Below are 144,179 nucleotides of genomic sequence, written 5' to 3' on the forward strand. Positions count from 1 at the left end.
CCACTATAGTTTCAGCTTTCTGCAGAGAAGAGGGAAACAACTTACTGGAGAAATTTTAGTGAGAGATAGAATACTTGAGACATTAGAACAGCATGAAAACTTACATAGCAATTTCTGAAAATGTATTGCACTGAATATTGCTGTGTAATTATTTTAAAATTTTCTGAAGTTTTTTACTTGTTCAGTTTCGCCTATTGTTTTATTGTGTTCCAGAATTACATAAAATAATTTTGTTTTGCTATGAAACCACTTAGTGCTATTAAAGCAGTTGTCAGGTCACTTATGAAACTGTAGAAGAGGATATCAGGCAGCGTTCAGTGACACAGGATGGTCTAATCTAATCTAATCACTCACTGTTACTGACAGCCTGACTAAATTTGATAGGAACCTCACCAGTCCCTAGGTACATGCTCAGCCTTACAAATGCTGTGAGACTTTACAGTGCAACCCAATTATAACAAACTGTGTTATTACAAACCTCTCACTATCACCAACTGCTCTTGTGCTCTTGGGAGACACTGCCTTATACCCAGCAGAGGAAATCAAACCTCAGTAAAATAAAGTGCAGGTAAAGAATGCCTTGCTGGTCCTAATAGTCATGTAGTATGGAGATTTAACTACATTTTATTCAACAAATGCTGAATTCCTTTGTTAGCTGCAAACTAGTTGAAAAGAATAATATGATATCTACAGATTCCTCACTGCAATTCTGAATACTACCCAGTGATTTTTTAGAATTTTCTCATGTAAGTAATTTTTATTGAAACAATTGACAAAACTATCCATGTTCTAGATTTTTTGTAAAAGGTGTAACTATCAGGCAATCTGGATTGTGTGTGTTCTGTGTATAGCTATGAACAGAAGTGTCTTCTGGCACTGAAACATTCTAACGGGAGGATGGAGTTGAGAAAAATTAGAAGTGAGAGCGACATAACTCCATAACATGCGTCTCCTGTGCACCACTAGAAAGAACTTTAAATTTCAGATTGTCCTTGCCTCTTAAATGAAGGACAATATGACCATGAGCTTAATAACAAATTTAGATAGCTATAAGATCAGAGTAACGGTGAAATTACACCGCATATTTTGCGCCACTGCAGCAACGTAAAGCTAACAATGCAACGATGAACCAAACAATGTCAGTTTGCTATTTTGTGTCTATTGTGAGATAACCTCAAGTTTAAAAATGATCCATTTAGGTAAAGTTAGAAACTGCTATCTGTCCCATAAACGATTGAAGTGTTACCAGTCATAGAGTCATAAAGCATGGAATCAGACCTTTCAGTCCAACCAGTCCATACCAAACATAATCCCAAACTAAACTAATCCCAACTGTCTGCACCTGGTCCACACCCCTCCAAACCTTTCCAATTCATGTACTTATCTAAGTGTCTTTTAAATGTTGTGACTCTGTCTGCATCCACCACTTCCTCAGGAAGTTCATTCCTCACACAAACCATCTGTGTATAACATTTGCCCCATTGTCTTTTAAAAATCTCTCATGTCAATTTAAGAATAAGCCACAGTCTTGAAATTCCACAACCCTGTTGCAGTTCATTGAATTTTCTGTACTAATTTAAGCGAAAATGTGAATATCTGTTTTGATGGAACAGGTGACAGTACAATAAAATCCTTCTGTTCATATCAGATAAATGATATGCTAGCTCAAAACGTAGCAATAACATAACTGTAGCAGTAAAATACATAGGCTGTTTAACTAAAATTAGAACATAGCATTCGCCAAGGAGGGCTCAGAACCACTGAAGTGTTGTTCGTAATTTTTATTACAATCCTCATACATATTGGATTCTGAAATGAACAGAAACTATTCTAATGACATACATATCTAAATGTCTATAAATTACTGAGAACTGGAAGGAAAACGAAGAAATGAAGTGGCTCGAAAATCCACCAGATCCTGTAGTTGTGTTAAAATTTCAGGTGGCGCCAATGTTTTCCTGATCTTGATCAGACCAAAGTCAACTTTGAAGGAAGTAAGGCTCAGTCTCCTGGGATCTTGCTTGTAACACTTAGAAAAGGAAGCCCAACCTTCGACAAGGAGCATTTGAAACAGCTCTGCTGTGGACTTATCATTGATGTAAATCAGCACATTGATTGACACGGCACAATGAATAATTGAGAAGCACAGAGGTGAGGTAATCTTATAATGGAAATGACAATATCTCTCTTTTATAATTGGTAGTTATGAAACATTTCCAAAGTTTAATTGATTGTAATGTCTATTAGTCATTTCTAAACTTATATCTATCATCTTATATGTTTTCTTACGATATAAAGAATTCAGAACTGAAGTAGTATGTGTATTAATGAGTGAAGTGAATTATTTTGAGATTGATTTATTTTCCTTAAATTTCTAGATCTGTCTAAAATTAGGATGTAATGGAAAAAAAATACAATATTTCATGATATGGTGTGCCTTGTTTTCTTTCTATATTTAATCCTATAGTAAAATCACAGGGATGAAATTGGATTAAACTAATAGAATCAAACAAGTTTGTCATGAAACAGCAGCAGATTTTTCACTATGCATGATAGTTTTCTGCTGAAGTTCACAGAATGATAACTCAAAACCTCTTTAGAGACTTATTTCCTGGTCTTACTTTTACTGTGCTTGAAATGAAAAAGCTCGGCAATATTTTCTGAGTTAATGGGAACAGAAGGCTGGAGAGGTGAAAAATCAGCTGCCAATTTACTCTGATTATATTGTGCATTGCTTATGTGCATTAAGGATAAAATGCAACTTTTAATAAAGTATAATGAATGAATAGAATCTGAAAATAATGGTGCATTAAGGATAAAATGCAACTTTTAATAAAAAGTAGGTGATTACTTCTACAATATTAAGAACGATAACTTCAATTAGTACTTCTAACTAGTAAAATATTATAAAGGTATTTAACTGTTCAAAACATACAAACAAGGTTTAATTCTTTTATTACAAGACACAATGTTGTGGATTTGTATAATTTTATTATAGGTATTTAACTACAGATAAGCACAATCATTTTCTCAATTTTGAATAAAAGGGAAGGCTTGTTAAGATATTTTTTCTGATAGTTGATCATGATTCCTGAGGGGACAACTTCTTAAAAATTCATTTATGGGATGTGGATATTGCTGGCTTGGCCAGATAAACCTACAGTGCTGTTAGAACGGAAGTTTAAGGAGTTTGATACAGACCCACTGAAGGAACAGTAATATATTTCCAAGTCAGGATGGTGAAAGGCTTGGATGTGAGTTTGTCGTTGGAGTGTTCCCATTAATCTGCTGCCCTTGTCCTTCTAGATGGTAGTAGTTTGAGTTTGGAAGATGCGGTCTCAGAAAGCGTGGCAAATTTCATGTTTCCCACAACTGTTGCACCACAGGTGGCTCTAACGCACAGGGAGGTGTAAGAAGTGTGGCAAGTGTAGGGGGTTCAATTGTCAGGGGAATAGATAAGCATTTCTGAGGCCACAAGCGAGACTCTAAGATAATATGTTGCCTCCCAGGTGCTGGGTCAAGGATGTCTCAAGGTGGCTTCAGGACATTCTGGTGGGAGAGCGTGAATAGCCAGTGATTGTGGGATGAAGTCCTAAAATCAGAATATAGGGAGTTAGGAGATAAGTTAAAAACCAGTACCACAAAAGTGGTGATATCAGGAGTACTACCAGATCCATATATCAGTCAGAATATAAATAGCAGGATACATTGGATGATTACATGGCTGAAGAGATGGTGCAAGGGGACCTGTTCTGGGGGAGGTGGGATCAGTACAAACTAAACTTCTGCAGGGAACAAGACAAGTACTTTTACAAATACACACCTTAAGGTTTTGTGCATTTGCAGTAGTGTGAATGAATGAATTATACAAATAGATATAGATGGGCAGGATGTAATTGGAATTATAGAGACATGGCTGCCAGCTGACCAGAGATGGGAACTGAATATCCTGGGGTATTCAGTATTTTGGAAGGACTGACATAAAGGAAATAGCACCAGAGTTGCATTGGTAGTTAAAGAAGAAATTAACACAACAGACAGGATGGATATTAGCTCCAATGATATGGAATCTGTATAGGCAAAGCTGAGAAAATCCCAGGGGCAAAAAATATTAATTGGTGTTAATATAGACCCTTAAACTAGAGGGGTGATGTTGGGATTTGGAATGGGAATTAGAAATGCATTTAATAAAGGAACTGAAATAACTCCACAGAGGCCAGTATCCCACCACCAAGTCACCTTTTATTTACACGTGGAGTGTCTTTGACACTGGTTGGCTCCCTCAGAGCCAGCTCTCAGAGTAAACAGGATGATTGACACTCCTCTTCTTATCTGCCAGCTAGGGTTCCCTGATTGGACCAGGTTAACAGCCCCAATCAGAGAACGCATTTTCGATGAGGTCCACCTGGCTGACCTTGTTATAGTCACAACAGCAACATTTTTAACTATAGGTAATTTTAATCTCCATATAGTTTGGACAAATGAAATTAGTAATAAAATCGTGAAAGAGAAATTCCTGAAGAGAATTTGTGGAATGGTTTTATGGTCAATACACTGAGTAACCACCGAGAGAATAAGCCATCCTTGACTGGAAGTTGTGTAATGAGAATGGATAGTATAGCGACTAGGTAGGTGTAGTGTATTTCTGGTGGTACCGGCTTGATGTGTCTGTATGATCCTATGAATAATTGCCAAGATGTGAGGCTCCTTGGGGATGTGCAACCATAATATGAAAAATTCTTCATCAAAGTGGAGACTGACCTAGTTGATTCTGTGATTAGAATCTAAATAGAGGAAACTATGGTGGTGTAAGGCTTCAGTTAGCTATCATAGATTGAAGAATGTTGTTTAAAGGAAAGATGGTGGAAAATCAATATCAAATATTTAAAGGGCGCACTAGTGAACTTCAACAATAGTTCATTCCTGTCTGGTGCAAAACTAAAATGGAAAAGATAGGCAAACCATGACTGACAAGGGAAATTATAGATAGTATTAGATCTAAGGAAGAAGCATACAATTTGGCCAGAAAAACAGCAGGTGTAAAGAATGGGAGCAGTTTAGAATTTGGCAAAGGAGGGAAAAGGGATTGATTAAAAAAGCGAAAATAGAATTCATGAGGAAGCTTGCAGAGAACCTGAAAATGGATTGTAGAAGTTTCTATAAGTACATGAAGAGAAAAGAATTGTTGAAGATAAATGCGGGTCATTTACAATTGGGAACAGGGAGATTTATAATGGGGAATGAGGAAATGGCTGTCCAACAAAGTACATACTTTGGTCTGTGTTCACAAATGAAGACACAAGTAACAGACCTGAAATGTTGAATACAGATTTAGCAAGAGGGAGGAAATGAATTAAATCAGTATGTGGAGGAAAATGGTGTTGGTAAAATTTATAGGATTAAAGGATGATAAATCCCCAGGCCCTGATAATCTACATCCCAGAATACTTAAGGAAGTAGCCCCAGAAATAGTGGATGCATTGGTGATAATCTTTTATGATTCTATAGACTCTGCTATATTTCCTAAGGTTGGAGGGTAACTAATCAATTTAAAAAGGGAGGTGGACAGAAAACCAAGAATTAAAGACCAGTGAGTCTAATGTCAGTAGTGTGGAAAATTTTAAAGTCCATTATAAAAGATTTAATAGCAGAGCACTTGGAGAACAGTGAATATATCAGATAGAGTCAACGTAGATTTAGAAAAGAGAAATAATGCTTGACAAATCTATTCGAATTCTTCAAGGATGTAACTAGTAGAGTTGATTATGGGAAGCCAATGGAAGTTGTTCTTTGGACTTTCGAAAGGCTTTCAACAAAGTTCCACATAAGACATTAATGTGTAAAATGAATGGATTTTTTTTGGTGTGGAGAAGCTTGTCTATTAAGATGGATAGAAAAACTGTTTGGTAGACAGGAAACAAATAGTAAGAGTAAATGGATCTTTTCTGACTGACAGGCAGTGACATACAACAGGGGTAAAGTGCTAGGATCCCAGCTGTTCTCAGTATGAATTACTGATTTAGATTAGGGATCTAAGTTGGTTGGAAGGTGAGCTGTGAGGAGGATGAAGACATGCTGCAGTGTGATTTGGAAAAACTGAGTGAGTTGGCAAATGCATGACAGTGTAATATAGATACAAATGAGGTAGCAAAAACAGGAAGACATTATTATCTGAATGGCTATAAGTTAAGAGAGCTGAATGTGCAATGCCACTGGGTGTCTTTGTACACCAGCCACTTAAAGTAAGGGTGCAGATACAGTAGGCAGTCAAGTAAGGCAAATGGTATATTGAACTTCATAGCGAGAGGATTTGAGTACAAGAGCAGGGATATTTTAATGAGAATAAACAAGTCATTGGTGAAACCACATCTGGAATATTGCATGGATTTTATGTCTCTTTATCTGAGGAAGGATGTTCTTGCTATAGAGGCAGTACAGCGAGTGCTTACCAGGATGATTGCTAGGATGGTGGGACTGACATATGAAAAGAGGTTGAATCAATCATGATGCTATTCACTGGAGTTCAGAAAAATCTGGAAGATCTCAAAGAAATACATAAAATTCTAATGGGACTAGACAACGCAGATACAGGAAGGATATTTTCAATGCTGGGGAGGTCAAGAACCAGGGCCCACAGTCTAAGGTATGGACTAAACCATTTAGGATTGAGATATGGAGAATCTTTTTCAGTGAGAGAGGTGAGCCTGAGGAATCACTACCCACAGAAAACAGTTAAGGCCAAACATTTTATGATTTCAAGAATTGGGGCTAAAGGAGACAGAGGAAAAATGGAAACAAGCTATGGAGCTTGATGATTGAGTGGTGGAGCAGGCTGGAAGAGCCTTCTCCCGCTCCTATTTTGTATGGTTCAGTGTTTCTAATCCAACTAAATGTCATCAGTAATATTCTTTGCCTAGTATTTTTATTGCATTAGAGTTACTTGCCATTTATCAGCCTGAGCCTGGATGTTTACCATGCCTTACTACATGTGGATATGGACTACTTCAGTAACTGAAGAGAAAGAAAAATCTGGAGATGCTGGAATCCAAAATAGATAGACAGGAGGCTGGAAGAACCCAGCAAGCCAGGCAGCATCAGGAGGTGGACAAGTCAACATTTCAGGTCTGGCCTTGTCCTGACGAAGGGTTACACCAGTAACTGAAGAGTCTCAAATGTGCAATCATAGCAAACATCCCCTCTTTTGACCTTATGATGAAAGTAAGGTCATTAATGAAGCAATTGAGTTAGTTTATTTTTCTTCTTGTGACTTGGAGCTCAGTGAGAAAGCTGATATGCATTGTTCTTCACTTGATAAAATGATGATTACCTTTCTTCAGGATTTGTTGCACTTTGTGTGGTAAAGGTGTTTCTACAATGTTAACTGGTTGGGGTTACAGGATTTTGATTCAATGATAATACCTAAAGATTGACAGTACATGTCCAAATTAGGATGATATGTGACTTGGATGGGAACTTGGAGGCAAAGGTGATGTTCCCATGCACTTCATGATCCATTGGTCAGTAGAGATAATGGGTTTAGGAGATGCTGCCAAATGAAATCTCTGCAAGTGGCTTCTGTATATCCTGTAGAGAGCATACACTGTGGCCATAGTGCACAGAGGGTGATGTGGATGGCTACACCAGTGGATGGAGTATCAATCAATAGTCTGCCTTTGTTCTGAATGGCACTACATTCTGCACAAGGTGATAGCGCAAAACTCTTTGGCCATGTTTCTTTCAGGAATAAACAATCTCTAATGAATTTACAGTGGAAGCTGGTTTTGTTTCATAAACCAAAAAAAAACTTACTTTCTTCTGGATATTCTTAAACCAAATTCATAGGACAGTTGCAAGTGAAAATATGTTTACAAATAAGTTGAAACTTAACAAGTGAATAAGTTCAAATTCAGTGAATGCCCAAAACAGGTGGGGGTGGATTGGTCATTTGTACATAGCCTCCCCCATTTCCCTTCTCAGTGTCTTCAATGATCAAGAGAAATGGGGGATATAGTTTTCTAAAATAAAATTTTTAATAATACAATACAATCTAATTTACTTTAAGGTTTTTGATAAATTGTACCCGGACAGCTAAAAATAAATTATAATTTCCCTTTGTGGTATTAGAGATCCTGGACCACCTCGGGACTTTATTTCCTAACACAGGTTAAAAGTGAAAGTCTAAAAATAAAGTGTGAAAATTTCACACAACACAGGTAAGAGCAATTCCTGTATTTAGAATGCTATTGTAAGGGTTCCTGTATGTACTGTTGGACGCACTTCAGATGCTGTTAATATAAAGAATGGATGTGCATAGCCACCTTTGCTGATAATCACCACTTTTATCGTGAATCTAGTGATCATGAAAAACCTCTTCAAATAGGAACGGTTTTGCTTGTTTGTTCGACTTCTACATCTCTGGTATCTGACCCAGATTCCATAGCAACATTGGCAACAATTGGCTTTTTTACATGAACATTTACTTTGAAAATCACAATCTCGCTTTTTTCATTTCTGAACATTGGGCCTCTAGACACAGAAAATACAGTTGTGGGATCAGAAAGGTGGAAGGCAATAATCATCCACTGAAGGCAGTAGTAGCCATTCATCCACCGAGTAGCGCTGAGTCAGAAATTAATTCTAGCAGAGGTAACAGTTTGTTCGAGGAACTTTAACATTCTGGGTAAAATGATGAACTCTTAGCTTATAGGTGCTTTCACAAAATAACTCCTCCATTTAGCATTTCTTATTTTTTACATGGATTCTTCAACAGGACAATAAATATTACCAGATAAAATATTGCTAACAGGTTGGTCTGTCATATTTCAAATCAAAAAGAGCAATAAGGATGACTTTGAAGTCTATGGTATCAGGCAGGTAGCCAGTGTGGATGATCCATGCAAAGTAGATCATCAAACACATCAAATTATTTTTGTGATCTGCCTCATGGAAACAAAACCAACAAACTGCTTACTCTGGGTACAACATCCAGATTTTCCGCAAAGGAGCACAGATAGGGTGGTGGGAGTGAACCCTTCTTTGTTAGGGTCCAGTCAACCAGAAGTACTTGGTCAGGGAAGATAACACGCAGATGAAAACATTTCTGTGGGAGATCAGAACGTTCAATTTAACTTGTAAACTGCTTCTAGAACAATTCAGGAATGGTTTTATGAATGAAGGAACAAATTACTGCGGATGCTGTACTGAAAACAAAAAATGCTAGTAATCACAGCGAGTCAGGAAGCATCCATAGAGAGAGAGCAAGCTAACATTTCTACTCTAGAGGACACTTCATCAGTGTTGGTGTGAAGTGTGGAGGGGGCAGCATTTATGCAATAGTGGGCCAGGGTGGAGTGCTGCAGGAGAAAGGGTATTGATAGAGCAAATTACTCCCCTCCACTATTGCATATGTGCTTCCACACTTCACATCAGCGCTGATGAAGAGTTCTCTGGACTCGGAATGTTAGTTTGCTCTCTCTCCATAATGCTGCTTGACCCGTTGTGATTTCCAGCACCTATTGTTTTCAGTTGTGGTTTAATGAAAGATCTTAACCAATCTCTATGTCAAAGGAACCTGCATATCACATGGTGAGGCAACTCCCTTGTTCTTAATAGTGAGAATAGCTGCCTAATATTAAGTCTTGACTAAAATGGGAAAGGTCTCTTATGATACAGAGGTAGTGTCTCTGGATCAAGAGACCCTGTTTCAAGACCCAATTACTCCAGTGGTATGTTCATCTCTGAAGAGATTAAAAGATGGAAATATGATAGGTTTTTAATAATATTGGTTTCACTGGAAAATAGAATTATGAGGAAACCAAAAACACTTGCGAAACTTTTGTGATGTATTTGTGGGATTTTGACAGTCACTTTTATATCTAAACATCAAAAGTTTTCTGAATCTGACTCTCAGCTTCAATAAAAAGATAATAGCTACAATTAAAAACTTTAATATAGGCCTTAGCCCACAAAGACTGAAAGTGCAGTGGAGCGTACATTTGCTATAACTTAAGCTGCAGGTGTACCACACATTCATTCTCTCTTATTACAGAGAGAGAAATGCACAAGAGAGATGCTTTCAGCAGTGTTAGATTTGGAAATGATTGAATTGGGATGGGAGTACTGAGGCGTGAGATTTATTTTTCTAGCAAGTTCTGAGGCAGACCCAATGCACCAAAGGAAATTTCAATTTTTATATCACTTGTTGAATTTTATAGCATTTTTAGAGTTTATTATATTTCAGCTTTACAAACCAGGAATGGTTTCTCTTGGAAAGATGATAAATATTTTAAATATTAAAACAAAAATACTTGTGGAGGATTCAGTACAATTTCAAAAGATATGATTCCTTGCATGAGTTATTGAGGCTCAGGTTAGCATGTTCATTTGTGAACTGAAATGTTTAGTAACACACACCCACAACAATGCTGAAAGACAATGCATTCTGCATTTACAAGACAACAGGACCCAGGAGAGGGAACGACAAAAGGTCCTCATTCCCAGGACCATGTTTCTTGGGGGCCTTGGCTCTTTGGTCACTGTGCACAGTAACCAATCAGCTGTGTTAATCTTAGTGATTGGCAGGCAGCTCAGCCATTGATAGCTGATTTTCTGAAGAGGTGCATTCATTGGCCCAGTAGGTGGTACCAGATTCCCTAATCCCTCCTACTTTTCAACCTCATGTCAGGCCTCAGGAAGCCCCCAATGACTGTTCTGTTTTTATTAAGAGTTTTCTTCACTTCAAACCTAACTAGAAGCTGCTAGAGCATAAGGTAAGCTATTGTAATGTCTAGTGCCTCCTCTGTAGCCCAGAAGGCCTAACGCAATTTCCTCCCTCTGGTAGTGTATCCCTGGTCAAGGCTCTTGCTAACCAATGCCTTATGGTCTTTACAGAGTGAGAGTGGGAAGGAGTCAGAATGTGGAAGGGTATTTAAAGGTATGATGCATGAGGAAATATTGAAATGTTTGAAAAGAGAAGGTTTTGGACCCGTTGCATCCAATTAAATGAAATTTTTTTTCAGTCTGTGTATTTGTTGTGAAAATGACATTTGTGGAGAAGTAGTTAGCTGGAGATTGTTGGTTTTAGGGTACAAGATATTCAATGTTTGTTACATGTGAGCTTGCTGCTAACAAGCGCAGAACTCTATTGGAGTGTTTTGTTAGGTCAGCCAGGTTAATTCAAGGGTCAATATTGTTCACCGGTCAATCAGTTTCACTCTGAGAAAAATGCCTGAGAAATAATTGTGTTGCTGCCTCCTTCCTTTTCTGAAATCTCTCATCACAATTTGTGAATCGAAAAGCCTTCATTGATGCCAGCTGAGTGCTCTTAAAGTGAGACCTCTGAATCAATGGCAGTATTTTCAAGGGAGGAATAAATCAGTTAGTCATGACTACACCAGTGAGAAACTCTGGGACCAGTAGTTGATGTCGAAAATGACCTCTCAGCTGTAAGCAAGCTTCTGAGAAATATATCCAGTTTTTCTGACTTTACTTTTTGTTTTAATTAAGTGTTAGAACTTTGCAGAGTATCAAACATTATCATTGTTTTGTATATTTAGGATAGTTTATTAATATTAGTGGGAAAGTGGATATAATTGTATGTTTTAATTTCTGCATCTTATGAGTAGGTTTCAGAAATACAAATCTTTACATGTTAACATAAGGAATTTGTGGACCTTTTGTTTTATAAGTTATTTATTTATTAAGAACCCTTTTAAACTCAAACTCAAACTCACCACTAATTCAGGGAAGAAGTGAAGAGAGGAGTCTGTTCACCCTTCCTGATTTGATCGGTAAATTTGTAGTGCTGTGAACATGTCTAATCTTGTGATTTATGAGTATAATCCTTTGGGATATGAATTTTTTTACATGTAAGACAATGGAAGCTATTAAACAAATCTAAGGCAATTCCAATTCAGGGAGTGCTTAATTAACATGGTCAGTGGTAGAGTAGATAAATAATAGATAGGTGGTCCTCCATAGCTTCATGAAGGAACAAGTGAATCTGGTAAGGTTGAAGTTGCACTCAATGAATGTATAAATTATTCAGGTAAATTGTCGAAATCAAAGAATGTAAACAGCAATTGCTAAACAAGAGAAAGTATTAAAGTCTCCAAATACCTTTTCAGATCAAAAGACTAATTAAAGAATTGAAGAAATTTAGCTTGAATCTCTAGCTGGGACTTCCTAAATAGAATTCAGGGAGTTATCGTTTGGGTTTTAATTTTGCAAATGCTCTCTCAAATAGTTGCGGTTGAGGCCTGGAAGCAGCATTGAGACAAATGGAATGAGAGAATCTTTCAGGAGCTGTAGATCAATAGCTAACAACGATCAGAAACTCTGTTTGCAAAGTCATTAAGCAAGAAGGCATTGTGGCCTAAGCTTGAATTGAATATCCATGCTCCTGTGATGCTAAAGGATCTTTTGGCGGGTGTGAGTGGAATGACTCCATTAAATCTCATACCTCAGTGAACAAGGGCGTAATCCTGCTGAGTAAAGACACAGTTTTTGAAGCTTTCTCTTGCACTCGAGGAAAATGCACAAAAACTAACTAACTAGGGGGAAAGCAACACTTAACGTTGTAGGAAAGGCTATGTTGATTGGTTGATAAGTCGACTTTGATTGGTAGAGGTGTCGATTTCAAGAATGGACCACTTTGCTTTAACTGTCAACTTTTGTTTATGTTTTAAACAAGGCCAGTTGATCAAGGCATCATCATGAGAAATTAAACAGAAAATCACTGTCATGTGCTTTGTTGCATTGAAAAAGGCATAGTGCGTATACACACAGAGCAAGGTATTAATGTAATAGATTCCAACATATGCAAGTGACCTACTTGAGCTTGACCGACAGTCTCAATTAGATTGTCAAGTGAGCTTGGAGTATGACACATTTGTGTGTATGAGAAATGAGATATTAACACACAGAGCCCTGTTCTTTGCAGGCAGAACGTGTACACACTGCATGTGTTTCACCGCAACAAAATATGTGGCTGACATTCTCTGCTTCAGTTCTCTGTTAATGGCTTTGATCAGAGTCAATTACTCTTGTTTAAAATTTAAACAGTGTTTGGCAGTTAACTGTTGCATTTCCCTTGTAACGCATCTACCACTAAAAGTCCACTTGTCAACCATAAGCACACCCTTCTCCAGTTTTCCCTTCACTTTGGTATTTTTTGTGAATTGTCCTGATGAGTGCAAGATGAAATGCTTCAATAAAATGTATTTTTTTTCCAGTAATACACAAATTATTTTGACTTATAGTAACACTGTTGAGAATCAAATTGAATCCCAGAACATTCGAATACAACTTGGTTTGTTCCCAGGAGAAGTGAAAGAATGTTCAAAGTCACGGCAAGTATTGGGGGACAGTTAGATGGAAATGACCATAGAGCAGGGAGTGCTTTGTTGGACATTTTGGGCTGAAAAATGTGATTATGAATCATGGTAGTAGCATTTGCTTTGTTTAGCTTTTCTGCAGTAAGTACTTGGTTTAAAATGTGAAATTTTGTCATTTACTTCTAAAATTAATAACTGGCTGTTGAATTTATTTTGAACAGCTAGTGGTCCTCACTCAGACTGAAATGCTCACCACTATGACAGGGTCAAACTTACAAAATAATGATAGTGTAAAGAAATAAGAAATGTCAAGGAGCTGCAGAAAGCTACGCAAGTAAATTAAAGAGATTATCAGTGCAGGTAGTAGAACAAGGGACCTAAAAAAGCAACTGGATGGAATCTTGTCACATGGGATTCAGGGTTATAAGAAAGGTAACTGGAGAATACTGTGCATAAATGGACTAGTTGGACTGAAAGTAGTCTTTTTCATAGTATTCTGTATTCAAGAGCTCTCGATATAAATTAACATGCTCTTATTTGCTTTTTGTTGTTTCCCAGCAACGCCGAAAACCCAGCAAAGCTGAAGGCAAAATGAAAGTCTTTCCTTTCAAAGCTGAGCTTTCCTTTCGACAAAAGTCAAACCAGTTCATTGAAAATCAAGGCAAAGTAAGTCAGATTTTTTTTTGTAGCGATTGCAAATACAATTTAGAGGAGGCTTTGACTGCGCTGTCACTTCTGCTATGATGATTTGAATCTGCTACATATACCAAGAGAATGACTGTCATTTTGATGTATTCATTATCATGCACATGTCCATTTTGTCAATGTGGGAATGTATTAAAAAGAGATATTTGCTGCTTTGATATAAATGTGGATCTCTTGAGAAGAAGTTGTATGTTTGGAAGAATATAATGAGAGAGGTGACAATGGAAATAACCTCTTATTCATCAAAAACTATAATGAAGCTTGCTGTATGTTTTTAGGTATGGCTGTCATGCGTACTCATTCATAATATGTTCCAAGCAAATCACTCGTGCATGGGTTTTTGCTGAGCCTGTCTGAATTGTAAAAATGACGGACCAGCATAGAAATTAGATTCCTCCCCATCCCACACCCCAAGGCTGCATTTCCATATTTTGGGGGCAACATGGGATCAGGTTGGGATTTGCGCATATTTAAATCACCAGCTGCCTCCACTGAAGTGGTCTTTTACTATCATTGTAGTCTGAAATGCAGATTAGCCCTAGGAAGAGAAGGTTTAAACATTCCTAATTTCTTTGGATAGACAGGGGTGCCTCTTTGAAGGGACAATGTACTTATTTGGATATGTTCAGAGGACACGTCTGAGGGATGTAATGTGCTTTTTGCAATGATTAAAAGTAGGCATAAATATGAGGAGAAGATATGCAAACTCATTACTGTCGAGCTCAATGCAACTGTAAACAGACTTGTTAAAAATCAAATTTCAAATTAGTCAGGAGCATCTGTTAAGGGTATCTCAAAAATGGCATGTCAAAGGGAGCTGTTAAATTGTCAAGGAATTTAAAACTCATGTCAATTTTGATTTTGTTTTTAAAGCATAGCCCTTATTTCTTTCAGTTTGTCTGCTAACATCAAACTAATTTCTTTTAATACTACTGGATTAATGCTGAATGAATGATTTCAAAACAACCCATTATTGCAGTAGGTTGCCTACCATTTGTGAGTTTGATTGTTAGCGACAAGTAGTTATAGACTCTTTAACATAGAAATATGAATTCCAATGTTTGTTATAAGGTGTTCTTGCAACTGAACGCAATGTTTTGTCTTCGATATTTATTTAGTAGGAGGAATGCAAACGTAGCAAATAGGATCTTTGAGTGAGAGTGATTTATTTCCACATAGTGAAGTCTGCAATATACACCTGGTAGTTTATTTGTTTCGAACTTTATTTTATCTCATCTGTACATGGATACATAGGTATGCCCATGTTGGCTACTCAATGGGTTGACATGGTAGATGGAAACGCATGGGTTGGTATGATTTGGTACCAAGTCGACAATTGGGGGTTTTAAAAGGCAAGGGGGTTAAATGGAAGTCATAATGGAGGGTATTTGGGTCCACTGGAGTCGTTTGGGGTTTAGCTTAGCATGAGGAACGATGTGAATGAGGGGAATGAGTTGGGCAATGTATAAAAGTGCCAGGGCTGAGGGCGAGAGGGATATTTCATATGACATTCTATTTATCCAGCTAGTCCTCCTCTACACCTCACTGCTCCCTCAGTTCTTCTGTGGCAACTCACATGACTTCTAATCCAGTGCTGCACCTTCAACCCCTCTCTTTCCCCCTACACCCATTCAACACCAACACCCCTGAAAACATTTGCACAGCTGGGAATTTTCTCATCTCTGCGCACTGAGTGTGGGAGCAAACCTCTGCACCTTAATTTTTGCATTGTACGGTAGATCCAGGAATTAATCTTTTGAATTCAGAATTTTAATGTTCTAGCTTGAAAAGCAACAAGCATAGACACTTAAATTTTTAATAGCCACAGCAAACCTGTCTGCAGTAATCATCAATTATCATTCCAATATTTAACACATAACAGGCTATAAAATGGAACCAAATCACTAGCTATACCTGTTATGTAAAGATATGTAAATATAGAAACAGATGCCAAAGTTTGTTTGTTTTTCCGTTTAAGTAGGAGCAATTTCAGATATAGAAAGAAACATAAAACCAAGGAACTTAATACATTTTCATGTACATAGTGCACAATTTTCAAATGAGGGATTTGGTTTAATTTTCATAGAGCTTTATTTCTCTCTTCCTTTGTTGTAATCCATTTGCAGGCAGACACAGCAACTTTTTTACATTAAGAAATGTCAGCCCATGTTAGTTTAAGCAGATCTGAGGTCAGTGCTGACCATCATAATCCCCAATGGTGTGCTGAGTAAGGTAAAAACATGCAATTTGTATGTTATATAGTGAAGTCCTAATTGAATTTGTTATAAGAACAGAGGAATTAACAAGTGAGTATTTTATGAAGACCACAAAAAGCTGTTTCAGGTAAAAACAAGCCAAACTGGCACTTCTATTGACAAAGGGTCAGTTAGATTTGAAACATCAGCTCTTTTCTCTCCTTGCAGATGCTGCCAGACCTGCTGAGACTTTCCAGCATTTTCTCTTTTGGTTTCAGATTCCAGCATCCACAGTAATTTGCTTTTATTTGGCATTTCTATTAACATAATTAGCTTCCTCATACAGATAGAAGTCACAGAAACATAAGACTATATGAGCTGTTAAATCTGTTCAACCGTCCAATGGGTATGTGGCTGTTTCATGGCATAACTCCACATACCTGTCTTCATCGCATATTCCTAATTTATCAATCTCATAATTTAAGATTAACAGTTAACCATACATCAATTTCATTTGTGGAAAATGGTTCAAAACTTTGATCACACCTTCCAAGCCAGAAGTGTTGCAGATCTCATTCCTGAAAGGGCAGACACTAATTTTTAGACTGAGTCCCTTAGTGTTTGACTGCACAACAAATGAAAGTAGTTTCTCTCTATAATCAATCAATTTCCCTTAACGCTTTGAACACTTTGATCAATGGAATATAACCTTACTTGGTATGATCTCTCCTTTTTAATTTAACCTTTGTGGTCATTCAGGTGCATCTGTGCTGGATTCCGTCAACAGCCAGTATATATCATTCCTACAGTGTGTTGACCAGAATGATTCATAATGGACCAACTGGAGCATTATGTTGCTGTGTTGCTGCAGTAGCAAGGTTATCTGCCACAAGTGAAACTTGCAAAATCAAAGGTGCTTTGTAACCCACAAAGAGGGCAACATTGCTATTGTGGATTTCTTCCTTAAGAGTATAAAGTGAAAGTGGAGGTTTTGTGTCTCCTTTTTTAGTTATATCCATCATTATTGGGCAACAATGAACAAACCTTGACAAACCAGCTGCAGGTCTGCAGCTACACCTCATAAACCTGCTTCTCTCTCCCCCCATCAGGCAGTCAGCCAGGCCCCAGAGACAGACGTAATCTGTGCCAGGAGTTCAGTCAGAGTAGTTCGTGGAGGTTGACCTTTAAAATCCTGTAACATTGACACTTTATAATGTGTCAGCACAGATGTTGTGATTTTGCTGCTTTAGCATCAGTAACAGGAACTTCACCCAAATAGCTAATGAAAAATGGCTGTGTCCCAGCCGACAATTTCAGCTACAACCCCACATTTGATTTAGAGTTTAAAAAAATATATAATAATTCCTGACTGGATTGATTTAAGCCAAGTTGTGGCATGGCCTCATCAAACCACTGAGTGTGGATGGATTTGACTTTTCACCCACTGTTCTACTGTATTTCTGTCACACACATACTACACTGTACTTATTAAGTACCAGGATAGACCAAGTGATAGGTGAGAATTAAGAGTTTCATTTACCAGTGTAAAAACAATAATTGCATCTGTCATGCTAAGAATGCAAGTCAGCATTCATTGCATTGCCATTTATCCAAAATTAAAACAGCCATGAGATAATAACTAGCTCTGTGCTGGACGAACATCAATGTCTTAGTTTTGAAAGTGAATGAAGGCCTAGATTTTATGCTTCTTGGCAACAGATTTGAAGCTGTGGCAAGACCTGTAAAATCCAGTGGGTGGCTTTCCTGCCACTTACTGGCCTGCTCCATCCCTGTCTGCAATTTTTCAGAAGATACAGAAGGCCTCAGGCCTATTTGGGGCCTTGGGGCTACTTAAGGGTCTTGACTGTACTCACTGGTATTTTGCCCATGGTATGGTGGAAGAAGCCAGGTTGTGCAGGAAGCTTGGTAGCTTTAGCTCTGTGGGTTTGTGCCAGACAAATTGGTTTGGACCTCCTCAGCCAGGCACCTGGTACCATCTGAGATATACAGCTAAAGATTGTCCGGCAAATCTGCCTGAGGTACACTTGCTCCTGAACATTAAACCTCAGCCCATTTGCCCTATTTCTGGCTCCTCTGTAACCAGTGATATACTCAATTAGTGGCTTGCGTTACAGAGAAGTAAATCATGACAGATAAACTCTCTCTTTCACTCTGTCTTTCTCCCTCCCTTTGCTTTTCTCCCACGTCTATCTCTTTTGAGCCCCCTCCTGCTTTTCTCTTCCTTTCTTCTATCCTCTCTTTTCTTTTTAAACCGATCTAACCAATTGGTGCACAGCTGTTTGAGACCATCCTGCATTGCAGTGTTGGGTTCAGTTACTGAGTAACTCATTTCTATTCTTCTTTGGTCACAAACAAAAACAAAGTAAATTTACACGGTCAGTATTAGAACTGTCTTCAGAACTGAAGTTCACTGGACTTGCAACTTTAATTCCATTTGTCTTCCCACAGATGCTACCGGATCTGCTGAGTTTCTCCATCAATTTCTGATTTTGTTTCCTTTTGATTTTTAAGCAAAATACAAGCGCATCATTATTCCCAACCCAACAATGACAGGCACAATAAGTATGTACTTGACCCACTCTTGTTCTGGTAACCTTCTGGACACTCTGGAGGCAGGAAACGTGTGATGGGTGAGTCCCGAACCAGAGGACACAGCTTAAAAATAAGGGGTGGGCCATTTAGGACAGAGATGAGGAGAAACATCTTCACCCAGAGAGTGGTGGATGTGTGTGGAATGCTCTGCCCCAGAAGGCAGTGGAGGCCCAGTCTCTGGATTCGTTTAAGAAAGAGTTGGATAGAGCTCTCGGGGATAGTGGAATCAAGGGTTATGGAGATAAGACAGGAACAGGATACTGATTGAGGATGATCAGCCATGATCATAATGAATGGTGGTGCAGGCTCGAAGGGCAGAATGGCCTACTCCTGCACCTATTGTCTATTGTTTATTGAAGTAGGTGTTCACTCAAGTATCACTTCTTCTTGGTGACAGGTCAACTTTTCTCGTGTGATTCTCAGCGTGTTTCATATTTATATGCAATAAGCCTGGCTAATCTTGTTTGCATGATAGGGTAGGAGAATAATACCTGAAAGGATTGAAGGTCCTTGTGCCATGATTCATAGAATCAGAAAATCACATCGGTGCAGAAAGGGGCCATTCGGCCCAGCGTGCTTGTATTGGTTCTATTACCTCATGTTTTTCCTTGTATCCCTGCACACCATTTTCACCAACTAAATATCCCATGCCATCTTGGATTCCGATTGGATACTTGCAAGGCAACTGGGTAGATGTGCAATCTTTACAAACTAGAGGCATCACACATGCTGTCTGACTGGAGGCCTACAGCTAAACATTCTGACACTACCAGCTTTCCTTGGGAGCCATGCCTCAATTTCCCCAGGCAGCCTGCCCTAATTCATCACTCAACCTCTTCCAATTCCCTGGTCAGCCTGTCCTGATTTCCCCAGGTCAAACTGCCTGTCTTCCCTGGTGTGCTTCGCCAGTTGTACCTTTCTTGTATGGAGTCTAGAATTCAGAGCAGGTATTGCTCACTCTCATTGAGAAAAGGTACTTAATCCTGGTGAACTGTCCTTTAGTGAGAATATATGACACACCAAATGAATGTAAAACAACTCTCTGATACCTGCTGCTGGGAAATGTGACCTGCCATTAATGATCCAAATGCTTTATTGCCAGCTTTCATCCTGCTGTCAGGAATCTGATTTTGGCATCTCATTCAATTAAGTTCCCCCACTTTCCACTCCCAGCAGCCGCATAATATGTCATGCAATAACTTTCAATATTTTCTCAATGAAAAACAATTTACAGATTTATATTTTTAGAATCAAGAAAAATATAGTGGGATCATACATGAGCTCAAAGCTCTTCAAAATTGTTGAAGTAGGTTTGGAGTGTAATGGCCTTTGTAACATGGAGAAAGGTAACAAGTTTTTTTTAACAGAATAATGCATGAGCATCTTTGAGCTAAATGACCAGATAACCTGGTTTGATGATAATGGTCGAAAAATTGACGAGAACAAAGGAACTCTCTCTCCTGTTTTTGAAATGGTACTGTGGGCTTTTATATTCATCTATGAAGATAAGAGAGGACATAAAAAAAATCAGGCACTTGTGACAGTATAGCAAATTCTCTATCCCACTATGGCATATTGAGTTGGTGAAGATGTTGGAATCAGTCAATATTTTGACGTGGATGGGATGTTACCACTTCAGCCACGTCTGACATTTTAAAGTTCGTAATAAAACTGAAAGAATTGTCATCTATGCTGTGATAGGAAATCAGTGGTTCAAAGAACAAGTATTACAAGTTGTACTCATCATTCACTTCTACACATTCTTGGTAATGATTTTAATAGGGCAAATTCTGAAATTCATCTGAAAAGAATAACATTTTTCTCAGATACTCAATTCATAAAATTCATAAGCTTTTAATTAATTTGTATCTATAATTTTTAATAGTTGTAACAGCAATTTTTTTCCCTGTACAGAACGTTAAACTTGACCACAATCTGATGCAATGAACATATGTTAGAGTTTGGGGTGTAATCAAAACTTGCATTTAAAGATAATATGGTGAAATTTCAGTTGGGGTTGATTTTGGCCTTCAGATAGCTAGCAGTGCAGCTAGAAATCAGAATTATGAAGCACCACTGAAGTAGGGCCTTGAGAGTCATTTAACCTTTTGAGGGTGAGATGAGGATGTTGATCAGACATCCAGCATACCTTATCAATTACAAGAGGACGAAGCTCGACTGGCAAGTCGTGGGAAATAGGGGAGGAAATCCTAACTGGTGGTAGTAAGTGGTATGAGAAGGACAATTAAGGAGCAATCAGGAAGAAAGTAGGGGATGAATCAGTAAGAATAGTGTAATGGTATGTGGTTAGGGGTGGGCTGACTCTAGGCCAAGAATGGAAAGGAACCTTGAATATGGGTTAGACTCTTATTTGCATGAATCTGTCATAAGTTTTAGATTAAAGATTGTGAACTCCTATACTAGAACCTCAAGTTTAAGGTAGAAGGTCTCTTCTAGCATGCAATGTGAGAGTGAATGCCACCTGCCATATATGACTCCCAGGTCCTAAGTGTCCATCTGTGAAATAGTCATAGCACCAATAAATGTCAAGGTCAGTGGTTGCCATTAAGCAGAGAGTGCTGTATGTGGATCCATGGTCATGTCTAGTTCTCCGTGTGCATGATCAAAAGTTGCAGGCTGCAATAGAACTCTGGTCTTGCTCACTGTGTTGTGCTCTTCAACTATCAGTTTCAAGCCAATAGTTCAAGAAAATAGTCCAGGCAATGACCATTACCAATAAGAGGCAATCTAACTCTGCCCCTGGACATACAATGGTGTTACCACCACTGAATCCTCCACTATGAACAAACTTGGAGTTTCCATTGTCCAGAAACTCAACAGAATCACTACATAAACGCAGTGGTGGAGGCTAGGAATACTGCAATGAATAACTCCTCTCCTGACTCTCCAAAGCCTGTCCATCATCTGCAAGGAACAAATCAGGAGTGTGGCAGAATACTCCCCATTTGCCTGGATGGGTCAGCTCCAACAACACTCAAGAAGCTGGATACTATCTAGGACAGAGCAACCTGCTTAATTGGCACCACATCTACAAGTATCCACTCCCTCAACCCCCGACACTCGGTAGCAGCAGTGTGTCCTATCTATAAAATGCATTTAGAAGATTCCACCAAAGATCCTCTGAAATCATCTTTCAAACCAATGACCACTTCCATCTTGAAGGACAAGGGCAGCAGATACATGGAAACACCACAATCTTCAAGTTCCTCTCCAAGCCACTCACCATCCTGACTTTGAAATATATTGCCATTTCTTCACTGTCACTGGGTCAAAATCCTGGAATTCCCTTCCTAATGCCATTGTGAGTCTAGCCACAGCATGTGACTGCCCTGGTTTGAGAGGGCAGCTTACCACCACTTTCTCAACGATAACGGACATTAACTACTGGCCAGCAAGAGACACCCATGTCCCATGAGTGAATTAAAAAAACCTGAAACTACATTTGCCATACCACATTAACTTAAATTAGCTATTTTAGCCTTCCTATTGAATGTAACAACATAAAATACTTCTTGCTATCTTGCCAGCATCTGAAAAATTAATTAACATATAACATTTTCAAAAAATGACTCAGTTGTTCAAATGTACATCAAACTGTGGGGTGATTAATTCAGTGTTACCGTGTTTATATGCCCAACACATGGAAGAAAATTTGAGGTGACTGCTCATGACTTTTCCTCCAGTAAAACCAAAATATCAAAAGCTGTTATGAAACTTTTTTGCATTCATAATTACAAACATTTCAAAAAGATACTTAACACAAAATCCATAGTTTTTCTAATTTGATATAATAATGTATACTATCCATTTGATATTTAACTCAAGAAGCCAAACTTCAGCTTGGATTGCTAACCCAAATTAAACTCTGCTTATTTATATTAGGATAATCTCTTTAATAAATGGAGTTTCTCACAATTGAGTGCAAACATTACACAGTAATGGTATTTAGTGGTGAGCAGGCTAAAGATGTTAGTATTTATGAATGGACATTACTGCTTAAAATAAACAGAGCTGTAAGAAAAAACCTAATGTTTCAGGTTTTTTTTGGAAATGAGGTGACCACATGTTCTCAGGTACTTGTCTCAATGATAATTTCCAATAAACTTCCATAATGATTCAGATCTATTCTATGACCTCAGTCAAACCTCTTTGAATTTGCCACTGCAATATGACCTGGGTTTTGTCTAACTAATATTAACATTGCAACATTTTATTTATATATTGTAATTAAACGATGCAGTCTTAAAATAGAAAATGCTGCAAGTGCAAAATATGAGCTCCTTTCTTTTGTTACTTGTGCTTTTTTGAGTTGAACTCTTTATGTAATTTAGAATCTGAAGGCAACTTAACGTTAATCAGATCAAACATTCAGGGATTCCTTTAAATATTACAGAGAATTTCTGACTTCATAAAACAGAACCTAAAATTGGTATCCTGCTAATATAAACAAGATTTGAAGTGTAACATGGTGCATTTTTGAAGTCTTGAAGTTTTGAATAGATACAATATGAACTTTAAGCGTATATTCAGTAGTCACTTAATCAGAAAAAAGAGCCAAGAGGTCTTTTGGGCTGGAAATTGTTTTTATCTTCAAAATGAATTAATCCAGTCGTTACTACATAGGCACTTGCAAGTTTTCTTTATGCTGCAGAATTTACACTTCAATGAAAATATTAAAATAAGGCAAACCCTATTTTGTTAACGTACAAAGACAGTGTAAAATGTATTTCAGAAAGAGAAAGATATAATGAAACCAGTTAGCTAACTGTTATTTTAATGTAAAATAATAATTGTGAACTGAAAAACGTGATCTTTGAACTGTAAATAATGAAAATGTGTGTAAATTACTTTATATAAGAAACCGACTGCAAATATGTTTGAGTTAATAATTCTTTTAAATTGAGCTATTGACTTAAAAAGAATTGTAAAAGTTGTCATTCAAGACAGAGACAAGTGTGGCTGCTACCACATTTCATAAAAAGATGTCAACTGTTCTGAAACCAGGAATAGAATGACGTCGTCATTCATTGTACAACAATCATCCATTGTGTATGTTATTGATTTGGTTATCAATTAATCACATTTTTTCAGTGAGTATTATTTTGCAAAAGAAGATTACATGTCATTATCACATGCTTTAACATGCCCCTTCAAAAATAATACTGTTATCATCTCTGAATAACTAGTTTTTACATCTTTAAGTAGTTTTCTATTGCAGATTCAACAATATAAAGTATGAAATTTAAATAAGCTAAACAATATCAAGGTTAACTACTTTACAATTACAATTTTGATTTTATAAATTAGGAATTTGATATGGAACTCGATGAACAAAACAAGAACAATATTGTTTTCTGAAGCTTCTTTCTTATCAACAAAGTGAATATGGAAAGCCCTTCTAAATCACGTTCATATGCTTTATTCCCCCGAAGAATATCCTTTTTTAAATGACCAGTAAAGAATGAACATTTTATCATCACAGATGTTTAGGTTCTGAACTAACCATACAAACTAACCTGACCACTGATGCTTTCAATTCAACAATAATGTTAACAAAATACTATGTTTGTGCAAACTTTTCATGAAATTTAACTACAGATTTTTAGATGGCTAAAATAGCACAGCAACAACGAGCAGAGAATTGAAAAAAATATTGTTTTACTGTAATGCTTTGCTAAACATTAAATCTGAACTGAAGGTTGCACAGATTTAAAGGTATTTTGCTGTATCATTTGTTTAAAAAGCAGTAATTTTTGAAATCATATTTGAGCCAGAGATTTTTCACTTACCTGTTGTAGCTATACTTTTAATAGCCTTATGTGATCGTGTCATTTGTGCTGCTTTATAAGAAAATGTGTGGTCGTCAGCCACTGACCACTGTCATACAGTTTCCTGTGACGGAGTCAGTGTTTGAAATGCAAGAGCAGGGCCGAGGAGAGCTGACCTATACCTTTGGTCAGTTTTACACCGAACCTAATTAAAGTATGCGATATCTAAGCTTGCACCACAAAATTGCAGGTGATTGAATAATGCAGCACAAAACATGTACTTCAAAGGCTCCCTTAATAAAATCAACACACAGCAACCATTGAGACACCAGCTACTGTTACTCTTCATTATATTTTTAATGAAGTCTCTTGGCAAATGGCATGGAGGGTTGTTTTCTTAAAATCTCAATTGCAGAAATAGAAACATATGCACCCGTTGTTAAATGGGCGAACTGAACTGCTCTGTTTTATAGGTTTGATCTTGGTCCAGGTCTAAAAGACACGTACTAGTTTGACAGAATAGAGCTTTCATCTTTGCCTTGCAGTGCAAATGCAATTCAGCACCTTTGTTGTGCTCAAAATACAGGGTGAGGTTGCCAAAGGAAAAGAGATGTATTATTTTCATATTGTTTAGTGGTTGAACAGAGAGATCCAACAAAGAGTAGCTGAGGTACAAGCAAGAGGAGCAGAGGAATGGCAGCTTCGTTGAAGCTTGAGATTTGGTGAGGGTGAGTCAGAGTGAGTGGAGTGGATTGGGATGGAGAGAAGTGGAAGAAATGATCAAAGGGATGATAGAGGGAGGACAGGTAATAGGATATATAAAAAATTTTAAGGATGAAATGGAGATGGATGGATTCAGAGAGGGAACTCATGCAGATCCTCAGGAGAGAGAGGGGCTTTCCAACTGGAGACTGAAGGGGTCCCAATTCATTCATTCATTTTGTCCAAAGATGGTGACAGCCAAGCAGCACAGTCGGTGGTCTCTGAGCCTGTTGCTCATTTCCCTGCAGTGCAAGGGTTTATCGATTGTGCACTTAGGCACATTACAGGTCCTTGGGTCCAGTCAGCAACATTCTTGAAGATTAAATCGCAAAGACTTTAATTTTTTTTTGAACGTAGAACTGATGTGGGTGACTCTGAGGCAGCAATTATGACGTGTGGATTTTACACCATTCCCGAGACTGTTATAGGCTCCATTCCAGCTGATGGCTGGACCCCCAGTAGTCCTGCTTGATAACACTGGTGAGGCCTGCAGAAGAGAGATACAATCAAACCCCACCCTCCACTTGCTGAAAATGGCCTTCGAAAGCCTTGCCTTGCCTGGAGCGGCTCTATAATATGTATCCTGGATGGGATCATAAATAGTTATGCTGTTTTGTACCCTGCGCAAAACCCATCACGCAATATGAATATCTGTTACAACAAAATGAAAGTGATGAATATCAGTCCTCCTATAATGAAGGTGAGTCAGTTAAATTTGACAAAGATGTCATTGAGAGATGTCCCTTGTTTACCAGGGACAATTTTAGATACACACAGTGTGCCTAAGCATGACATGCCTTCATGCTATATCAGCCTATTCCTGAACTCCATGGCTTTGATGGGGCATAATCTCCCTTGCAGAGATACTCTAAATTCTCGACTAACAAGAAAACAACAGGGACTAGAACCTTATCTCATCCGCTTGCTAGTGAGAACTGATAGAGGACATCTGTGCCATACTTGAACAGACATCCACCATAGAGTCATACAGCATGGAAACAGACCCTTTGGTCCAATTAGTCCACTCTAAGAGTGTTCCCAAACTAAACTAGTCCCACTTCTGTGTTTAGCCCATATTCCTCCAAACCTGTCCTATTCATGAACTTATCTAAATCTCTCTTAAATGTTGTAACTGTACCTGCATCCACCACATCCTCTGGCAGTTCATTCCACACACTAACCACTCTGTGTAAAAGGAAATGTTGCCTTTCATGTCCTTTTTAGGACTTCCCCTCTCTCCTTATCTATGTCTCTCATGATTTTATAAACCTCTATAAGGTCACTCCTCAACTTCCTCCACTTCAGTGGAAAACGTCCCATCCTATTTTTAATAAATCAAACCCTCCATGTCTGGCTACATGCAGGAATGCAGTTCTGAGGAAGGGTCACCGGAACCAAATCATTAACTCTGATTTTTCTTCACAGATGCTGCCAGACTTGCTGCAAGAACAGCATTTGCAGTTATTTCAGTTTTTAACCTGGGCAAATCCTTTTTATCTTGAAACGTCTCTACATTAGCATTGTCCTTCCTATAACAGGATGACGAGAACTGCATACAGTCTACCAGGAGAGGCTTCAACAACTTCCTATACAGCGTTTAGCATGACTCCTATACTTAAAGGTCTGAGCAGTGAAGACAAACATTGAAGCTAAACACCTTCTTAACCACTCTGTCTAACATCAGCTTCCAGTGATCAATTAATTTGACCCAGTTCCACATTTTGCAGTGCTTTGAATGCACCTAAACCATTTCAGTTATTCATGTTGTGATTAATCTTCGCACTGTGTGGCTCAGTTGGTTAGCACTGCTGCCTCACAGCACGAGGGTCCCAGGTTCAGTTCCAGCCTTGGATGATGTCTGCGTGGGTATTCCTCCGGGTGCTCCGGATAAATTGTCCCATAGTGTTAGGTGCATTAGTCAGAGGGTAATGGGTCTGGGTGGGTTAGATTAGATTAGATTAGATTACTTAGTGTGGAAACAGGCCCTTCGGCCCAACAAGTCCACACCGCCCCGCCGAAGCGCAACCCACCCATACCCCTACATCTACCCCTTACCTAACACCCTAACACTACGGGCAATTTAGCATGGCCAATTCACCTGACCTGCACATCTTTGGACTGTGGGAGGAAACCGGAGCACCCGGAGGAAACCCACGGGGAGAATGTGCAAACTCCACACAGAGAGTCGCCTGAGGCGGGAATTGAACCTGGGTCTCTGGCGCTGTGAGGCAGCAGTGCTAACCACTGTGCCACCGTGCCGCCCCGAGGGTCTGTGTGGACTTGTTGGGCTAAAGAGCCTGTTTCCACACACTGTAGGGAATCTAATCTAATCTAAAATCTCCTTTCCCATGTACCAAATGGAGGGCTGGCTGAGGCTGCATATTAAGCCATGTGCCATAAACTGTTTGCAACAAAATGGCAAACTTGCATGAATATTCAACAAGGGTTGAACAGAAACACAGAATATCTTTCACAATAAATACATTGTCCCTGTTGTTATGTGTACCTGTGGTGAGATGAATTCTCTTTTTGCTCCTGCGATTAGTTAAAACAGTCCTTTTTGAAGGTGTGATTAATATGCAAGTGGACGTGGTTGCAACTTTATGAAGATCTCTTAAATTCTCCAAAATGAAGGAGATGTTTTATTATAAACTTATTCGTGTAAAGTGTTACATTTAATAAAAATGTAAAGCTGGTCCGAAATCTTACACATGCATACACATATGCAAAATATTTTGCTAATATGCAAAACAGAACAACTTTATGGATAGAGGAAGTGGAAGTGAAAAAGCCAAAGTGCATGTTTTCAAAAATTATATATTCCAAGAGTCTTTGAAGTTTCAGTGGTCTTGCATTTAATATAAGTTCATTGTTCTTCTGAGCACAATGTTTCTTAAACAGCAATATGTCCTTTCTGGAGTAGGTGCTATGTCCCTTCACATTCCTTTCATTTTTAAGTTATCTATTTCTGTGATGTATGCCAACCAGTAAGAGATGAAGACTGAGTTTTTAAAAAAAACGGTTGAGGGGAAAGCTGCTGTATTTCCATCATGCATGTCATTCTGATATTACTCTGTAACCAATAGGCCAAATTATAATCAAAGATAACAAACAACAAAAAAAGCTGGAGAAACTCAGCAGGTCTGACAGCATCTGGGGACAGAGAGAAACCGAGAAAATATTAAAAATCCATTTGACTCTTCAGAACATCTAGCAATGTCTGCAGCTAAAGTTACTATTGTTTATTGTCCATAGGCTTATTTCCCACAAAATTCAACTCCAGGCACGTGTGAAATTCTGCAGGGGAACTCCCCAGGCAGTCATTTTAAAACAGTCTCCTGGCTCATTTAACACTTTATTTCAAATGCAAGTCCCATATATTAAATTTGTTGATGGAATTATGTAGAACTGAGAGAAGACGACATTCATTCGAGTGGCACAGTGGTTAGCACTGCTACCTCACAGCGCTAGAGACCTGGGTTCAATTCCCACATCAGGCAACTGTCTGTGTGGAGTTTGCACATTCTCCCCGTGTCTGCGTGGGTTTCCTCCGGGTGCTCCGGTTTCCTCCCACAGTCCAAAGATGTGCAGGTTGGGTGAATTGGCCATGCTAAGTTGCCCATAGTGCTAGGTGAAGGGGTAATTGTAGGGGAATGGGTCTGGGTGGGTTGCTCTTCGGAGGGTCGGTGTGGACTTGTTGGGCCGAAGGGCCTGTTTCCACACTGTAAGGAAGTAATCGCAATTTCAAAAAAGTAAAAATTTTATGAAGTTGATTATTAAAAGAGAATTAATATCTACGTGGAAAGGAAATATTTGCTGTCCATTAGGAAAAGCATTTGGGCAGGATTGTGTGGATAGCTCAATCAAAGAGCCATCACAGGCATGATGGGTTAAATGATCACCTTCTATACATGTGATTCTGTAACCCATGATCAAATTCAACAAAATAGTTAAATGGACGGAATGAATTTTAGTATAGCAGTAACAGTAATAACAGGATAAAGCAACAGAATAAAGAGAATGTGTGTTTGTTGTTATTACTTTGCTTTATGTGCATGTAGTAAACAGTTCCTAAATTTTATTACTTTATGCAATATACCGTTAAGAATTTGTGTGTTTATTTGTTCCTTTAATGTTGCATGGTTACGTGGAAAGCAAAGACATTATCATGCAATTGGTGCTGAAGGTCTTCACATATCACATTACTTCAGCCTTATAATCATGACTATCTGCAAAAGGAACTCCACAGGGGAGAGTAATAAGAACAGAGCATAAAATATTCTACCGCAGTTTGACTGCGGCAATATCTGCCAAAACGTACAGTACCACAACAGTAGAAGAGGAAGACAGCAATTAGAATTGTCAATCAATAAGAGGGGAGTGGGGAACGGTCAGTGGGGGAGGAGCTTATGGAGGCCAGGGGTGAGGGTGCTGGGCAGGAAATGTAGATAAACTCTCAATGAGATTGGGTACAACCACAAACTAATACACCTACCTGAAATGCAAAGAGAAATTGCTGAAGAAACTCTTTAGGTTTAACAACATCTGTAGGACAAAAGCAGAGTTCACGTTTTGAGTCTGGTGTCTCCACATCAAAACTGCAATACTTTAAATATGAACTCTGCTCTCTTCCCATAGATGCTGCCAGACCTGTTGAGTTTCTCCAGCAATTTCTGTTTTCATTTCAGATATGAACATGGCTGTGTTCACTGGTCTGGGCTAATCTAAGTTTTTGATGGAAGGTATAAACATTCTAAATGAGGTGCAGGATGTGGTGAGAGGTGGGAAGGATGATTCTGGTGAGCAGGTTGTTTTGCTATTTGGGTGTGAGGGACTAATTTTCCTCAGTCCTTTGGGACATATGAAATGTACTAATAGGGTGGTGCAGGAATCATCCTTTCCCTGAGTAAAGGAGTTAGCAGGATTCCAAATGCTCATTGCATTAGGAGTTTGACGGGGCTTCAAAATGTTCACCAAGTTTAGGTTTGGCCTCCCTAGCTGTTAGTGGAGAGTATAGTTCAGACTCTCAGTGATAGTCATGGAGCCCTACAGCACAGAAACAGGCCCTTTTGGCACAAACTGGTCCACACTGACCAAAATGTCCATCCATGCTAACCTCATTTCCCTGCACTTGGCCTATATCCTTCTAAACCTTTCCTATCCGTGTTTGTCCAAATGTCTTTTTAATATCGTTAATGTACCCACTTCAACCAATTCCTTTGGCAACTCATTCCATATGTGTACCACCCTCTGTATAACAAAAGTTGCTCCTCAGGTTCCCATTTAAGCTTTACCCTCTAACCTTAAACTAATGCCCTCTAGTCCTCAATTTCCCCAACCCTAGGGAAAAAGACTGAGCGCATACACCCTATCCATGCCCCTCATGACCTTATCCACATCTGTAAGATCCCCTATTAGTCTCCTGTGCTCTAAAGAAAAAAGTCCTAGCTTGTCCAACCTCCCCCTATAACTCAGACCATTTAGTCCTGGCAACATTCTTGTAAGTTTCAAGTTTAATAACATCTTTCATGTAGCAAGATGATCAAAACTGAACACGATACTCCAAGTGCAACATCACTAACGTCCTGTACAACTACAATATAACTTCCCAACTTCAATACTCAATGCCCTGATTGATGAAGGCCAGTATGCCAAAAGCTGCCTTCACTGTCCTGTCTACCTGTAACTCTACTTTCAGAGAACCGCGAACATGAACTCCCAAAGTTCCTCTGTTCCACTACATGCTTTAAGGCCCTAACATTCACCATGAAACACCTACCTTGATTTGACTTTCTAAAATGCAAGACCTCACACGTATCTATATTAAACTTCTATATTAAGGAAAATATTCTGCTTGGAAGTCTGTGGTGAGTGGTGTTCCACAGGGCTCTGTCCTTGGGCCTCTATTGTTTGTAATTTTTATTAATGACTTGGATGAGGGGATTGAAGGATGGGTCAACAAGTTTGCAGATGACACCAAGGTTGGAGGTGTCGTTGACAGTATAGAGGGCTGTTGTAGGCTGCAACAGGACATTGACAGGATGCAGAGATGGGCTGAGAGGTGGCAGATGGAGTTTAACCTGGATAAATGAGAGGTGATGCATTTTGGAAGGTCGAATTTGAAAGCTGAGCACAGGATTAAGGATAGGATTCTTGGCAGTGTGGAAGAACAGAGGGATCTTGGGGTGCAGATACACAGATCCCTTAAAATGGCCACCCAAGTGGACAGGGTTGTTAAGAAAGCATATGGTGTTTTGGCTTTCATTAACAAGGGGATTGAGTTTAAGAGTCAAGAGATCTTGTTGCAGCTCTATAAAACATTCGTTAGACTGCACTTGGAATACTGCGTCCAGTTCTGGTCGCCCTATTATAAGAAAGATGTGGATGATTTGGAGCGGGTTCAGAGGAGGTTTACCAGGATGCTGCCTGGACTGGAGGGCTTATCTTATGAGGAGAGGTTGACTGAGCTCGGACTTTTCTCATTGGAGAAAAGGAGGAGCAGAGGGGACCTAATTGAGGTATACAAGGTAATGAGAGGCATAGTCTCTGGCTATCGACTCTATCTATTTCCCAGGGCAGAAATGACTAACATGAGGGGTCATAGCTTTAAGCTGGTTGGAGGAAAGTATAGAGGGGATGTCAGAGGCAGGTTCTTTACACAGAGAGTTGTGAGAGCATGGAATGCATTGCCAACAGCAGTTGTGGAGGCAGGGTCATTGGGGACATTTAAGAGACTCCTGGACATACATATGGTCACAGAAATTTGAGGGTGCATACATGAGGATCAGTGGTCGGCACAACATCGTGGGCTGAAGGGCCTGTTCTGTACTGTACTGTTCTATGTTCTAAACTCTGTGAACCATTTCTCGGCCCATTTCCCCAGCTAATCAAGGTCCTGCTGCAATTTCTGATAACTTTCCTCACTGTTCATGATACTGCCTATTTTAGTGTGATCTGTAAACTTAGTAACCATGTCTTGTACATGATTGAGGGTCCAGCAGATAGTCTACATGTTGGCAGTTTGTGTCAATTTGTATGGATTATGGGCTTTAATTTTAAAGTGTTGTGATTATGGTACTGGAAAGGTTTGGATTATTGAATTTGTGAACTTACTCACAGGCAATAGGTAAAGACTTATTTGGCAGGTTCATTTGCAGTTAATTTGACAGGTTAAGTGAATATTGATATATCCATCACAGTGTCAGCTACTTGGATAACAGGTATTGCAGGCAAACGTGGAAACTTTAGAGTGGTCAAACACTTGAGAAAAGGCTAACTGATGTGGTTTGTATTTATGTTGAAAAGTATTACAGTATTCCTCATATGTTATGTCTGAGAAGATCCATTAGAATGTAAGAGCCTAGGTTTCTTGCAAATGAGTGCTCTTCCTGGCAATGTGGGGATCTAAATGGAATTGGAATCAGAAATGGCCTGGAGAAGATCAGAGTCAAGAATTAGGAGCTTCAAACTATTTGGCTGATTCTAATAGTGGCGCATGCAGGAAAGATCTGACTCATTGTTAAGTCAGGAATGCAGGGCTAAGTATATGACACAAAAGGTGAGTGTTAGAGAGCTACAGCAAGGGATAAGAACCATTGGCCAATTGCACCTGTACCAGTTTAAAAACAACCACAACCATTCTGATCTCATTTCCAACGCTTGGCCCATAGTCTTGGAAGCCAAGGCATTGTAATTGCTCATTTAAATACTTAGAATCATAGAGTCATAGAGGTCTACAGAAAAGAAACAAGCTCTTCAGCCCAACTTGCCCATGCCACACAATTTTCACAATTTAAATGAGTCTCATTTGCTTGGGTATGGTCTATACCTATCTGACTTCTGAAGTATTATGAGGGTTGCTGCCTGTACCATGCTTACAGGCAGTGAATTCCAGTTTTCCACTGTAGTCTGGGTTAAAAAAAAGGGTTTCCTCTCATCTCCTCAAAATTCCCTGCCCTTACCTTAAGTCTATACCCTCTGGTTATCGATCACTCCATCAAGTGGTAAAGTCTCTTCCTGGCTACCTCATCTGTGACTCTCATAATTATATACATCTCAATCATGTCCCCTCGCAATCCCCTTTACTCCAAGGAAAACCATTCTAGTCTATCCAATCTCTCCTAGCTCCCTCCACAGCCTGGGCAACATCCTGGTAAATTGCTGCACCCTCTCCAGTGCCACCATGTCCCTCCAGTAATATGGAGAAATAAGTGTTGCAATTATAGGAGATGTGCACCATATGTGGAGGTCTTGTGGTGCAATGATAGTGCCCCCACCTCTGAGCCATGCAAGTGTGGGTTGGACTTCCACCTATTCCATCTCTGAACAGGTTGATTAATGCTAGATGGCATTGTGGCACAGTGGTCAGCACTGCTATCTTGAAACACCACGGATTCTGGTTCAATTCCAGCCTAGGGTGATCTCCTATGTGCACATTCTCCGCACATCTGTTTTTGTTTCCTCCCACAGCCCAAAGATGTGCAGATTAGGTGGATTGGACGTGCTAAATTGCTCCTAGTGTCCAGGGATGTGTAGGTTAGATGGATTAATCATTTTCAATGTGAGGTTTATGGGGATGGGAGGGTGGGGGTGATGGATCTGGGTGGGATGCTCTTCGAAGGTTTGTGTAGTGTCAATGAGCCGAATGGTCTCCATTTATGATTCTGTATGCAATGCTAGCAGCTTTCCCATGCCATAGCTCACAATGATCAGTATACTATTAAGAATATGCCTTGAGTTGTGTATAATTTTGGTGTAGCGGAAGAAAAGACATTTTGTCAGAGGTAGTTTGTACTCATCAGGAAAATTAACAAAAATATCAATTTAAGGGAATAAATTGTACGACAGGAGAGTGCTGATTAGTTAGCAAGTGAACATCAATTGCAGAGGTATTCCCATGGAGGAAGCACGAGAGAAAATAGACAGAAGAACATTTAACTGTAATGCACCTGTTTCCTCCCCCACCCCTCCCCATTTCAACTCAACAAAATAGGCAACGGCCATTCACTGGTTAATTTCTTTGGTTAAGCCGTTAAGGCATTGCCAAATCAGAGTCAGCAACCTGGATTAACATTTAAACAAAGCCTGGCAAATAGCTCCTGCATTGAGAGAAAGGGAGGGGTTGTGTGATATGAAATTGTGTGGCATGACCTTTGATGCTGGTGCAGGTGGGTAAAGGGGCTGAGGTGTTCCCAGTGAGTGGGTATGAGCCATAGATTCCAAGCAGTGTTAGTAGTATGGGATTGGGTGGTCGAGACCAAGGCAGGGAAAATGTGGAAGGCAGTCGTGCGGATGGTAGAATATGAGCTTGGTTGAGGTGGGTGCAGTCACAAGAAAAGGGTGACTGTGAGACGTCAGAGAGAATTTGGTTGTATTTACCCTGGCAGGATGGAGGTCATTGGTCGCCTTATGGCACTGCTGTGTGTCCCTCCAGATAGTTGAGAATGCACTGGTCCTGGTGGAAACCTCAGACCAATATGGCAGGGTCTTGGTGTCGTGGCATTCACTGCTGGCCCTGGTGGTCGTGGCTTCTTCATGATGCCCTCCACCAAGATTTCCGGGTCCCTGTCAACAAAGTGGGTTACAAATACCATCCACAGTGTAGGATGGCTCTGGACCGCCAGTGTTTGGCTCCGTGCACATTGGCCTTTAAAGATGGCCCTGGTGCCAGAGATGGGAGTCTATTCTGAAATATCCCTGCAATTGAGTTATTTCAGCTATGGGGAGTGGCAGATTCCGGCTAGCATTGGACAAGAGGCATCCATAGGACAGTTTGGATAGTAATAAGGCAAATTTAGTTCATGACAGAAAACTTGCTAGGCCTCTGGGAGAGACCTGTCAACGAAACTCAATGAAAGTGATATTCAGCCAAAATATGGTAAGATGCAGCCTTGGGATTTTAAGAGTCTACTTTTTCCTGAGTAACTATTTACTTATGGCAGCAGAACTTTTTGAATTCGCTGGTTTAAATGAATACTTTTAGAAGGTTCCAGATGCAGGGGAATTGCTCAGCAGAGAATTCAATTTCCCAGGCAGTTCTCTCAATCTGCTACACAGGGGATTCCTCAGGCTCCCATATGCAACTCCCATTTGTGCTTCATAAGTGATCATCTGGTCATTGGAACATTCAGGCCAATGCCTATGCGCTGATTCCTATCATTTACTCTGGTCAATGGTAAACAACACAACGTAAGTTCTCTAATGTAGTCAGAGTCTGAATGATGTGAAACTGACGCACGACTGTCTCATAGTGGGTGTAATCACAGTGTAACAAGCATATGAAATCAGTTTTCATTATAAATACGAACATAGGAATTTCTAATAAAAAGGTTGATGCAAATGTGTGAGAAGGATGTGACACAGGATGTAAGGTTTTGTAAATGTTAGATTTTTAATATTAGTCAGATTGAAATAGAATTGTCACTTTCCGTAACAGCATAAAGTGAGAATCATGATTCATTGTAAACTTCCAGAAAGTTGTTCATCTGTTTATAAAACCATCATAACTTATTTTCCTTGGCAACACTGCTTTTTCATGAAGATGGCACTTACTATTCTAAGCCTTATCTATTTAGGAATTTTGAAAGCAAATTTTCTGCCAACGTAATGGGGCAAACTTTCATGATGTGATTATGTGGACCAAATATTGCTGGGGCCATAGTCAAGTTCCTGAGTCATGTGCTCTCTGTCGAAGAAGTGCTGACGATAGAAACATAGCCAATTATGTTCATAGTTCAAGCAAACGTGACACCCTGGGGTTTCTTAGGATGTTGTGAATCAAAGTTGCTTTTAGTTGTGCATTCTTTTTTTCATTCAGATTCTAGGTTAACAATGTCTGAACTGACTGCTGTTATTAACACTGGTAAAGCTGGGGCCCTTCACTTGGCAGTTGTGCTTCGATCTAAAAGAGATCTACTGAAAAGGAATCTGGAGTTAGCAGAATATGTTCTGACTATTTTGCCAGAATTTTAATGGAAATAGCATCAAGTAGGTTAAATTCACTGATTAAATTTTTGACTTCATGTGATCGTGGTAAAGAACTGGCAGTGAATCAACACTGAAATCAAATTCGGGGGTAGATGTAAAGTGCACAATGTTAGGATTTATGATTGAAGATTTACTCTGTGCAATTTTATGTTTTTATTACAGATCTAGTACTACAGAATGCTAGCTTAGTTTCCGCCAGGGCCATTCATTTTCTGACCTCATTACAGACTTCAAAGATGCACAAAAAAGTTGAATTCCAGAGGAGAAGTGAGAGTGACTTACCCTTGACATCAAAGCCACATCTGACTGTGGTATCAAGGAGTCCTAGCAAAGCTGGCCTCAGTGCAAACCAGGGAGAAAACTGTCCACTGGCTGAGGTCATACCTGGCACATGGGAAGATGCTTGTAGTTGTTGGAGGTCAGTCATCTCAATTCCAGGACATCATTACAAGAGTTCCTCAGGATAGCATCCTAGGCCCACCAACTTCAGCTACCTTGTAAAAAAACCTCCCTCCATCACAGGATCAGAAGTGAAATGTTCATTGTGCAATCATCAATGTTCAGCACCATTCGTGACTCTTCAGGTACTGAACTAGTGCATGTTTAAATGCAGGAAGACCTAGACAATATCCAGGCTTGGGCTAGCAAGTAACATCTGCAATACATCAATACCAGACAATGACCATCTCCAATAACAGACGATCTAACCACAGTTCCTTGACATTCAATGGTGCAACCATCACTGACCCCAATTATCAACTTCCAGTGGGGTTACTTAACAACATCCAAGACAAAGCAGCCTGCTTGATTGGCACCACATCCATGAACATCCACTCTCTCCACCACCGACGTTCAGTAGCAGCCATGTGCACCATTTACAAGATGCCCTGCAGCAATTCACCTCGTCTTCTCAGATAGCAACTTCCAAACCCATAACTACTATCATCTAGTTACATGGGAATACCACTGCATTCAAACTCCCATTCAAGAAACCCCCCATTCTGACTTTGAAAAATACCTCCATTCCTTCACTGTCATTGAGGGGGAAATTCCAGGATTTTAATCCAATGTCATAGTGGGCCTACCTACATCACTTGGTCTGCAGCAGTTCAAGAGGTAGCTCACCCCCACCTTATTGAGGACAGTTAGTGACAGACAACAAGTATTAGCCCAGTCAGCGATGCCCAAGTCTAATGAGTAAATAAAAAAACAGCATAATTCCAACTTCATATACTTTAAAGAAAGTCCTGGTTTGTCTTCCTCTCTTGAATCTATCTATCTTCATGTAACATAAAATTAATATTGCAAAATAAGTAAGAAAGACAAAATTGCCTTGGGATCGGAAACAAAGTGCAATGATTAATTTTTTTTCAGGCTAGAATAAAGTTTGTGGAATTTCCCAGGGGCCAGTGTTAGGACAGTTGCTTTTTATTTTGATACATAAATTAATGATTGAGGTCATTGAATGCATGGGACAATTTCCAAGTTTGGGTATATTATAAAATTTGAAAACAATTGTACGCTGTGAAGACTACATTGTAATATGGAGCTTCATGACAATTGCTAAGAGAAAAAAAAAGATTTGCTTATTCAACAAAGCTCCAACCCCAGAAAGAGGACTAAAATATGATGAGAAAATCCAAACAAAAAGTTGCAACTTCAGATACAAAGGGCATGGGAATAATATCATAGAAGTCAAAACAATGGGTAGGACTAGAGAGGCTGTCAGCGTTGTCTGTCGCTAGGCTAGTGACTGTATTTCCAGCATTTTATTCTTTTTGCTTCACTGACCTATTCACCTGAGAAATTGTGGAGAGTAGGAAGTATGAAAAGTGATAGGAATTTGCAAAGAAGCAATTAGCTAAGAAGGGTGATGAAAAGATGACAAGTAAAATGTAACATTTAATATTCAAAGTATGTATTTTTTTTAAAGTTGCTCCTTTATAGTCAAGTCAATATCTCTAACTCTTATTATAAATCTCCAGCTGAGTATTTCTTAATGTGAGCTTATTGCACCTTCTATAGCTTTGCAGATGGAGCTGTGCATGAGTTTCCTCTGTCTCCCTACTTGCTTCCTTCTGGTGTAGCAAATGGTGTAACACCCAAGAAAAATGGGTTTAAGTAATTTAAGTTTACCAAGATGTGCATGTCGCCCTTGAAAAAACATGCTAAAACTGATGCTGTTTGACAGAACTAAGCAAGTAACTTAATAATTCATTTATGCTCAAATTTCCCATTCCACAACACTTCGAACATATTTGGGTAGAATTATACCCCATCAAGTGTAATTGTGTTAAATGACAAAGAGTTTCCCTCTATTCTAAAGAAAAACACATGGGGCTAGAATTACGAGTTTCACCTTGCCATTGGTGGAAGCAGAATTAGTTGAGAGTTAAAAGTATTGGAAATGTCAACATGCCAATTCCTGAACGTGATCCTGTCACTAATGGGTTTACCAGGCGAGTGGGAGGACAGTTGCCAATCCCACCTCAAACCTTAGTGTGGCCAAGTAAACTGATTATGGATTTTATTAATGGAAAGTATTAAGATACTTGCAGGCCACACAGTCTGTATGTGCTGTTGAAAATGGTGAGCATACCAGATGGAAGGCAATAGGTTCAGTGTGGACCAAGTCATAGCCAAGGAATTAGCTGGAGCTTTGAAATAGTTGAATATTAAAAGGGGGAAATCTCAGTCATTGACAAACAGCTGCCCATGGTGTATTACAAATGTTGGTGACAGTAGGCATGAAGTACTCTGCAGTACCCAACACTATCACTCTCCTGACATGACAGAGGCATAAGAATAAGGAGTGAGTTCTAAGAACAATTCAGCAGTCAGCTTTTTAAAAGAAAGCTGTTTTCGGAATGTGGGCATTGCTCATTAGTTCAGCAATTATTGTCCATTCATAATTGCCCTTGACAAGGTACTGGGGAGTTGTCTTGAACTGCTGCATTCCATGCAGCGTAGATGCACTCAGCGTGCCATTAGAAAGGGAAATCCAGGATTTTGACACAGTGACATTGTTTTGAACTTGGAACCAAGTTCCTTCAATGATGGTGTGTGACTTGATAGAGAACTTGCAGGTAGTGGTATTTCTATGTATTTGCTGTCTTCAAATTTCTAGGTTGTAGAGGTCTTGCTGGAGGTGGAGTGTCCACAGTCATTCAGTGTATAAAGTGAGCTGAAGTGTTGCCTGGCCGAATGCCAATGGAAGGACCCCAAGGTATCTCGTAACTCAGAAGATACTGGAAGCTGAGGAGAATTAAAGTGAATTCGTGAGAGCTGTGGCACACATTGGGTTGGGCCCAGCAAAAAGAAATGACCCCTCAAGCTCTTTCAATGTAGAGCTGAACTCAGTTGGAAGTGACCGTTGAATGGGAAGGGTTCTGATGAGATTTTGGGGATTTAAGAAAAAGTATTTAAAAATTATAGTGTTGGATCAATTCTACTTACTTTGCTTAATTCATGCATGGTAAAGAACTTTTGTATAAACCAAGAAAACATTGGAATAATTCTTTCAGTTAATAATGGGAAATTTGATTTCCCTTTTAAAGGTTACTGGTCTCCATGGAACTCATATCTGAGCATTCAGTACATGATAAATGCATGACCAAACACACTTGCTTCCATAGCCAAGTTGAACAACTATAATGGAATAAATTAAGGAACACATGAGTGACGAGTGTCTTGTAAGAGCATGAGTGACATTTTGGGGGCCGCTTGCAAATGTATAAGATTGGTTGGTGTTGGGAAGGAATAGAGGATGGTTCCTGCTCAAGTTTACAAGCATAGGTAAGGAGTTTCTTTTATTTGAGAGTGGCTTGTCAGGAGGATTGCATGAGTATGTGCTCTACACAAATGGCTGAAATATGGGACAAACTGTTCCCCTCTACAATCAACCTGGGGCAATAGGGGCAACCATTAAAGTTCCCAGTGATTAGCCAATCAGCTGTATCAATAGGTGGACATTCCATTGCGTAACGTCCAACTAGTCTTTGACCACAACAAGAACTTCCTCAATGTATGTACTGTTTTTCCTGGCAACTGTAGTAACTTCTTCATCCTCAGTCACTCCAGACTGCTACAGCTGCTTGGACCCAGTCTCTGGATTCATTTAAGAAAGAATTGGATAGAGCTCTTAAAGATAGTGGAGTCAAGGGTTATGGAGATAAGGCTGGAACAGGATACTGATTGGGAATGATCAGCCATGATCATATTGAATGGCGGTGCAGGCTCGAAGGGCTGAATGGCCTACTCCTGCATCTATTGTCTATTGTCTATTGTCTAATACACCCAAATGGACCCGAGGAAACCTGGGATATTTTGTGAAGAATTGACTACCGACCCCTCAACTGGAGCCCCAGGAGACTTGAGGTGGTTGACCTATAACACTGTGGTGGTTGTGTGAAGATGGGTTGGCTACTTGCCTAACATTGAGTAGGCTACAACTATAACAGAAGCCATCCACGGACCAGAATCACCATTTGTATAGATGACTGGACCTTCTCTAATGCACTTGAAGTTGCTGGAGCAGGTAGGTGGGCGTCATTCTGCAATCAGCTGATGTGTCTCCCAGCCATCACGGAGGTCTGCTACACTCTGAGGCATAAACATCCAGAGAGGTGTGAGGAGGATTCTCTGATGGGGGCAAGAGGAGGAGCAGATGCTGGAAGAAGAGGAGGTAAAGGACGTGGAAGGAAGGTGCAAAACATTGAAGTGCAATGGCTGCACAGGGGGATGATCGGAAATTGAGCAGTGCTCAAAGGTCTCTTCAGGAAGCCATGATTGTGAGAAATCCTCTTTTTCAGTAAAATTTCAACTAAGTTTCACTGACTCTGGATGAACGTGAATCTCATTTTGAGCTGCTTGTATGATCAGCACATTGCCTCCTATAATCCCAGTCTTCACCATGAGTGCTGATCAGACTTCCTCCTGATCAGACTTCCTCCTAGTTATTTCTAATTTCCACTCTCTTTTTTTATGGTTATATGTAGTGACCTGCAGAAGGGATTACCCCTCACCTAACAGAGCTTTCTGTCAGACATTGTGTGTTTGCTTGTTTGACAAAGATAAAACCGAATGATGTAACACAATTCTGTCCTCCTATGGTCATTGACTGCTACTCTAATTCATTGCATAGAATCTCCTCAGTGCAGAAAGAGGCCATTCACCACCAACCCTCTGAAGAGCATCCCACCCAGACCCATCCCATTCCTGTAACTCCACTTTTATCAAGGCTAATGCAACTGGCCTGCACATCCCTCACACTATGGGGCTATTTAGCATGGGCAATCCACCTGACCTGCACATCTTTGAACTACGGGAGGAATCTGGAGCACCCAGAGGAAACCCAAACAAACACTGGGAGAATGTGCAAACTCCACACAGACAGTTATCCAAGGCTGGAATCGAACCCGGATCACTGATGCTGTACGGCAGCAGTGCTAACCACTCAGCCATCACGCCACCATATCTGAATGTAAACATTTCCAAGTGATACCTCTTGATTCCACACTATGACTGTCAGGCATACTGAAGAGTAAATGTCCTGGGTAGACCATTTTCCCATGTTAAGAGCAAAATATGCCTTGAGACTCATCAGCTGGTGTGTCTTTTGGAGGCTGAATATTCAGAGGCCTGTCCTGAGAGTTGAGGGCTGACATTCACTTTGCCAGAATCTTTCAGATTATTGGTTCTTTACTCTTTACTGAGTACACGTTTTCTCAGATTATTTCTGCTGCCATCAGTAAGAGCAATATCTCCTCACCATCCCCCCCCCCCCCCCCACCCCTTGCAGCAACATTCCTCATTCCTCTGCCTTATACCCTCCACCATAACCTCCACATCTACAACTGAAAATTAGGAGTCTGCCCTGGATTCTTGGCCAACTGCAGAATGGCCATCTCCTGAAAAAGCTTCCCGTTTGCACTGTTGTGGTGCCGGCTACCCCTTTGTCTCTAAACCTATGTGTTTGAGCTCAGACACCTGGTTGCTTCTGTACTCCCCTCCTCACACCATCGTGCTTCTTCCATGCTCCCCTTACCACCTCCATGCTCTCAGTCTCCTTGTATTTCAACTGGAGAAAAAGTTGTCTGGCCATTTGTTTCTGTTGATGCAGCTCAAATGGCAACACAGCAAATACTTGGCTGAGTTCCAAAGCTCAATCAGCAGGGGTCTCTTTAAGCAACATTAGCTTTGATATAACAATGGAGTTATATCTTATGGTATAAAGATTATATTTTTAATGTTATTATCATATTTGGATAAGATTAAAAAGTATGAATTAGAATAAAATTTCTGTTATTGGTAGTAAGAGTGGTAATATTTGATTGACTTTCTTATAAGGTTTATAGGGCCAGTAATTTCTAAGTACTTTTCTGCATGGGTGTTTTTTTTTCTTTTTTCTTAAGCATTTCTGGTCTTGCATTTAGTATTATATGCTTAACTCATTCTATATGTATTACTATCAATGTGTGTGGGCATGTATTTAGGGTGGGTCAGTGGGGTGTAGGGTGTAAAGTGTAGAATTGGGTGTAAAAGGTGAAGGTTAGAAGGCTTACCATCTTTAAATACAACTCTGAGGAAGTCCCAGAGAATCAAGGCAGGCCTTCTAACTAGCCCAACACGCCCATGTTGATTGAAGCAGACCAGGTGTGGCAAAGGTCTGTGAGTCCAACTTTATAGATCCCTCGTCTTCATGGAAAGCAAATAGTGCATGTGGGGGGAGACTTGTATGGAGCAGATCTGCTGAGTCAGGCACTTTCCGATTGGAGTTTCCTGCCTTGCTATCAAAAAATCAGCCTATGGATCCATTACTTGAATACACCACTGGGCTGTTCATGGAGTGTGAAATTGATATGAAGTATAGTATATTTGCAGCAGCATTTTTGAGTATTGCTGAAAAAAAGACACATTTTCTTGAAGCTTTTTGTCTTTCACTTACAATGACATTTCACAAGAATAGATTTCGAGCAATACTGAAGGTCTGAAAAGCATTTTTATTAATATCCCAACTTGAGTTAAATTACAGATATATCACAATGAAGAGACTACCATCTTGAAATAACTTAATTCTAGAAGTGAGTCTCTCGAAATGTAATCAATTCAAGAAGATGTTGGTTGTTTAATAGGTTATTTTTATTTTATTAGTGAGCAAATGGAGTATACAAGTTAAATTGATAAATATGCTCACGTAGATTTCACAATACATCTCCTGAAATCGCATTAAATATCCCCTGAGCTCTCAGTAGCTATCTCCACAGATTACACTGCGTGATCTCAAATTTTCCAATTTTCACGTACTTAATTGTTCAATTTTTCTTTAGCCTTTTAACTTTTGAAGAGGCAACCCTTCTATTTTAAACTTCAATTTAATCTGAAAAGTTATTAATTAAGATTAAATTAACTTTTAGCTTTAATTCAGTATTTTCTTTTACTTATGTTTGTCACAGTAGGTGCTGCAGGAATGTTCGTATTAGTGATAGCCCTCATTACCAGAGCCACTTTGTAAAATAAAATAAAGTATGATATTTAAAATAAATGTTGGTGTTATTTTAATCTGACTATAAACAGCAATTATTTAGTTTTATTCCACTTTGAACTTTAGCTGCAAATGTACAATTTATTTTACAAAATGCATAGAAAAAGGGAATTCTGATAGATTCACATATTTGAAGCAGTCATTAATTCTTTTTTGTTTTTCGACTCTGAGATGTATATGCCTTTCAATGTTTCAGACCTCTTATGTTGCTAGCATCAATATCTCTTTGTAACTGTCCTTAAATAACTTAAACACAATCTATTGAGCAGTTCAGTACCTTTTGATGGCTGTAGTGGCTAAATAACATGCTCACTTTTCTTAGTCTAAGGTTTCAGTTCTTCAGTTGTAATAGCATTGATTTTGTGTTAGAAATAATGATGAGATTATGAGCACTCACAGTTATTAAGTAGGAAGTCACACAGCAACCAGCAACCTTCAGAAATAACGCTTATACAGTAACTACAGAAATCAGTACACTGCTGTCCCAGTAAAGTGATGTGCAAATGAAGCAAGAGTGATGTGAGGGGGAAAAAAACATTTCACACAGCATGTAGTTAAAATGTGCCTGGAAGCAAGAGAGGCATATTCAATTGAGGCATTCAAGAGGACATTGGATGATGATTTGGCTAGAAATGGTGTGCAAGGATATAAGGAAAGGCAGTAGATTGGCACTAGCCCATGGAGCTGGGGCAGGCATGATGGGCCAAATAATGTCCTTCTGTACTGCAACAATTGGTGATTCTGTGATAGTTGTCCTCCTTGTCCAAAATAGAACATAGAACATTACAGCGCAGCACAGGCTCTTTGGCCCTTGATGTTGCGCACTCCTGTGAAACCAATCTGAAGCCCATTTAACCTGCACTATTCCATTCTCGTCCATATGCCTATCCAATGACCATTTAAAAACCTGAGCTGAAAAATGTGTTGCTGGAAAAGCGCAGCAGGTCAGGCAGCATCAAGGAGCAGGAGAATCGACGTTTCGGGCATAAGCCCTTCTTCAGGAATGAGGAAGGTGTGCCAAGCAGGCTAAGATAAAAGGTAGGGAGGAGGGACTTGTGGGAGGGGCATTGGAAATGCGATAGTTGGAAGGAGGTTAAGGTGAGGCTGATAGGCTGGAGAGGTCCGGAAGAAGATTTGCAGGTCAAGAAGGCGGTGCTGAGTCTGAGGGTTGGGACTGAGATAAGGTGGGGGGAGGGGAAATGAGGAAGCTGGAGAAATCTGCATTCATCCCTTTGTGGTTGGAGGGTTCCTAGGCAGAAGATGAGGCGCTCTTCCTCCAGGCGTCGTGTTGCCGTGGTCTGGCGATGGAGGAGGCCAAGGACCTGCATGTCCTTGGTGGAGTGGGAGGGAGAGTTAAAGTGTTCAGCCACGGGGCGGTTGGGTTGGTTGGTGCGGGTGTCCCAGAGCTGTTCTCTGAAACGTTCCGCAAGTAGGCGGCCTGTCTCCCCAATGCAGAGGAGACCACATCGGGTGCAGCGGGTGCAGTAAATAATGTATGTGGAGGTGCAGGTGAATTTGTGACGGATATGGAAGGATCCCTTGGGGCCTTGGAGGGAAGTGAGGGGGGAGGTGTGGGTGCAAGTTTTGTATTTCTTGCGGTTGCAGGGAAAAGTGCCAGGAGTGGAGGTTGGGTTGGTGGGGGTGTGGACCTGACGAGGGAATCACGGAAGGAGTGGTCTTTCCAGAACACTGATCAGGGTGGGGAGAGAAATCTATTCTTGGTGGTGGGGTCTGTTTGGAGGTGGCGGAAATGATGAAGGATGATACAATGTATCTGGAGGTTGGTGGGGTGGTAGGTGAGGGCCAATGGGTTTCTGTCCTGGTGGTGATTGGAGGGGCGGGGTTCAAGGGCGGAGGAGTGGGAAGTGGAGGAGATGTGGTGGAGAGCATCGTCAACCACGACTGAGGGGAAATTGCAGTCTTTGTAGAAGGAAGCCATCTGGGTTGTTCGGTATTGGAATTGGTCCTCCTGGGAGCAGATGCAGCGGAGGCAAAGGAATTGGGAATATGGGATGGCATTTTTACGGGGGGCAGGGTGGGAGGAGGTGTAATCTAGGTAGCTGTGGGAATCGGTCGGTTTATAGTAAATGTCCATGTTGAGTCGGTCGCCCGAGATAGAAATGGAGAGGACTAGGAAGGGAAGGGAGGAGTGTAAGACGGTCCAGGTAAATTTGAGGTCGGGGTGGAAGGTGTTAGTAAAGTGGATGAACTGTTCAACCTCCTCGTAGTGCTGATACAGTCATCGATGGAGCGGAGGAAAAGGTGGGGGGTGGTGCCAGTGTAGCTGCGGAAGATTCTCCTGCTCCTTGGATGCTGCCTGACCTGCTGCACTTTTCCAGCAACACATTTTTCAGCTCTGATCTCCAGCATCTGCAGTCCTCACTTTCTCCCATTTAAATACCTGTAAAGTTGGCAAGTCTACAAATCTTGCAGGCAGTGTGTTCCATGCCCCTACTACTTTCTAAGTAAAAAAACTGCCTCTGATGTCTGTCTTCTATCTATCACCCCTCAATTTGAAACTACCTCTCGTGCTCTCCACTAATGTCCTTGGAAGAAGGCTCTCACTGCCCACCCAGTCTAACTCTCTGATTATCTTCTATCTCTGTTAAGTCACCTCTCAAACTTCTTCCCTCTAATAAAAACAGCCTCAAGTTCCTCAACCTTTCCTCATAAGATCTTCCCTCCATACTAGGCAACATCCTAGTAAATCACCCATGAAACCTATCCAAAGCTTACGCATCCTTCCTATAATGCAGTGAGAAGAACTGCAAGCAATACTCTAAGTGCGGCCACACCAGAGTTTTGTACAGCTGCAGCATGACCGCATGGTTCTGAAACTCGATCCCTCTACTAATAAAATCTCGCACACTGTATGCCTTTTTAACAGCCCTATGGACATGGGTGACAACTTTGAGGGATCCACGTACATGGGCATCTAGATCTCGCTGCTCATCTACACTACCAAGAATCTTAACATTCATCCCAGTACGCTGCATTCCTGTTAGTCCTTCCAAAGTGAATCACCTCACGCTTTTCTATATTAAACTCCATTTGCCATCTCTCAGCCCAGCTCTGCAGCTCATCTATGTCCATCTGTAACCAACAACATACTTCAGCACCATCCACAACTGTACTGACCTTCATGTTGTCTGCAAATGTACTAACCCATCCTTCTATGCCCTCATCCAGGTCATTTATAAAAATGACAAACACCGGTGGACCTAAAGTGTGCTGGGAAGGTAAGGAAACTGTTTAAATTCTTAACTTAAAATCCTGCAGCCTTTTTCCTGTCTGGGAGCAGTGGGAGACAGAGAGGAGGTGACGTGGAGACCAGGAGGGTGCCAGGAAGGTAAAGACTTGGTATATATTCGGATCTCTCCACTATGCAGGCACCCTGCCTCAATTCCTGATGAAGGGCTTTTGCCTGAAACGTTGATTTTCCTGCTCCTCGGATGCTGCCTGACCTGCTGTGCTTTTCCAGCACCACTCTAATCTAGACATATATTTGGGCAGTGGCCCCCGCCTCCCCCCCCCCCCCCCCCCCCCCCCCCCCAAACTAGAAGAAATATAATCTGTAAGATAAGGTTTTTACTTTTTCTTTTCTTGCAAATATTTAAGTGTACTGTTTGGTTTTAGTTAGTTGATATAAAGGTAAAGCTTACAATGGCAGGGACCTCAGACCTGTGGCATGTTCCTCTTGCTTGATGTGGGAGCTTGATGTGGCTGACTCTTTTACTTGCAAGAAGTGTGTCCAGCTGCAGTTGTAGTTTGACCACAGGACGGCTCTGGAGCTGCGGATGGACTCGCTGGGGGGCATCCGCGATGCTGAAGAGGTCATGGATAGCACGTTTAGTGAACTGGTCACACCACAGGTTAGAATTGCTGAGGGAGGCTGTGAATGGGAGACCAAAAGACAGAAAAAGAGTAGGAAGGCAGCGCAGGTATACAGTCTTAGATACTGTTGGGGGAGATGGCTCACTGGCAGGGCAGCAGTTGCCAAGATCATGGCACTGGTGGGCACTGCTTTTCAAAAAGGCGGGAAAAAAGACTTGCAGGGCCATAGTCAAAGGGGATTCTATTGTAAGGGGAGTAGATAGGCGTTTCTGTGGCCGAAAATGGGACTCCCGGATGGTATGTTGCCTCCCAGGTGCTCTGGTCAGGGATGTCACCGATCAGCTGCAGAGCATTCTAAAAGGGGAGGGTGAACAGCCAGTTGTCTTGGTGCATATAGACGCCAACGATATAAGTAGAAAATGAGATGAGGTCATGAAAGCAGAATTCAGGGAGCAAGGAGAGAAGTTATAAAGGAGGACCTCAGAGATAGTGATCTCGGGATTACTACCAGTGCCACATGCTAGCCATTGTAGAAGTCAAAAAATAGGCAGGATGAATATGTGGCTTGAGGGATGGCGTCGGAGGGAGGGGTTCAGATTTGTTGGACATTGGGACTAGTTCTGGGGAAGGTGGGACTATTACAAATTGGACGGTCTACATCTGAACCAGACTGGAACTAATGTCCTTGGGGGAGTTTTTGCTACTGCTGTTGGGGAGGTTTTAAACTAATGTGGAGGGAGCCAGAAGAGAAGACAAAAGTCAACTGAGGTAGAAACTGGAGACTGTAAGAATCATGAAGATAGCGTTAATAAGTGGAAGAGAAGGCAGAGAGCAGGTGAACGCAAAAGAATTCGTGGCATGTAGTGCATATACTTACTGCAAGGAGTGTATTGGGTAAGGAAGATGAACTTAGCGCTTGGATTGGTGACTGGGTGTATGATGTTATTGCAATCACAGAGACTTGGTTGAAAGAAGGGCATGATTGGCAACTAAATGTTCCAGGACATAGACGCTTCAGACAGGACAGGGAGGGAAGTAAAAGTGGGGGAGGAGTTGCATTGCTGGTCAGGGATGATATCACGGCTGTGCTAAAGGAGGACACTATGGAGGGCTTGAGTAGTGAGGCATTATGGGTGGAGCTGAGAAATAAGGGCACAGTTACATTGTTGAGGTTGTATTACAGGCTTCCCAATAGTCAGTGTGAGGTAAAATAACAAATAGGTAAACAGATTATGGAAAGATGTAAAGGCAACAGGGTAGTGGGTGATGGGAGATTTTAATTTTCCCAATTTAATGTCAGAGGTCTGGATCGGGCAGAATTTGTAAGAAGCGTCCAGGAGAGTTTTCTAGAACAGTATGTCAATAGTCCGTCAAGGGAAGGGGCCATGCTGGACTTGGTGTTGGGGAATGAGCCAGGCCAGGTAGTAGAAGTTGTCGTGGGGGATTTCTTTGGGAACAGTGACCACAATTCTGTAAGTTTTAGAATACTCATAGACAAAGATGAGAGTGATCCGAAGGAATGAGTATTAAAATGGGCCAAAGCCAATTATATCAAAATTAGGCAGGAGCTGGGAAATGTAGATTGGGCACAGCTATTTGAAGGGAAGTCCACATTTGATATGTGGGAGCCTTTCAAAGATAGTGCAGGATGGGCATGTCCCGTTGAAAGCAAAGGATAGGAAAGGCAAGATTTGTGAACCGTAGATGACAGGAGAAATCGTACCTCTAGCCAAGAGGAAAAGGGAAGCGTGCATCGGTCCATGCAGCTAAGACCAGCACGGGCCCTGGAGGAATCTCGGGAGAGTAGGACCAGTCTTAAACGAGGAATCAAGCGGGCTAAAAGGGGTCATGAAATAGCTTTAGTGAGCATAATAAAAGAGAATTCCAAAGCATCTTATTCTGATATAAGAAGCAAATGGGTAACGAGAGTAAGTATTGGTCCACTAAAGGATAAGGAAGGAAGGCTGTGTGAAGAACCTGAGAGAATGGGCGAGATTCTGAATGATTACTTTGCATCAGTGTTCACTGAAGAGCGGGACATAATGAACGTTGAGATTAAAGATAGAAGTTTGATAACTCTAGATCACCTTGACATAAATAGGGAAGATGTGTTGGGTAAGCTAGAAGTTATTAAGGTAGACAAATCCCAAGGACCAGATTGGATCTATCCCAGGTTGTTTAGGGAGGTGAGAGAGGAAATAGCTGGGGCCCTGACAGATATCTTTGTAGCATCCTTAAACACAGGCGAGGTGCCGGAGGACTGGAAGGTTGCTCATGCTATCCCCCTGTACAAGAAGGGTAGTAGGGACATTCTGGGTAACTACAGACCAGTGAGCCTGACATCAGTGGTGAGAAAGTTGCTGGAGAAGGTACTGAAGGATAAAATCTATTTATATTTAGAAAATGATGGGCTTATAAGTGATAGGCAACATGGGTTTATGCAGGGGCAATTTTGCCTTACCAACTTGAGTTCTTTTGAGGAAGTGACCAAGTTGATAGATGAAGGAAGGGCTGTAGATGTCATATATATGGACTTCAGTAAGATGTTTGATAAGGTTCCCCATGGTAAACTAATAGAGAAAGTGATGTCACATGGTGTGCAGGGTATTCTAGCTAGGTGGATAAAGAACTAGTTGAGCAATAGGAGGCAGAGAGTTGTAGTTGAAGGGAGTTTCTCGAAATGGAGAAAGGTGACTAATGGTGTTACACAGGGGTCAGTGTTGGGGCCACTGTTGTTTGTAATATATGTAAATGATCTGGAAGAGGGCACTGTTACTATGATCAGCAAGTTTGCAGATTATACAAAGATTGGTGGAGTAGCAGAAAGCATAAGGGACTGCCAAAGAATACAGGAGAATATGGATAGCCTGGAGAGTTGCTCGGAATAGTGGCAGATGGAGTTCAATCCAGGCAAATGCGCGGTGATGCATTTTGGGAAGTCTAATTCGAGAGGGAATTATACAGTGAACGGAAGAGCCTTGGGAAAAGTTGATGAGCAGAGATATTTGGGAGTTTAGTTCTATTGTACCCTAAAGGTTTCTGCACAGGTGGATAGAGTGGTCAAGAAGGCATATGGTATGCTTGTCTTCATCAGATGGGGTCTTGAGTATAAGAGCTGGAAGGTCATATTAAAATTGTACAAGACATTGGTTCGGCCGCATTTACAGTTCTGGTCTCCATATTACCAAAAGGATGTGGACACTTTGGAGAGGGTGCAGAGGAGGTTTACTGGGAATGTTGCCTGGTATGGAAGGTGCTAGCTATGAAGAGAGGTTGAGTAGGTTAGGTTTGTTTTCATTAGAAAAAAGGAGATTGAGGGGGGACCTGATTGAGGTCTACAAAATCACGAAGGGTATATACAGGATAGAGAGAAGCTTTTTCCCAAGGTGAAGGATCCAATAACGAGAGGTTACACTTTCAAGGTGAGAAATGAAAAGTTTAAGGGGGATACATGCGGCAAGTACTTTACACAGAGGGTGATGGGTGTCTGAAGCGCTTTGCTAGCAGAGGTAGTAGAGGCAAGCACGGTAAATTTATTTAAGATGTGTCTGGACAGATGCATGAGAAGGTGGGGAGCAGAGGGATACAGATGGTTAGGAATTGGGTGACAGATTTAGAGAGTAGACTTGGATCGGCTTAGGCTTGGAGGGCTGAAGGGCCTGGTCATAGGCTGTAAATTTTCTTTGTTCTTTTTAAAACAGATCCTTGCGATACACCACTTGTAACTGAACTCCAGGATGAACGTTTTCCATCAACCACCACCTTTTAGCTCACCAATTTCTGACCCAATTTGCTAAGTTGCCCTCAATCCCATGCCTCTATTTTGTGCAGTAGCCTACCATGGGGAACCTTATGAAACATCTTACTGAAATCCACATACACCACATCAACCATTTTACTCTCATCCCCCTGTTTGGTCACCTTCCCAAAGAACTCATTAAGGTTTGTGAGGCACAACCTACCCTTCAAGAAACCGTGTTGATTCTCCCTAATCAACTTATTCCTTTCTAGATGATTATAACTCCTATCTCTAACGTTTTCCAACACTTTACCCACAACCGAAGTAAGGCTCATTCGCCTATAATTACCAGAGTTGTCTCTACTCCCCTTCCTGAACAAGGGAACAACATTTGCTATCCTCTTGTCTTCTGGTACTATTCCTGTGGACAATGATGACATGAAGATCAAAGCCAAAGGCTCAGCAATCTCCTCTCTGGCTTCCCAGAAAATCCTAGGATAAATTCCATCTGGCCCAGGGGATTTATCTAGTTTCATACTTTCCAAAATTTCTAACACCACCTCCTTATGAACCTCAATCCTATCTAGTCTAGTAGCCTGTTTCTTAGTATTCTTTTTGACCACATTGTCTTTTCCAGTGCAAATACTGACAAAAAATATTCACTTAGTGCTTCCCTATCTCCCCTGACTCCACGCAGAACTTCCCACTACTATCCTTGACTGGCCCTAATCCTACTGTAGTCATTCTTTTATCCCTTATATACCAGTAGAAAGCTTTAGGGCTTTCCCATATCCTATCGTCCATCAACTTCTCATGTTCCCTCCTCGGTCATCCTAGCTCTCTTAAGTCTTTCCAGGTTACCTTGTAACACTCAATTGCCCTAACTGAGCTTTCACATCTCATCCTAACATAAGCTTTCTTCCTCCTCTTAACTTCCTTAGTAAATCACTGCTGCTGTGCTCAACAACATTCTCCCTGTTTGACATACTTATCAAGGACACATAATAGCTATTTCTTCAATAAATTCCACATTTCTATTGTGCCCATTCTCTGTAGTTTCCTTCCCCATCCTAAATCTTGTCTAATCTCATTATCATTGCCTTTCCCCAGCTGTAGGTCTTGCCCTCCGGTGTATACCTATCCCTTTCCATTGTGTAAATAAACATAACTGAATTGTGGTCATTATCACCAAAGTGCTCACCTACCTCCAAATCTAACACCTGGCTGGTTTATTACCCAGTACTAAATCCAATGTGGCCTTGTCCCTTGTTAACCTGTCTACATACTGTTGTTGAGAGTGTGCTGCTAGAAAAGCACAGCAGGTCAGGCAGCATCTGAGGAGCAGGAAAATTGATGTTTCGGGCTGGAGCCCTTCATCAGTTCTTCATCCGGCCTGAAATGTCGATTTTCCTGCTCCTCAGATGCTGCTTGATCTGCTGCGCTTTTCTAGCAACACACTCTCAACTCTGATCTCCCACATCTGCAGACCTCACTGTCTACGTACTGTCAGGAAACAATGAGGTTTTGTACTTGCTATGTCTGTTGGACCACAGGAATAAAACTTATGTATATTAGCTAATTATGTCCAGATCCTTTAAAATTTACCAGTGTCGTATTTTTCCAACAATCACCAGAAGTCCGTCAGAGTTCATTACTGACATTAGCAAAGATCTCACTTTTCCTAGGTATATTTATGAGTTCAATCAAGCCTGCCCTGACTTCTATGTGGAGCCTAATGTAGGAAGTGGAGTTCATGATGTCATCGGAGAAGGTATTGATAAAATTTGAGGGAAGTTATGATGCAGTATTCTCTCTTTCCCCCGTTCACTGTTAAGGTGATGTCAATGCCCAGCCTATCTATGGTACAGTTAAATTGGATCTTAGGTGAAAACTACACAAGGCATGTTTGTTTGAATACACAGGATAGGGGTATGCAATTATTTGTATGGATTTGCTGTATTTATCCAAAGTAGTACCTACAAGTTTTCCCCTTTTTTAAACAGTGTACAGTAGGGTGCCATCATATTCTTACCACAGGCCCTCTTGCATGCTTGCCAATATTTTCAGTCACAAGATTTTTAGTCCATTTTTGATCAGTGTTATGATAAGGATCCCTATTACCATGTCTAAGACCTTTCCTGTGGTTCACTTGCAGTCATCATAGAATCAGTCCTTGGTTAGTTTCTGTAATTGGTAATCTAAAAGATGGAGGTTCCAAGTGCTCTATCTACTTGTTACTGATCCAAGATGAGATCTGTCCCTTGGCTCGTCTGTTCTAGGTTCTGCCTCAACTGTCCTATCATCCACTGCCCACAGATACAACACAGGATACGATTCTGCTGTCATCATCATCTATTTTTTTCCTTGGATGATTTCATTTATTGCATGGTGAGCCTTCTAACACTATTACAAAGTGTTGGCTAGTCTGATCTCCTTTAATTCCCCTTCGGCATCTTATCGATTATCTTGACTCACTTTATCCAAGACATGTTTAACTTGTTGGGTTAAAATCCTGAGTTTATTCTCCAAATGTGCCAAATCATTGCCAAATGCCACAATCATTGTGGGTATGCCTACTCTCTAAACTGTTGCTAAATTATTAATTTTATATGTCTTACTTCACCCCACTGGTCTGGATCTAGCCTTGCACACATCAATTCCTGTTTTATATCCCAGCAATTTTTTTTTTATATTTCAAAAATATGCTTAATTCAGAAAAAACATCTTTGTGTGTGTGTGAGTGTGTGCGTATATATACATAGTTAGAAATGCAGTTTGTTTATGTACACTAACATGTCAAGGAAACACAAACAATTGACTTTTACTCTGTCCAAGCAAATGAAAGACTTTGCTTACATTTCCCAGTAATGTGTTAAATGTTAAAATCTAAGTCCAGTTTCTGAAATTGAGGACAACTGTCTGGCCTCTGAATTGTCTAACACCACAGATACCAGTTCTTGGAGGATGTTGTTGTATAGGATTTTGCCTGAGTATTTTTAAAATTGTTTCATTGAAACTTGGTTAAAGAAATTGCAGTTCTCCATTTTTGATGACCTGGCCTCCCTCAAATACCATTTCATCATGAATTACCTTAATGATTTCTTAAGTCCTTGTGGTTTACCATCCTTGCCTGGGACTGTTCCCTTGAATTATTGGCATTTGCATTCCAGCACGCACTTACAAGCAGAACTCCAGCTGATAACAAACTCGTGAATTTTTCTTGACCTCAGTCTTCAGTCACACAAGGAAATTGCTGCTTGTACAGAAGATGAATGCACATGATATCAGGAGTGAGCTGGCAAGATAGATACAGAACTGGCTTAGTCATAGGAGACAGGGGGTAGTGGTAGAAGGATGCTTGGAGGGTTGTGACGAGTGGCTTTCCACACGGATTAGTGCTGGGTCCTCTGTTGTTTGTGGTCGACATAAATGATTTGGAGGAAAATGTGGCCAGTCTAATTAGTAAGTCTGTGGACGGTACAAAGATTGGTGGCATTATGGTTAGTGAGGAGGATTGTCAGAGGATACAGCAGGATATGGATCAGTTGGAGGAATGGGCAGAAAATGGCAGATGGAGTTTAATCTAGACAAATGTGAGGTGATGCATTTGGAAGGTCAAGTACAGGTGGAAATTGTGCAGTGAATGGCAGAACCTTTAGGAGTATTGATGTGCAGAGAAATCTGAATGTACAGGTTCACATATCATTGAATGTGGCAGCACAGGTAGATAAGGTCGTGAAAACGGCCTATGACATGCTTACTTTTATTGGAAGGAGCATTGAGTAGAAGGATAGACAAATTACGCTGCAGTTTTATAGAACTTCAGTTAAGCCACACTTGGAAAATTGTATAAAGTTCTGATCACCACATTACCAGTAGATGTGGATGCTTTGGAGAGGGTACAGAAAAGGTTTGCCAGGATGTTGCCTGGTATGAAGGATTCTAGCTGTAAAGAAAGGGTGAATAGACTGGTTTTGTTTTCATTGGAACAGGACATTGAGTGGCAACCTGATAGAGGTTTATAAGATTGTGAATGGCATGGATAGAGTGGAACATATAAGATTTTTTTCCCCAGAGTGGAGGGGCCTACCACCAGGGGATATAGGTTAATTTAAAAGAGGGGTGGATTTAAAAGAGATGTGCAAGGCATGTTCCTCCCACAAAGAGTGGTGAGTGCCTGGAACACGTTGCCAGAGGAGGTGGTGGAAGCAGACACAGTAGCAGCATTCAAGAAGCATCTGGACAAATATATGCATAGGAAGGAAATAGAGGGATATGGATCCTGTCAGTAAAGGTAGTATTAGTAGAGAAGGGCAAAATGTATTGGTGCAGGCTTGGAGGGCTAGAGGGCCTGTTTCTGTGCTGTGTTGAGCTTTGTTTTCTTTTGTGGACTTTCAAGCCCCAGTCTCTGCTGAAATGATCTGTTAGTTGTGTACTGACTTCTTTTGTGCCCTTCACAATCCTTCTGGAGCCTTCTGAAACAGTCCAGAACTTCCCTGAGTTCCAATTACCCCTGAGTCAGTGCAATTCAGTTGCCTTTCGCATTACAACTAATAGCAGTTCTGCCGAACATGGAAGGTGCTTGTTTCTCTCACTTTGTCTTTCGGTCTCTCTGCTTGTCACCTGCAAACTCTACTCCAGTGACTCCTAAACTGTCCTGAATGACATATTGAAACTGTATTGAGCAATTCCTAGCACATACTCACCACTACTTTGTCTCCTATGACTAAGCCAGTTCTGTATTTACCCCGATAGCATATAAATTCATCTTTTGTACAGCAGTTATTTCCTTGTGTGACCGAGCAAGATTGAGGTCAAGAAAAATTCAGGGGTTTGTTAAAAGCTGGAGTTCTGCTTATACGTAAGTGTTGCAATGTAACTTCCAATAATTCAAGGGAACATAGTCCCTTGTTTCTTAAACTTAATCAAATAGATCAGAAGAAGCTCTTTCTGATACTAATACAGTCTACTTAACTAAGACTGCCAGCAATTCTTCCTTATCTCCTTCTTTATCTTTCCCAAAACACCATGTACCTGAGAGTATTCAGTGTCTGGTCTGTCCTTTCCTGAGACAAGTCTCCACTATCACCATGACACCATATTCCCAAATGGCTGTCTCTGCCATTGCCAACCATATTCACCACCCTTTGTATGTTCACATACATGAAGAGTAATTTTAGTTTAAATATTATTGCATTCCCTCTTATTCTGGCTCAACTTAATACATTAATATGTCTTATTCTGCTATGATATTTCTCTTCAAATCCTGCATGTTTCTTTCTGTTGTAACATCCTCCTGTCTATTCCCTAAAACTGACCCAATTACAGTACAACCTTGATTATCCGAACATCAATTATCCAAAATTTGGATAATTGTGAACAAGATCTCAAGAATCCGTAAAAACGCTATCTGTTATCAAAACAATCAGTTTTCTGAACTCTGTTATCCGAACAAAATACTCCCCGCCCGTCTTGTTCAGATAATGGAGTTCGTTCTGTAGATTTTTCCTTGAGTTTGTCCTTATCCTTGAGTGAGGCGGTCTTACTCTTTCCAGTGCTATTGCATCCCATGTTCACACTTAAATATAAATGCCACTGAAAACTGCTCTCTGGTGTATTACCCCGGCTCCATTATAGACCTCTTTCTCAACTGTCTGACATCTCTGCTAAACTCTGTTGAAGTCAACTTCACATCATCTGTTATATTATCCCATTTTCATATTCATATCCAACCATACTACATGGACTATGTGCCAGTCATGCATTCATCTGCTAGATTTGTGTATTTCTATACTCACTAATACACGACACCTGGAGTAATCCAGAAATTACAGGTTTTGGGACCTATTGTGAGACTGTGTTTTAGTACAATCTCCTTAACCATTTATTCAGTCTGAATAATTACTGTTCTGAAGCAGAATCTGAGCCAGAAGGTGTCAGGCGGAATATTTAATACAAAGTCATGCAAGGAAAAATAATGGTGAAAAAGGTTAGTTTAAAAATGCAACATAATGGGGATAATGTTGCAGCTAAAATTTGTGTGTGTTTTAAAATATCTAAGAATAATTAATATCTGGGAGTTTTAAGGATGATAACATGTGGACCACTGATTTTCAAATTCTATCTTCTGATTTTGATACCTGGGGATTTTCATGGACCTAAATGATCTTTTAAAAAGAAGAGGGGAGAAAACACTGACCTAAAACAGCCAAAGGAATTCCCCAACCACACGGGATAGCCAATCTTCGTGAAACTAGCAAGGAATAAACAAAAGCTCCGGTCTGAAATTTAATCTTTTATCAAAGGACAGTGAAACTAGCTGACCCAGTCAGGCATAAACAGCCCCCCACTTCCCTTTTAAAATTTATACTTGTATGAACACTCACACATTGAGGAATAAAATTATCACCTGCAATTATTTTGGAGATAATGAATGAGATATGGAAACACACAAACTACCTTGTCTTTTACGCCATTGCTTTCAGTAGAGCAGTGAAGGTGAAATTTTGATTGCAGAGCTCGACCCAGCTGATAAATGTGCGCTCAGTCTCTCAAGAAGGAAGAGTGTCGGTGACAATACAGATAAAGAAGAAACATCAGGACACCAAGAAGTTAAAAGATGGTCTGAAAAATTTACATACTGCAAGTGATTCAAGCTGATTCAGGATGTCAACCAGTCAGGTCTTATGATTAAAGCTTAGATCAAAAGGACACTCAACAGTCATTAAACAATATGTTCCTTTCATCTTGCTTTTGTATCAGACAGAATTCCATTATAACTCTACCTGTGTGTCTGCGTGTTTGACATTATGCTGTTATTATTTTACTTGGAGTTAGCAGATAACAAATCTGCTTTTTCTTGTTCATGAAAACCTTCAATTGGCTTCTAACTATTTCTGTTGAAAACAGTTTACAGCATTTTAATTGGAAAAAGGTTTGGGCATGCACTGAAAGAAATTAAAGGTTATTTGCAGCAAACTGAGAGGAAAACAAATTTGTTCCCCCTCACTTGATAGTAACAAAATTCTGGGCTTGGATTCTGGATAGTTTCCACAATCCAACAAAAGAAATGAAACGGGGAACATAAATTGTTCTTGCAAAAAAAAACACTTTCTTGGGTCTGTAATACAATAACGTGCTGAGATATGGGCCATCAATGCTCTCACAGAACTAGTGAAAAGTTAAAGGCATTGTTCTTGGAAGAATTAAATGGAATAGAGCGATGCTTAGAGGTGAGTTCCACCTGTAAGCCAAAAGAACAAATATTCCAAAATTGGGGAGGAGTGGGTGGCGGGGTGGGATTGGGGTAGGGGGAGATGGTGCTGCAATATCTTAAGATCAAAATTATTGATGATGAAACAGATAAATTAAAATCACAGAAGAAATTAGAATCTGATTTCCAAAATTTTTACCATTTTTAAAAAAAAGGTAAACGAGGGTTCCAGGAAGGGAAAAAGAGACAGAAAGAAGGGAACAGTAGAGGAAATTGGAAGTTGCATGTCAGCCAAGAGAACAGGAGGAAGGACAATATTGGGGGGAAAAAAGTAGCTTAAATTAAAACCGCTCAAGTTGAGATGGGGAGAATCCCGCAATGCAGATTGAAGGCCTCTCTGCTGGAGGACTTGGGTCTGAGGTATTCTTGTTGATGCTTTTAATTCCCAAAGCTTGGTGAAGGGGAGATGAATGCATACTTCTCTGTTGCAAATGGTCAGAACAGCAGTTAGCTTGGCCAGACCAACAATGGACCCTGCCGTCACAGAATTGGCTGACAGGGAAAGTTCACAAAGTTTGGTCTATCTTGCCTGAAGAGAATGCAACCACCAATGCAGCAATAAAAGGTGCTATTTAATTTGCATACTCATTGGTGTCAGAGACATATTGGCAGTGTGCTCAGTAAACAACCTGACCAGACAGATGTGAAATTTAAAAGCCTTCAGCAGCTCACATTTGACAGACAAGTATAAAAATTGAAGCCAGCCATGAAAGTATTTGTGAGGTACTTCTCTTGAGGCTTTCAAAGATGTCCAATGCTTTCCAATCCAGATTCAAGTTGTGGAGGGCAGGGTCGTGCTGGCCATTGAGGCTGGTGATTATGAGGTAAGACACAAACCCGTAAAATGTGTTAGATTGGCCAGAGAGAGGTTAATCCCTTGGAAGCAAGCTGGAGAGAAAAGGAACTCTGGACAGAGACAACAGAACTGTTACAAGCCACTTAAAACAAAGGATCCAAATGAGAGACAAATGGGAAAAATCCTGGAGTGTTTCTACTGCAAGAAACCAGGGCAGGTAACACAGACATTATCAGCTCAGACATTCCACAGAAACTGAGATTGCGAGACTAGAATCTGTAGCAATAAAGACAGTAAGTGTCTGCTCAGGTATGACAATTGACTAGGATGGCTTTCAGGACCTTGTGTTCAAAGGAGCAGAGAGCACAACCTGTTTTAAACAGGTTGAGAGAGAAATTAGCATTCTCTGAGAAACTGGGCACCAACGAATCTTGATAGTGGGAAAAGTGAAAATCGTTCCACCTGAAAGCAAATTAAATTCTACTGTGCTGATAAAAAGCCTCCTGGGCAAGCATATAACCGTTGGTTAAAATATATGAATCTGTTATGGACCTTGTAGCAACAGCCGCAAGCTTGCCCATAGCCAGGGGAGATATTTTATTGGGGTTGTCCTTGCCAGAAGTAAATATATATCCCTCTAGACGAAAAGCAGAATGCTGAAAAAGGCTTTTACTCTCAGTAACATATTGACTTTGCTTAATTGGATGGATCTCCTGGAATTAGTTGCTTAATTAGTCACTTCCAGATCTCAGAGGCTGATGGGACTCTCAGATGTCAAGGATGAAGCTCATATTTGTTCCCAGTGAGACAATGTATCCAAAGCTGACGAGATGCCAGACAGTTGAACAGCAAGAAGTTATGAAAAGGTGTATAAAATATTGGATTAAGCCTTAACTTGATAATGCACATATATCTGAACATTGCTCTCTAGGCAGAATGGAAAGGCATTAGGGAGGAAGGTTTTCCAAGAAGAAACAGTGTGTGTTGATGAAATAATTAAGAATCATTTAAGATAATTGCTGAACAAAACTGTTTTCTTCAGTAACAAGTGGTTATGATCTGCAACTTACTGCCTCAGGTTGTGTTCATTTGTAATTTTCACAAGGCGCTGAAATAAATACTGAAGAGGAGTATTTCCATGGCTACAAAGAAAGGATCACAGAGTTGCTCTTGAAGAGAGTCAGCGCTGAATGGCAGGTTAAATTTCACCCTTCCGTTTAGTAAATATTCTTTATGTCCATGATACCCAGTTGCTTGCTCTGTTCATAAACGTCCCAAATTTCCCGAAGAGTGTGTTGCACTGAAATGATTTCTGATCAATGTAATCACAGCAAGTTCAGATCCATGCATAACATTTAGTCTCCATTTGTGCTAGGAACAGTTTCTAGTCCTGAGCAACATTGTGCCAGTTTTGTCACTGCCAATATGACTGTATTTAAAAGTTTGTGATCTGGGTTTCCTCCTGCCTGACACTCAATTAAATCTAGTCCTAAGTCTTAGGGATCTCTCATCATCCATCAAACAGTTTGAGCTACCAGCCATGATGAAGAGCTCTCATAGACAGCAAACCATGAGATCAAATGGACTGATTATTCTTCATAACTTTACCATTGAACACATCCATGGCTGACATTTTCCATGACCTTTCCAGAAATCTAGATGAAATCACAGGCTGTGTAGGCATATAGGGAATCTGAAATTAGAATTAAATTAGCTTTATTGTTAAATGTACTCAAATGAGTACAGTGAGATGTTTACAAGTCGCCAGTTATGGTACAAGCTAACCAGGTACAGATTCTTCAATACAAGAGCGTTTGGAGAAAAAAGTAGAAAAATAAGAAGTCCAGCATTACAGATTGGATGAATAAATTAGAAAGTAGAGAAATAAAGCCACAGTCATTCCAACCCACTCCACGCTGGCACCTTGCCTCCAGTATACGCTGGGCCTTGACCCCAGACCACACTGGGCTTCACCTCATGTTGGAAGACCTCTCTTGAATGACCTTGAGGCTGTAAATCCATGCTGAAGCCGCACCGGGCTGGGAGCTCGCCACGTCGGGCTGGGAGCTCGCCACGTCGGGCTGGGAGATCGCCACTTCGGGCTGGGAGATTGCCATGCCGGGCTGAGAAGGCATCTCGCTTGGTCCAGGTTGAAGCCGGAAGTTCAAGATGTCACCTTATAGAAAGGAGACAGAGAAAAAGAACACAGAATAGGAAAAAAAGAAGAAAAAGAAACACATGGAGTGGTAAGCTTTGGCTGAAGCATCCTACTCCACCACCATCTTGAAATAGGGTCCTGAATCTAAACAAAGGGAGCTATGAGGTTATGAGGCATAAATTAGCAAGGATGGATGAGGGGACATTACTGAAGGTGCTGACAGTAATGCTCCCCATTTAAAGAACATGTGAATGAATTCCAAAAATTATTCATTCCTGTCTGACACAAATATAAATGAGGATAGATTACTAAACCAGGGCTTAAAAAAAAGTTAGGGATCCAGAGGGGCAAGATATAAAATTGCCAGAAAGTGTAAGAACTCCAAGGATTGGGAAAATTTTAGAATTCAGCAGAAGAGGACGCAAAGTTTGATCAAAAGGGAGGAAATAAAGGATCGGCAAAGGAAAATAAAAAGTGGCTATAAAACCCTCTTAAAAATATGAGAAGAGTAAAAGATTATTGAAGGCAAGAGCTTGTCCCTTACAATCAATAGCCTGAGAAATTATAATGAAGAATGAAAAAATGGTAGAAAATAATTAACCATATAGTTTGGTTCTGTCTTCACAAAGCAGGACACAAATAGTCTCTCAGAAATGTCAGGAAACAATGGATCTAGTGAGAGGACAGAATAGAAGGAAATCAGTATTAATTTAAAAAAAACGATGCTGGAAAAATTAATGGGGTCAAAAGTTGATAACTTCCCAGATTTCTGTGATTATCTACATTACAGAGTATGAAAGGAAGTGGCCCTGGAAATACTGGTTATTTTCCAAAATGTTTGAGGCACTGGAGCAGTTCCTACAGTTTGGAGGATGGCACTATATTAAAAGGGAGGGAGAGGGAAAAAAAGAGAAAATCTTAGCTCCCTTAGTCATACTGATTTGCAGTACTAAATAACTTTGTACCCTGATTTCTCCTATGTAATGAATTGGATTGCCTGTTCCAGTGTTAAATCTACCTCAAATTAAAGGAACTCTGTCAATTTATCATCTTTCTCACTGTTTACAATTTCTGTTTAAGTCATCCTGTGGAGCTATGAAGCCACAACAGCCTGTGAGAAATTTATGTCCATTAAAAATACTTCTATTGATTCTTCCAAATGCTGAACTCACAAATTAAATATTAGCCATTCGATCACCAAACCTCTTTTGGGTGTAATGTATGTTTTGATTGCTTTAATCAATGCAACATATTCCACAGTATATTCTTCCAGGTTTTGTCTTTACATAACATCATCAGCCATTGGAAATACAACACATGAAAATGTGCTGACTTGATGCCATGATGCTTTGATCGTAAGCCAGAAGCTGTTGTATAGCACTGAAACTGTCCCTTCCAGAGTTCCCAATTCTGGCCTCAGTGGGGCCTTCTCTCCCATCAAATAGTTGAAATAATGGCAAGGTCTCTACTGAAGCTATCACTTCCTAGAAACTATTGTATCGGATTGACCAGTGGACTTCTGAGTTTTTTTTTATCTGTTTTCAGAACCTTCTCTATTTTCAGCTTTTGTTTCTCAAATTCTTCTGAGATCTTGGACTCCCTTTGGTGTCTTCTTGCATTTTACTCAATTACATCTTTTAAACCCTTCAGAGGTTCTGGACTCCCTTCAGGGTATCTCCTTTCAGCTGTGACCCTTGTACTCTATTTAACTTCATATCCTGGCTGTAGAGGCTGATTCTCTGGCTTTCACCATACTTTACCTTTTACTTTAAGTCAATACATCTGCCTGCACATTGAGAAACCTGTCTTGGGCATCTCTGGGCTGTGATATACAGTATGTGACTACACATATACTGAACTTGAGGCTACTTGCTCCTTGTAAAGCTCTTCAACTTCTAACATTCTGGAACACTCCTTTACTTACATCTGTAATCTATCAAATACAGCTTTCAAGTGTAATCTCTGAGACCTTTCTCTTCACATACTCATTCTTAGCTGGTATCTTCACTGTTACTGTCAGAGTTATGTAATCAATTACATCATCTTGGATTTTGTAGAATTTCATTGTATCACAATTCTTTGCATGTGGAGATTAGAACTAGACACAGTACTCCAGCTGAAGTCTAACCAGAACTATATAACTGTTTAGAATAACTTCCATATTTTTGTACTCAATGTCTCTATTTATGAAGTCTAAGATCCCATGTGCTTTTGTTCCCATTCTCTCAATTTGTCTTGCTGCCTTCAAATATTGATGAACATGCACCTACAGCTGCATACCGTTTATTCAATCTGTATTGCATTCCTTATCCCTACTATCAAAATGAACTGCCTTACACTCCTCTGTGTTTAATTCCATCTGCCTTTTTTTTTTGGCCATTCTGCATACCTATGTTTGTCCTGTTGCAAGAAATTTTTATAATACCCCCTTGGTCTCATGGCCGACCTTTGAAATGTTACTCCATTTCTCATGGTAGAAATCATTGTTATAAAGAGAAGTTTTATATCAAACATGACTTTACGTATTTGCAGGCTGAAAACCACTGAGTATTTAAAGACTGAAATTGCATTCCAGTTTAAAATTAAATTTGATAAAAAGGCACTTCTAAGATGGCTCAATATGTGCAAGATGGTTCAAACTTTAAACTGAATCAACTTGTCTGCAGGAACTCATCAAAGACTATTCTCACAGTGATGTGTGAATAGATAGCTGCATCTGCCAACCCATTCACTGAACATTCAGAGAGCAGCTGAGTGAGATCAATCCATTTAATGTAATCAACGCAGACAATGGTCTTTGGTGGAGCAAGTAACATTCCAGTCAGAATCTAATCTGTCAAAGGCATACATCTTTGTTCCAATTGCCATGATCATATCTGGATAATTGGTCAATTGGTGAGAGAAGGTCATGGAACAAGACCCTAGTATTGCTTTGTTTTTGAAAAAAAAAGTTTACTTTTCCTATGACACAGAACAGAATTCGAAAAGATGTCGAAGAGGCCCAACACTTGAGGGAATACCCAGACTCTCGCTATTCAACCTACAAATCTAAACCCTGTCTGCTGATTGTCCATCCTGCCATCGCAATCCAAATTGTTGGAGACAATCAAACAGCTGCTGACACCAGAAACACAGAGACCAATAACAGTTTTATGACTTTTTTTTAGTCCAGGTTAAAGTTAAATAAATATTATTCACTTTTCATTTTTAAACTTTTCATGAATTTATACCATGAAATATATGTATCTTGTAGCAGATGAGCAGTGAATCACTCCCTGAATTGATTAACATATCCTTTTTGAAGCAATCCCTTGTGGTTAAATGAAAAATGGGGAAAAAAGGGGAACCATCCTACTCCTTTTGAACTGACCGTGACATCATCATTATGCAGCAGAAAAGGTAAAACAAAAAAAAAACTAGAGCCTGTTATTATACATCTCAGAAGAAGGTTGAGCTGCAGAATAAGACTCCAAATAACTGTGAAGCATGGAAATAAAATATAAAATAGAAAGCTGACAGATCAGTTTACTATGAAAGTGTATAATCCTAATCCTTTACAGGCAATTGTAATGTCAATGTTTGTGACTGAAATTGCCTGGCACTGGATATATGGATCTAACTGGCTCAATTGCTAAAGAATCAGCTACTCTATCCTATAGCAAGCACGCACATGGAGGATGTCAGTTTGCTGAATCTGCTATCTTCATTAGAAAGAAGAAATTGAGGACTGCAGATGCTGGAAATCAGAGTCAAGAGTGTGGCACTGGATAAGTACAGCAGTCAGGCAGCATCCAAGGTGCAGGAGAGTTGATGTTTTGAGCATAAGCCCTTCATCAGGAATGTGGGCTGATGAAAGGCTTATGCCTGAAACTTTGAATCTTCTGCTCCTCGGGTGCTGCCTGACTGCTGTGCCTTTCCAGCGCCACACTTTTGATGGTTTCATTAGAAATGCTAGTAGTGGCTGGGAGAATTCCAATCATGACTGACTCAAGATAAATGTATGCTCTTAAAAATGAGCAGACAGGACCGCTTTTAAATACCTGCACACCTGCTGCAATCAATTTCATCTTGATCAATAAGGTAAGTCTTGAACTAGCTTTAATAAAGCATCTGATCCATTACTAATGCCAGGAAGGTTTCCTGTTATCTGGATCCCAAGCTTCTGGAATTCTCCTGTTGAATCTTGGATGCTCGTTGTATGAGAATTCAGGATGCTTGAGATCTTGATATCAGGGGCCCTTCTGTAAGTTGCAGTGTTGGCGCGGTGGGCCCAGCCTATAAAGTGGTGATGTTGGTGCGTCTGACGCAGGTGACAGTCAGGCGGTGGAGTCACTGATGTCATTGGTGAGCCGGCTCAGCACTCATGGTGAAGTTGGTGGAACGAAGAACTCTTTCAGTTCTGTCTTTTTATTCTTAAACTATTCAAAATGGCACTGGATTGTGGCAAAACTTGAAACTGTTCACTGTATTTTACTGTATTATTCACTGTAAAATGCAGGTGACAATAAATCATTCAATTAAATTCAAGAGTACCAGAAATGAGTTAGATTATAATGTTATAAGCTATGCTGAAATGGTAACAGTACTGTTTAACATTTGAGATCTACCAATGTCTGCTACATTAATGAAAATGAGAATACAATAATCTAGTGTATCAGGATAATGCACATTTTAGAGACCCAAACTCATTTTTTTTGTCTGGATTATTAATTAAGTACATCCTGCAGAGGGCACCATTGCATATCAAACAATGTGATAAAATGATAACAATAGGAACCACAATACAACATTTCTTAGGTAGGGAAACAGTCCAATATGTTGTACAAAAGGCCAAGCTAAATACAGAGCTATTAGGAGAGATGACCAATAACTTGATTTTCAGCAGGGCATAAAATGGCTATATAGAAAATGTGAGACAGGTTTAGAAAAGGAATTCAAAGGCAAAAGACCTATTGTGCTATTAATTACACTCAATTATGTTACAATGCTGTTAAATAAGGATAAAAGGAAGAGAAAATGCTCAAAAGGAATCCAAAGGTTAGGGAGTTTGCAGGAATTTGCAGTGCTGGAAATAGTTATGGAGATAGAAAGGACTGGAGGTATTTAAGCTTGAAAATAAGTTATTTATAATTTGAAGCCTTGGGAGAATGGGAATGTCTTAGATCAGTGAAGAGAGAAATAGGAGCAAAAAGCATTGAATATGGACAGCAGAGTTTTGCGTAAGCTAATATTTCTTGGATGCTGGAGGATGAGAGCCAGGCTGGGAGAATATTGGAATAGTTGATTCTGAGATGACAAAATCAGGAATGTGGGGTTCTGTGATTCGTGGTCTGAACTAGGGCTAGAGACTGGTGGTGTTATGGAGATGGGGGTAGGTGGACTTGCAAGGAGGTTGAAGTCAAAACTTCAGCTTGGAAAAATGCAAGATAACATTTCCTAAAGCTGACATTTTGATGAATTCCTATTAAATGGGCAGTTGGTTCGCACAGTTGGCTGGATGGCTGGTTTGTGACAGAGTGATGCCAGTAGTATGGGTTCAATTCCCACACTGACTGAGGTTTCCATGAAGAGCTCTCCTCTTCAATCTTATCCCTCAGCTGGGATGTGGTAACCCTCAGGTTAAACGACCACCAGTCGTCACTCCCTAATGAGAGAGGGACTTTATGGTCTGGTAGGACTGTGGCTTTACTAATAACAACATGTCTGTCCAATTTCTTTTAATTGATTTGTAGTAAGGGCATTTGCTTGTTAGTGGGTTTATTTTGGAAGCCATGCCTAGATATACACAGTACTTGAATATTCCAGTAAAGGTTTCACATATCCAAATAGCCAACCATTATCCCATAGGTACAAACCAGAGGGGTTTTGCAGAACAAGTATGCTACAGAAAAGGGAGTGAAGTAGAGATCAGCATATGGATAAGTGAGAATACAATGGAGGCAAATACATCCATCAATCCCGGGGTAACAGTCACTCACCTCTGAAGATGTTAGATGATAAGGTACATGTTATAATTTGCATTGTCCTGCTGCACTCCCTATTTACAATGATGCTCTCACGTTGGTAAGAATTCATTCACAGTTAGGATCACATCCCAGTGAGAGCACCATGCTCCTAACTGTCTGATCTGGTAGTGGTCACTACTGAGACCACTGATATGTGAGCCACAGGCTCTGAAGTCATCAGAAAGACAGTATTTGCTGGATGCATATCGTGAGAGGAGTGAAGACCTGGCAGAGTTCCCAGAGAGTATCCACATATTGGCTGAGAGAAGTCCACCCAGACTATGACTCATGCCTGCCCCACAGGCTGTACATATGGTCCCCTCCATCAAGAGACTGCGAACTTGTGTCAAGAGCTAGGTTTAGCAGAATTGTCAGTGGCTGCTCGTGCTGCAATCTATTATCTTGTCCATGTTGCAGTGGCAAGGGAAGACAAAAGGAGATGAGGAGCTTAGAATCTGTTCCTCATCCTTTTGTAAAGCAGAGAGGTGGAGGAGTGCCTTGCAGTGGAGGAGGAATGGCTGCTTTATGAGAATGCTCTCTCATTTAAGATGAAAATATCATCTGTGTTTATCAAGCTTGGAGTCAATGAACTCAGACGTGGAACTACACAAACAAATTTGCATTTCAAGAAATTCCCTTTTGAAAGAGGCAGAGGAGATGGAACTAAAAATGCAGCATTGGATACAACTTGGGAACTCCTTTGCTTCCTCTCTCCATTTATCATGAGGTAAATGCACTTGGTGACAATATAGATTAAATGTAACATTACAACTAGGAAAACTCAAAGGGTAAGTGCAACATTTATCATATTGTTGGTCTAAGAATCCAAAAGCTTGGTCACTTGGGAAAACTCTAAAACCTTAAGGACATTATACTGTATATTCCTTTATCTCGTTCAAACCAGACACTACCCTCTCTTACATTGTATGCATGTAAATGAAGATGCAGGACAGAGATGGAGCCCAGCACGGGGGAGAGAGAGAGATGGAGCCCAGCACGGGGGAGAGAGAGAGATGGAGCCCAGCACGGGGGAGAGAGAGAGATGGAGCCCAGCACGGGGGAGAGAGAGAGATGGAGCCCAGCACGGGGGAGAGAGAGAGATGGAGCCCAGCACGGGGGAGAGAGAGAGATGGAGCCCAGCACGGGGGAGAGAGGGAGATGGAGCCCAGCACGGGGGAGAGAGAGAGATGGAGCCCAGCACGGGGGAGAGAGAGAGATGGAGCCCAGCACGGGGGAGAGAGAGAGATGGAGCCCAGCACGGGGGAGAGAGAGAGATGGAGCCCAGCACGGGGGAGAGAGAGAGATGGAGCCCAGCACGGGGGAGAGAGAGAGATGGAGCCCAGCACGGGGGAGAGATCAAGCCCTCATGGAGGGTGACTGCCCTTGTGGGAGAACCCAGCTTGGAGCATCTATAGCTAAAGAAGGACTGTAATTTTGAACTTTTTGAACTTTCTTTGAACTTCTTCTTTTACTATTTCATGCTGTGAAGAACTGCAATGTTGTGATTTTAACTTATTTCTTTATTCTTCTACTTGTATCTAAAACTTTGTACCTAGGTATGTTGTATCTAAGATGGTACTGGGAGTGACAACTTTGCACTTTTCACTGTACTCCTGTATCCTTGTAATTGAGTAGACATGACCATAAAACCTAATTCCTAATATATATGCATGTGTGCGACCAATTTGATTTCAGAGATGATATGCTTGATATCACATCTTTTTCTTTTTCTTGGTATTTGCAAGTATTAATACTTCATTCTTTTTCTCATGAAAACCTTGTAATTGGTCCCTGATTGTATTTAACAGTCCTCAGCAGAAATAAACAAAAACAGAAAGTTAATGTTTCGGGAAGAGAGTTCTGAGGAAGTGTCACTTAACCTGAAACATTAACTCTAACTTCTCTTCACAGATGCTGCCAGATGAGCCTTTCCAGCTGTTTCTGATTTCCAGCATCTGCAGTTCTTTCGTTCTTTAACTGTTAAGTACCTTTTAATTGGGGAAGAGTGGAGTCATGTGCTAGGAAGAACTTAAGCCTTTGTTGTGACCAGTTGAGAAGGTTAAAATGAGGAGAACTAATTCAGCCCTTCTCATCTGGTCATTGTTTTGCACAGGCAGAGGTACAACGTATTACTGGGCACAGGAGCTGTACCTAGGCTGGTAACCAAGGTTAATGGCAACTATAGAGTGTAAAGGTGGTCTTTTATTTGAAAGATGAGGTTTGAAGGCTTATTAGGGCCAGACCATTCAACAGAGATGTTAGGAAGCACTTCTATATACAAAAGATGGTAGATGTTTGAAATCCTCTTCCACAAATGGTGGTGGATACTGGATCAGTTGCTAATTTTGAATCTTAGATAAATTTCAAGTAAGGTGTTAAGGATTACGGGATAAAGCCAGGTATGTGGAGTTAGGCCCCAGTTCAGCCTTGATCTCATTGAATGTTCGAACAGGCTTGATGGGCTGAATAGTCTACTCCTGTTCCTATGTTCCTATCTTAAACACAAATGTATATATGAGTCCAGAGCCTCTCTCGTGCCTAAGCCCTCCATGCATTCCTTAGTGCTGTTCAGGATCTTGCAGATGGTCATCAAAGTCTTCATTATGTTTGTGTTTGATAAGGCATCATGCTTTGTTAAATGTTCATTAGCAGAGCTTCCCTCCCCTGCAATGCCAGATTGTGCACAGCACCACAGACCACCACCTTGCTGGAGTATATTAATGGCCCCATACAATTGATCCAGGCTCAGCATACAACTAATCTGTTTGATGGTGACTCTGGTCGTATGTTACCATGTCGTATTTCTCTTCTGGTTCCATCCTAGTGTTCTTCACTGGAGTTAGAGGCAATTTTTTTAATGGATATCTCTTGCTGCTAAGAATTCCACCCTGGAAGCCAGGTGAGAGAAACCAGTGAGTGCCTAACTGCATCGGTGTTTTTGTACCATGGACATTCCTGCAGGATCTGCTAGATGTGGTGGCATGAACTGGTCAGTGGGAGCCTTGTTGGTTACGTGTATGCCTATCTGGAAAATATAACACTTGGGGAATTCATTGTTGGCTTGGAATCGAACTGTGACTGAGAGTCACTGTCTAGATCAGTGTGATAATCAATGTATTGTCTGGCCCTCCTGTAAATAGTAATGTTGATATGTGTGCATCTCTGGAGTGAACTGGGTATGTTGAAATTAAGGAGTTACTGTGACCTTCACCATGGCTTTGAGCAGCCACAAATACCATTGGGACTCAACTCGTCTGTCCTCAAGACCTGCCACATCCTGCTTGAAGAGGCACGACCATTAGTGACATGACTGTGTACAGACATCTGGAGGTAGCTTATCCTTTGGTTGTACTGTAGCTTATCTATTTTGTTCTCCTGAGAGTTCATGGTTCCCTCAGTGGTTTTCTCCTGACTCCACATCTTGAGATGGCCTTTGGAGATGACTATGAAACTGCTAGGAGAAGGTGAGGACTGCAGATACTGGAGAGTCTGAGTTGAAAAGGTTGGCACTGGAAAAGCACAGCAGGTCAGGCAGCACCTGAGAACCAGGAGAGATGGAGAGATGATATTTCAGGCTTAAGCCCTTCATCAGGAATGTTGGTGGGGGGGTGGGGTGGGGAAGGAGGATGAGGGAGGTACAGGTGGGGGTGGGGGTGGGGCTGAGGGCAAGGTAGGTGGGAAGGCATGGGGGTTAATTGTGATAGGTCATAGGGAGGGTGCAGCGGATAAGTGGGGAAGGAAGATGGACAGGGCCCTACAACCACATGACATCAACATCGACATCACTAGTTTCCAAATTTCCCCTCCCCCAACTTCATCCCGGATCCAACCCTCCAACTCGGCACTGCCCTCTTGACCTGTCCATCTTCCTTCCCACCCATCTGCTCCACCTTCCCCATTGACCTATCACAATCACACCCTACCTACATCCACCCATCGCCTTCCCACCTACCTTCCCCCTCAATCCCAATCCCACCTCCCTTTTTATCTCTTCCATCCATGCCACCCCAGCTTGACTTCCCTTTCAATCCAACTGAGTACCAGTATCCAGGTAGCATGCTGGTGGTATGTCTCTTTAGCCTGGAACTCCCACTCTATTTGACAAAATGCAATGGCTACACTGCTTTAACCTCCTATAAAGACACACTGCCTTTGCCGGTGTTAGGCATCTGCTAAGGCTGTGACACCATTGAGCCCTCAAATGGTTTGGCATAAAGTTGAGTCAGGCCTGTAATGTCTCAATCTGCTGGTTCTATAGGAGAAAGTGAGGATTGCAGATGCTGTAGATTAGAGTCGAGAGTGTGTGGTGCTGGAAAAGCACAACAGGTCATGCAGCATCCAAGGAGCAGGAGAATTGACGTTTCGGGCAGGAGCCCTTCATCAGGAATCTGACATTTAATCTCTGTTCCAACCCCATTGCAAGATAACTTGCCCTCACCACCACAAACCCCCTTCATCCTACAATTATCTCTGAGGCTGTCCTAAAAGGGCATGCGAAATTCTAACCTTTGGGCCCTTTAATGATACAGCACAGAGTAAGATATTAGACTGCTCCATGAAAAATGCTACCCAATTAGCCCCACTTCCCTGTTCTTTCTCCATGGCACTAGAAATCCTATCCTCTTTAAGCATTTATACAATTCATTTTTGAAAAGTATGATTTAATCTGCTTCCACCATCCTTTCAATCACTGCATCCTAGATCAGAACAATCTGCTGCTTAAAAATATTTGCTCACATTGCCGCTGGTTCCTTTGTTAATCAACCTAGAACTTGCTACTAATTTTTGAACCATTGCAAACAGCTTGTTATTACTTAATCTATCAAAACCAATTTACGAATTGCTGCTCTAATAAACCTTAACCTTAACCACCTCTGCTGTACTCTCTCCACACAATGTTAATAAATTAATAATAATAATAAAGTTCCCTTGATTTCCTATTAATATTAAATATCTATTTCCTATTGTCATGTTCCCTTTGATTTTCCTTAATGCTCTCTGACCTTCTATTTATCTGTTTTTCAATCATGTTTTCCTCCTATGCCAATTCTTTCTTTGCTCTCTCTTTTATTCTGATACTCACCTTCTGCCATTCATTTATTTCCCCGTCTTTCTTTCTCTCTCTCTCTCTCCACCAGTTTTTCCCTCTGCTATCAAAACCTATCCCTCATGTCAATGGACAGATTAGAAGTTCGTGACTACCCAGTCAGGTCCACGTCCCCCAACAACCCACCCTCTTTTCCTGGCACCCTCCCCTGCCAACGCAGGAATTGCAAAACTTGCGCCCTCACCTACATCCAAGGCCCCAAAGGAGCCTTCCACATCCATCAAAGGTTTACCTGCACATCCACCAATATCATTTATTGTATCCGTTGCTCCCGATGCGGTCTCCTCTACAATGGGGAGACTGGGTGCCTCTTAGCAGAGCACATTAGGGGACATGTCTGCGACACCCACACCAATCAACCCCAACATTTCAACTCCCCCTCCCACTCTGCCAAGGACATGCAGGTCCTGGGCCTCCTCCACTGCTGTTCCCTCACCACCCGATGCCTGGAGGAAGAACACCTCATCTTCCGCCTTGGAACACTTCAACTCCAGGGGATCAATGTGGACTTCACCAGTTTCTTCATTTACCCTTCCCCCACCTCACCCAGTTCCAACCTTCCAGATCAGCTCTGTCCCCATGACTTGTCCTACCGGCCTATCTTCCTTTCCACCTATCCACTCCACCCTCCTCTCTGACCTATCACCTTCATCCTCACCCCCATTCACCCATTGTACTCTTTGCTACCTTCCCCCAACCTCCTCTCCGACCTATCACCTCCATTCCCACCCCCATTCACCCATTGTACTCTTTGCTACCTTCTCCCCACACACATACCCCCTCTCTCGTTTATCTCTCCACCCTGCAGGCACTCTGCCTCTATTCCTGGTGAAGAGCTTTTGCCCGAAACATCGAGTTTCCTGCTCCTCGGATGTTGCCTGACCTGCTGTGCTTTTCCAGCACCACTCTGATCTAAACTCTGCTTTCCAGCATCTGCGGTCCTTGTTTTTACCCAGATTAGAAGTCCTGACAAATGTCAAAGATATTGGCACAGAGAAGGCAACAGGACTTAAATTCTAGTTTCAAATAGCCGTTCCAGTTAATTAAACAACAAGAGAGTTAGGGGAATGATTGTGAGGGATTAGTGTAGTGTTGGTTGGTACAGACTTGATGGGCCAAAGAGCCTTTTCTCTGCAATATGACACTATTATTTATGATTAAATAGCTATGTGCCAGAACTTTCTGAAGAACACAGGATATAGAAGCAGGAATGGCCCATACAGCCTATGGACTCTGCTAGAAGAAAGTGAGGACTGCACATGCTGGAGAACAGAGTTGAGAGTGTAGTACTGGAAAAGCGAAGCAGGAGAATTGACAGTTTGGGCACAAGCCCTTCATCAGGAATGAGGCTTGTGGGCCGGGGGGGCTGAGAGATAAATGGGAGGGGGGAGGGGCTTGGGGCAAGGGGCTAGGGGCTGAGAGTGCAATAGGTAGATGGAGGTGGGGGAGAAGGTGGTAGGTCCATGGAGAGGGTGCAGCAGATAGATGGGAATGAAGATGGACAGGTATGACAGGTCAAGAGGGCCAACTCCCACAGTTACCTGGACTACACCTCCTCCCACCCTGCCTCCTGTAAAAGTGCTATCCCTTACTCCCAGTTCCTCTACCTCCACCACATCTGCTCCCAGGAGGACTAGTTCCACCACAGCCTCCTTCAAAGACCGCCATTTCCCCTGCCACGTGGTCGTTGATACCCTCCAACACATCTCATCCACTTCTTGCACTTCTGCCCTCTCACCCCTCCTTTCCCAACGCAACTAGGACAGAACCCCCCTCTCCTCACCTTCCACCCCAGCAACCTCCATATGCATCGCATCATCCTCCACCATTTCCACCATCTACAAACAGACCTCGCCACCAGAGATATATTTCCCTCCTCACCCCAATCCGCTTTTCTGGAAAGACAATTCCCTCTGCGACTGTCTTGTCAGGTCCACACCCTTCACCAACCCACACTCCCCTTCCGGCACCTTCCCCTGTCACCACAGGAATTGCAAAACCTGTGCCCACACCTCCCCCCCCTCACCTCTGTCCAAGGCCCCAAAGGAGCCTTCCACATCCATCAGATTTTTACCTGTACTTGCACACATGTCATTTACTGAGTCCGTTGCTCCCAATGCGGTCTCCAGTACATTGGGGAGACAGGCCGCCACTTGTAGAATGCTTCAGAGAACATCTCCAGGACTCACGCCAACTAACCCCACCGCCCTGTGGCCAAAATCTTCCCTTCCTACTCCGCCAAGGACATACATGTCCTGGGCCTCAGGTATTACCACATCCCAACCACCCGAAGCCTGGTGACAGAATGCCTCATCTTCCACCTTGGGACCCTCCAACTTCGTGGCATCAGTGTGGACTCCACCAGTTTCCTTATTTCCTCTCCCCCACCTTATCCCAGATCCAATCTCTCACACCACTCTCATGACCTGGCCTGCTCGTCCATCTTCCTTCCCATCTATCTGCTCCACCCTCCTCTCCAACCTGTCACCATTACCCCACCTCTATCTACTATTGGCTCTGCTGTCCATTTTAATATGTTCATGATGGATCTTGGGTTTCACTCCGCATTCATATTCTCTCCCCCATCCCATGATACCCTGATGTACCAAAATTTTATCTCGGCAAGGCCTAAAGTTATTCAAAGGTGGAGCACCACCTTCTGGTGGAGAAAATACCAAAGGTTCAGAATCCTTTGAGTGAAAATAAATTATCTCAAATCTGTCCTAGTGTGCTAGATTCCCAAGCCAGCAGAAACAACTTCTCAGTTGCTACTGTATCAAATCTGTCGAAAATCTTATATGTTTCAATGAAGTCAACATTTCCCAAAAACACACATTCTCATATTAAGTATAGCAGGTGCAATAACATATCTTTTGCACATGGCATAAAAAAAAACGTTAGTACAAAGGATTATTCTGAAGTGGACCAATGGGAAGTTATGGAGCACACAGTGGTTGGATAGAAGTTTGGCTGGCAAACGTGAAGTAGAGAGCAGACATAAATGCTTTTTTTTACAGATTGGGAAGATATCATATGTAGTGTATGACAAAGGTTGGTGCTGGAAACTCAAATGCTTACAATTCAAGTAAATTACATAGAACAAGGGGTGGAGTTACAACGATACGCAATTAAGTTGTAAAGAATATATATGGAGCCTGCAAGATGAAATCAACATGTTAAGTGATTGGGGAAAAACGTGGCAAGATGGGGTATGATGTGGGAAAATGTGAAATTGTTCATTTTGGTCAGAAGAATAAGAAAGGGTATTATTTAATTGGAGAGAAATTGCAAAGGGATTTGATGTCCTTGTGCATATATTGCAAAAGATTAGTATTCAGTCTCAGGAGGTAATTGGGGAAGTGATTTGGAGGAACATGTAGGCAGCCTGATTAGTAAGTTTGCAGATGATACAAAGATTGGGGCAGTTGAGGATAGAGGAGAATTGCCAGAGGATAAAGCAAGCCTGGAGACTTCGGCAGCAAAGTGGCAGATGGAGTTTAATCCAGACAAATGCAAAGTGATACATTTTGAAAAATATACTGCAGGAGGAAAGTATACAGTAAATGGCAGAACACATAGTAGCACCAACATACAGCGGTATCTCGGTTACAGGTCTACAGTTTCCTGAAAGTGACAACACAGTGGATAAGGTGGTCAATAAGGCATATGGCATGCTTACATTCATCACTCAGGGCATTGAGTATAAAATTGGTAAGCCATGTTGCAGCTATATAAAACTTTAGTTCAGCCATGTTTGGAATATTGTGTACAGTTCTAGTCATCACACTGCCAGAGGGATATGGATGCTTCGGAGACAGGACAGAAATAGGTTACCAGGATGTTGCCTGGTTTGGAGGGTATTAGCAATAAGGAGAGATTGAACAAACTTAGTTTCTTTTCACTTGAACTTCAAAGGATGAGGGATGATCTAATAAAGGCTTACAAAATTATCAGAGAACAAATAGTGGGTGTCTTTTTCTCAGGGTCAGAATATCAATGACCACAAGGCATATGGTTAAAGTAAAAGGTTAAAGGAGTTGAGAGGCAAGTTTCTTTACACATAGGTGGTGAGTGTCTGGAATACATTGCCAGAGGAGGTGGTGGAGGTGGATACAATAGCAACAATTAAGAGGCATCTTGACATATGAATAAATAGACACTGAATAGAGGGATATAGACTACGTAGTGGGTAAAGGTTTATGGTTGAGAAAGGCATCATGTGCCAGTGCAATCTTACTGGGACAAAAGGTCTGTTCCTGTGTCGTACTGGTACATTTAAATAGGACATTTAAAACACATTCTGAGATTTTTTGGTACTGTTTGTCAAGACTGCACAACAGGCTATCACCGTTTATTCTGGAAACCCTTTGAGCACGTTAACAGAAGTCCCAGCCTATTCAGCCTCCCCCTATAACTCAACCCCTCCAGTCCCAGCAACATCCTTTGCTGAACCCTCTCCAATTTAATAATATCCTTCCTATAGGAGGGCAACCAAAACTTTGTGTCTGAAAACTTTGGATTCAGTTCTGCCAGGGTAGAGATCTTGTGTGGACATGTTTTTTAGTGCAACATTTAGTCACCTGTATCGAAATATAAATGTAATGTTTTATCTTTCTTCAAAAAATACATAATAGAGTTTCAACAATCAGTGTGGTGTCCTACTTTCTGGATGATGTTGTTCTATACCCCGGAATGCAATATGACTGAATGGGACTGCTGCACTAATAAGGAGGGTTGGTGCTGGGTTTGGAATCATTTTTTCAGGTGTAGCACTACTCTCATTTAAAGCTAACAATAGAATCAACCATGGTCTGGGTAGCAATTCTTCAGGTCATGGACAGATTCAATGTTGCATCTTAACTATTGGTGCAGGAACTGATGTCTTGTTAATCCCATGGATTGTCATGATACACATGTCTTTTCATACTGGTAGACCAATGAGAGAAGGCATCAATGATATAAAGGTTTCTGTTGTCCAATCCAAGGAGCCATTTTGACATTTAAGATGGTTAATGCCAAAGTGTGGAATACCAGACACCATTGTCACCAGTTTGTAAATGGAAAGAACCATACTGTGCCAGTTTATTTAGTGCATCTTGTGTAAGATGCAAAAAGGGATGATTTTTGCAATTGACCCCAGTATTAATCTTGTCTTACAAAATGTATATCACTTGGATTAAGGTAAAGGCTTCAACTGTTCTGATGGTGTTCATGTGCTTTGTCAAATTGACTACAAGCACTGCTTCTATGGGGTCTGCAAGCTTTCATGTTGTTCTTAGCTCTGGACATTGTTGACACGCTTCCATGCTGTGGATGCGGTCTGGAAACGTCTTTGACGTGTTCCTTAACTGGCTTTTCTTCATGTGCCATGATGGACAAATGTGACTTGTTTCAGCTTTCTCCAAGCACTGGAACTTCTTGTATATTTTAACCATGTCTTCTTGTAGAATATAGTTGGTATATATCATGACATGCTGGACACTATTTATAGACAATTCATACCTCATACAGTATTGGATGTTTTACTGATTTTGTTAGTGGCTACAATGGAAGTTGCAGGGTACAGCATTCGTAAATGCTGCAGTCCTACTACAATTTCTGTGAACTTGCATCCTTCTTCTTGCAGTGTGTTTATGATATCATTATGATCATCCAGAGTGCCTTTCAGAAGGATTGGCTAGGTGTAGAGGCAATGACTACTTCAATCAACTTGTCAGAGAAGTTAGCTTTTGTGAGGTGGGGGCATTATGGTAATGTCACTGGACTATTTATCCAGGACAGAGTTTAGATCAGAGTGGTGCTGGAAAAGCACAGCAGGTCAGTCAGCATCTGAGGAGTAGGAAAATCAACTTCTCGTGAAGAGCAATCACCCTGGAGACTTCCTGCCTCAATTCCTGATGAAGGGCTTTTGCCTGAAACATCGATTTTCCTGCTCCTCGGATGTTGCCTGACCTGCTGTGCTTTTCCAACACCACTCTGGTTTCCAGCATCTGCAGTCCTCACTTTTGCCTATTTATCCAGAACATATGTGACATGGGTGAAAAATAGAATTCAGTGAAAAATCTCAAATAAGAACTGTCCCAATGGTAATTATTAATCTCTGTCAGTTATTGTAAAAACCCATCAGGTTAACTAATGTCCTTTAAGGAAGGAAATCTGCCATCCTTGCCTGGCCTGGCCTACATGATGTTACAGACCCATTACTTTGGAGATGAAACTCAAATGTCTTCTTGGAATTGCTATTAAATAGCTTAACCTGCAGTATCAATAAATGAAAATAAAAGTCACATTCCATAACGTTGCATATATTTTTACAAACAAATTAGTCGATATTTTGACCTAGCTATTGATGGTATGACATGAACTCAAGGCTGTGAATCCAGAATTTAACTTGGGCCTTAAACAGATCTTATAAAAAATGGAAAACTGTAGTGAATGCTTGCAGTCATTCATAGAAATACTAGAGGATTTCATTCTTCTCAATCTCTTTGTTTTCCCAAGCAATATGAAGCTTTGTGTTTGTCTTTTTTATATCAGTTGGTTGTTGATCTATGAAGTGAACGTTTATTCTTTCAAAATTTGTAAACCATTTAGTCTGTTTAGAGTTCCTCAATTCATTCAAAAGCTTGACTACACCTAAACACTGAGAAAAATATTGCAAAAAGATTTTTCTAAACTTCCACCAAAACTACAGCCAATTTGAAGAAGTATTAATACCCTTTGTTTATGTACTTGGCAATTTATTTTCTTCTTCTTGGTATTCACTGAAACACCCATTATATTCTGAAGAGCTTTTGTCCTTCACTGGACTTCTTATCAAAACATGTAATTTTCCAACAAAAAAAAGTAATCCACTCAAGTCGATCTTATCCCCAATACATTTTTGCATTGCTGAATTGTAACAATTCCGTTACTTTGAAGTTGTATTAGCCTTGACAAAGATAAGGCTTTCACGTCTGAATCAAAAATATCTGGGATCAAGGCATTTTCAATTTGATTTGAAAATATAATCAAGTCTGACACTTCAGTGCTTACAATAGAATTACTCTTCAGAAGAGATACCTTTATAGTTTTCACAGAAGGAGTGGAGTTCTTGAAGTACACTGAACAACAATAACTGCTTTGGGATGTTCTGAAGTTGTGAAAGGTCCAAGTCTCCTCTGACTGATATTTCTACATATTCAACTGTCATGAACCTTATGATTAGATTAGATTCCCTACAGTGTAGAAACAGGCCCTTTGGCCCAACAAGTCCACACTGACCCTCTGAAGAGTAACCCACCTAGAGCCATTTCTCTCTGCATGATGCATCTAACACTATGGGCAATTTAGAATGGCTAATTCACCTGACCACCATTCATCTTTGGATTGTGGGAGGAAACTGGAGCACCTGGAGGAAACCCACACAGACACAGGGAGAATGAGCAAACTCTGCACAGACAGTTGCCCGAGGCTGGAATTGAACCTGGGTCCCTGGTGCTGTGAGGTAGTAGTGCTAACCACTGTGCCACCGTGCTGCCCATGAACCATGTGACATCTAGTCCTCTACTTGTGGCCTTCAACTTGAATAAGAGATTACTGACTATTGTGGCCATAAGAAGAACTTCTCCCAAATTATATCCTTCATCCTCATCAAAACAAAAATTTGCAGTTCAGGGAGAGGCAGTCAGCATATACCATGGGAGATGATTAGGTTAGCTATCTCTTGCTGGCACTAGATTACCTTTGGAAATCTTAAAGACCTTAAAACTCTTCTATGACAACCACTGTTTTATGCTTCTCCCTATTGAAGATATAAATCATCTCTGTCTGTTTCAAGTCAGAGAATCAGTTTCTCTCTTTCTGATCCTTTAGGATAGAAACTGTCTTGACTGGCCTACACATCACTCCTGCTGCACAGCACTGTGGTGAACGCTTACCTGCCCTCTGGGCAATTAGGGATAGGAAATAAATGTTGGCCTAGGCAGCAATGCCCTCATCCAGTAAATGAATAAAAAAAATTCCATTCAGTTAGCAATTAATTTTAGGTGACCCTCATGAAGGGCTTTTGCCTGAAACGTTGATTTTCCTGCTCCTCGGATGCTGCCTGAACTGCTGTGCTTTTCCAGCACCACACTATCTCAAAATTGATTATCTGTCCAAAGATAAAGATGAATACAAAAATAAAGGAAGATCTATGTGTTAGCTGCAATGACTAAATGCAATATTATATTGTATTGGCACACAGAACAAATCTTTAGCCAGTGTTTAAAAGTTGAGGTTTGTTTCTAATGAAAATGATAATGTATTTGAAAGTTTCAAATGAACTCCACCACTGATCAATTCAGGCTGTGTTTTCTTACAGGCCTCTGTCCTCCGTTCTGATTTTAAAAAAAGACTTAAAACATCAGCTGCTTCTCTGCACAAATGTTGTCAGACCTGCTGAATATTTCCCATTATTTGTTCTTATTTGTGCTTTCTGGCATCTACAGTTTTTTTTTTGCTTTATTTTTCTTTCTGTAGTGACCCATCACCATGCAGTTAAAACTGTGCCCTCCTGTGAAGAGTATGCTAGGGCTGCCATTGTAACTGATGTTGTCTGTCCATGTCTAGATCTTGACCAGCTGCATGTCTTTTGTGTCATTCTCTCGAGATAGCAGAACACCAGAAGGTGAAAATTCATGAAACACATTCACTGTTTAAATGTCTTCTGGATTGAAAATTTCAGAAGTATAGCCTGGGGCCTTAATGCCGTGCAGAAGCCTATAAGGAAACACAGCAGTAATGGGCACTCAGTGGTACAGATCATTTGAACCCTTCAAGAGAATACATTTTCATTTTCATCGGAGGAAGAGCTCTGCTTTTCAATGAGCTTGTGTGAACACTGTTTAAAAAGATTGTTGTATGTCAAGTGTAGCAAATATTTATTACAGTACCTAACACACCAAAGTCTTTTCATGTTTGTAATCATCGTTAAAAATGATCATCTTTGCAATGTAAATCAATTTTTATGGGGGCCATCTAAAATCAATTACTGACTGAAAGCAAATGTCTGAGGTCCATTCCTGTTTTAAGTGGAAATGGAAACAACATCAATGGGAATAACTGGAGCTGCAGGAGAGTGAGTGATTATACACACTCTTTTTGGAAGAAGCCCAGTAGCATTTGAAGGTAGCCCTGTCTCTGACCCAGTTTCACGGCTTGCTGAAAAAGGTGGATTTGCTCAGCAGGTCTGGCAGTGTCTGTGGAGAGAAATCAGAGTTAACATTTCAGTTCGACTGACCCTTCTTCAGAACTCAACCTGAAGCGTTAACTCTGATTTCTCTCCACAGATGCTGCCAGACCTGCTGAGCTTTTTCAGCAATTTGTGTTCTTTTTTCTGATTTACAGCATCCACAGTTCTTTTGGTTTTTAAAAGGTAGATTTGGTTTGGATGTTTTTACTGAGTTTGGGCTGATAAGTCATTTCCAAGAGGCATGTTAATCATTGAAATATTTTAACGATTCATTTCTCTATATTTCAGCTCCTGTGCCAGCTAACTAGTTTCCCAGATATGGAAAACCTGGCAGCTAAAGCAACATGAGGAAAACTGTATGGAACAGGAGTTTTTCAGGGCAGGGAAGAAATGCTTGTCCCCAGCCCACTGAACAGGCCAGTTAGTGATGTAAGCATTAAGTCCTCCCATCACAATCCCATTCCCTGTCAACGTCCACACTAGCTTGGGATTTTCTTCTGCCGCCAATCCCAACACCCTATGTACACCTTCCATAAGCTTCTTGACCTTCCCTCTCCTCAGCGATGCTCACCTCATCTTATGACCTCTCCCTCCACTTCTCTCCCTGCTGCAGCTTGGACCTGAAGCCTTATCATCACGAGCCAGCAGCCTCTTGATCTGGCTGCCTGTGCATGGGAAGAGGAAACAAAAAATTCTTAGTCATATTATATGGATAAAATCAGCCGGCCCTGATAGACATATGTTCTTCTGGATTTCTTTATCCTCAACTGACATCTGCATCCTTAATATTCCAATATCAGAGCCTTGATTTATGTCAATGTAGTTCTCCAATGAAATATGGAATTAGCAGATTGACTCCATGACCAGGAACCAGTTTAGCTCAGTTGGTTGGATCGTTGCTTTACAGAGCAGTGTGATACCAACAGCAGGCGTCCAATTCCCATCACCAGTTTGAGGTTACCATGAAAACTCTCCTTCTCAACCTTTTCCCTCATCTGACGTCTGGTGGCCCTCAAGTTAAATCACCACCAGCTGCTTTTCTCTCTAATGAGAGAGCAACCCTGATGGTCTGTAAGACTATGGCGACACCTAATCAAATCTTTGAGTAGCTAAAATTGATTCAAAAGGCAACTTGTAATGTTAAAACTCAGAACAAAAAATGATAGAAATAAAGTGGTAAATTACAGTTTACAGTAATCAAGGGTTAACTGTGGATTGCTTACAATGATAGGATAAAGTACACTGAGAAACCTGTGGTTTTATTCTTTTTGTTTGTTGTGAAATGATGTGCTAATGATCACACAACAGGAAAGCCAATAAAGGCTAACTGTAATGGAGCAGTTTCTTGAACAATCTGACTGTGAGAATGAAGCTCAACAGGCTCCCATTTGATGAAAAGGCTCTTGAAACACTGAACCAGAAATAATGGCAGACCCTATTTAAGGATGAACATTAACTAACCTTCCACTCTACACCCTCCCAACTCTTCCTTAACTGCACAATCTCCGCATTTCCCCAAAATCTGCACCCGGCTATGATATTTGATTTGATTTGATTTGATTTATTATTGTCACACCTACCTAGTTACAATGAAAAACTTAATTTTGTATTCAGTACAAGCAGATCACACCATACAAAGTATACTAGGCTAATGGAACAGAATGAAGAGTACAATGTTACACCCGCAGGGGAGGAGCCCAAAGAGCAAGATCAACATTAAATTTAAAATTTGAGAGATCCATTTAGAAGAACAAAAAAAACAAAGAACAATACAGCAAAGGATCAGGCCCTCTGGCCCTCCAAGCCTGTGTTGACACATTTTGCCCTTCCATATTAAAACTGTCTTCACTTACAGGATCCGTATCCCTTTATTCCATTCCTGTGCATGTATTCATCCAGGTATTTCTTGAAAGCTGCCATTGTGTCCACAAGCTTCCACTACCTCCTCTGGCAGCAAGTACCAGGCCATCACCACCCTTTGTGTGACTAACATGCCTCGCATTTCTCTTTTAAGCTGTCCCCCAGCACTTTACCACGCCACCCCTCAACTTCTTGCATTTTGTACAATGCCCAGTTTATCCAAACTTTCTTCATAGCTAAAATCCTCTATATAAGGTAACATACTGGTAAAACCTTTTCTGTACCCTCTCCACAGCATCCACATCCTTCTGGTAATGTGGTGACCAGAACAGTATGTAATATTGCAAGTGTGGCCTAAGTAAAGTTTTATAAAACTGCAGCATAGCTTGTCTATCCTTTTACTCAGTTCCCCTTCCAATGAAGGCAAGCATGCCAAAGGCCTTTTTTATTACCTTCTCTACCTGCGCTGCAACCATCAGTGATCTGTGGACCTTATACTCCGATCCCTCTGTGTATCAATACTTCCAAGGGTTCTGCCATTCAATGTATAATTTCCCCCTATACTGAACCTTCTGAAATGCATCACCTCACATTTGTCTGAATTAAACTCCATTTGCCATTTTTCTGCCCATGCCTCCAATTGATCTATACCATTCTGTATCCTCTGACAATCGTCCTCACTATCCACAACTCCACCAATCTTTGCATTATCCGCAGAGTTTCTAATTAGAACAGCTACATTTTCCTCCAAATCATTTATGTAGGTCACTAACAGCAGAGGTCCCAACACTGATCTCTATGGAACATTGTGAGTCGTAGCCCTCCATTCTTAAAAGCATCCTTCCACCACTGTCTCCTATGACTAAGCCCGTTCTGTATCCAACTTGTTGGCTCACCCCTCAACCATTTAACTTCAAAGGTAAAGTCATCATGTAACGTTAACTTTTATAAGAGTCTGACATGAGGGACCTTATCAAAGGCTTTATTGAAGTCCATGTGGACAACAACAACTGCTTTACCCTCAAACATCTTCATCACCTCCTCAAAAACTTGATCAATTTAGTGAGGCATGACTCCCTCTGCAGTTGCCATACCAAGTCTTGATGCATCCAGATAGAATACTTTTAAAGATGCATCTATAAACATTGGTAAGAATCTTTATGGACATGCCAAATTTGATAGGCCTCCTGAGGAAATAGAGGTGTTGTTGTACTTTCTTGACTGTAGCATCAACATGGGTGGACCAGGACAGTTTATTGGTGATCATCACTCCTAGGAACTTGACGCTCTTGACCATCTCCACCCCAGCACCACTAATGTTGACAGGAGAGTGTCCTCCACCTTGCTTCTTGAAGTCAATGACCAGCTTTTTCATATCGCTGACATTGAGGGAGAGATTGTTATCTTTATACCATGCCACCAAGTTCTCTCTCTCTCTTTCCAGTATTCTGTCTAATTATTGTTTGAGATCCAGCCTACAATGGTGGTGGCATCAGCAACCTTGGTGTTGGGGCAAAATTTGGCACACCGTTATGACTGTAGTAAGAAGTATAATGAGGGGCTCAGTAACGATGTTGAGGATTATCAAGGAGGAGGTGTTTTTATGTCTATTCTCATGATTGCGGTCTGTGAATCAGGAAGTCAAGGATCCAGTTGCAGAAGGCGGAGCAGAGACCTCGGACTCAGAGTTTGGAGATTAGTTTGGGTTGGAATGATGTTGTTGTTGATGGAGCTGTAGTCAATAAATAGGAGCCTAACATAGGTACCCTTGTTATCCAGATGGTCCAGGGATGACTGCTATGAGGAGACATTGTTGAATGGCTTCATTGTCTGTCATAATGGCCTATTATTCCTGAGTACGTAGGGAAAAGCTGAGGCTTATAATGTGCATACCTCGTTGTCAAGAGGTCGATTTCAAATCCCATCTGCTCTGGATTGTGTGCCATAGCATAGCAGGTTAATAACATAAAATTATAGGGAAGTAATTGCCTCCAGATCTCCAGAATATAACCAAGTTAGGTCAGAGATATTAATCGAGTAATTCCTCATAAATAAGCCAAAAAACAGTACTAACAATGCTTACAATTTTACTGCCTCACAAGAAAACTGTGGACAAAGCAGCGTGTGAAGCAATAATGTAAGACCATTACAACATTGAATGTGAATGGGCCTGTATGAGACAACATATGAGTGGGCAGTAAAAGCTCTTGCAAACTTAATGTGTTCAGAAGTTTTCAATTAATGGCTGAAAAGCCTAGCAGAATGCTGTACTTAAAATATTCTTCTTCGTCATAGAATAACATATGAAATGAACACACAGATGACCCAAAGTTCATAAAGCATGGATTCTGTATTCCACTGGAATTACAAACAGGAAGAAATATACATATATTATATATATGGAATGACCATGTGGGTTACATTGGGCAGATGCATGACTTTGTCTGATTCCTCTCCTTTTCCATCAGTCCCCTGTCCACCAAAGACACACTCTAATTTCCAGCGAGAGTCCATTTTGCTGCTCCAGCTGTCCTCACGCACAGCTGCCATCTTCTGGTAGAGGTCCCAGAGAAATGTTCAGCTCTCTTGCTCAGTGCCCTCTGGCACTGTTGGCACCTGCTGTTCGAGGTCTTATTAAACACTTCCTTGCTTGAAACTTGCCATCCCAGCAACAGCACATAGCACACAGCAATTATGCATTCAGCAGTTGTGTGATCAGTAGGTTCCATTGCACTATGTTGGCTAAAGTGTTCATTTTAACATTAATCGCTCCATTCTCGTCTTGCACCACTGATACGGACAAATGGTCAGTGTTGGGGTGATATCTAGCAACTGTTTGAGATGCCCTTCTCAACCATTTAACTGTACTTGTACCTTTCAAGGGATCCAGGCTCTGAGGTGGATATTCCATGTTCTAGGTCACTTGGGACCTCAGGAGTTGTATGATCGGTGGCACCTTTTGCTTCAGTTTCTGCCTCCCAGTGTGTTCTGGGGTGGAAGCACCCCCTAGATTCAGAACACAGAGATCACTCCAGGATACTGCATTACTATCTGACCCCACCTTACTCAAGCTAAAATGCATTGAAACCTTATGTTCTGCAACACCACTGAGTGAAGTGCTTGACTCCAAAACATCCACCAGATTCCTGCCGTCCAGCAACTCATTCAGTGAATCATTTTCAGAGGCTGCCACCCCCTACCGAGCCTTGGCTGTAGGTTTAATGTGATAGTCCAATTGGAGGAATCATCTTATGCCATTCGGAAGGTCAGTTCTGTTAGCCATATGTTCACTTAATGTTTTTCTTCTCAGCCCTTTTCCCTCAGTCCTGTTGGATGCCATGTCAAACATTTGGTATAAACTCTGTGATGCTCTGCTATCTGTGCTCTGGTCTGACATCTTGAATCGTAGGGTCCTAGAAAACTCCAGGGTATGAAGAACTTGATTGAGTGCAGATAAGGAGAACTTGATGTAACCTTCATAGGGCATGCCCACACCCAGCAAGGCAGAGGACTGGATAAGAGGAAGAAGCATCACTCCTTAGGCAGCTGCTTGTGGAAAAGCTGGTGAGTGACAATTGACACCTCCACTTCTGTGTTCATTTCTACCTTGTTAAACCTTACACACCTTCAGGCAAGTCCCAATCGCTCTACATAAGATTCAGCCTTCTCTTGAAAGGCCCTCACCCATGCATAACTATTGCTGGAAGACTTAACTTGTGTGATGACTGGGTGAGTAAAAAAGGCCATTGCACTGGATGGGGTCTCTGTACCCATCAGCAGTAGTGACAGTGGTTGTTGAGGACAGTCTTGTTTGATGAGCCCTACTTGCTATAAATCCAATAGCTCTTTGGAGCATCTCTTGGGCAGGATTGGCTAACCATAGAGATAGGGCAGTGAGGACAGGATCTGTGCAGTAATCTGCACCAGCTACATTGTCAGCTACATTCCTGTCTGTGCCCACAGTCACTTCTGTGATGGTGGCTGCTTTCCTGCTCTTGGAAGTCCAATTTCCCCGTGAACTGGATGATGTGATTCTGCCCATCCAAGAATGAAATTTGAGGCTTGTTATTATTATCCGTCCTCAATTCTATCTGGATGTTTCTATCCCTTACTGCTTCTGAAATCTGTTATGTGGTATTTATCTTCAGTAAGCTGCCCACGGTCAGGAAGGAGAGATCACTTCCAGAGTGAGACAGAGCCTGAGTCAGTGTGCAGTTTGGGTGAATTTGGAGGCAACGTGAGAAATCAATGCAGAGGGAACAGGTGCTTATGTTTTATAGTTTGCAAGGTTTTTTTTAACAGGATAAATCGAAGCCTAGGATCAGAGTGACATCACAGGCAAGCCATAAGTTCAATAATTGGTGACAGCTATTAATTTGACTATGTTTTATAGGTTACTTTCAGATCAAACGTAAGTCGAGAAATTATTTAGTTTAGATCACTTACAGTGTGGAAACAGGCCCTTCGGCCCAACAAGTCCACACCGACCCTCCGAAGAGCAACTCACCCAGACCCATTCCCCTACATTTACCCCTTCACCTAACACAACGGGCAATTTAGCATGGCCAATTCACCTAAACTGCACATTTTTGGATTGTGGGAGGAAACCGGAGCACTCGGAGGAAACCCACGCAGACACGGGGGAGAATGTGCAAACTCCACACAGACAGTTACCCAAGGCTGGAATTGAACCAGGGTCTCTGGCACTGTGAGACAGCAGTGCTAACCACTGTGCCACCGTGCCGCCATCATTTGTAATTTAGAAATTACAAACTACAAGACAGGTACAATTTTTTAAATAAATCAGCAGAAATTCATCCCCAGGAAGCAGCAGCGTATTAAGGGGCGGATCAGGTAATCATTGCTGACAAAAAGAAACCAGACATAGCATAAAAGCAAATTAAAAATACCTCACGATATGGTGAAGAAGGTTAGTGGGAAACCAGAAGTTTAGAAAGCCTTTAAAAATCAGCAGAGGATAACTAAAATAGCAATAAGAGGGCAGAAGATGAAATAAGAAAGTAAGCTAGCTAGTGACAGTAAAAAAAGAATTTTTTTCAGATATCTAAAAATTAAGAGAGTGGCAAAGTGAGCATTGGACTGCTGGAAAAAGAGGCTGAAGTAGTAATGGAGAATGCAGAAATGAGAGAGGAGCTGAAGAGGTACTTTGCATCAGTTTTCACAGTGGAAGATACCAGCAGTGTACCAGAACTTCAGAAACGCTGGGGGCAGAGATGAGTATAGTGGCAACACTAAGGAGAAGGTGCTGGGGAAGTTGAAAGGTCTGAAGGTGGATAAATCAACTGGATCAGATGGATTCCACTTCAGAGTTCTGAAGAAGGTAGCTGAGGAGATTGTAGAGGCATTGGTAGTGATGTTTCAGGAATCATTGGAATCATGGAAGGTGCCAGAAAACTGGAAATGGGTAATGTAACATCCTTGTTTCAGAAGGGAGGAAAGCAGAAGACAGGAAACTGTAGGTCAGTTTGCCTGACTTAAATTGATGATAAGATTTTAGAACATATTATTAAGGATGACATTGCACAGTATTTGGAAGTGCATGGTAAAACAAGGCTGAGTCAGCATGGCTTTGTTAAGGGGAGGTCACAACTCACAAATCTTTGAGTAAGAACAAGTTAGATAAAGGAGAGCCAGTGAACGTAATCTATTTGAATTTCCAACAGCTCTTTGACAAGGTGCCACATAGGAGGATGTAAAATGATATAAGAACCCATGGTGTTCGGGCCAAGGTGTTTGGGGACATGGATAGAGGATTGGCTGACTGGCAGAAGGCAGACAGTGGGAATAAAGGATTTCAGGATGGCAGCTGGTGACTAGTGGAGTTCTGCAGGGATCATTGTTGGGACCATAACTATTCACATTATACATTCATGATCTGGACAAAGGAACTGAGTGCATTGTTGTTAGGTTTACAGATGACACAAAGCTAGGTGGAGAGGAGGTAATGTTAAGGAAGTGGGAGGCTGTAGAAGGACCTGGACAGGCTAGGAGAATGGGCAAAGAATTGGCAGGTGTAGTACAATGTCAGAATGTATGAGGTTATGTACTTTGATAGGAAGAACAGAGGCCTAGACTATTTTCTACGCCAGGAAGGGCATCAGAAATCTGAAACACAAAGGCAACATAGAAGTCCTAGTTCAGGATTCCCTTAAGGTTGACATACAGGTTCAGTTCACAGTTAGAAAGGCAAATGCAATATTGCCATTCATTTCAAGAAGGCTAGAATACAAGAGCAGCAATGTACTGCTGAGGCTGTATAAGGCTCTAGTCACCATGGAATATAGTGAACAGTTTTTGGTGCTGTGTCAAAGGAGGGCTGTGCTGGCATTGGAGAGGATCCATAAAAGGTTTACAAAAACAATCCAAGGGATGAAAGGCTTGTCATATGAGGAGCATTTGAGGACTCTGTGTCTGTACAAGATGAAGTTTGGAAGGATGAAGAGGATCTTATTGAAACTTATAGAATACTGAGACACCTGGATAGAGTGGATGTGGAGAAGCTGTCCAGAGGGTGGTGGATCTGTGGAACCTATTACCACAAAAGACTGGAGAGGCCAAGTCATTGGGTGTACTTAAGACAGGTATAGAGAGGTTCTTTGATAGTAAAGAGATCAAAGGTTACAGGGAAAAGGTAGGAGAATGGAGTTGAGAAACACATCAGCCACGATCAAATAGTGGAGCAGGCTCAATGGGCCGAATGGCCGAATTCTACTCCTCTGTCTCATCGTCTTCATGTTATTCGTTCCTGAGTCAGTAATAATGCTAGCAGTAAGATCAGGATATCGTGTTCAATACAGTACTATAATTATCCTTTGTTTATAAGGTAAGTTTTAATGAACACACCCTCTGATCTGCTGTCCAGGTATTCGAGGTATGTTTTCTTCGAGGTATGAGTAAAATCTGCACTGGGTGTGCATTTGTAAAACTATCCCTATAGCACCATTAGAGTGAAATTATGTTCCCTGGTATTCACATGCAAGTTAATGGCTGATGGGATTCCATATGAAGAGTTTCATTGGGTGATAAGTGTCTGAGTTTTTGATTTCATGATTTTGAAACACAGATCTCATGGAATATCTGATGTGTTAGTGTTATGAAATAGGGATGAGGCAGTCCTGAAAATTCTGCCTTGCCCCGCTCGCACCCCCCCCCAAGCCACCGACACAAGTTACCAGTGTACTCTTTCAGTTGCTGTGCCTTATTCCAGCCTCTCCCAGAGAGGGTTTAACATTGGACAGAAAGATTGTGCAAGTGAGTGGTACTATTGCACAAGATCCTTCATAGGAGGACCCTGCTGCTTTCCAACTTCTTAGAGAAGAGTTAAAATCTCACCTGTCTGATATTAACATGCCTCCTTAGTACTGACAGTATCCAGCCAAGCACAGACAGAGAGTTTTCTGGCATCTATCCTAATTAGACCTTTGAAAAAGTTTCAGTGTATGGCAGAATGTATTCTTCTTTTGTACAAACACAGCAAGGCAAGTTCAAAAGAGAATATTTCCTGCAGTTTACCATTTAGAATGAATTGAAGAGAGAGACAGTTATGATAACAAAATAACCTTTATAAATAGCAATTGAGTGAAATTTGCATAGAATAAATACAGAAAAGAAAGCAGAAAAACCATGGTAACAAATGCCTAGAAAGTAGACATTCAAGTATGAGGAATATGAATGCTGAATACATTCATGTAAAAGCTTTTGTCTGCTATTTAAACAGATCTGTGTTGCTGTTTAAAACATTAGCTTAAATCCTTTGTAAGAATACTAGAGGAATTCCTTCAAGTACATTAACCATCTGTATACTAATACCTTAATGATTTAATTTTAAACCAAAAAGATTAGAGATTTTTGGGGATAATAATATTTATTATAGTTTTTATAATATTTATTATAGTTATTATTATTTATTATAATATTATTATAGTAATAATATTTATTATAGTTTAATACCATTCAGAAACATCCTCAAAATACATGTGAGATGTGGTCAGAGGTTAAGGGCTTTTAATTAAAATTACAGATATTAGAAAAAGCATCTGTGATGCTGTTAATAAAATGCCAATTACTTTATTAAGCTGAGGGTAGATCAAACTAAATTAGGTCACATCGAAGATTTTGATCACTGGAGTGGGTTGTGAAAGTTATCAGTGTCTATTAATACCATTGCTTCAGCCAATGAACTGAAGCTGTAGTGGGACTTGTGGCAAGTCTTCTGGCAAACAATGTATTTTACAACAAATTTATTCAGCAAATAGAAAACAAAATCTATTTATAGAATCAATTTAATAAGAGTTGAGAAAACTGATGCCCAAAAGTATTGCAACTTATGATAAAAGCAGAGATTTTAACAGCAAAATGCAGTAGACCACACTTACATAATTTAAATGGTTTCTCAAGTGAAGTGCAGTGAGTGGAGGATAGTTGCAAATAGCATATGCTTGAAATCAATCCCAGTCATTGATGACAGCATGGTTTCAACATCTGGTTGATGGAACAAATTACCCAATTACCACCCTGGCTGTTTGCTACTTCCTCATAGCTTCTCCCCCAGCAGGCAGCAACCTCTCCCAAGCCTTCCTCCTTCTGATAGGTATTCTCTTCCTCTCTCCTAGCCCGCAGTTACATAACCCCGCTCTACATGACACAAGAGGAAATTATTTGAGAATATTAACGTACAGATGTTCAAACTGCCTCTACAATGTAGCGATTGTAGATAAGGCATATACAATATTGTGCAGTGTGGAATTGAAACTAAGCAATAATGTGTGATATTGACCTACACGGAACCTTTAAAAATCTATATTGGGAGAAACGTGTAGTTCTTATGTTATTGATAATGGTCTAATACTCAATCACTCATCCAGGAGTGATTTGCTTTGTTGGCTAGCTTATTTAAAACAGTAAAACATAAGTTATGAAGCAGACATTGTGGAAAACAACATTTGAATTTGCAGCTTGTAAACCCATAGCCGAGTAACTGCCAGTAGAGCCACTCTTGTGGTATAGTGGCAGTCTTCCTACCTTTGAACTAGGAGGCCTGGATTCATGTCCCACCTGGTTTAGAGGTGTACAGTAGCACTGTTTTCTGAACAGGTTAATTTGAAAATATCTATGCAGCACATGAGATCCTTTTAAAGATGATCTAACTAAAGGCAAAGCACAATTTCAATATTTGCCAGAATATTATAAGTAAACAGTTGTGGAACTAAAAATATTGCTAACCAATATCATCCTGAGTCAAATTAGTGAAATAGTGAAGGTCCTGAGGGGTACCATTTAAACAGAAGTATGTACACTACATAGCAAAGATAAAGGATTATTGCCAAAAAATAGCAAATTATGTTCAAACATCCCTTACCAGAATCACATACTAGACAAGGTGGCAAATACGAGAAGGTGCTAACAGGGGTCATCTTGGAAAATGCCACTATATGAATGATTTGATTGTCCAGCATTAATATTTTGTGACCACTTGTTCAGTGGGGAGTGAAATTTAAGACATTGCTTTGAGAATTTCTACATTGCAAACTTTCTGGGGAAAAGGCGGTTAAACCACAAGGAAATTATTTGCCTTTGAGTGACCAGCTTCCAGTCTGTCTGCAGATGCTCTGGCTCAGGAGACACACAACATCACCAGGAATTTGGAGTACCCTGGACCGACGGTCTCAACTAACAATCCTACAGATTTCCTCTTCCTGCCTATTAACCTGGAGCTTAGGGTCAGTATCTTCTGCCGTCATCTCCCAAATCTCCCCTTCTGGAAAAGCCCATGACAATTTAAAGTGAAGAAAAAATCTAAAAAAATTTAATTCTGTCCCTTTCCAGGATGTTTGCACCGAAGAAAAGAAGTTTTCCCTGGGGCAAAGGTCCATGAGTCTGTTCTGATTCTGAAATCAAGCATGTAGTTTTCTGACCATCAAAATTAAAGGCAGTGTGGGCTCCATTTTGCAACCTGAAATCCCTGTAAGCATCCTTCCTTCCTGGAAGACAAACAGGAAATTAGTCCTGATAACTTCCTGGGAGATTATGACTACAGCCTCGACATTGGAGGTTGTCTAAATACTTGCACTATATTTATCATCTTTTTCAATGAGATTCTGGTGCAGAAATTATACTTGTTATTATAAATAGTCATTATAATTAGTTATCCCGGAGCCAGCTATGAATTACATCCCTGGATTTGCATTTAGAAATCTTAAAGGGTTATGAAGTCCTGTACTGGTACTACCAGTTTCTGCAACACAATCTAAGTGGAAGACAACTCTGCATGTTTGGACCTCAATTAAATAGGATCAGTTGTCCCTCGAGTATTGACAGATAACCTAACAGAATAACTATTTTAACAAGTTTAGGATTTTTAAGAGTTCTATTTAGAGCTCCAAAAGAGGAAAATACCATGGACTGGAAACAATGATCACCAAATAGGTGGTTCCTTCCCTATAATAACAACAGCTAAGCCCAAAACAATTCCCACCAAAAAAAAAGTTACACCAACATTTGCTCATTACAGGGAAAAAAAGATGTTGGTAACATGTATTTCGAACTTTTCAAAAAATGATATGACATTCAGATTACTTACCAAACAGAACTAATTAAACCACATGGCTTTAATAACATTTATAGATACTTTACTTAGATTAGCAATGCTGGTTTGCATTTTAAATAGGCTCAAAGAATGTGCCAGATGTAATAATTAGAATTAGAAATAGAGCACTACCAAAAAATAGACCATTTGCCAGCTAATCAATGTCCATAAAGTTGTTAAATTATTTTTCTCTGAGCAGCCATTAAGTCGCATGGTTTGATTTTATTGCTTAATAGCACAAGCACAAAATGGCTCTAAAGTTGATTTTGATTGGCACCAATTTGTTCTGTTGTTGCTAGTTGTTGTGTGGCAGTGTACAGGAAAACATTGCTATTCAAATTACTCAAATGAATGTACTAGAAACAATAACAATGATAAAACCTCAGCCCAGACTTGAGGTGAGGAATAAACACAGCTAATATACTGGACTAAGAGATTATATTGAAGTGCATTAGCATACAATACATGCTAAAGAATCTTTTATAAGAGCCTTATCTTTTTGAGACAATTAAAAAGAAACATTTATGCTTTTGTATGTTTTAATGACTTTATTTTGTCAGGATTGATCATGGTTTATTTGAAAATAAGTTGTTATTTTCCATGAACTCATCAGAGACCATTTATAATGATATTAGTAGACCAGAGTATAAAAGAGAGGCATGTGAACGTATGCTGCTCTTACCTGCTTCCAAAGTACTGGTATTCAGGTCAAGGTAAAATTCATGATCGGCTTGATTTTGATATGATCCAAAATCAAAATTTCATGATGGAAGCTATATCAGATGATAGAAAATCATTCAAAGCCATCAGACACCAAAATCCCAATGACCAGACCTTACATTACCAGCAACAATAATGACAATTTAGTTAACCTGGAAAATAGCTCTGAAACACCCAGAGGCTGTCAAAGTCACTGACACTGCAGTCATTATGCCATTACCCTATTCTACGTTAGCTGGATATTTATAAATCACCCAAGTCAAGTCAGGAGAGACTTCTGCAGGTCATGCTGATCCCAAATTCTGTCAACACACCCTTTACTTTGAGTCAAATGTTGTAAGCTTTTTGATATTGGAGAGCTCACTGACTTAACTTGAATTGTCATGATGTATTGGGATCCTGAGGATGTCCTGACATGTGAAAATCCACAGTATCTACAGAGGAAGTTTAAAGTTTTGATTGCCAGTTTTACTTTGTCCAGACTGCTCCAACAACAGCAGTTAAGATAGTACTTCTTTATATTTTAATATTTACCACTGCCCCATTTCCCTACAAATCTGACTTCTCAAATTCAGGTAGTCTGTATTCCCTCAAATTGCCTTCTCCTGACAGTGCAAGATCTGGAATTACCTTTAAGCTATGGCTCAAACCATGGGCTTTCATGGCTCTTGAAAGGGAGCAAGAAACTTCAATGAATTGGAAGAACTGCAAACTTTTTGGATGAAATATTTAATCTTTAACTGTAATGAAACTGAAAGTTCTCTGCGAGGTCTGTGTGGAAAGACATACTCCTATCTTGAACCCTACCTTTCCAAAATCATTGGTTCATTCACTGCTCAATTGGAAACACTGCTACATCTATCCCTGTTGCAAGGGATCAGCAACAGATGCTAAGAGAGGATAACATGCTATTTCCTGCTTCCCAGAGACAAACAAACTGCAGATGCTGGAATCCAGGATAGAAAAGCAGAAAGCTGGAAGAACACAGCAAGCCAGGTAGCATCAGGAGGTGGAGAAGTCAATGTTTCAGATATAACCCTTATTCAGGTCCTGAAGACTTATACCCAAAACATTGACTTGTCCACTGCCTGATGCTGCCTGGCTCGCTGTTTCCTGCTTCCTGGCATTACATCTTTCTGGGATGGAGGGGTTTTGGGATAATAAATGATTAAATAGCAGGATACCTTGGAACCTGATTTTTAGGCACTATCCTATTAGATCAGGGTGAGATAGTGAATGTAATTCCATCAGTTAACTCCAGAACATTAAATAATATATTTTTACCCTCTGAGGGCTCCTATTGAGCATTACTTTTTGATTTTCACTGACCCCTTCATTTGGTGATGCAGTCAGTTAGTAACATTATCTTCTACACTTGTTTTGATTTATATTAATGGGACATTCGATGCTGAGAAGTAGAATTAGAAGGATTCTTCGATCATTATCAACCTCCTTAAATATCAAAGCCACAACACACAAGGAAAGCATTCACTTCCTAAATGCTACAGTATATGAAATGGCACAAGACAACAGTTTTAATCTAGCAAAAAAAAAGTTTTTAATTCAAAACCATGTTGCCTACTTCTTCATGCTAAAAGGCAAACATTCTAAACATCCTCCATAGACTCGTGAAGTCCTCTACTTCCACTGCATTTGTACAAACCTGGAATATGTTAGCTATCCAGTTACCACCCTTTTTACTACATCATCAATCTCACTGTCAGATTTAAATTTAACAATGGACATACTGCTCTCTACAATATCAACCATTATATGCCCCCTTCCCCATATCTCCCAGACATGTACAGCCTTAAGATAAAGAACTCATGTTCAACTGCAAGTGATTTGTTACACCAGAAATTTGAGATTTCACAACCCATCATCTGTGGTTAACTAAAGAAGCTCGGGAAAGCATCAAAATAAAGGGAAAAAAAACTGTACAAAGGTGTGTAGCAATCAGATAATTTGCCAGAATGCAAAGCATGCTAGAAATAGATTAAAACGTAAATCAGGATTGAAAAAAAATTAGGGTATGAAACAAAGTAAGCTAGAAATGTAAAGAGCTGGAAAGCAAAATTTTCAGTAGATATTTAAACAATTAGTGGATGTTAGTCTTCTGGAGAGAGAGAGTGGGAAATTAATAACAGATAATGAAATAGCTATAAGACCATAAGACATAGGAATAGAAATGAGGCCATTCAGCTCATTGAGTCTGCTCCACCATTCAATCATGGCTGATAAGTTTCTAAACCCCATTTTCCCACTTCCTCCCTGTAACCCTTGATCCCCTTGACAATCAAGAACCTATCTATCTCAGTCTTAAATATACTCAATGGTCTGGCCTCCATAGCCTTCTGTGGCAATGAATTCCATTGGTTCACCACTCTCCTTATCTCTGTTCTAAAAGGTGTTCCTTTTAGTCTAAGGCTGTGCCCTCTGATCCTAATGTCTTTTACCAATGGAAACATCTTCCCAACATCTAGTCTGTCCAGGCTGTTCAGTTTTCTGTCTGTTTCAATTAGGTCTCACCACCCACCTCTCCAACCTTCTAAACTCCATTATGTCTAGAACCAGAGTTCTCAAACGTTCCTCATATGGTAAGCTTTTCATTCCTGGGACTATTCTCGTGAACCTCCTCTGAGCACACTTTAGGGCCAATACACCCTTCTTCAGATACGGGTCCCAAAACTCCGCAAAATACTCCAAATGTGGTCTGACCAGAGCCTTATAGACCCTCAGAAGTACATCCCTGCTTTTATATCAAGTCGTCTCAAAATAAATGCCATCATTGCATTTGCCTTCTTAACTATTGACTCACCCTGCAAGTTTATCTTGAGAGAATCCTGGACTAGAACTCCCAAGCCTCTTTGTACTTTTGACTTCTGAATTTTCTCCCCATTTAGGAAATCGTCCACTTTTCTATTCTTCCTACCAAAGTGCATGACCTCACACTTTCCCACATTGTACTTTATCTGCCACTTCTTTACACACTCTGCTAACCTGTTCAAATCCTTCTGCAGCACCCCCCTCCCCCCGCCTCCTCAATGCTACCTGTCTCTCTACCTATCTTTGTATCATCTGCAAACTAAGCCAGAATGCTCCCAGTTCCTTCATGTGGCTCGTTAATGTATAAAGTGAAAAGTTGTCCCAACACTGAGCCTTGTGGAACATCACTTATCAGCGGCTACCATCCTGAGATAGACCGTTTTATCCCCACTCACTGCTTTCTGCCAGATAGCCAAGCTTCTATCCATGTTAGCACCTTGCCTCTAACACCATGGGCCCTTATCTTACTCAGCAGCCTCTGTGCAGCACCTTGTCAAAGGCCTTCTTGACGCCCAGGTAAGTAACATCCATTGGCTGTCCTTAGTCTAACCTGCTCATTACTTCATCAAAGAATTCTCACAGATTTGTCAGGCATGACCTCCCCTTGATGAAACCATGCTGACTTTGCCTTACTTTGCCGTACACTTCCAAATATTCAGAAATCTCATCCTTCATAACGGATTCCAGGATCTTACCCATAAAGTTAGGCAAATCAGTCCGTAATTATCCGGCTTTTGCCTTACTCCCTTTTTAAACTGAGCGGTGGGGGGGGAGGCTGTCACGTTAGTGATTTCCCAGTCCTCTGGCACCCTCTCTGATTCTAGTGATTCCTGAAAAATCATCACTAACGCCTTAAGCTATCTCCCTTAGAACTCTGGGATCTAGTTCATCTGGTCCAGCTTCATCTATCCACCTTCAGGCCATTCAGTTTTTCTAGCACCTTCTGCTTGGTGATGGCTACCTTACTCAGCTCTATCCCCTCACTCGCTTGAATTTTTGACTTGATGTGAACAAATATTTCTTTCTTCGTTATAGTGAATACAACATTCCAGGAATTGCAATTAATCAGGTGGGAGTGAGAGAAATTTGACAAAATTACAATCACCAGGGAAGTAGTCCTAAGCAAATTGATGGAGTTACCGGCTGATCAGTCTGGGCCCAGATGGACTTTATCCTAGTGTCTTAAAAGAGGGTGCTAATGAGATAACAGGTTTGTTTTATGGGAAAATATTAGAAGCAATCATTAAAGAGGTCATAGCTGGGTACTTAGGAAAGTTTAATTGGTATGCTTTCACGAAAATTATTTTATGTTTATCATTAGACTTTGAAGGAGTAACATGTGCTGTGGATAAAAATAAGCCTGTAGGCATTCTGTATTGTATTTCCAGATGACATTTGATAAGGTGGCACATTAAAGGTTTACGTGGAAAGTAAAGTTGGACACTTTATTTCACTGGAACCAGTCCAAAACCTTTTCTCCTTCCTTTTTCCTGTCCGAGCTAAGTAACTTATAATCCATCCCAGGAGTTAACCTAGAGATTTTTCCCTGTCGTCAAAGCTAGGTGAATCTTCCAGCCTTTTTTGAAATCTCACAAACTCGGTCCTTCCAATCTGATTGCAAGTTTCCAACTGCCCTCTCCATGGTGAATAGTAAGTATAGGTTTTTGTCTGCTTCAGGTGTAGGACTGGCTGCTTCTATCTGTTTTCTCTCTTTCCTTTTCTCTGGAATTCTCACAGACTCCCTCACCTCTGAATTGTATGGAAACCAGAGAAAAGTCCTGTAACAGTACTACGCTGCGATGGAGTTCTGAGGAAGGGTCTCTTGACCTGAAACATTAACTTTGATTTCCCTCTACAGATGCTGCCAGAACTTCTGAGATTTTCTAGTGATTTCTGTTTCTGTTTTCAATTTACAGCATCCACAGTCCTTTCAGTTTTTATTAAGTATTTGACTCACTGCCACATTGCTTCCAGGCATGCCCACCTTGTAAGAGTTCTGCTCCTTTCTCCAATAGGATTTCTGGTCCAATCTTTTTTCTTGTCCACTGTCAATAATCTCACTGTTACCCCTGACAAGGTTTTTGCTACAACCTCTTTCCACAACCACATCATATTCTTCAGTGACTGCCTCTGCCTTTGGCTCAGACTCACTGCCATGTGGAGTTCAATTTTTTCCTTTGTACTTTGAATCCACCCAAGATCATTCGTATCTCCGTGATGCTGAATGTTGATAGATAGCTGCTCTTGCTGCATCCAGGGATTCACACCCAGTGCCATGTGGTGTCACATACACACTCGATCTCTCTCTCCAACAGGATCGCTGGCTCAGGGCTGCAGCACTCCCCACCTCTACTTCATCCTCTGGCTCATTCACCACGCTAACAAGAAACTTTTCTTTTTCTTTCAGGAATTAAGGTCCACAAGATGCAACACTCAGGGATAGTCCTGACCCTTTGGAACCTTCCTCTCCTCCTCTCCTTCCTTTTGACTCCATCCCCTCCCCAACTCCACCTCCTGTTGGGTATTCACCGTCCCTTCCAACCTTGAGACCTCTGAAGCTGAATGGTCTGTACTCAACAAAGGTCTCAGTTTTAGCCCTCTAGGTCACCACCTTAATGAATCTTGGGCACAACATGACATTGAACTGTTCGCCGTTCACTTCCATGCCCATTTCTTTGGACAAGAGTTGCTTCCCTGTCCCACAGAACCCTTTACTCACCTTCAACACTCTCCGTCTGCCTGAAGCCCTACCCTTTGGCCTTTTACCTGCTTTGTTCATTGAAAGCTTTTGAAGTGATATGAATTGCCTCAATTTCTGTGGCCTCCACACCTCCCCCACCCTTCAAACCTATCCTCCCGGAAGCTGAGTGCACTCTGTGCTCTCAGATCCAACCCTGCCTTTGTAATTAAGCCTGCCGATAAGAGTGGTGCTGGTGTTTCTGGTAGACTGACCTCGACATTGCAGCTGCTGAGTGCCAACTCTCATATACCACCTCCTATCTCTCCGCTCCCCCCCCGAACCATGATCCCAACATCAGGTCATTATGTCAACTGTGGTCACCAACCTCATTTTAGCTGGTGATCTCTTCCCCCCACTGCCTCCACACTTCACTTTTACCTCCTTCCCAAAATTCACAAACAGGACTTTCTGGGCAGACCCATTGTTTCTTCCTGCTCCTGCCCCACAGAGCTCATAAATACTGAGGAAGGGTCACTCGACCTGAATTGTTGACAGCTGTCTCTCTGCAGATGCCAGACCTACTGAGCTTTTCTGGCAATTTCTGTTTTTGTTTCTACGCTGCAATTGATTATTCCCCCACATCCATGGCAATGCGAATCACATCCAGATGGAAATGCTAATTTTCCATCTTCTGGACCCCATTCTAGCTTGGAACACACTTTAAAGTACAACCATTTATTAAACCTGACATTCCTAACACCTCACTGCCAGACTTGGAGCCTAACAGAATATTTGCAGTCAACACAGATGCTCTTGTCTTTATTTATAGTAATGACATCTTGCACCTTCCTCACCTTGTACATTAACAATCCAGCCAACCAGGCTTGATGTCAGCTAGGATTTCAAGCAGGTCACATAATGCCTTTCATTTCAACATCTTCTTCAGTTGAAGAAACCGCCCTGAAGCATTATAATCTTAGAAGCATCACATTGTAAGAATGGTTTAACAAGTAGTATGAGTTTTTTTTTAGGTGGCACTGTCATTATAACAATGCAAATACTTTATAAACTGCCTTACTACATTCAAATAGTAATATTCTCTTCCTTGTTATCACCTTTCACCATTATACAATCCACATGAACACTTTTTACATGGATTATCCTGCTACAATCAATTGCATGCAGACAATTAAGATTCACAGCCTGTCTTGTCTAAATTGTCTACATTCTCTCAGATGAAAATTTACTTCACTGCTTGCAGCCTAATCTTCTATTATGTGTTCACTTTGCATAACTTGTAGTGTTTTCTCCTGTCCTTAAAGGATGGCACAATTAGTTCCGTCTGGGGAGCTTTGACAAGAAACTCATTGTTATTTGCTGACATTGCCTGTGACTTCTGAATTCCATTCGGCATAAATTGTAAATTGAGTCAAAATTCTCTGTCACAACATCTCCAATCATCTAATTTCAGTATTTCCCTTTCTTCTTCTTTAGAACTTGACACTACATAGTTTTCACATTATTGAGTTTAAAATACAGCTTTCCAGTTTACCTTGCTCTGGTTTTAACTCTGGACCTCTAAGTGTACATAGAAGATTTTAGCCAGATAAACAGTGGAATTATCCTTCCCCAGTTTAAATGTGGGATTATACCCTTCTTTTGCTTCTTTAATAATATCCTTAAGGTCATGTTGATTAGTCAAAAACAAAAGCTCCATTACATTTTTTCTCTTGTTCATCATCACAAAATTTGCTTGACTTCCCTCTTGTAAGAATAACAGCTTATTCAGCCTGAAGTATTGATTTATATTTCAGAACCCACATTTTAAGCTGTAGTGTCACCATATCAACATTAGATGCAACCAAATCATTTTGTGGAGTACTGCTAAAGTTTGCATTGTCTGTTGTCTTGACTCTGTCAGCAAGTTTAACCAAGTCTGCTTCAATTAACTTCTACCTTTTAACTCTTTGAAAATTTGAATTTCCCATGTTTTCTTTAATCTCAGCAGCCTGATCATTTCATACTTTGGATATGAGTTGAAACTGTAATTTTCACAGGACTATAGCCATGGAATATTGCATGCTACTAAATGTATTTAAGGTTTGGAGATGCCGGTGTTGGACTGGGCTGTACAAAATTAAAAATCACACAACACCAGGTTATAGTCCAACAGGTTTAATTGGAAGCACACTAGCTTTCGGAGCGCTACTTCTTCACAACCACCCGATAAAGGAGCAGTGCTCCGAAAGCTAGTGCTTCCAATTAAACCTGTTGGACTATAACCTGGTGTTATGTGATTTTTAAATGTATTTAATCTATTTTCAACCTCTACTAGTTCACAGGACTTGCCTACATCACTGGAGATGGCAGACCTTTATCTCAAACAAGGTAATCCCTTCACATAAAATCAACACCATCAATTGGCAACTTCTACATAATTCCCATATTTACGATGTCAGTAACTGAACTCCATTTTGCGTTAACATTGGTACAGAGTTATTAACTTGCCTATGTTTGAAACCCCTTAGACTATACATTCCTAAATAGGATATCTTATAAAGGGATGTCTGTGTAATGAAACACAATCAGTGATCAAGCTAGCTCCATATTGACCAATAATTGATGCATTTAAAGTTATTGGTTTGTTGTCGATGCATCAGTCATTCGTGCAACATCTTCTGTAGTCTGTAGCAATGGATGTTCATAAACATTACCATTTGAGTTTTAAGCTTCCGCATTCTATATTTGCATGTCCTATTTTATGGTTAAAAAAAGAATGATCATCCCTTGAAGTATTATCCTTAATACTGCCTTTTACTGCCTTTTTCAACATGCAGGTAGACTAGGAGAATCAGGATGGTATTGGATCTCAAGAAAGAGACTTTGTGGAGTGCCTCAGAGATGGATTCTTAGAACAGTTGGTGCTGGAGCTCACCAGGGAGAAGGCAGTTCTGGATCTGGTATTGTGCAATGAACCAGAATTGGTCAGAGACCTCGAAGTGAAGGAACCATTGGGAAGTAATGATCATAATACAATAAGCTTCAATCTGCAATTTGAGAGGGAAGGGTACAATCGGAAGTGACAATATTTCAGTTGAATAAAGGGAACTATGGAGCTATAAGGGAGGAGCTGGCCAAAGTTCAATGGTGCAATACCTTAGCAGGGATGTCAGTGGAGGAACAATGGTGGATATTTCTGTGTATAATGCAGAAGATGCAGGATCAGTTCATTCCAAAAAGGAAGAAAGATCCCAGGAGGAGGCATGGGTGGCCGTGGCTGATGAGGAAAGTTAAGAAACATATCAAGTTAAAAGAGAAAAAGTATAACATAGCAAAGATAAGTGGGACAACGGAGGACTTGGAAGCTTTTAAAGATCAACAGAGGATTACTAAGAAGGAAATACACAGAGAAAAAATGAGGTATGAAGGTAAACTGGCCAATAATATAAAGGAGGATAGTAAAAGTTTTTTTAGGTATGTGAAAGGCAAAAAAATGGTTAAGACTAAAATTGGGCCCTTGAAGACAGAAACAGGGGAATATATTACGGGGAACAAAGAAATGGCAGAAGAATTAAATTGATACTTCAGAACTGTGTTCACTGGGGAAGACACAAGCAATCTCCCTGAGGTAAAGTGGCTGAAGGACCTGAACTGAAGGGAATTTATATTTGCCAGAAATTGGTGTTGGAGAGACTGTTAGGTCTGAAGATTGATAAGTCCCCGGGGCCTGATGGTCTACATCCCAGGGTACTGAAGGAGGTGGCTCGAGAAATCGTGGATGCGTTGGTGATTATTTTCCAGAGTTCGATAGATTCAGGATCAGTTCCTGCGGATTGGAGGGTGGCTAATGTTATACCACTTTTTCAGAAAGGTGGGACAGAGAAAGCAGGAAATTATAGACCAGTTAGTCTGACCTCCCGGGTGGGAAAGATGCTGGAGTCTATTACAAAGGATGAAATTACGACACATCTGGATAGTAGTAACAGGATAGGTCAGAGTCAGCATGGATTTATGAAGGGGAAGTCATGCTTGACTAATCTTCTGAAATTCTTTGAGGATGTAACTCTGAAGATGGACGAGGGAGATCCAGTAGATGTAGTGTACCTGGACTTTCAGAAACCTTTTGATAAAGTCCCACATAGGAGGTTAGTGAGCAAACGTAGGGTGCATGGTATTGGGGGCAAAGTACTAGCTTGGATTGAAAGTTGGTTGGCTGATAGGAAACAAAGAGTAGTGATAAACAGCTCCATTTCAGAATGGCAGGCAGTGACCAGTGGGGTACCGCATGGATCAGTGCTGGGACCGCAGATTTTTACAAGATATGTTATTGATATAGAAGATGGTATTAGTAATAACATTAGCAAATTTGCTGATGATACTAAGCTGGGTGGCAGGGTGAATTGTGATGAGGATGTTAGGAGATTACAGGGTGACCTGGGCAAGTTAGGTGAGTGGTCAGATGCATGGCAGATGCAGTTTAATGTGGATAAATGTATGGTTATCCACTTTGGTGGCAAGAACAGGAAGGCAGATTACTACCTAAATGGAATCAATTTAGGTAAAGGGGCAGTACAGAGAGATCTGGGTGTTCTTGTCCACCAGTCAATGAAGGCAAGCATGCAGGTACAGCAGGTAGTGAAGAAGGCTAATAGCATGCTGGCCTTCATAACAAGAGGGATTGAGTATAGAAGCAAAGAGGTTCTTCTGCAGCTGTGCAGGGCCATGGTGAGACCACACCTGGAGTACTGTGTGCAGTTCTGGTCTCCAAATTTGAGGAAAGACATTCTGGCTATTGAGGGAGTGCAGCATAGGTTCACGAGGTCAATTCCTGGAATGGCGGGATTACCTTACACTGAAAGACTGGAGCGACTGGGCTTGTATACCCTTGAGTTTAGAAGACTGAGAGGGGATATGATTGAGATATATAAGCTTATTAAAGGATTGGACACTCTGGAGTCAGGAAACATGTTTCCGCTGATGGGTGAGTGCTGAACCAGAGGACACAGCTTAAAAATACGGGGGTAGACCACTTAGGAAAGAGATGAGGAGAAACTTCTTCACCCAGAGAGTGGTGACTGTGTGGAATGCTCTCCCCCAGAGGGCAGTGGAGGCCCAGTCTCTGGATTCATTTAAGAAAGAGTTGGATAGAGCTCTCAAGGATTGTGGAATCAAGGGTTATGGAGATAAGGCAGGAACAGGATACTGATTCAGGATGATCAACCATGATCATATTGAATGGTGGTGCAGGCTCGAAGGGCAGAATGGCCTACTCCTGCACCTATTGTCTATTGTCTATTGCTCTGAGGAGTCTGTGTTTTCATTTTTGCTGTCTTCTTTGTTGCGAATGGTGTTCTATTCCCTATAATTTCTCTTATCTCTCCAACTTCTCTGGGTTTGCAAAGCTAGATTTCTTGCCACCTGTATGTTTATGCGATAGTTTTTAATGATCAGACCAACTTCTCCGATGTTAGAAACTTTACTGTCTTCAAGATAGGACCTTTTTTGCTTAAAGGGATGCTGGCTTTAAATTTTTCTATTTAACATATTTCCCCTCATCTACCTCCTTAGTCACCTTCTCAAAGAATTCAATAAGGTTTGTGAGGCACGACCTGCCCTTCACAAAACCATGCTGACTATCCTTGATCACATTATTGTACTTTTTCTTCACCCAGAGGGCAGTACATATTTGAAGCATAATGCCTGAAAGAGTGGTCGAAGCAGTCTCCATCATAACATGTAGGAAATATTTAAACAATCACTTGAAGTGTCACAGTTTACAAAGTCATGTGCCAAGTGCAAGGGACTAGATTGGGTCAGTTCGTCATGAATGGCGCAGACATAATAGGCCAAAGGGCCTCTTTTCCTCCTGCAAATTTCTATGACTCAAAGAGTTGGAAGTTGAAAAGGTAGGTGCTAAAAAGACAGATTGTTAACATATTGGTTCAAAGTTTGAAACTTGAAAAGGAAAAAAAATCCAATAAAACTCTAGTTAAGTTAAATGGAATTCAACTGAAGTTTGAATTGAAAATAGTTTCAAAAGTAGCAACTAAAATAGACAATGAAATTTTGAACTCGAGGCATTAAAAAAGAAAGAGGAAAGAAAATGGTACAGGATATATGCAATACCATTTTCTTTCCTCTTTCTTTTCTTTTCCTGTCTTGAGTTCAAGATTTTACTGTCTATTTAATTTGAGCAAGATTTTTAAAATCATTAAAATATGTTAAATAGAAAAATTTAAAGCCAGCATCCCTTTAAGCAAAAAAGGTCCTATCTTGAAGACAGTAAAGTTTCTAACATCGGAGAAGTTGGTCTGATCATTAAAAACTATCGCATAAACATACAGGTGGCAAGAAATCTAGCTTTGCAAACCCAGAGAAGTTGGAGAGATAAGAGAAATTATAGGGAATAGAACACCATTCGCAACAAAGAAGACAGCAAAAATGAAAACACAGACTCCTCAGAGCAATAGACAATAGACAATAGGTGCAGGAGTAGGCCATTCTGCCCTTCGAGCCTGCACCACCATTCAATATGATCATGGTTGATCATCCTGAATCAGTATCCTGTTCCTGCCTTATCTCCATAACCCTTGATTCCACAATCCTTGAGAGCTCTATCCAACTCTTTCTTAAATGAATCCAGAGACTGGGCCTCCACTGCCCTCTGGGGCAGAGCATTCCACACAGTCACCACTCTCTGGGTGAAGAAGTTTCTCCTCATCTCTTTCCTAAGTGGTCTACCCCCGTATTTTTAAGCTGTGTCCTCTGGTTCAGCACTCACCCATCAGCAGAAACATGTTTCCTGCCTCCAGAGTGTCCAATCCTTTAATAAGCTTATTTGTCTCAATCATATCCCCTCTCAGTCTTCTAAACTCAAAGGTATACAAGCCCAGTCGCTCCAGTCTTTCAGTGTAAGGTAATCCCGCCATTCCAGGAATTGACCTCGTGAACCTATGCTGCACTCCCTCAATAGCCAGAATGTCTTTCCTCAAATTTGGAGACCAGAACTGCACACAGTACTCCAGGTGTGGTCTCACCATGGCCCTGCACAGCTGCAGAAGAACCTCTTTGCTTCTATACTCAATCCCTCTTGTTATGAAGGCCAGCATGCTATTAGCCTTCTTCACTACCTGCTGTACCTGCATGCTTACCTCATTGACTGGTGTACAAGAACACCCGTCGAAGATTTTAACCTATTGTGAATCCTCTTGCAAGGATGCTTTCCTTGAAGAAGCTCTCTTCCTCTCTTCCTGAAGAAGGGCTCATGCCCGAAAAGTCAATTCTCCTGCTCCTTGGATGCTGCCTGACCTGCTGTGCTTTTCCAGCAACACATTTTCAGCTTACTAAATCAGAGCCCAATCAAAATTTGTAATGACCTGCTTCCGTTTTCCTTTTCCCTTCATAGCCAGATAACTTTTGCTCCTAAGGACTGACCTGCACCTGTGAGAGTTACCATTGAGATTCTTCCCTTTGGCCAAAGTTACCAAGTCTTACAGCATCGTCTAAATCCTCAGCAACTTTGTCTTTTCAATCTGAATATGGTCTTCCACTCAGCTTTGGAATATTGCGTGCAATTCTGGTCTCCTTCCTATCAGAAGGGTGTTGTGAAACTTGAAAGGGGTCAGAAAACATTTACAAGGATGTTACCAGGGGGGTTGGTGACGATTCGCCATGGCAGATTCGCCGCCGATGATTAGCCATTGCCGGTTTTCCACCAGCGTTTCTCCACTGGGGTCATTTAACCTCTGGAGACTATTCGCCACCAGAAATATATATATATATGTACTGATTGTTTTCCCTCCCACCTGTTCTTTCATACTTCACAGTTCTCTTTATTTATACAACTACATACTACATATTGATTAAAAAAAGAGGTGAAATAAATATCAAACTTTAACCAGAAAAAGGAAATTTTAAAAAAAATCTTTATAATGGTAGTAAGATCTCACATTAATAATAAACAATGAAATTTCCATTCATTTGATAGTTATGTGCTATTCCTCCAAGATATTCCAAACAATCTCTTTCGCCGTATTCAAGAACATTTTTTTTTATTCTATTGTCTGTGTCTCGATTTTTTTTTTTAAAAAACTTTATTTGTGGTGGGTAACCCACTATCAGCTGTTCCATATATAAATCATGTCCCTTTTGCACTTTCATTAATATTCCAATACATTTCCATATGGTTGGGTGGTGAGCTCCGAGTTCAAAAGCAATTCTCCGATGAGCGGCTTCAGCGTGATTATTTGTGAGATCTCCATCGTTTATTGTTGTCTCACAGACTGACCACATATCATGGGGAAACCAAGGTGCCCTTCGGCTACTGCCACATCTATTGTAGAGTCCAATATAATTAAATTCAAACCAATCAAGTATTGGTTGTAGTTCTTGAGGCAAAAAGTCTGTGAGAGCTTCTACATAGTTATCAAGGTCAGTAAGTAGCACAAAAGCCAAAGCAATTATCATTTTTGCTTTTAAAACATAATCAGGATCGATGTTGTATTGACAAGTTGCTCCAACTGCAGCAATATGTCTGTGCATACTTTGTGCCAAATGAAAGAACCAGCCCCTAATTCTAACTTCAGGAATACATTCTCTCATAGCACTGATAGCTGCCTGCTCAAAGTCACAATGGATATACTGTAGTCTGGGATTAGGTACCAAGGACTTCACTATTTCAAACATGCATACATACGTTGAACGCTGCTTATTTGGTAGAAGTATATACAATATTGGATGAACCCCATCAAGTCTTTTTGCTAAAATACAATATACCTGAGAGAATAAAATAGAGGCTATGTTGAATGTACCATCCACAAACCACGTGGATTCTGCTAAATGATGTATCCAAGATTCCCTATCAAATGTGATTATACGATTACTTCCTTGGCCACTATCCACCAAAAGAAATTTTTCTTCTGCTCCATTGTCCGGCTTATATACTTTGTATCTAATTGGAATCACCAAATGCTGAAGATCAGTAGGATTTGGTGGCACTCAAGTAACATCATTCCTTTATTGTCGAATTAATTTCTTCATGCTGTTTGTTGTCGGGAAAAAATGCTAGGACTGACTGAGGGACATCAACTACACATACATTAATAAGAACACTAGGTACTTCCTACGATTCTTCTGCACAATGTTTTAAACTTGTTTTCACTTTCGCAACTTGGATACTTGCTGCGGAAGGAGAATGTGTGTGTCCATTAATTGTTTTTATCACAGTGCCACTCTTGGTGTGGATCCGTCCATTTCATCGGCCCCTTTGTTCACATCGCCAAAACTTAATACTTGAATCACACTTGGATAGTTTATCAAAAATATATATAAAACCATCGTGGTAAAACTTCTTATTTCCATTTTTACTAATATTTTCTGTTTCCATACTAAAAATTCTTGTTCCAAAAATACAAGCTTAAAAAAAGCTCTCCTGTAACGAAAATAAATTGTTACTAAAACAACACAAATGCTACCTTAACCAATATAATGACAATTTTATATACCACCAATATTCAAAATATACAACTGACTTGCGGTGGCGAATCGTCTTCAGTGGCCAATGGGCGGTGGCTAAGCATCCTCGGTGGTCAAAGGGCAGTGGCTAAGCGTCCTCGGTGGTCAAAGGGCAGTGGCTAATCGTTGGTGGCGAATCTGCTGTGGCGAATGGTCCCATCCCGTGTGAGGGTTGGAGGATTTGAGCAATAGGGAAAGGTTAAATAGGCTAGGGCTGTTTTCCCTGGAGCGTCGGAGGCTGAGGAGTGACCTTATAGAGGTTTATAAAATCATGAGGACCATGAATAAGATAAATAGACAAGGTCTTCTCCCTGGGGTGGCGGAGTCCAGAGGGCATAGGTTTAGGATGAGAAGGGAAAGATATAAAAGGGCCCTAAGGAGCAATTTTTCCACATGGTGCATGTATGGAATGAGCTTCCAGAGAAACTGGTGGAGGCTGGTATAATTACAGCATTTAAAATGCATCTGGATAGATATATGAATAGAAAGGGTTTAGAGGGATATGTGCCAAGTGCTGGCAAATGGGACAAAATGAGGTTAGGATATTTGGTGGGCATAGATGAGTTGGACCGAAGGGTCTGTTTCTGTGTTGTATGTCTCATTGCCTTTCTGACTCTATGACTGGTCTTTATAAAGACAGCTTTTTCTCTGCTCTATTTCTCAGATATTTCATTCTGTGTATCTCAGATTCTTGCAAGCTTCCTTGGCTCCGAGAGTATGAGGAGTGCATTAGAAAAATGTAATCTGACACTACAATGCCTGACTAATGACCTTTCCCTTGCAAAGCCCCTCATCCATGGCAACATGAATCACACAGGCCTTGTATCTAGGCAAAAATGTTAATTGGCTTCTCCTCTAGATTTCCAACATGATTGTAGCTGATATTTATGCAAATTATCTAGACTTTATTTTTGTTTATTCATTCACAGGATGTGGATATCACTGGCCAGGTCAGCATTCATTGCCTATTCCTAATTGCCCAGAGGGTAGTTGTGAGTCAACTACATTACTGTGGATCTGGTGTCCGATGTAGGCCAGACCAGGTAAAGATGGCAGTTTCCTTCCCTCAAGCACATTGGTGAACCAGATGGATTTTTCCTAACAATCGACAATGGTTTCACAATCATCATTAGAATTTTTAATGAATTTTTATTGAATCTGTTACATTGGGATTTGAACCCAGTCTTCAGAACTTTTCTTGGCTCTCCAGATCACTAGTCTAATGATAATACCATTAGGTCATCACCTCCCGATAACATTTAGTGCCAATATATGTTGCCCCATTGTGCCTATGAGCTTATTGTCAGTGAACACTGACCTCCTGGCACCTTCCCCTGCAGCCGCAGGAATTACAAAACCTGCGCCCACACCTCCCCCCTCACCTCTGCCCCAAAAGAGCCTTCCACATGCATCAGAGTTTTATCTGCACTTCCACATGTCATTTACTGTATCTGTTGCTCCCGATGCAATTTCCTCTACATTGGGGAGACAGGACGCCTACTCGCAGAGCGCTTCAGAGAACATCTCCGGGACACCCACACCAACCAACTCCACAACCCCATGGCCAAATACTTCAACTCCCCCTCCCACTCTGCCAAGAATATATAGGTCCTGGGTCTCCTCCATTGCCACACCCTAATCACCTGAAGCTTGGAGGAAGAAAGCCTTATCTTCTGCCTTGGGATCTTCCAACCTCACAGCATCAAGGTGGACTTCACCAGTTTCCTAATTTCCCCTCCACCCACCTTATTCCCAGTTCCAACCTTCGAACTCAGCACTGCCCTCATGACCTGTCCTAGCTGTCCATCTCCCTTCCCACTATCCACTCCGCCCTCCCCTCTGACCTATCACCATCACCCCCACCTCCATCTACCTTTCGCAATCTCAGCTACCTTATCCCCAGCCCAACCCCCCCTCCCATTGATTCTCAGGCTCCCGATCCACAAGCCTCATTCCTGATGAAGAGCTCTTGCCCAAAACGTTGGTTCTCCTGCTCTTTGGATGCTGCCTGACCTGCTGTGCTTTTCCAACAATAGGCTCTCAACACTGACATTTTATTTGCTTATTGTGTAATTCAATCTGTGATTGCATTTATGCTTGATGGTTTCCTAAGCACTGTAGATATTGTGATACAGTGCACAAGTTAACATGAAGGTAACCAAGTCATATTGGCATAGTGTCGGCTTCAGAATATTGGCATACATCTCATCAAAAGAAATTAGAGTTTGTGGTACGTGCACAGAGATATTTGATATCTACTTAGTGTATAATATTATCCTGCACTAATAATGGAAACAATGGTAGTCACACATCAAGCACTGGTGCTAAGGGAAGATTGAGAAAGTCTATTCCTTTTAACTACTTCAAAACCTAATCTACACTTTGACATTTCATGCTAATTTTTCCCCCTTTCTTGTTGATTGATGAAAACAAGAAATATTGTGTTCCCTGCAGTGATAGATCAAACATGTTTGACTTGTCCAGGCATGTATATCAATTACACAATAAATTTCTCAAGGAGTCTCCTTTTGAACCTTCCATCATTGATAACCATTCAATGATCAAAATATGTGACAACCAAAACATTGCCCCGAAGTGCTTCTGCATTCTGTAGGAAAGCATTGAACCTACAAGAGGAAGGGCTTTGTGCAGTTTTTTTTTCCAGCAAACCAAAGTGTTTTGAGGAAAAGACAACATGTGAGCTGCCCATTGTACATCTCCAAGCCTTGAAAAGCTGACTGATAGAATGGCTGTTTCCCTGAAGTGATTTGTGGACTAATCACGGATTGTGTACTGAGACAAGATTAGAGTGGTGCTGGAAAAGCACAGCATGTCAGGCAGCATCCGAGGAGCAGGAAAATCGATGTTTCAGGCAAATGCCCTTCATCAGGAAGGTAAAAACAATGACTGCAGATGCTGGAAACCAGATTCTGGATTAGTGATGCTGGAAGAGCACAGCAGTTCAGGCAGCATCCAAGTAGTTTCGAAATCAACGTTTCGGGCAAAAGCCCTTTATCAGGGAGGGTTGATTGTGTACACTGATTGTGTACCGTCACTCAAAAGGTGGGCATAATGGTGGAATAATGCATGCAGCCCAGACGAGGTCCTAGCATACAATCTGCACTGTGTGTTTAGCTTCAGTGTTGTCCACATTTTAAGTGTACTACCTTCCCTGCTGTCATCGGTTGTCTTGATTCAAGGATCCCTGAGGCCTTAGGCTATCTCTAGTCAATGAGTTGGTTGCTTGTGACAGATGAGCAATGTTCAGTGATCGCAACATCTTTTAATCCTGTTGGATGTCTGAGGAGGCTGCTCGTTACTCACATGGGTGTGACTTAATATATGGCAGTAAAATTTGTATTAGAGTATACATTTCAATAGTACAAGTGATAAGATGCAAGTAAAAAAAAGCAAAACATTAGTTGCAATTTCATTTGTGCCACCTGCATTGCCTCAATAATTATTGTTTTTCCCCTTTCTTCTTCCTCCCACTTTGTCAAAGTGCACTCCTAACTACTGCAGCTTGAATGGAGGGAGTACACTCTCTGGGTTACCCCGCGGGAGAATTTGGTCTGTTGTCCCCTGGTGTCTTTGGGTCTTCAGGGTCGAGGTCTTCCGAGAGTCATGTGTCCAATGTAAGCTCAACTCCATCTGCTTAAATTGCTGCAGGCTTTGAGTTAATTGATAGGGGTGACATGGAGAGGCCAGGCTTGGAAGACCATAAGTAGTAGGAACAGGAATAGGCTATTCAACTCCTTCAACCTGCTCCACTATTCAATTGGGTCATGGTTGATCCAACACTCCTGTGTCCACTTTCCTGCTCTCTTTTCCCCCACTGCTCCCACCCCCAACTGCCATAACCCTTGATTCCACTTATGATCAATAAAATCTCAGTCTCAAATATACAAAAGAACTCTGCTCCACAGCTCTCTGTACAGAGTTCCAAAGACCCTCAACCCTCAGAGAAGAAATTTCTCCTCATCTCAGTCTTAAATTGGCACCCCTTTATTCTGTGAAAATGCTCTCTAGTTTGATATACTTGCATGAGGGGAAACAGCCTCTGAACATTAACCTCGGCAAGTCCCTTAAGAATTCTGTACGTTTCAATTAGATCACCTCTCATTCTTCTAAACTTCAGTGAATGGAGTCCCAACCTATTTAGGTTCATAAAACAATTCCTCTGTGTCAGGAGTCATGCTAGTGAATGTTTTCTGAACTGCCTCCAATGATCTAAAAGCTTAAATAAGGGGACTAAAACTGCTCACAGTACTTCAGATGTGATCTCACCAGCATCTTCTACAATTACACTCCAATCCCCTTGAAATAAGGGCCAATAGTCCACCAATTTTCCTGAGTATCAGCTGCACCAGTGTGCTAGCTCTTTGGTTCATGCACAAGTAACCGGGAGTGCCTTTTGTCTTGCAGCTTTCTGGAGTTTTTCTCCATTTAAATAATACTGTACTCTTTTGTTCTCCCTTCCAAAATGAATAACATTACCTTTTCCCATCTACTTCATTTGCCAACTTTTTGCCCACTTACTTATCAAAACTTTGCATCCCTCTTGCAACTCGTCTTTCCAACCATTTATGTATCATCTGCAAATTTGCATATAGCATATTCACTTCCTTAAAATCATTAATATATAGTGTAAAAGGTACAGTCCCAGTGCTGATCCCTATGAAACCTCACTGGTCATGAGTTGCCTACCTGAAAAAGAACCCTTATCCCCACTCACTGTTCCTGCCCATTAGTCAATTTTCTATCCATACCAATTTACTCCATCCAATACTATGGACTCTTATCTTATGACTTAACCTTTTGTGAGGTACCTTAATGCCTTCTGAAAGTCCAAATACAACACATCTACCGTTTATCCTATATCCACTCTGGTTAAGACTTCCTTGAAAAACTCCGATAAATTAGTCAGGCATGATTTGACTTTCATGAAGCCATGCTGACTCTGCTTGATTAGATTGATTTTCCAAATGTTCTGCTTTTACTTCCTGGAATTGATTCCAGTATTTTTCCAACAACAGATATTAGGATAACTGGACTATAGTTACCCACTTTTAGCCTCCCTCCCATTTTGAATAGACGTGTTACATTGGCAGTTTTCCAATTCTGATACTTTTCCAGACCTCAAGGATTTTTTGGAAAATTACAAATAATGCATCCACTATTTTTGTACTTCTACACTGGTGTACACGTGACAATGAAAGATATTCTATTCTATTCTATATCTGTAGTTACCTCTTTCAGGATACTAGGATAGGATTCGGACAGGGGATTTCCTTTAACCTATTTGTTCATCAAATACCACTTCTGTAGTGATGGTATTTAATGACCCCATGTATTTTTCAGTGGTAATGGGATATTAAGTATCTTCCACTTCAAAGTACAAAACATCTGGTTAACACATCTGCCAATTCTTTATTCTCCACAATTGTTTCCCCAAATTCATTTTCTGTGTCACATGTTTTACTTTGCTGCTTTCCCACAATGAGAGTGTGATGTTAAATTGTTGCATTTAAGTATTTTTCTCCATCTTCCCCTACCCCAACATTGCAATGTGTTTATCTAAATTAGAAAAAAGGCCCTGCTCGAGTTTAAACATGACGCCTTAAATTTTAAGTGAACATGTAAATTTAATGTTGTAAAAAAGCAAGGAAATTTGATGTTCATACAAAGAACATAAACCATGAAGTTAAATAATATCCTGAAAAGCAAGTAGAACTAATTACAGAAAAACTCAGACTTTAACCTCTCTTTAAAACAAATAGATGAGTTTGATGTTTGACGAATTTCCTTGCCCTGTTTTTAAAAAATGAAATATTACTTTATCTCTGAGTGAGAGAGAGATCATTAATGTTAGAATGACTCCAAAGTGGACATGACTCGTGTCTCTCCACAAACAAACTTAATCATTTAGGCTATTTTGAGATTTTTTTTTGGTACTGTATAATTAAAAGGTATGGAAGGTGGCTGTTCAATAAATAATAGACTGTCTTTGATCATTCTCAAATATTTGGTGATAAGATTTACCTATTATAACTGGGTTGTCCATCAAATGTTTAATCAATGTATTTTGAATTTATTGCTGAGAAGCCAGGGCTGGGTAATAATCATGTTGATCAGCATGCTTGGACATTATACTGTGTTCAATAAAATAGTAAGACTTGGGGCCAAGTGTTACTTTATCGTACTGTGGTTTGCTTATCTGAATTAACTGACACTTGTTTTTAAGAGTGTGTAAACTTTATCAGCAATTTCACATGTTGTGAGAGAGTTCCTCATGTTTTGTTCTGACAAGAATGCAACTTAGTTATTGTAGGTATCGCTAACTTTATTGTTTCCATCCCATATGTTTTGGCCCTTATTCCTTCACAGCTGTATATTAAACGTTCAAAGGTCAATTTCCTGCAATATCTACAATCCACTTCTCTTTCATGCCAACTCAGCATTGCCATCAATTCCTTGATTTCTAAAGTCTATCTATCTTCCCTTCCAATGCTTTTAGTGATCTAGCTCCTAAGACTCACAGGGTTTAGAGAATTGCAGACTTTCACTACCGTGTGAGAGAAGAAATTCCTTCCTATCTCAGTTTTAATGGTTGTCCTGGCGGGGGAAAAAAGTCTTCTCAACATCCAACTTGTCAAGCCCTCTTATGATTGTGTAGATTCCCGTCAAATCCCCCCTCAATTTTCTAAACTCTAACAAATGGGGGCGTAATCCGGTTAGCCATTCTTGGTAAGTCAACCCCTTCATCCCAGAATGAGGATAAATGGCGAAGAAAATAAGGGGGGATTTAACAATTTACAGATGAGTGACTTGTCTTATTGAGGCAAATTTTGAGTTTCAAGTCCGATAACCTCTGAAGATTTATCCATTCAATACATTGTTATTTTAATGGCTATGTATTCTGTTAGCTTGTAGCTCTCTGCATCCAAATTCTCAAACCTTAGTTTTGACAAGCAAAGGTGTATTTTGGGAGGATCACTTTGTTCAGCATTTCCACTTGGACATTTTAAGGATCTTGCTACACATTTGTTCAAATTGATAAATACTGAGTGGACAAACATGCCACTATCAACAAGAGGAAGTATTAACTGTTATGGTGTGTGTGTGAGCCTGTGAGATGTACTTGACTTAAGTGCTATATTGTGTAGTACATGTTCCAAAACTAGTGTATTTACTCAATGTGATTGTAGATTAGCAGATTGTAGATTAACTCACTAAACTTTCTTATGAGCTGTCAGTGGTGTCTCAGCAGCACTCTGACCTTTGAACAACAAGGTCCTAAGTTCAATCCCTCTCCAAGGATTTGATGCATAATAAAGCAAATCTGACACCTCAGTGCAGTACTGGGGGAGAACTGCCCTGTTAGAGGGGGCCATCTTTCAGATGAAATTGCAAAATAAGTGTAGTGATTGTAATGAGATCAGCTAGGTCAGCATAGAATAGGGCTGTTAATCTGGTCCAATGAGGAAGCCCTGTCTGACAGATCAGAGCAGGATTGTCAGACATCCTGTTCATTTGAGAGCTGGCTCTGAGGGAACTGGATCAGTGTCAAGGACTCTGTACGTGTAAATAAAGGATAACTTGGTGATGGGGTATCAGCCTCTGTAGAGTTATTTCAGTAATGTCTTTTTAAGAAAATAACCTGCAGAAGAAAGGCCATGAGACTTGAAACATTAATTTTGCTTTCTTTCACCAAATACTGCCAGACTTGTTGAGTTTCTCTTGCAACTTATATTTTTATTTCAGATTTCCAGCATCTGCAGTTTTTTTTTCCCCACAAGGCTTCATTCCGTCATGTCTTCTGAGAGATGCTGCCAGACTTGCTGAGATTCTCCAACAATTTCTGTTTTTGTTTGAGGTCATATCAGCTTGTTCTGATAGATTTCAAGGTTCCGTGACACAATTCTGAAGAAGAACAGGGAGCTAGCCCCTGTGTTCTGGTCAATATCACAACAAAACACAGATTATCTGGTCATTGTTAGCCACATGCATAGTAATAAAAGTATGTTGGTGGAAGATGGATGTACAAGGATAAGTTACCAGACAACCACACTCAAACACAAATGAATTGTCATTAAAAACTGCACACAACTCAGTTATATTACTGAACAAATCAATGTAAGACTTCCATGTCGACTATGAGTTGTGAATGTATTACAATTGTAATATGACCAATGGCTCATTTAGGCTGTATGCAGTTGAGATCACCTACAGCTCTCTAGAGATTCCTAACTGTGACTTGTTAAACACATGTAAACATATTTGGATTTTTTTTCTACTGGGTTTCAGAGACAGAGTTTGTTTTCAGACTTGGATACATATGGTGTGCCAATTGCCAGTGGCTTTAAGCTTACCCAAAATTGGGTCTTGGGTATGGTTAACATATAGCCTGCTTGAAATACTCCACAAAGATAATGATGGGTATTACTTCCCTGTCTTTGGAGGAGTGAATTAAAAGACTGGCTTATAGGTGACTTGGGGCTGGAACCCTAGCTGAGCCCTGGTTCTAACAGTTTCTTCCTCATTTACAGATTGCTGGGCAAAATGTAGGTCTGCACATTTTGTAAACCAGTTTATTATTCTTCGCATTAACGTCATAAATTTTCTTTTTTTTATTAGAACTGACAGCTTTACGAAATGCATGTGTAGAGGGTTCTGGATTTGGGTCTGTTATTCAAGACATCCGAACGCATGATACCTTGAAAGAAAAAACACACACTTGTAGTTAAACATTTGCAATGGTAGTCAGAAAACTGGAACGTTTACTTATTGTATCAACCTTATCAAAATTGTCTTCGTTGCGGGATTATTGACTTGACTTGACTTGTAGACCAGAGAATCCTTCAAAGATTCTGAATGAAGTAAAGTAAATTCACATCAGGCTATACTATTGTCGGATTGTAACAATAAAGGTACAGATTCCAGCATTTTGTTTACATCCCTTGACAATTCAAGTCTGTGAACAAAGGAAGAAAATCCATTACAAAATGGTAAGCTAAAGATGTCACAAAAATACGAAGCAAATGCTTCTTGATTTATAATCAAAGCATCAAGAATGTTCAGATATGCAATGAGACTATCGTGTCTCAGCAAGAAGAGGAGAGCCACAATTCATATAATTTTATATTCATTTAGACTCCGAATACTTAAAAGGATTTTAGCATTAAGTCTATGACTTCCAAACCTGGAATCTTTTATACAGTATCATTAAAAGATGGCTCTTGTAACATGACTGTACAGTTATATGTTTCCACGTTGCTTATTATGTAATATATTATGTAATAAATGATTTTAATCTTGTGCTGTTGGAGCAGGCACTGTGAATATGATGTCATGGTTCACTGGGATAGCACTCTGGAAACCAAGCTCTGCTACTCCAGGAGTCATCACAAAGTTAAACATTTTATTAAAGTACACAACCATTTCGCAATTTACCCAATCTGTTTAGATTCAGGTGAAAAGGAAACATGGAGCAGGTTTCTACACTTGATATGAATGACTATGTATTACAAATAAATAGAACCTAGCTATTGGCAAACTGTTGACGTATAACTCTATTAATTTAAACTCTAACCACCTTTTGAAACAGTTCTTTTCCCATTTTGAATGAAAAATACAGATAAATAAAATATATACTTTTATTTATCTGTGTAACACTCTGAGACAAACAGTGAGTTCCAAGGGACCAGGTCCCATTGCTGATTTGCTCTATTTGATTGTTTCAATGTGTTAGTCACATTCAAAACTGACTAGGAACAGGGACAGGCTGGCTGCTCGGTTCTCAGTGGCACCATTGCAGAGCACTTCTAGGCTCAGAGTTATTTGGGAAAAATAAGGCAGAAGCAAGTTCCATACGGAGAGAGAAAAAAACTGCTTAGCTGTATTGATTAAAAGGCAAATGCATTACAGTGAGTCTGTGTACAGTAACTGGAGACTCCAATGGGAAGTGAAAAGGAGGAACATTGGTGTATATTGTTAGCACCCAGAGGAAGTTCTAGGAGTTTATATATAGCTAGTCTTTGGAGGCAGGGCTTCAGTAAAGTCATGGAAGCTGTGGGCCTTAGGAAGCTGTGTGCCATTAATAGTGAGCAACAGGTGAAGGAAATCCACAGGTCTTATTTACTTTGTGCAACTGTGCAACTGGGCCAGATTAGAGATCAAGAAGCAAAGCCAGGTTGGCAAAGCTTGCTGGTGGTTGAAACACCGGAAGTGTGCATTTAGTGCTGAGTGTAATTTCCAAGAATCTAGGGGAACTTATTCCCACGAAAAGAAGGGGAAGTCCCTGACTGAGCAGTCATTGACATAATCAATAATGGAATGGTGCTTGAAGGAGTTTCAAGGCCACATCATTAAAAGTGAAGAATGGTAATCCTTTGTGAAACATTAACAAGATTTAATGGCCCGTTTGATCACCCTTGCCCCTGACTGATGTGGACCAAGGCAATAGAAGTTGGGAAGATTGAGAGCGATGTCCAACAAGACTTCTCAATGTTAAAACTAAAGAACTGGATTTACCAACAAAATGTTGAATGTTGAGCTGAGATTTTCCCTAGTGAACAGTGCGAATGTAGTTAGCATGGAATGCCATGTAGTATCACCCTCATTATTATTTAATTTTGCCTCATTAATACATAGTCTTCAATTCTTCCATCCACCAGATAGAAACTCCACACAGAGTTCTCAAAATGAAAGTGGAATGGATACCTCGAAACTCCAGCTTGGACACCCATCACCAGCTTCTCGGGACACAGTTCATGTGCAGCAATCTCACACACCCCACAGCTGTCACATGCTGGCTTCACCATATCATCATGGCACATCTCCAATCTGCTTACAGTAACTTCCTGCACTTTGGAGGGCACCGGCACACTGCTTTGAAATGTTTTGCAATGACATTTTGCTTGCAGGAACAGGTAAAAGGCTTATGGTTTGGACAGGAGGTATTCTGGGGCTGGTTGGTTGCTCTAATAATGCTCATTCACTCAGTGGTAAAGGGGGTAGATGAAGATTTAGACAGGCAGGTTGGATGGGGATTTGAGGAAATCCAAAGCCGGTGGGGTTGTCAGGGAGGACTACCAGGAAGGTACTGTGTACACTTTGTGGTTCAGCAGTAGAGGTTGAACGTGAGATTCACTGCATGAGGAGTGACTGCTGTTTCCTCCCATTGTGCTGTAAATAACAAGTGTCCAATGAAGCTGCAAATGGCTGCACCCACATCCGTGAGGGGTTTAGAGTATACATTTCATTCTGTGTGGGAGGCAGCTTAAATTTGAGTGATATGAGGCCCTTCAAAGGGCTACAGCATTACATGTCTGAAACACAATAGACAATAGACAATAGACAATAGATGCAGGAGTAGGCCATTCTGCCCTTCGAGCCTGCACCGCCATTCAATATGATCATGGCTGATCATTCCTAATTAGTATCCTGTTCCAGCCTTATCTCCATACCCCTTGACTCCACTATCTTTAAGAGCTCTATCCAATTCTTTCTTAAAAGAATCCAGAGACTGGGCCTCCACTGCCCTCTGGGGCAGAGCATTCCACACAGCCACCACTCTCTGTGTGAAGTAGTTTCTCCTCATCTCTGTCCTAAATGGTCTACCCCGTATTTTTAAGTTGTGTCCTCTGGTTCGGCACTCCCCCATCAACGGAAATATGTTCCCTCCTGCCAGAGTGTCCAGTCCTTTCATAAGCCTATACGTTTCAATCAGATCCCCTCTCAGTCTTCTAAACTCAAGGGTATACAAGCCCAGTCGCTTCAGTCTTTCCGTGTAAGGCAATCCTGCCATTCCAGGAATTGACCTCGTGAACCTACGCTGCACTCCCTCAATAGCCAGAATGTCTTTCCTCAAATTTGGAGACCAGAACTGTACACAGTACTCCAGGTGTGGTCTCACCAGGGCCCTGTACAGCTGCAGAAGCACCTCTTTGCTTCTATACTCAATCCCTCTTGTTATGAAGGCCAGCATGCTATTAGCCTTCTTCACGACCTGCTGTACCTGCATGCTTGCCTTCATTGACTGGTGGACAAGAACACCCAGATCTCTCTGAACAGCCCCTTTACCTAATTTGATACCATTGAGGTAGTAATCTGCCTTCCTGTTCTTGCCACCAAAGTGGATAACCAGACATTTATCCACATTAAACTGCATCTGCCATGCATCTGCCCACTCACCTAACTTGTCCAGGTCACCCTGTAATCCCCTAACATCCTCATCACATTTCACCCTACCACCTAGCTTTGTGTCATCAGCAAATTTGCTAATGTTATTGCTGATACCATCTTCTATATCATTTACATATATTGTAAAAAGCTGCGGTCCCAGCACGGATCCCTGCGGTACCCCACTGGTCACTGCCTGCCATTTCGAAATGGAGCCGTTAATCACTACCCTTTGTTTCCTGTTAGCCAACCAATTCTCTATCCAATCTAGTACTTTGCCCCCAATCCCGTGCGCCCTAATTTTACTCACTAACCTCTTGTGTGGGACTTTATCAAAAGCTTTCTGAAAGTCCAGGTACACTACATCCACTGGATCTCCCTCGTCCATCTTCCGAGTTACATCCTCAAAAAATTCAAGAAGATTAGTCAAGCATGATTTCCCCTTCATAAATCCATGCTGACTCTGTCCTATCCTGTTACTATTATCCAGATGTGCCGTAATTTCATCCTTTATAATAGACTCCAGCATCTTTCCCACCACTGAGGTCAGACTAACTGGTCTATAATTTCCTGCTTTCTCCCGCCCACCCTTCTTAAAAAGTGGCACAACATTAGCCGCCCTCCAATCCTCAGGAACCAACCCCGATTCTACTGAACTCTGGAAAATAATCACCAGCGCATCCACGATTTCCCGAGCCACCTCCTTCAGTACCCTGGGATGCAGGCCATCAGGTCCCGGAGACTTATCAACCTTCAGACCTAACAGTCTCTCCAACACCAAATCCTGGCAAATAGAAATTCCCTTAAGTTCAGGTCCTTCAGCCACTGTTACCTCAGGGAGATTGCTTGTGTCTTCCCCAGTGAACACAGATCTGAAGTACCCATTTAATTCCTCTGCCATTTCTTCGTTCCCAGTAATATATTCCCCTGCTTCTGTCTTCAAGGGCCCAATTTTTGTCCTAACCATTTTTTTGCCTTGGACATACCTAAAAAAGCTTTTACTATCCTCCTTTATATTCTTGGCCAGTTTACCTTCGTACCTCATTTTTTCTCTGCGTATTTCCTTCTTACTAATCCTCTGTTGTTCTTTAAAAGCTTCCCAGTCCTCCGTTTTCCCGCTTATCTTCGCTAAGTTATACTTTTTCTCTTTTAACCTTATATGTTTCTTTACTTCCCTTGTCAGCCACGGCCGCCCATGTCTCCTCCTGGGATCTTTCTTCCTTTTAGGAATGAACTGATCCTGCATCTTCTGCATTATACACAGAAATATCTGCCATTGTTCCTCCACGGTCTTCCCTGTTAAGGTATTAAACCATTGAACTTTGGCCAGTTGCTCCCTCATAGCTCCATATTTCCCTTTATTCAACTGAAATATTGTCACTTCAGATTGTACCCACTCCCTCTCAAATTGCAGATTGAAGCTTATTGTATTATGGTCACTACTTCCCAATGGCTCCTTCACTTCGAGGTCACTGACCAATTCTGGTTCGTTACACAATACCAGATCCAGAATCGCCTTATCCCTGGTCGGCTCCAGCACCAGCTGCACTAAAAATCCATCTCTGAGGCACTCCACAAAGTCTCTTTCTTGAGGCCCGATACCATCCTGATTCTCCCAGTCTACCTGCATGTTAAAATCCCCCATAACAACTGTAGTAACATCTTTGCGACAAGCCAATTTCAGCTCCTGATTCAACTTACCTCCAACATCCAGACTACTGTTTGGGGGCCTGTAGATGACTCCCATGAGGGTCTTTTTACCCTTAGTGTTTCAAAGCTCTATCCACACTGACTCTACATCCCCTGACTCTAGGTCCGCCCGCGCAAGGGACTGAATATCCTCCCTTACCAACAAGGCCACCCCACCCCCTCTGCCCGTCAGTCTATCCTTACGATAACACATGTAGCCTTGAATATTCATTTCCCAGGCCCTGTCCCCATGAAGCCACGTCTCAGTTATCCCCACAATATCGTATCTGCCAATTTCCAAAAGAGCCTCAAGCTCATCCACCTTGTGTCTAATGCTTCGTGCATTCATATATAGAATTTTTAATTTGTTACTGCTCTCACCCTTCCCCTCAACCCTTATTTCATGAGTACTGCATGTTATATGAAACTTAGGCATTAACCTTTTGTGTGCAGTTCCAATTCTTCCTCTATATGCTCCTTACCACAGCATCTGACATGAGGAATCAGTCCCCTTGTGAGGTTCCAGCAGTATTTTATTACTTGAAAGGATTGACCCTAGTTTCCCGAGTAGCAATGATCTGAAATTCACCCATAGCCTACACAAGGTGCTCACTTCAGCCTTTGGACCATCAAATATTGTGCAGTGCTAAGGAGGGTTAAGGTTTGCAGCTTCAAAGTTGTTGTTGCAGTAAGACAAACACTTTCCCCAACAGCTGATGAAGAAAACACAGCTGACAGAACTTCAAACCTATTGAACAATTCTAGAGGCCGACCCACTTGTCCTCTTGATCCACTTACCTGCCTCACTCATGGACACACTCTCCTGTCCCTGATCATGGACTGGACCAGGAAGACCTGAAGTTGCCTCCTGGTACAAAGAAAGCAAAAGATTTGCCCCCTCCCTGATACACTGCAGTTTCTGCACTTCAACCACCAGCCGATAAATTCCAAGCTGAAGCTGCTCAAACTTGAAACAAACTGGAAAGGATATACAGTATATGTGCAGCACTAAGGGACATAAGGGGCAACTTTTTCACACAGAGTTGTGTGTGAATGGAATGAGCTGCTGGAGGAGGTTTTGGAATCTGGTACAATTACAACATTTAAAAGGCATCTGGATGAGTATATGACTAGGAGGGGTTTAGAGGGATATTGGCCTAATGCTAGCAAATGAGACCAGATTAATTTAGGATATCTGGTTGGCATGGATGAGGTGGATCGAAACGTCTGTTTCCATGCTGTATATCTCTGACTCTCTGTGTGTATATGTGTGTGACATACATATATATATATAACGTATATAGTGCAGCAACAACATATATAAATATATATTCATATCTATTTACATTTGTATCAATCACGCATATACATCCGAATGTCCTTAGGGAATTTTATAATCTTATATCCTTGCTTCAAATTTTTTAAATTTTATTTTATGTACATTTTAAATAAACTGTGCATATCCACGTTTTTTCTGACGGTATCACCTAGGGCAACATATAGCAGTTTTGCAACATCAGACAGGAGAAGGCATTTTGTCAACAATACAGCAGGAAAATATTTAAATATCATTAGAATTGAAACTGACCTCCATGTCCCCTACACTAGTTTGGAAGGTACCTCAACCAATATCACATTGCAGCTAAGAGAGCTTCAATCTGACACATTTTACAAGGTTACCCTGAGGGCAGGCTAAAAAAGAAACACTGTTCACTGCATTATTCAGTGAATATTTCTAATTGTAAAGCAATTGAATTGGCGTAATAACATATACAGCAACGCCAGCTGTTCCAGTAACACACAAAGAAACAACTTTTTCTTACCTGATCTTTCGGATGTATGATATAGTTTCCTCTGGGCTACAACACTGTGGATGAATAACGAAGCATGCTAATCCTGGTGACAATCAAAGATACATACCTGACAGCATCACGAATGATTGCAGTGCATAACGAATCAGACTGTTATAATAGAACCATGAAAATTCAGATAAGAATTTATGAACTACACAATCATCTCAGCCTTATGATTACTGCTTTATATTATTTGATCTGTTTCAAGAGTATTAAATCCTGTCTTCAGTTAATCTGCAACAGAGTACTCATTCCTTTGTCCAGAAGACTTATTTAGAACACCAAAAAATCGACAGGGTTTCGTTGCAAAATGGTTTTCATTTTGAAATGTGGGCTAACATCAATTTACCCTTGTTAGGATTTAATTTCTGAAATCTTTTCAATTCCCCCACACTGAGTCAACACAAAGTGCTGCATTTTGAACTGTGGTTTCAATATCTTACTGCTGCTTTGTCGGTGCATTATAACCCTTCCAGTCCAGAACTTCTTAATCTACAAATACTGGTCACTTCAATTTCCCTCTACCATCCCCCCCCACCCCCCCACCCCCCCAAAAAAAGCTGGCTAACAATGAACAGACCAACCTACTGTGGTACGGCAACACCAAAATGTATAACTTAGTCACTGACTGTCGTGCCTGGAGTATAGACAGCTGAGTGGTAATGTTTCTGGTTTAGTCATGCAGAACTGCAGGCTGATATTCTGGGAGAACAGATTTAAATCCCACCACAACAGATGGTAAAATTGAATTCAACTTTTGAAAAAATCTGGAATAAAAATGCTAGCCTAATGATAATTGATTGCAGTGAAAAGGAAACACATCTGGTTCACCAGTGTGCTTTTTAGGGAAGGAAATCTGCTCTCCTTACCCAGTCTGGCCAATGTGACTCCAGACTCACAGCACATGGTTCACTCCAAAATGGCCTGGCAAGCCACTCAGTTACAACAGCCGTTACAAAACTGAAAGAAAGGAAGGAAACTGGATGAACCACTTGGTGCTGAAAATGTGTTGCTGGAAAAGTGCAGCAGGTCAGGCAGCATCCAAGGAGCAGGAGAATAGACATTTTGGGCATGAGGTGTTGACTTAAGTGCAGGAAACTATAATGAAGAACACCATCCTGTTAATCCTTCAAAATTCTCCTTACCAACTCCTGACAGTTTGTATTAAAATTGGGAGACTAGGTCCACTGACTAGTCAAGCAACAGCCTGACACAATCACACAGAATCATATCTTGCACGCAATATCCCAGACAAGACCATCATCTGGGTTAAAGCTACAGATAGATCCTACAGTCAATTCAGATCTATTGGAATCAGTGGGATACAGGAAGCAGTAGCATTGCAAGTCCTCATTATTGACTGCAAACCCCATGAAGTCCAACAACATCAGATTAAACATGGACCAGGAAACCTCCTGCCGATTACCATGCACTCAACGCCTGCTCTGCTCACGATTCAATACTCCTCCATGTTCAACAATATTTGGAGGAAACATTGAGGCTGGCAAGGACGCACAATGTGGAGGACTTTAATTTCAATCATAAGAAGCAGCTTGATAGCACCATTACTGATGATGGCTGAGTCTGAAAATATGTAGCTGCTGATTAGGTCTTCAGCAGGCAGTGAGGGAACCAACAAGTAAGAAGGAAAACTTACTTGACTTCATCCTCTCCAATCCACCTGCAGCAGATGCAGCTCCATGACTGTATCCGTAGGAGTGACCACCACAATCACTGGGGAGAAACAGTTCTGTTTTCACATTAGGGATGCCCTCCATTATTATGAGGAGTTCTTCCTCTGTGCTAAATGGGAGAAACCTTTTCAACAGATCCACTAACTCAAAACTAGGTTTCAATAAGGCACTGTGGACAATTCAGCAAATTATACTTGCGCATAATTTGTACCCCTCATGGCCTGCATATCCCCAACTTTGCCAATATCATCAAGCCAGGAGATCAACTCTGGTTCAACTAAGAGTGCAGAGGGAAATTCTGGAACAACCCTGGGTTTACCTAAAATTGAGGTGTCAACACAGGCCTATTTGCATGCCATACAGCAGCAACAGGGCTAAGTGATCCCACAATCAACAGAAGAGATCTCAGCTCTGCATCTTGTCATATATAGCTATCAATGATGGTGCACAGTTACATAGAACATAGAAGAGTACAGTACAGAACAGGCCCTTCAGCCCACGATGTTGTGCCGACCACTGATCCTCATGTATGCACCCTCAAATTTCTGTGACCATATGCATGTCCAGGAGTCTCTTAAATGTCCCCAGTGACCCTGCCTCCACAACTGCTGCTGGCAACGCATTCCATGCTCTCACAACTCTCTGTGTAAAGAACCTGCCTCTGACATCCCCTCTATACTTTCCTCCAACCAGCTTAAAACTATGACCCCTCGTGTTAACCATTTCTGCCCTGGGAAATAGTCTCTGGCTATCGACTCTATCTATGCCTCTCATTATCTTGTATACCTCAATTAGGTCCCCTCTCCTCCTCCTTTTCTCCAATGAAAAAAGTCCGAGCTTAGTCAACCTCTCTTCATAAGATAAGCTCTTCAGTCCATGCAGCATCCTGGTAAACCTCCTCTGAACCCTCTCCAAAGCATCCACATCTTTCCTAAAATAGGGCAACCAGAACTGGACGTAGTATTCCAAGTGCGGTCTAACCAAAGATTTATAGAGCTGCAACAAGATCTCATGACTCTTAAACTCAATCCCCCTGTTACTGAAAGACAAAACACCAAGTGCTTTCTTAACAACCCTGTCCACTTGGGTGGCCATTTTAAGGAATCTATGTACCTTCACACCAAGATCCCTCTGTTCCTCCAACTGTCAAGAATCCTACCCTTTATCCTGTACTCAGCTTTCAAATTTGTCCTTCCAAAATGCATCACCTCACATTTATCCAGGTTGAACTCCATCTGCCACCTCTCAGTCCATCTCTGCATCCTGTCAATGTCCCGCTGCACCCTACAACAGCCCTCTATACTGTCAATGACACCTCCAACCTTTGTATCGTCTGCAAACTTGCTGACCCATCCTTCAATCCCCTCATCCAAGTCATTAATAAAAATTACAAACAGAAGAGGCCCAAGGACAGAGCCCTGTGGAACACCACTCACCACTGACTTCCAGGCAGAATATTTTGCTTCTACTACCACTAGCTGTCTTCTATTGGCCAGCCAATTCTGTATCCAGACAGCTAAGTTCCCCTGTATCCCATTCATCCTCACCTTCTGAATGAGCATACCATGGGGAACCTTATCAAATGCCTTGCTGAAGTCCATATACATCACATCCACGGCTCAACCCTCATCAACTTTTCTAGTCACGTCCTCAAAGAACCCGATAAGGTTTGTGAGGCATGACCTGCCCCTCACAAAGCGTGTTGACTGCATTTAATCAAGGATGACACGCAAATTTGTGAAGCGTTCCACATTTTTGATTTCGAAGCTACTTGGATGCTGCCTGAACTGCTGTGCACTTCCAGCACCACTATCCAGAATCTGGTTTCCAGCATCTGCAGTCATTGTTTTTACCTCTGCGTTTAATCAAGCCATGCTCTTCCAGATGGTCATAAATCCTATCCCTCAGAATCCTTTCTAACACTTTGCAGATGACAGACGTGAGATTTACTGGTCTGTAATTGCCGGGGATTTCCCTATTTCCTTTCTTGAAGAGAGGAATTACATTTGCCTCTCTCCAGACTTCAGGTATGACTCCAGTGGAGAGCGAGGATGCAAAGATCTTCGCAAGTGGCGAAGAAATTGAATTTCTCGTTTCCCAAAGCAGCCGAGGACAAATCTGGTCCGGGCCTGGTGACTTGTCAATCTTAATGTTTGACAAAATTTTCAGCACATCAGCTTCCTCTATCTCTATCCATTCCAGCATGCACACCTGCTCTTCAAAAGTTTCATTCACTACAAAGTTCATTTCTTTCGTAAAGACAGAAGCAAAAAACTCATTTAGGGCTTCCCCTACCTCCTCAGACTCCACACACAAGTTCTCTATGCTATCCCTGATCGGCCCTACTCTTTCTTTGACTGTTCTCTTATTCCTCACATAAGAGTAAAATGCCTTTGTGTTCTCCCTAATCCGTTCTGCCAAGCCTTTCTCATGCCCCCTCCTGGCTCTCCTCAGACCATTTTTGAGCTCCTTCCTCACCTCCCTGTAATTCTCTAGAGCTGAGCTTGACCCTAGCTTCCTCCACCTTATGTAAGCTACCTTCTTCCTTTGACGAGAAGCTCCACCGCTCTTGTCATCTAAGGTTCCTTTATCTTACCCATTCTTGCCTGTCTCAGAGGGACATATTTATTCACCACTCACAACAACTGTTCCTTAAACAGTCTCCACATGTCTATAGTGCCTTTACCATGGAACAATTGCTCCCAATCCATGCTTCCTAACTCATGTCTAATCGCATCATAGTTTCCTCTTCCCCAATTAAATATCATCCATTTTGCCTAATCCTCTCCTTCTCCATAGCTATGTAGAATGTGAGGCAGTTGTGGTCACTATCAGCAAAATGCTGTCCCACCACAAGATCTGATACCTGCCCCGGCTTGTTTCCGAGCACCAAGTCTAGAATGGCCTCTCCCCTCGTCGGCTTGTCAATGTACTGAGTTAGGAAACCCTCCTGAACACACCTTACAAAAACAGCTCCATTCAAATCTTCTGCTCGAAGGAGGTTCCAAGCAATATTGGGAAAGTTAAAGTCACCCATTACAACAACCCTACTATGTCCACACTTTTCCAAAATCTGCCGACCTATGCTTTCTTCCATCTCCCTGCTGCTATTGGGGGGGCCTGTAGTAAACCCCTAACGAGGTGACTGCTCCCTTGCTGTTCCTAATTTCCACCCATTCTGACTCGGTAGGCAGATCTTCCTCGACAATGGAAGCTTCTGTAGCTGTGATACCCTCTCTGATTAGTAGTGCTACACCCCCTCCTCTTTTTGTGCAAAGGAAATACGTGCACAGGAAATTCATTCACAAGAGTTTTAAGATTTCATAAAATATTGTGTTCATCTGCAGCTCTAACTTTAAGCACCTTCTACAAAGTCTATTAATTTTCTTTCAGTCATCACACCAGGCTCAACTAATCGACCATCGTGAGTATCAAAAGAAACAGACACATATAATCACACACAGAGCAATCGAACACTATCGCCACCACTAACAGTGCAGTATTCCATCATGACTACACTGGAGTGTCAGTCTAGATTTTTGGCTGAAGTTCTGGAATGGGGCTTAAATCCACAATCCTCATACTTAAACGTGAGAATGCTGTCAACTGTGGCACAGATGGCACTTATAAAAGAAAGGATTTGCACTCAGTGAGAGGGGATTGTGATAATAATAGCTATAACCTTTTACATACATGGTCAAGCCCACTAAGCTCCTCCATTGTTTGCATCAAATTATAGTAAGTCTTTTTCTGTGCAGGTTGGCACAGCTCTAGCCTGGCATTCAGTTCGCAAGATTTTAAATGTCTATACATCAAGAATGTTGGCAGAAATGTGTCAGTTTTCCATTTAAAGGAAACCAAACCATTTTCTTCTGTTGTTTTCCCTTGCCAATTCCCCTTGATGGTATTTATCCGTTGGCTATGCCTCACTTCACTGATTAAATACTGAGAAATGTTCAGAAGAATTAACAGCGACAGTATAAATGTATTCCAATAAAATGCATTGCCATCCTGGAGAACTGAGGGAGTGCTGCACTGCATTATGTTTAGGATGTGGCCCTATCTGCTTCATATACATGTAAAAGATTCCATGCTAGTTTCAAAGAAGAAAAAGGAAGGCTGAGCTAATATTTATGCCTTAACCGACATCTCGAACTTGAAAATCTAGCTATTTCTGCAATTGCTCTTTGAGGAAGCATGCTACACGCAAACTAGCGTTCACATTTCCCTCTTCATAATTGTAATTACAAAAGTACATCGTTAGCTGGGAAGTCTTTTTGGACAATCCTCCAGTTGGGAAAGGTGGTTGGCCTGAGCTGAAGTCTTTTTGTCACACACTGAACACTGGGAAAACATCAAGCAGGATATTCGGTTCAAAGATGTGCACGTTAGTTGGAATGGCCATGCGAAATTACCCACAGCGTCCAGGGACATGCAGGCCAGATGGGTCAGTCATGGGAAAGGCAGGGTCACAGGGATAGGGTGGGGGGATGGATCTGGTTGGGATGCTCTTCAGAGGGTCAGCCCGGACTCCCTGGGCTGAATGGCCTGCTTCCACATCATAGGGTATCTATTCCATGGATGTGCAATTTTTAAAAAAAAGTTTCATGGGATTGACATAGGTGCCATTAGTACAGAGTAAACTCAATTATCCAAACGAGACTGGTGGGGAGTATTTTGTTCAGATAATGGATAACGTTGTTACGGTATCTTGAGATCTTGTTCAGATAATTTGAACTTCAGATAATTGATGTTTGGATAACCAAGGTTGTTCTGTATATATTGCCCATTTCTAACTGCCCTTGTTAGCCGAGAGGCCAGTTCAGACAAGGTTAGAACTGCAGATTCCTTACCAGAAAAGGACACTCAAGAACCAGATTTTTTTCTTAACCACAATCAATGATATGGTCATGATCATTGAGACTAGTTCTCAATTCCAAATTTTGTTCAATTAAAAAAAACATTAATCCAGCTGTTGTGGGATTTGAACTCTTACCCTGAAACATTAGCCTCTCGATTACTATTTTAATGACATTATCATTAAAGTGCCATCTGTCTAAGGACAGCTATCTACCTAGCTGGTTCTCATCATCGTGAACCAAGAGTTAGATGGACTCACATATAAAAGGGAACCTTTAGGATATAATACATACATATTTTGGGACATCAACTCCCTATAGTGTAAATAGACACCATTTGTCCCATTCAGTCTGCACCGGCCATCTGAAAAGCATCTCACCCTGACCCCTGCCCCACATTTACCATAGCTGAGCCTAATTCACCTAGCCTACACATCCCTGGGACACATTGGGGAATTTAGTAATCCACCAACCTGCACATCTTTGGACTGCGGGAGGAGACCAGAGGACCCAGCAGGAACAGGGAGAATGTGCAATCTCCAGACAGACAGTCACCCAAAGGTGGAATTGAACCCAGGTCCTTGGTGCTGCAAGATAAAAATATCTGCAAATGCTGGAAACGAAGGTGGACAAGCAGGAGGCCAGCAGAACACAGCAAGCCAGGCACCATACACCCGAAACATTGACTTCTCCACCTCCTGATGCTGCCTGGCTTGCCGTGCTCCTCCAGCCTCCTGCTTGTCCACCTTGGTGCTGTGAGGCAGCAGTGCTAACCATTTTGCCACCTTGCCACATCACACATGATGTATGAGAAGTAAGGTACCCTCAGGAGGAAGAGGTGACTGATTTGTGAGCCGATGATGTTTTCTGGGAAGATCGAGAGGGAATGACGGTAAGTGTCATCAGTCGGCATGTCTGGAAAGGTAAGTGGGAGGTCCTGACAAATGTAGTATTTGATTGGTTGTCAGAATTACGCATCAGGAGGGATACCCTACAGGGCAGAAGGACCATCCAAACAATTGTGAAGATTGTGGAGTCACTGCAAGGTGGACTCATTGGGAAAAGCACAATGGAGCAGCAAGAACAATAGGAGGAAGACCTGCTGAGGAAGAGAGATGGCAAAATGGAAAGATTGTAGGAAGCAGAGATATCACAGGGTATGGAATTCGAAGGGAAGCGTGTAAGGCAGGAGGCTTGGGGTTGGGAGAGATTATGGGATGGAGGGATATGCTAGTGAGGGAAATCATGGGTACATTGAGATCAGGAATGTTTTTCTTTCTTGTTTCCAGAAATTTAAAATAATTACTTCTACATACAAAATGCTGGAGCTTCAGTGAGTGCATTTCTTGCTGTCCTGTTTATTGAGGATGAACTGATGGATTTTTTTCTCAGTGGAACCCAGATGTATATTCACATAAAAGCTCCTAACTCGGTACAAATAATATAACGATATAACATTGGGGAAGGGAGATTGCAGGGGATAATGAGGACAGTTGACGGTACTCCCTATCTCCTTTTAATTGCTGGGGTTTGGAGTAGTGGAAAACGGGTGTTAAATACAAAATCAGGGGCATGGAGGTTCATTTAAGTATCATACTTACTTGTTCTCAATACAGGTTGAGCTCCAAAGTGGCTCAATTTAAACTCGGCGTGGGGTGGTGTGTCGGCCTGAATGCACTTTTCCATTTTAAACACCTCACCAAAGCCCTGAGGAGGCTGTGGAATTTTGGTAATTCTAGAGGGTCAGAATCATAAAATTCCTACAGTGTGGAAGCAAGCCACCCTGCCCATCAAGTCCACACCAACCCTCTGAAGAGTATCCCACCCCCACACATTTTGCTGCAAACCTGCATCTCCCACTGTCAACTCACCCAACCTGCACACCCCCGGAAATTCAGCATAGCCAATACACATAACCTGCACATCTTTGGACTGCAGGAGGAAACCCACACAGACATGGGGAGAGCATGCAAATTTCCACCCATCCAAGGTTGGAATTGAACCCAGGCCCCTGTTGCTGTGAGGCAGCAGTTCTAACCACTGAGCCACCATGCCATGTATGCTAGTGGTCTGGAGGGGATGTGGGTTCCAATTCCTCTACGTTAATGTAATTATGATTTTTTTTAATTCAAGAATCTGGAATTAAAAAGTCAACCTGTTGATATTGTCAGGTAAAAAAAAATTGAGAGATAAATTTATCTCTCCACTCTGCAGGCACCCTGCCTCTATTCCTGATGAAGGGCTTTTGCCCAAAACGTCGACCTTCCTGCTCCTTGGACGCCGCCCGACCCACTGTGCCCCCCTGCAGCACTACTACAATCCAGACTCTGGTTTCCAGCATCTGCAGCCCTTTTTTTAAAAAAATAAATGCCTGGTTCATTAACATCCTGATCTGGTTTGGCCTCCAAGTGACTCCAGACTCATAGCAAAGTGACTGATTCTTCATGGCCCTCTGTGCAAGTAGGGATGGGCAATACATGGTGATATAACCAGTGAAGTCCACATCCCATGAACAAAAACTTCCCTCTCACACATTCCCAACCTCCCTGGTGGCCTGAGTGTTCCCCACCAATGGACTCTTTCTCACCTTATGACAGTGACGATTGTAAGTTGTCAATCACTCTAATACCATTATATCCTGCTATTATCAGTACAGTAACAGCAAAAGATGAACCTCACCCTTTTTCATTTAGCAATTTGTACATTCCTTATCCAAACATCCCAGTGAGCAACGGGCTGGATATAAAGCAGTAAAAGAGACTGACATAGTAGAGATGGAATCAATACTTTCTGAATAGATGGGGAGATCATTGAGGTTGAGGTGAGCAAACAGCAGGTAGTGAGAAGTTTATTTCTGTTTCAGTTTTGTCACTATTGTGCGAAGGGGTTGGATTCTGTTTTGGTGCTACATGTTTCCTCAATTGTAAATATTAACATGTATCATTCAAAACTCATAGAATTTCAGTTTTGGGGTCCTCATATATATTTCATATGCATTACTTCCACTTTAAATCATTCAAATGGTTTCAGTGTCCATTAGGCTGCAGTTCAAATTACAAAAAGGTCCGGTTCATGATGTAATACATGGTACAACTCATCACTTATAATTTGACACTTCAAAGCAGTTTGGCAATGAAGTAGACCTTCTGTCACAGTAATTGATTATAATGAATTTCTGAAATGATAGTTGCTGACTTTGATAACCTGGGATCCAGGCAATGCTCCCTCCTGAGGGCTAGAGTTTGATGATACCCATTTCATGTCCTTTACTTTCCTTGTGTTTTATTTGCTTTTCCCATCAGGATCCCATCCATTCTACTTATCCTTTTGCTCCATCTAATCCAATATGCATTACTTGGTATGTCCATAAAACATTGACCACAGCTACACTGGTCTCCCAAGCACTAATGAAAGCATTCATCATGAGGTGGACCTGGGCTGAACAATGACCATGAATGTATGCATTAATGCTGACTTACTGAGATGGCTGTGGGTTTAACTTCCACTCCAGTAATTGTGGAGTGGAGACACATTCCACTTCCTGATGTTGTCTTAAAGGGTCAATATTGAGGACTGCCATAAGCACCATCCACCATAGTGATGTCAAATGGACTTGTGGGAACATCTGGTCCTGCTCAAAGTCTCTGTAATCATGTTGATTAGATCAATGTAGCTAGTTGCCAACAATGCAATAAACTACAATTCATTAATACAAAAGATATCCTCATTCTCAATGATAGGGGAACACAGGACATTAATGCAAAAGACAAGGCTATAACATTTCCTTCCATCTGCAGGCAGAAGTGCCGAGTGGATGATCCATTTTGGAAACCTCCTCAGGTCCCCTGGAACACAGACGCCAATCTTCAACCAATTTGATTCAGTCCACGTCATATCAAGAAACAGCTGAAAGGCATTGGATAGTGAGATCCCTGACAACATTCTGGCAGTGCTATCAAAGACTTGTGTTCCAGAAGCAGCCACAACATTGGCATTAACCGAACAATGTGCAAAATTGCCCAAGCACATAAAGTGGGGGGTAAATCCAATCCGTCCAATTACCATTCTATCAGACTACTTTTGACCATCAGTAAAGTGGTGAAAAGGGTGAATTATGAAACAGCTGTTATGAAACAGCTCATGCAAAGCAACAAGATAAGCTGCTCACTGATACAAACACAGAAATTGTTGGGGAAACTCAGCAGATCTGGCAGCATCTGTGGAGAGAAAAACAGTTAAAGTTTCGAATCCAGTGGCCCAGAATTGATCGCTGCTCACTGATGTTCAGTCTGGATTCCATCAGTGCTACTCCACTTCTGACCTCATTCCAGCCTTACTTCATACTTTGTAAAAACACTTGAACTCAAGATGTGAAGAGAGAGCGACTGGCCTTGACATTCAACCAAGCATGATATCAAGGAGCTCTGGACATTGGTCAGGCTTCTTCTGGAATAATGCATGTAGTTCTGGTCACCGAATTATAGGAAGGATATTATCTAGCTGGAGTGGGTTCAAGAGGGATTTACCAGGATGTTGATAGGTATGGACGTTTTGAGATACAAAGAAAGGTTGGATGGCTGGGACTTTTCTCACTGGAGCGTAGGAGATTGACAGCCAACTTGGTAGAAGTCTATAAGAAAATGAGAGGTATAGATAAAGTTAATGGTAGTTGTCTTTTCTCTAGGATCTGGGATTTCAAGACAAGGGGGCACATTTTTAAGGTGAGACGAGAGACATTTAAAAAAGACATGAGGGGCAAATCTTTTACACTGTGTGGTTTGCATGTGAAATGAGCTTTCTGGGGAAGTGGTGAATGCGGGTACAATTACAATGTTTAAAGGCCTAGGAAAGGTTTAGAGGGATATGGGCCATGAGCAGATGGGGGGGAGTAGGGGTGGACTAGTTTAGTTTGTGATGGACTGTTTGGACTGAGAGGTCTGTTTCTGTGCTGTATGACTGACTCTGGTAAAATTGGAGTCAATGAGCATGAAGGGGAAATCTTTCTAGTGATTGAAAACATACCCAACAAATGAAGGTAGTTGTAGTTGTTGGAGGTCAATCAGCTCAGCTCTAGGACATCACTGGAGGAGTTCCCCTGGGTCGTGTCCAATCACCTTCAACTACTTCATTAATGACCTTTCCTCCACTATAAAGTCAGAAGTGGGTATGCTTATTGTGCAATTATCAATGTTCAACACCATTGTGACTTCTCACACTGAAACAATACTCATCCGTATGCATCAAGACCTGGACAACATGCACACTGTAAGAGTTGGGTTACAATTTAAAGTCAATTCCCAATGTTAATTTGTTCATTTGCAACTTTAACCAATAAGACAATGTGGTGCAGCAATGGAAGAACTATAATTGAGTTATAGCCTTTAAAATCAACACCTGCTAGAGCTCTTGCTTTCCAGTTCACATCCCATAATCCTTACTCCACAAGAAAGGAAGGAAAAAGACATATTCTCTCTGTGGAATCTTTTGACTGCTTAGCCTCCAGCCATGATCTCTAGGGCACAGAAGCTGCTGGTGTCTGATTAGTTAAGTAGCTTCTTGCAAGGTGGACTTCAAGGGGAAAGCCTGTGGTTTGTTGTGATGCATGCATGTCTTAACTGCTCATTGCTTGATTTTGTGAGCTTTTGCATTGGTTGGGATAAAGATTCGCTTACTACCTAATGAGTCTGCCCCCACACTTAGGTGCAGGAGAATTAAATCTCAGCCTTAGAAACTCTTTAATCTAGTTCATGCTGGAGCAGCAGGATGCCCAATGCATTATTTCAAGCCTTAAGCTTTCATAGCCTCACCAATCCAAAATTAAAGTAAATAGTTTAGCTTACAGCAATGAAACTCATATCCTCCTTCCCACACACTACTGCACAAAGTCTTGTCTAATTGTTTTTCTCTCTAGTTTCCATTGGCCCTCTGTAATTAATGGTAGTGAACCATACAAAGGATGTATCATTGTGAATTGTATTAAATTTATTTTTAACTTGCACAATACTCCTGTTGAAAGCTGCTTTTAGCCAAGTGTTCTTTGAAAACAAATTGAGAATTGCAGCCATATTTTAGTCAAAATTCTGGAGCAATGTAAACACTGAACAACTTAGGATATTGAAACAGAAGTGGGACTTTTCTTTTCGTGAAATATTAAAAGAGAGAACGTTTGCTTTCCTCCATAATTGTTGACCATCTAATTAAAAATGTGATTTCCTTACGGGTTTGTAAATTACCGAAGAAGTACATTGTTGCACTTTACATTGAGAGAGATTTTATTAAAACAAACTAAACCAATTAATTTGACAATAAGGACTGATGTAGGCCATGCCCAACTGGTCTGTTCTACTGTTCAATGAGGTCATGGTTGATCTGATAATCCTCAACTCAATTTCCTGCTTTAATCCTGTTATACTGGATTCCCTTATTAAGTAAAAATTTGTCTATCTCCGTCTTTAATATACTTAATAACCCAACCTTAACAGCCCTTTGTTGTAAAAGATTTCCTGGATTTGCTACTTTATGACTTCATCCATCTTAAATGGATGACTCCTTGCTCTGAGATTATGTTCTCTGATCCTAGACCTCCGATAAGGGAGAGACCTCGCAGTATGTACCCTGTCAAGCCCGTCAGTAATCCACTTATTCTTTCAAACTCAGGTAAGTACAAGCCCAACCTAATCATCCTCCCTTCATAAGGCAATTCCTCCATGTTTGTGAGCCTTCTCTGGACTCCCTCCAATACCAATATTGCATCCATCATCTCTACAGTTGGCTCTTTTAGAATCCGAGAATGAGGTCATCGAGTATGAGTGAGTTATTGGATTTTAGTCCTGGAATTTGTTTTTCAAATAATTATCCTCTGCTAATTTAATTATTTTAAGTTCTTCATTCTTATTAGCCCTTTGGTTACCCTCTCAGCTTGATTGGTCATGGTATTTCCAACTCTGGTGTGTGATCTTGGCAGGCATTGAACTGGGCAATTTCCCCAAAATACAGACAAATATTGGTCAGGGGGCTGCTGGTGATTAATGTGGATTCTGAAATCTGTGGTTTCTAGATACCAGAAATGAGAGTAGGATTAAAAATGGTGTCTCTGAAGTTTGTCTCTTGATCTGACACATGCAAGGTTTGTTCCAATTTTCAAATGAGGTGGGTGCTGCATGGGAAAACCACCATTCTTCCAAATACATAATTTAAAGTCAAGTTCCTTGAGTTTGTTAATGGGCCAGGGAACTTGAGAAAGGAAGTGTGAACTAAAAGTTTTGAACTTGAACTTTGAACATTCCAAAGATGCGCAGGTTAGGTGGATTGGCCATGCTAAATTGCCCATAGTGTCCAGCGATGTGTAGGCTAGGTGGATTTATCAGGAGAAATGCAGGGTTGCAGGGATGAGGAATGTTAGGGAAGTGGGTCTGGATGGAAATCTCTTTCGAGGCCCGATGCAGACTAAGTAGGCTGCTTCCACACTGTAGGGATTATATGATTCTATGAATTGGGTTACACAAGTGAATAGGTATGATATTTAATGCAATGTAAAGTGAAAGTTCCTTTAGTTCCTTTTTTATAAGGTGGGAAATTTTGGAGCCTGAGATCTTGAGCTGAATTTTGTGTATTTCCTCTCACAAAGCGATAAAGTCACTTTCAAGCACAGTTAGGCAGTTGGCCCTCTGATGTCCTCCTTTCATTGGCAACACCATGGTTGTTGATTGCCTTTTCTTCACATGTTCTGCAGAAAATGCTTGCTTTTTTGTAATGCTTAACATGACTAAAGTCAAGCTGAGAGGGTAACCAAAGGGGTAATAAGAATGAAGAAATTAACATAATTAAATTAGCAGAGGATAATTATTTGAAAAACAAATTACAGGACTAAAATCCAACAACTCGCTCATACTCGATGACCTCATCCTCGGATTCTAAAAGAGCCAACTATAGAGATGATGGATGCACCATTTAAGATTTTCTAAAATTCCCTAGATTGTAGGTAGGCCCCAGTGTATTTGTATGTAGTTAGCAAATGCAAGGCTAGGAAGTGGGGAAGGACAATGCAGAGAACTACGGACTAGTTCGCCTAACATTGATAAGTCTTAATGCACTCAAAATTTTAGTATGATCAGACAACTTAACATGATTCCCCTTTTGCAAAACTGTTTAACAAATTTAGCTGTGATTTTTTTTGAGGACGTAACTCAAATTATGAGAGTGAGCCAGTTAAAATTGGGTATTTGGATTTCCAAAAGATATTTGATAAGGTGCTATATTGAAGGTTAATATACACTTAAGAACTCATGGAGTTGGAGATTATATATTCGGGTTTCATGGAGAATTGGTTAATGGAAAGAAAGCAGACATTAGGAGTAAATGCAGAATTTTTGAATAAACATCCTGCTACTGGGAGAGTGTTGCAAGGACCAATGCTTGGGCTTTATCTATTTATAAACTATGTTAATGATAGTGATGACAAAACAAAAAATTATCCAATTTTGTTGTCGATGATAAGTTTGGTTGGAATGTAGACTGTAAGGAGGATACAGAGGCTGCAAATCAAATCAAAGGCTAAATAAATAAACTACGAGTTGACCAGTAGAATATAATGTGGGTGAGCGTGAAGTCATTCACTTTGATTCTCAAAAGATAGGTAAGCAGTACATTTTTAAAAGGCATTAAACATTAATTTTGATGTTCAAATAGATTTGGATGCATACCTACAATGAGCACAGAATAGTTAGCATACAGACAGAGTAAATAATAAAGAGGACACGTAACATGCTGGCCTTTATTCCAAAAGGATTTGAAGATAAGAGTATGAAAGTCTTGCAACAGGTGGAGAGGGGTTTGGTGAGATGACAACTGGAGTACTCGCACAATTTTGATGTCCATATCAAAGAAAGGAGACTGTTATCTTGCATGCACTAAATTAAGTTAAATGAAAGTAGGAACTTCAATCCCTTGTGGCTTCCTTCAGGCTGAGATAACGTCAAGATTCTGTTGAGGAGATTGGATTCATCTGAACTATTAGAAGAATAAGAGGTAATATCATTTAAACAATTTTGTTTCCAAAATTGAAGCGATTTGACACTGATGAAATTATTTCCCCTAGCTGGGAATCTAGAACATAGGAGGCATTGATTAAGAAGTTGATAATTATTTAATGAAATGAGAAGAACTATTTGTGATAATTTTGAATTCTCTACCCTAGAAGGGTATGGATGCTCTCTTGTTGCAACTATTCAAGACTGGCATAGTCAGATGTTTAGTCCTAATAATAGCATTGAATGATGGAGCAGCCTCAACAATACTATGGTCTACACCTGCACCTATTTATTATGTTCTTTATGTAGTAATAAAATTGCTCTTCACAAATTAATATTGTTTAAAGTCATATTTTACATAGCCTTTAAATGTATTAATGACAAAAATAGACAAACAAGATCTTCCTAAATAATTATGGGTAGAAACACATTCTTTAAGTCTTAATACTCAAGAGAGGATAATGCAGTAATTAATAGTAAGAAAGCAGAATTGTATCTATTGGAAAACTTACAACAATTAATCTACCTTCAGCTGTGATGTGTAAAATTTCTTTTGTTTTATGTAGTCATAAAGCATCGAAATGGATTCTTTGGTCCAACTAGTCCACTGAAACCATGTCCCCAAACTAATACTCATGCTGATTTGCAGAGACTTGACATCTAACATTTCTTGTTTCTGAGGTTCTCAAAATGGACCATGCGGGGTGTTCCAGAAAAGCATTATTTCTCCAGAAATTTCCTTACTAGACATCAATGAGTCACCAATAATCACAGCAATCATTGAGGGTGGTTTGGATAGCTTCATTGTTATTTATTGCCAGTTATCAAACCACAAGAGAAACTACAAAATACAGCTAAAGCTTTTCTAGAATATTTTCTCAGCATAAGATTGCAACCAACTTATTTGTTAGCAGTCGGAATGAGCAGCAATAACAATTTTGGTCCTTGTTCACTCATGGGATTTGCATTTTACTGCCTGGGCCAGCCTGTATTGCCCATCCCTGGTTGCCCTTGAGAGAGTAGTGGTGAGCTGCCTTCTTAAACCGTTGCAGTCCACCTGCTGTAAGTTGACCAACAATGTTCTTAGGAAAGAAATTCCAGGGTTTTGACTCAGTGACAGTGAAGGAACAGTTGTATATTTGCACGTCAGGCTAGTGAGTGGCTTGGAGGGGAACTTGAAGGTGGTGGAGTTCCAACGTATCTGCTGTCTTTGTCCTTCTAGGTGGACATGGTTTGGAAGGTGCTGTCTAAGGATTTTTGATTAATTTCTGCAGTACAACTTGTAGATAGTATGCACTGCTGCTACAATATTCATGGTGGAGGGAGCGAATGCCTTGTGGAGATGGCACCAGTTAAGAGGGCTGCTTTGTCCTTGAAGGCATCAAACTTCTTGAGTGTTATTAGAGCTACAATCATCCAAGCAAGTGGGGAGTATTCTATACACTCCTACCTTGTGCTTTGTAAATGGTGGACATAATTTGGTGAGACAGGAGGTGGGTTACTGGCCACAGTATTCATAGCCTCTGACCTACTATGATAGACACTGTGTTTATGGGGCAAGCCCAGCTGGGTTTCTGGTCAATGGTAACTGAAATAACTGCACAGGGATCGGTGTTCTGTCACCATTTATTTACAAGTGCACAGTACACTGGCTGTGACCAGCCAGATTGGAGTCAGTCCTCAACTAAGGAGATTTTAATCACCTGCTTATACTTTTTTGAGAGTTGGTTCCCTAAACTGAGGAGATTCTAAATCTCCTGGTTATATCGGTCAGCTAGGACTTTCCTGATTGGCCCAGGTTAACAACCCCAATCAAGATCCTTGCAGTTAATGAATCCACCCACTTCCAATCACTACAGTGACCTTCAAGGATGTAAATCAGGGGATTCAGTGATTGTAACACTATTGAATGTCAAGGGATGGTGATTAAATTGTCTCTTATTGGAAATGGTTATTGCCTGACATGTCTGGTTGGAATGTCAACTACCACTTGTCAGTCCAAGCGTAGACATTGTCAGATCTTGTTGCATTTACACACAGACTGCTTCAGTATCTGAGGAATCGCAACAGGTTATGTTGATGAGTTTCAATGTTGTGGGAGATATGGCTAATGAATTAAAATATTTCAAGCTTTTATAAATACCGCAACAGGATGTCCTTCTGTCTAAGGCAATGCAGGTATACTGTACATGATTTTCATTGTCTTATCGTCCTCAACCATGCTGTATCTAGCTCTGACCCCATTTGTATCTCAATTACGTACTCGATTACATCTGTCACAAGGCATCAAAAGCAATATGCTAAAACTAATGGGATGTGTTGCCTACCTGCTCTACAGGACTGACCTCAGCAAATACATCAAATGGATCTTACAATGTATAGTACCAAATCCATATTCTGCAGTCATCAGATAGAGTGATAATTAATCAATCTCAGCAAGTAAATTTATCACTTCATTCCCTTTAGCATTTATAAGAGTTGTGTTGAGTCGTACTTCTGGTGTGGATCCTCATTTTACAGGATTGCAATTGAAGCAATTAGGTGTGAAGGCCCTACACCCAGCTAATTGCCTTTCCAGATCTGGGATAATTGCTTTAAATGATTAAAATCTGCC

General features: G+C 40.8%; 1 long non-coding RNA gene across 3 annotated transcripts; it reads left to right on the forward strand.

The window, feature by feature from the left end:
* Positions 1 to 2,073: 2,073 nt before the first annotated feature.
* On the forward strand, positions 2,074 to 119,793 carry LOC140460620 (uncharacterized). 3 transcript variants are annotated; one of them, XR_011954258.1, is made up of 4 exons: positions 2,074 to 2,151; positions 13,893 to 14,000; positions 47,117 to 47,166; positions 118,896 to 119,793. It is a non-coding gene; the product is annotated as an uncharacterized lncRNA (long non-coding RNA). The 3 variants fall into 3 exon arrangements; XR_011954303.1 differs by lacking the exon at positions 118,896 to 119,793 and adding an exon at positions 58,017 to 58,214; XR_011954274.1 differs by lacking the exon at positions 2,074 to 2,151 and adding an exon at positions 10,666 to 10,769.
* The last annotated feature ends 24,386 nt before the right edge of the window (positions 119,794 to 144,179 follow it).

Source organism: Chiloscyllium punctatum, chromosome 1 (assembly GCF_047496795.1).
Source record: "Chiloscyllium punctatum isolate Juve2018m chromosome 1, sChiPun1.3, whole genome shotgun sequence".
NCBI lineage: Eukaryota > Metazoa > Chordata > Chondrichthyes > Orectolobiformes > Hemiscylliidae > Chiloscyllium > Chiloscyllium punctatum.